Genomic DNA, 138,093 nt, shown 5'->3' with positions numbered 1-138,093 from the left:
ACGCAAAACTGACCTCCTATTGGGACTCAGGGTCTACAGAAAAGCCACCCACCCACCTATGTATAGGTACACAGACCGGTACCTATACAAAAACTCCAACCACCACCCACAGCAAAAAAGAGGCATAATCAAAACAGTGGTAGAGCATGCAAATAGGATGTGAAGCTCAGTTTCTGAGCACTGAACTCAGCCACCTGAATTGGGCCCTACAGGCGAATGGCTATTCCAAAAATGAAATCACAAGAGCCATCAATCCAAGAAAACAACACCAAGAGGAAAAACAGCCACCCACAAACAAAGTATTTCTGCCATACATCAAAGGGGTAACAGACCGCATGGGGAAACTTTTGAAAAAACACAACCTACAAACAGTATTCAAGCCCACCACAAAAATACAGTAAATGTTACAGTCAGCAAAGGACAGAAGGGACCCCCCTCACCACTGCAGGGGTATACCGGATACCTTGCGGTTATGGCCAGGTATATATCGGAACGACAAAATGAAGCATCCACACCAGAATCAAAGAACATGAGAGACACTGCAGACTAAAACAACTGGAAAAATCGGCAGTAGCTGAACATGCCCTAAAACACACTGGACATGAAATTCTATTTCAAAATACTGTACTGGACAACACCAGCAATCACTACGTTCGACTGCACAGGGAATCCATTGAAACCCACAAGCATCAGCAGACCTTCCACTAAAAAGAAGAAAGTTTAAAACTCAACAAACCCTGGCTAACAGCACTGAGAAATACAGCCTGCAAAAGGTCAACGAACTCGACCCAGCCACAAGGACCGATGATCGCTGCATGCAGAAGGCCAGCTAACGACACCCATCAATCACAGCGACAGATAATCTCTCCTCCTCATCAAAACAATATACCCACAACAACAACAAAAACACCGATCACCAAAATCACCCATCTCCTGAAAAGGACAAAAGCTGATCCCACAGCTATATATACTCCACTCCCCAAACAAACTGCACCAGAGCACAGAGTTCGGACTCCTGTCCTCTGAAGATGCTGGCCACAGAGACGGGCGAAACGTTAGGAAGAACAACTTTCAGAACACGGCCAAAGAGCCCGAAAAAACCACAACCATCAAATCCCAGCCATGAAACCAAGTTTTCCAAATTTAATGACTCTGTGATTTACTAGGCCTTTCCTTTTGTAACTTATTTATTTATTTATTTATTTATTTAAGATAATTTACGATCAGTAATAGCTGCTGTTTATAACCTTTTTCCAGTGTTATTTTTAATGTTCTATTAAAGCTTTTGAAAAGCATCTTGGTGGTGGCGTCCTGTTTTTTGATTGCAGACTGCTTTGGAAAACAGCTTTTTAAAAGCGTGCAACAAAGATATGGGTTGAAACATACTTGTTTGACCAGAGGAGGGGGGCAGTGGCTTTAAATCCTCACAAAAACCTTTTTGGCTACTTGGATGTGAGCAGCACATGTAACATCTAACGTTTATGCTGCAACACTATGTTTCCTATAGCATGGTGGAGGGCGAGAGGAGCCATTCCTGTTCAGATCATCAGGGGCAGCCTTTCTCTCGGTCCCCCCACCCTCATTGGGGACTTTGGTGGGGAGACACAGCACAGGGCCTTCTCGGTGGCTGTTCCTGCAGCCTCTGGAACTCCCTGCCACTGGAGGCTAGGCTGGGCCCCTGCTTTTGGCTGGCCTTCTGTTAGCAGGCCAAGAGACCTTTCTCTTCCGGAAAGCTTTCCTTTAAATGATGGCCCAACACACATCCCAGAATGGGCCGGATCCGTTTGTTACATACAGCACTGGTGTTACCTGTCTGTCATGGGTTTGGAGGGAAAGTTCCATCCTATGGGGAGTGGAAGGCGGGACATCAGGAGGAGGGGCTGTACTGTATAAATATGTGATGCCTGTGTGGTGAAAAAAGAGATGCTGAGAGACACTGTGAGACACTGGGTTGTGACGAAGCAGCAGCTGGGAAGAAGAAGCTGTTGTGGGAGTCTGTGTGTCAAACAGGGTACTTCTGTGTGTCAGAGTACCAACCTGATAGGTTCAGGTGTCTGTTGGTTAGCCAGAACTGATAGGTTCAGGGTCTGTGCTTCAAGTTAAGGGTTCTGGGTGAACCAAACTGTGTGTATGTATGAGTGAGAATAAGCCACGTTACTTTATCTTATTCACCTGATTGTTTAATTTTCCCTGTGTGTATTTAAAATAAACCTTATTCTTATTATTGTTTAAAAATCCATCCCTGGTCTGTGTGACTTCTTACAGGGAATGGTTGGTGGCAGCTTAGTGTAACTGTGTGACATATCCCAGTAGGTCTGGGTTTGTCACATTGATTGGTGTCCAGCGTGTGGGATACGACTGGTCCAGTTGTCCAGCGGTCCAGCAAAGCCTTGGCAAGTGTGCCCAGAGCAAGGGGGGTCTAGTCAGGGACAGTCTGAGGCGCGTAGGTAATCTTCTAGGTGTACCTCACGGGGAGGTGCGCTAGTAGAAGAACGTGCCAACTGGGGAGACTTAGATTAAGGTGCTCTGAGGTAGCCTGGTTTTGGCGGGAAAAAGCTGAGGCAAAACTGCGTAGTAACAGCGAGCTAGCTTGCCAGCTGAGAGGCCCAGCAGAGGGGGGTAGGCTCTGACTCGATACTGTTGCAAGTAGTGCTGAAGAACAGCAGCAATCTCTATAGGAAAGCTGGTTCTGAGGCAAGAAGGAAAAAAGTGGTCGTTTTATTTTGAGGCTTGACTTTTTAAAGCAGCTTGTTCTGAGGGGGGATTATGCCCTTGACTCGAAGCCAGATGGCCGAAATGAGTGAAGTGAAAGACCCCCAGATTGACCAAGGTTCTGAGGATGAATTTGGCTCAGTGCAAGGTGACAGCACAGGAGAGCAGGACCCAGAACTCAGAAAAATACTCCTAGCCCAACAGCATGAACTGAGGGTGAGGGAAATGGAGGAAAGATTAGAGAGAGAAAGAAGGGAGGAAAGGGAGAAACAAAGGCAATTTGAACTAGAGAGAGAGAGAGAGAAAATTGCTCTGGAAAAAGAAAGAATGGTGTTTGAATTAAGAAAACTGGAACTGATGAACCAGAACAATAATAACAATAGGGATTCTGAGGGAGGCCAATTGTCTAAAGCTGACCTGAAGAAATTCCCTGTGTACCACAAGGGAGATTGTCCTGAGGTGTTCTTTTCCCTAGTGGAAAGAGCGTTTGTGGACTTCTCAGTGAGGGAAACTGAGAAGATGACCATCATGCGATCTTTAATCAGTGGTAGCCTGGCTGAGGTCTATGCCGAGATGCCTGAGGAACTGATGAAAGATTTTGCAGAGTTTAAAAAACTGGTGTTTGCCAGACATGGGATAAATGCGGAGCAGCTGAGACAAAGATTCAGGTCCCTCACCAAGAAGCCAGAGCAGACTTTTACCCAAGTGGGGGCCCAATTGGTGAGGCTACTTGAGAAATGGCTATCGCAGGAGGGGACAGAGACCTATGAGCAGCTTAAAGACTTGATAGCACTGGAACAGTTCTATTCAGTCCTGCAGGGGGAATTGAAATTCCAGGTGAGGGAAAGGAAACCGAAGTCTGTGGCAGCAGCCGCAGAGATCGCAGATTTTATTTCCCAAATAAGAAAGCCCTTGGGTGAGGGGAAATCTGTAGGTAAACCCAAAGAAACCTACAGCAAGTACTCTCAGGGACCAGGGAAAAGCCAGCAAGGGGGAGGGGCCCATGGTGAAGGGAAGCCCTCAGACATGAAACTAAGACCTCAGATTTTGGAGGGAAAACCAAAACAAGATGAGAGAGAATCAAAATACACCAGAAAATGTTATTTCTGTCAGGGAAAGGGTCATCTAATCTCAGAGTGTGAGAAATTAAAGCAGCTAAAAGGAATGGTGCCTCAGAATGCTAGTGGGACCAAGCCAAAAGCTGTGTTCTGTGTCCAGAAAGAGCAAAGCTCAGTGTCACTGAGGGAGCCTGTTGCCATGGCTACTCAGTCTGGAACAGCTACCTCTGCTGATCAGGCTGAGGAAAATGGTCCTCTTATAGAGGTAAAGCGCTGCTTGCTGGTGAAAACAGATTCTCAATTGTTTGAGACAGCAGGGGTGGACGTAGGAATACTTGACCGTCAGTATAGGGGGCTGCGGGACACTTGTTCCCAGGTAACCCTGTGCCATCCAGATATCATCCCTAGGGAGTTTATAATCCCAAATGAGAGCATGAAGGTGGCAGGGATTGAGGGGCAGGTAATCTCTCTGCCAGTAGCAGAGGTACCTGTCAACTTTCAAGGCTGGAGGGGAGTGTGGCGGCTAGCGATTTCATCGACTCTGCCAGCAGCCGTGCTCGTGGGAAATGACCTGGCTGAACATGTGAAACGGGTGCTAGTGATTACACGTTCACAAGCCACCACAGGGACAGTTCAGGGGGGTAATGATGAGCCAGAGACGGAAGCAGAGGGGAGTTCAGAAGCTGTGGTGGAAACCTTAACCACAGACAGCAGATTTGGACAGGAGCAAAAGGCAGACGCCACTCTCCAAAAGTGTTATGAACAGGTGACTGACGCCCAGCTAACACCTGAAACCCCAGTGAGATTTCTGGAGAAAAAGGGGATTTTATATAGAGAAACCCTGAGGAATATCTCAAAAGGGGGAGATGGGATCAGAAGTCAGCTGGTGGTACCTGAAAAGTATCGCCCCATGATCTTACAAAGGGGGCACTCTGACATGTTTGCTGCACACTTAGGGGTGAACAAAACACAGCAGAGAATCACACAGAATTTCTACTGGCCTGACATAGGGAAGCAGATCAGGGAGTTCTGTAAACAATGTGATGTGTGTCAAAGGCAGGGGAATAACCGCGACAGGACCAAAGCAAAGTTGTGCCCTTTGCCTGTGATTGACACTCCGTTCAAATGCATAGGGGTGGATATTGTGGGACCTTTGCCCAAGGCCACAAAGAGGGGGAACAGGTTCATTCTAACCATTGTGGACCATGCCACAAGGTATCCTGAAGCCATACCCTTGACTAACATTGAAACTAACACAGTGGCCGATGCTTTGGTGGGGTATATGTCCAGGATGGGATTTGCCTCAGAGATAATCACAGATTTGGGAGCATCGTTCACATCAAAGCTCATGAAACGCTTATGGCAAATCTGTGGAATTAAGCACAAGGAAACCACTGCCTATCATCCGGAAAGTAATGGGTTAACTGAGAAGTTCAATGGGACTCTAATGCGCATGATTAGGGCTTACTTGGCAGAGAATCCAAACAATTGGGACCAGAAGCTGCAATCCCTTTTGTTTGCTTATCGATCAGTGCCACAAGCCAGTACCGGGTTCAGTCCGTTTGAACTTTTATTTGGGAGAAGGGTGAAAGGGCCCCTTGATTTGATCAAACAAAATTGGGAGCAGATCACCCAGGATGACCCACAAGACGTTGTGACATACATAGACACCTTGATGAATGACCTAAAGAGAAATCTAGAGCTGGCAGCAGAAAACCTGCAAGCTCAGAAGGTCAGACAGAAAACATGGTATGACCACAAAGCTAGAGAGAGACACTTTGACCCAGGGGAGGAAGTGCTTTGGCTTAGGCCCTGCAGAGAGAATAAACTGCAGCTCAAATGGGCAGGACCATATAGGGTCATTTCCAAGATGTCAGACCTGAACTACCTAATAGAGCAGGAGGAGAACCAAGCAAGGAGGGTGGTTCATGTGAATGCCCTAAAACCCTACTACAGAGGGGAACAGAGGGTTTTATTCGCGATAAAAGCAGCTGAGAGTGAGGAAGCTGAATTACCCTTCTGGGAGGGTAGAGGGGAAGTAAAATACAACCCAGAGGAGGTAAAGATCAGTCCTGCACTCACCCAAGACCAGCAGCAAGAACTAAAAATGCTGCTTAGTAAATATCAACAGGTGTTTTCCAACAAGCCGGGGATAGTGAAGGGAGTGATGCATCGGATCCACACAGGGGATGCACCCCCGCAGGCAGTATCCCCATACCGAGTAACGGGACCCTATAGGGACAAGGTGCGGAAGGAGCTGGACGAGATGCTTAGGGAGAACATAATCGTCCCCTCTTCTAGCCCTTGGTCCTCTCCGATAGTCCTTGTGGACAAGCCTGATGGGAGCATTAGGTTTTGTGTCGATTACAGGAAATTAAACCGTGTAACCACTCCTGATGCCTACCCAATGCCCAGGCTAGACAACCTGATTGAAACCATAGGGGGTTGTCGGTTCATCTCATCATTGGACCTGGTAAAGGGATATTGGCAATTAAGAATTGATCCCAGGGATCAAGAAAAGACTGCCTTTTGCAGCCCTTTTGGTCTCTATGAGTTTCGAGTCCTGAGCTTTGGTCTCAGAAATGCACCAGCCACATTCCAAAGGCTGATGGACCAGACCTTGGCAGGGCTCAGTGACTTTACAGTGGCCTACATTGACGACATAGGGATCTTCAGTAATACCTGGGAAGATCACCTGATACACCTGGAGTTAGTGCTGCAGAGGTTAAGTGCAGCAGGGCTAACAGTAAAGGCCAGCAAGTGTCAGCTGGGTAGCCCAGAAATAAAATACTTGGGTCACATGGTAGGGGGAGGAATGATAAAACCCCTGGAGGCCAAAATAGAAGCTGTTCGTGATTGGCCTAGACCCAACACCAAGAAAAAAGTCAAATCATTTCTTGGGTTGGTGGGCTACTACAGAAAGTTCATCCCGAGGTTTAGCGAGATTGCGGCTCCGCTGACCGATCTGACGAGGAAGACGGCTGATGACCGCATCCCGTGGACCAGCGACTGTGAGGCGGCGTTCCAGAGGTTGAAGGAGGCGTTAATCAACTATCCAGTCCTGCGTGCTCCAGACTTCGACCGGGAGTTCATCATCTACACAGATGCGTCTAACAGCGGGGTAGGAGCAGTTCTGTGCCAGGAGGATGAGAATAGTGACCAGCATCCAGTGTCCTACCTGAGTAGGAAACTTCAAAAAGGTGAGAGACATTTAGCAACCGTGGAGAAGGAGTGTTTGGCCATAGTCTACGCGATCCAGAAGGCCAAGCCTTACATCTGGGGAAGACATTTTATTCTGTGTACTGACCATTCACCATTGCAATGGTTAAAGACAATGAAAACCCACAATAGCAAACTTATGAGGTGGGCTTTAAACCTACAGGACTATGACTTTGAAGTGAAGGTGGTCAGAGGGTCAGTGAACTGTGTTGCTGACGCCTTATCAAGAAGACCTGAAGAATGAAGATGGCGAAAGAAACATGGACTATGTGTATATAATGATGACAAAAAGTAAAATGTACCTGTTTTTGAATTGGTTTGTATGAATAAAGGTAAATTGATGTAAGGTATATGGTAAATGTTTAAATGCCTATTTGCTATGGTTAACTTAGAATGTAAGTATAAGTAAGTATGATATTGTATGTATAACTGTTGTTGTGTATTTTATTCAGGTTGTTTTTTGGTGAAAAGCACGTTAGCTTTCCCCCTACAAAACAACTTATAAAGAGGGGAGGTGTTACATACAGCACTGGTGTTACCTGTCTGTCATGGGTTTGGAGGGAAAGTTCCATCCTATGGGGAGTGGAAGGCGGGACATCAGGAGGAGGGGCTGTACTGTATAAATATGTGATGCCTGTGTGGTGAAAAAAGAGATGCTGAGAGACACTGTGAGACACTGGGTTGTGACGAAGCAGCAGCTGGGAAGAAGAAGCTGTTGTGGGAGTCTGTGTGTCAAACAGGGTACTTCTGTGTGTCAGAGTACCAACCTGATAGGTTCAGGTGTCTGTTGGTTAGCCAGAACTGATAGGTTCAGGGTCTGTGCTTCAAGTTAAGGGTTCTGGGTGAACCAAACTGTGTGTATGTATGAGTGAGAATAAGCCACGTTACTTTATCTTATTCACCTGATTGTTTAATTTTCCCTGTGTGTATTTAAAATAAACCTTATTCTTATTATTGTTTAAAAATCCATCCCTGGTCTGTGTGACTTCTTACAGGGAATGGTTGGTGGCAGCTTAGTGTAACTGTGTGACATATCCCAGTAGGTCTGGGTTTGTCACACCGTTCACTTTCTGCTGCTCCTTTCTGGGTGAGGCAGGGAAGCGCCGTGTAACCCTGGAGCAAAATCCTGCCAAGAAGGTAGAGAAACAATCCCTGGATCACTGAAGGGTGAAAAGTTCCAGGGGGTTGGAGACACCCCACCCAGCGCCCCGCTTGCTCAACCTCAAAATATTTATCTTTAAAGGGGGCGCTTTTCAAAACGGAGGGAGCCCTGTCCTGCCCCATTGGGGGGGCATTCAGTGTTTTTAAGTTAAAAATATACAGGGGGACCTCCCAAAATGGCACAATTTGCATTGGGTTCCCTGGAATGCACGGGGGGGGGGAGAGGAGATCGGATGTCTGCAGTCTAGGCATCCGATGCCAGAACTGTGGCATTTTTTAAAAAATGGCCTTATTTGTTTCTTTTGAAACAGCCGGAATGACCCGCATTGCCTCTGAGCATGTGCAAAAGGCCTGGGCAGCCCAGGATTCAAGGGTGTCTCACTGTGGCATTCAGTTTTGTGTGTGTGTGTGTGTGTGTGTGTGTGTGTGTGTGTTCCCTCCCTCTCGCCCAGGCCTCACCCGCACACCCTCCCCTCCTTTAAGGGCTGGAAACACGGAGACGCACAAGAACCATGTCCTGCCTTGCACACCGGGGAACGCCCGGCCGGGGCCACCCTCGGCCTCTCTCCCCACAAATATTTGCCGAAGGTTTTCCTCGGCCCTTGCCACACTGCGGGCTTTTCTCACTGGAAGGACAGATCCTGAAGCTAAGGCTCCAATACTTTGGCCATCTCATGAGAAGAGAAGACTCCCTGGAAAAGACCCTGATGTTGGGAAAGTGCGAAGGCAAGAGGAGAAAGGGGACGACAGAGGACGAGATGGATGGAAAGGGTCATCAAAGCGACCAACATGAATTTGACCCAAGTCCGGGAGGCCATGGAAGACAGGAGGGCCTGGCATGCTCTGGTCCATGGGGTCATGAAGAGTCGGACACGACTTAACGACTACATGACAACAACAATTGTGCCACCCTGATTTGAGAAGTTCGCACACGTGCCCAGCTCCCTGGCATGCCCCCTCCTGCTCCCCCCCCACGCGCCAGGGAACCCCTACTGTGTCTAGCCCGGCCCCATCGAGGGATGGGCTGAAACCTGAGAAGCGAGACCAAATAAACCTCCAGTCGCCTCCTCCGTGGTGTGTGTGTGGTTTTTCTGTCTGGCTCGGAAATGGGAATTTTGTGCGGGTTCAAGGACAAACTTTAGGGTTTGTTCTTTTCGGGAAGAAGACCCCCCCTCCCCAGAGCTCTTCCTCTGTGTGGAAGAGGTCTTGGATTCAAATCCCTGGAATCTCCGTGCAAGGAGAAAACACACATGAGTTGGTTCAGAACCAGCACGAACTCCCCAGGTTGTGCCTCCTGAGCATAATATAACTTTCACCCGATGCACCTAGAAGGGCACCTAGTGAGGCTTTCCAACCAAACCTTTCATTTGGGGGATTTTCAGGGAGATGAGCCAGTGGGAGTCTCGGAAAATACAGGGTAGCGGCTCCTGCCTTTGAGAAAGGCTGGGTGGCCTTCAATGCAATGCACATTTTCAGAAGCAGCTACCATCTTCATCTAATGCAGGATGCAAAAATACTTGTGGAACAGGGTGGTTTGCAGGTATAGTAGGACTCCTTATCCGTGGGAGCGTATCCACTGATTCAATTATCCACGGTCTGAAAACATTAAAAGCGAAATCTCAGAAACAAAAAATTTGAAAATTAAGTTACTGGAGCTAGCGTTCTCAACACTGTTTTTTTCAATTTTACGAAATACCTTAAGAGAATTTTTAATATGGATAAGATACTTGGTATGCCTCTGCTGCTTATCATATTGTGGTTCCCTTATTTGGGGGTGGTGTATAAGTACGTATATGTGACATCCCATGTGGGGCAGTGGGCAAATTAATGACTGAGACTCTAGAGACCTGGGTTCAAATCACCACTCAGCCATTAAAACTCACGGGGTGTATGGAACTGGTAAAACCACCCCTTAAATAGCCCTGTTAGGATCACCGTAAATCTATGGCCCATAACAACAAGTGTATACATGCCTTCTGCACTGAAAAAAAAATTGAAATTTTTAGAAACTTTAAGGACCATTTTAATGAAAAAAAAAACAGGACGATCAAGATGGTAGTAGAGCTGGCTGGAGACCTCAGTGCTTTAAGTCTCTGAGCGTTGCAATATTAGGGTGCCCGTCTGAAACAGAAATAGAATGCAGGAAAGGAATGAAGTAGCTTGGCCATCATCATCCTCTTAGAACTCTTGAGCTAAAAGGGGCCCTTTGCTGGCCCTCATTCTAGACAGCTGCCATGGATGCTGTCAAGATTCAGGCTGCCCTCGGCTAGGTAAAGCTTGGCGTCCTTCTTCCTGCTGGCAACGCGGGCACCCTATTGTGCCGCCATTTTGGGTCATTTCCTGGCTTTTCGACCCATGAACACAGACGCTCAATATTCCACATTCATAAACCAGTGTGTGTGTTTTTTTGGAAGAACTGAATATTATCTTTTATTTTAAGGATGTTCAGCTGTTTTGGCTCCTTTTTTAAGGAGAAAGGTGGGGTAACCATCTTTTAAAAGATAGATAACTCTATCTCTACAGATGAGCCTATTTTGTGCTTGTGCTTAACCACGGCTTGTCCTCAGGGGTATCAGAAACCCGGAGAAGGGAGATATTTATTTTTCACGTATTTATGAATAAGGAGGTTTACTAACATACAAGGGTTAGCCCTTTTTTTTTTTGTCAACCTCCTTGGCCAGCTCAAGTTGGCACCTTTCTGTGACTTCACAAACCTTGGCCAGGCCATCTTGTGACAACAGGATTTACTCAGGAGGAGGAGGAGGAGGACCAAGGCTCACTCTGTTGAGGGACAGCGAGCGTGAGGGAAGCACAGATTCATCCCTGTGTTTTTCCATCGCAAAATGCTGACTCTCACAGTGATCATCGCTCAAGCCCTTGAGAGATGGATGCGCAGACCCAATCGTGATGTGGACGATCCTCCCGAGGAGGAGGAGGAGAAAGGTGAGTTTTCTCTCTCTCTTTTTAAATTAATTAATTAATTAATTAATTAATTAATTTTTCTCTTTATAGAGGTAGGGTAGAGTAAGGGACAACTGGGGTAAGGATACATTTAGAGGGGGTGGATTTGAACAGTCACATTACAAATCGGTATTTTCCCCCCGATAATAATTCTAAATAATCTCTTCTAAGAATAATTCCAATTATCATACAAAAATATATACATTATATAGGGGAAAAAATCTAAATCCAGACAGGTATTTTGTAATTCCCATTATTACGGTAATTATGTAGCTGGGTTTTTGTTTTGTTTTGTGTTTTTTGCAACCATGTATATAGTGACAGCCAAGTTTCCCGTTGGTCCTTTTTCTTTTTTGGATTCATTCTGTTCGCATATCCATTTCTGGGGTTTCCAGTATTTTCCCTATCAGTTGGTCTATTTGTGGTATTCTAGACTCCTTCCAGTGTTTCGCGAATACTATTTTCGCCGCTGTTATCATATGGATGGCTAAGAATGCTTTTTCATAATCTGATGTATTAGGCAAAATATTTCATAGGAAAAAATTCTGGTATCATTGATACTGGAGTTTCTAATATCTCTTGCAGTATTTTGGGGCTTCTTTACACTGTGGTAAAATGTCCCTTCTTTCTGTTTACATTTCCAACATATATTTGAGAATTGAGTGCTTATTTTGCCCAGAATTGTGGGAGTCATATACCGTCTGTAGAACATTTTATATATATTCTCCTTGAATACGGTAGATTTAGTTATATTTACATTTATTTTCCAGATTTGTTCTCATTGGTTTAATTCAATATTGTGTTCTACATTCAGTGTCCATTTGATCATACATGCTTTTACTACTTCATCTTGTGTTTCAAAATCTTGCAAGAAATTATATAGTGACTTAATCCATTTTCTTTCTGATTCTAAAAGAGTTCTGTCGAAAGGAGTGTTTCCTTGATAAAACCCCTGTTGCTTATCTTTAGTATACCTTGATATTAATTGGGATCGCGCCCACCAATCCATTTCAATGCCTCGGTCTATTAGCTCTTGTTGTCTTTTAATAGAACTGTCAATATTTATAACCTCACTGCATCTTACTATTTTCTTATTTTCTCTCAAATGTGGTAGAACAAATGCTTCAATTGGCGTTAACCACTGTGGTATTTTAATATACATTTGGTTTTTGGCTTTATTCCACATTGACAAGAGTGCCTTCCTTAGTAGATGGTTATTGAATTGTTTGAGGTCTTCTGTTCTATTGTGCCATACGAAGGCATGCCAGCCCCATTTCAGATCGTATCCTTCTAGTTTTAGGAGTCTCGTGTTTTCCAAAGTTATCCACTCCTTAATCCATATCAATGCAGATGCCCTGTAATAGAGAAGCCATTTCGGAAGCGCCATCCCTCCTCTTATTTTTTGGTCTTGTAGATGTTTAATTTTGTGAGTTATTGGTCCCATAAATGAGATCAAAAACCACGAAACAGGAAAATCCAGGCCCCATTCACTCCCATTCGAAATTAAACTGCTTGAGTCAACACAGTTCCCGGGACATGAACTCTTGGCAGCCTGCATTTAAGTCTGTTTCGATTTTATTAAAAAGAAACCACTTAATACCGTATCTTTACTGTTTACTGACTCAATTTTGGTAACGTAAGCCAAATTAATTATCTATAAGGAAACTGTTCTGTTCAAAGGACTAGAAAGGCCAATTATTAAACAACATAAGTTTATTTAAGTGAACAAAGAAAACATTTCTCTACAGTTTCATTTCTAAGCAACAGCATAACGGTTCAGCACCTTCTATAAAAGTTAACTAGTAAAACAAAACAAAAACTAAACTATAAACTAAGATAAGCAAACGATATTCTTACGCAGTCCATATTGTTGAATTAGGTTCCTTTGCTTGGATCAAAGAAATGCGACGCCATGTTTTCAGAAACCCCAAAAACTCTCTTCTCTCTCAAGTTACTTTTTCCAACCTCTTGTAAATTTCTCCAACCTGCCCCCTCCTGACATATTCAACCCATCATGAAGGCAAGAATTAGCATAGGGTACGCCCTACTTTCCCACCAACACCAAAGAATTGTTTATCATTCAGGTTAGAGATATTTTGACTCTGCCGTGTTTTCCTCTCCAGCTGCGGCGATAAGAAAAGCTGAAAATAACTACTAGTAATTTTCCAGAACTTAGCCTGTGTCAGACTCAAAATGGATTCCTCTATGGTTAAGACATGACTACATAACACATCTCTAATTAGAAAAATACATTTCATCACAAATTTTAATTCTGTTTTTTTTTTTCGTCTGCCAGATAAATTTAGATATGCATTTTTCAAGCTCCCTAAATATTATTTGTTTTAAAACAATTGGGATTGTTTGGAAAAGGAATGTTCATTTTGATTGTAGCAATTCTACCCATCATTGATAATTGTAGATTTGTCGAACTAGAAAGGTCTTTCTTAATTTCGTCCATCAATTTTAAGTAATTATCTTTCAAAAGAGTGCTTGTTTTCTTTGTAAAGAATATGCCCAAATATTTTCCTTTCCTGAAAATTTGTAATTTGTAATAATTAATCAATCTCCTGTTTATGCATGTTTTAGTCATAATTTGGGGGGGGGGGGGTTGTGGTTTATTTTTAACCCTGTCATTTCACCATATTCTTTTAATTCCAAAATCATAGCTTCTGTTGATTCCCTAGGATTTTCAACTAATATGAGCAGGTCATCAGCAAAGGCCTGTACCTTGAATATTTCTCCTCTGATTTTAAGTCCTTTTATTTCATCCGATATTCGTATCTGATGCACTAGTGCTTCTATTACCGAAACTTCATGCATTGTAAATGGCTGGTTCAGAATATCTTGTTGTTGTTTTGATAGCTTGGTGTGGTTTTTTTTCTTTGGATATATTCTTTCTGCTTCATGGATGGCATGCATCCTTCTGTATATAATTTTGTATAGAACTTTTCCACTATTTCTCTGAGTTCTCGAGGTCCCGTGACTAGTTCTCCTTTTTGGTTTCTGAGGCTTAAGATATAATATTTGGCTCTTTGCTTCTTTAACTTATATGCCAGCCGTCTCCATACTTTATTGGCGTTTTCAAAATATATTTGTTTTGTATATTTTAATTTGTTTGCTAGGTCTTCAGTTATTAGGGTATTCAATTTATGTTGTATCATCTGTATCTTCTGTTTTAAGTGTGTCGCTGTTGGATGTTGTTTCAATTGTGCCTCCTCTTTCTTCAGTTCTGCCTCTAGTGCTTTGTATTTTTTATTTCTTTTCCTTCTCCTTGCTGCTGTAATTTTTATGGACACACCTTGGAATACTGCTTTGCTTGCTTCCCAAATAGTCTGTGTTGATATTCTCTGTGTTGCAATTCTTTGGAAGTAGTCTTCCATCTCTTCCCTAATCGTCTTCGTTGCTTCCTCGTCTCTCAATAAATTGGTGTTTAGTCTCCATTGTGATGGGTTTTTATAGGTCTGGACCTTCAGTGTAACTGTACAGCGGTCTGATATTGTCCTGGGTAACATTTGTGTTTCTTGTACTTCATCTATCCATGTTCTAGGGATCCAGCACGCATCAATTCTTGACCATGATTGGTGTCTATTTGAGTAGAAGGCATAGTCTCTGGATTTGGGATAGCTTGTTCTCCATACATATATCAGTTCTAATTTATTTGCCAATAGAAGAAATCGAGTTTTCTCATGAAGCCACGTTTCCCCCACCCTCCGTCTTGTAACAAGGTGTTTCTTTTCTTCTTCTTCTTCAAGGTTTCGGATGTGGTGCATCTCCTAGGATTAGGAGCCCACGCCAGTCAAGATCTCTGGCCCTGGATGGATCACTCCCACAATCATCCCCCCCGGAGCCCCCTCCAGAGCAAAACGACCAGCTTGAACAGGGGGTGGAGTGCTGGACGGAAGAAACAACTTTTCCTGAGACGCAGGTGCTGTGGGGTCACCTTCCAGTTTGGGACTCTTGGTCCTCTTTTCTGAACCACCGGAGGATCGTGGCCCATGCAGTCAGGCTGATGGGGAGCAATCCCTATATGATCCACCCAAAACTGCCGCCCCACGAACATTTTCCATGGATGTGCTGTTACTACAGAATAAAGTACCCAGAGAGGTGTGGGATGATTGAGAAAAAGACAGCTGCCGTCATCCTCACCAGCGACCCTTCCTGTGACCAAAAACAGGGTGAAGACGTTCTTGGTGCTCCCGGAGCCACTGGGCCCTGCGATGGAGATGTCGCAGAAGGAAACGGACTTGGACACTCAGAGGGAGACGTGTCCCTCCAGGTGGATCAGAACGAACCAGATGGACGGTCTCAGTTCATAGCGGACACCACCTGGGACGCTTCCGGAGATGGTTCTGGGGATTTCTTGGTTTCCCTGGAAGACCCTCCCAGTTCAGAAGATCGTGGCCTGGAGGCTGAGGCTGATGGGCAGAAATCCCAATGGGATGTGCCCCTAACCGCCACCCCACCCACCCATGTTTTCGTGGATGAGACACCAACGGAGGAATGCAAGAAGGCAGAAGACAACCAGACCAACGGTGGTGAGGACAATCAAGTTCTCCTGGCAGAGATGCCCGAGGCTGCCCTACCCAACCTGGAGGGGTGTGGAGACAGTGAGATGCCAGCTGACATCATCCTCGCTGGTACCCCCTCCTGTGACCAAAAACAGGGTGAAGACATTCTTGGTGCTCCCGGAGCCACCGGGCCCTGCGATGGAGATGTTGCAGAAGGAAACGAACAGGGATGCTCCGAGGGCGACGTGTCCCTGACGGTGGATCAGAACGAACCAGGTGGACGGTCTCAGTTGGTAGCTGACGCCACCTGGGATGATTGCAGAGATAGTTCTGGGGATTTCTTGGTTTCCCTGGAAGACCCTCCCGATGCAGAAGATCGTGACCGGGGGGCCGAGGCCGATGGGGCGCAATCCCAGTGGGATGTGCCCCTAACCGCCACCCCACCCACCCATGTTATCGTGGATGAGACACCAATGGAGGAATCCAGGAATGCAGAAAACAACCAGACCAACGGTGGTGAGGACATTCAAGTTCTCCTGGCAGAGATGCCCGAGGCTGCCCCACCCAACCTGGAGGGATGTGGAGACAGTGAGATGCCAGCTGACATCATCCTCGCTGGTATCCCCTCCTGTGACCAAACACCGAGTGAAGACGTTCTTGGTGCTCCCGGAGCCCCCAAGCCCTGCGATGGAGCCACCGGGCCCTGCGATGGAGATGTCGCAGAAGGAAATGAACTGGGATGCTCAGAGGGCGACGTGTCCCTCCAGGTGGATCAGAATGAACCAGGTGGACAGTTCATAGCTAACGCCACCTGGGACGTTTGCGGAGATGGCTCTGGGGATTTCTCGCTTTCTCTGGAAGACCCTCCCGATTCAGAAGATCGTGGCCTGGAGGCTGAGGCCGATGGGGAGCAATCCCAATCCAATCAGCCCTTAACCCCTGCCCCACCCACCCATGTTTTCATGGATGAGACACCAATGGAGGAATTCAAGAAGGCAGAAAATAACCAGACCAACAGTGGTGAGGGGGACCATCGAAGTCTCCTCCTAGCAGAGATGCTTAACGCTGCCCCACCCAACCTGGAGGCATGTGGGACATCAGAGTATCATGGCCTGGGGGCTCAGGCCAATGCGGATATCCGGTTCCAGGACCAGCTGTCGCTGTGAGTATATGAAGACGAGGGAGTAAACCGGAGCAGAAGGGGAGGGCCTTTCTCCCTCGCTCCCTTTTTTGAATTTGCCCCACAGTGGGTTTCTGCTCAGGGCCCTGTCGGACGATTTCCCCTCTAAGCTTCTTTGTCCTCTTGCTTCCTTTTCCAGGAGGAAGGAGCGTGAACTGGATCGGTTTTACAAATTCCTGAACCAAGACCTGGACAAAGCCATGAGGACAGAAGGTCAGGAGGGGCCGCGTGTCATTTTCTAGCACTCAGTGTTTCTTCCATCTTAGCGCACAGCAGGATAAGAGACCATTTTCTTTAGTCCCTCTTCTCTGCTGCAGAGTTTGGGGTGCTGGTTAACTCTTCCAGCTGTGCTGCAAAAGGGCAGGGGTTTACAGAGCAGAATAGCTTTACGTCCCCCAAAATAGGCCACTCCTTTTTTCTCACTAAGTGGCACCTGTAATCTCCATAACTCTCTCTCTCTCTCAGAGATTAGGTGGAGAAAGAATAAAAGGTTTAATTACTTGCCTTTGAATAGCAAACCGACAGACGCGACTGCTTTCAGCAACAGATTTCAAAAGACGGACTGCGATTAGCAGACCACGGGGGGGGGGGAAGAATTGAGCAAAGAGAGGTGGGGCTGTCTTTGAATTCAGAGGCAGGAAGGAATGATTGGTTAGTGTTGGGTAGATTGATGGTCATCTCAGCCTAGAAAACGTCCTCCCAGCCACGCCTACTAAAGGCAGTGTGCAAGATTGCAATCGCTCCAACATTCTCTACTTCTTTTTCCCCCCTGCTCTTAAGCTACACTTGGCTCTTGTGAGTCAATCTTTATTTCAAACAGTGGTGGTTGTCGCGTCCTGTTTTTTTAAAAAACGCAACACACTTTTTTTGCTCCTTTGTTGTGTTCAGTTTGGCCAAAGGGCACCCCCTCCACAGACAGAGGAGCGGGAGGAGTTTTAGCCAAGCAAAGTGAAATCTGGACGAAGCCCGAAAGCGGTGGGAAGAGTGGGAAATTCGGTCCTTCGTAAGGATCAATATTTAGTTTCTTTTGCCTTTCTTCCGATTTCTCTCTCTCAACGGCGCAGAGGGGCTCAGGCTTCGGCGGCGGCGAGAGCAGGTCCTCCAGGAATCGCCCCATCAGAGGACCCAGTTCGTGACGCAGTGAGTATTCCTGTTCCCGGTTGACGGGCAAAAGAGGGAACCAACGAGGGGTGGGTGGGTTTATTTATGGGCAAGAGGGAAAAACCCCAGTTTCCTGTCCCATCTCCCAGGAACCGGGGTTTGAGATCAGCGGTTTCTCCAGTTTGTGGACACCCTCTCTGCCATCTGAGATGGACCCACGGTGCCTTTGGTGTCAGGCAGTGTCCTCTATTCCCATTTAAACTGCCTTTTATTCGGTATCATGAGGACTAGAACCTCCAGTTTGTTCCCCTTGTGGGGCAGTGTGATGCTGTCTGTTTCCTGGCTGTCACAGGACACACGGGGAAATGCGCTCCAGCCTGACCCGGATTCATGGCCAAACTGTATTTTTTTGGTCCGAGTATTGGGCTATTACTTTTTGGGGGGGGTGTTTTGGGCCGAAGTAGATGCAAGGATCTCTTTAAGGGAGATGGCTTTGGCAAGTGGAAGAACGGGTTAACCCTGCTTTTTTTGTGGGGGGTCTCCAATCTTTAATGCTCATGTCTTGTCTTTTTTTCCTTCCTCTTTTCCTCATCCCCTGTTTTCTTCCGCATCTCACAGGGCTGCAGAGGTGGGCCCCTCTCCCGGAATAGGGCAGCTACGGAGGAGGTGGAAGCACATGAAGAGGAACAGGTGTAGCATCTGCTGAGGGGGTCCGCGCTGGCCCAGAGGGACCCCCAGAGAAGATTGAGATCGTCCCTCTTCAGTACAAGTTCTGCCTCGGCCGCCGTTCAGTTCTTTCTGCCTTCCAAAAAAACTGCCCAAATCTGCAATTAAACTTGGACGTTATGATTGACCTAGAAGACAGTTACCTGTAAATAGTTACCTGTAAATAGTTACCTGTAAATAGTTAGCTTCTACAATGCAGCAAGTTACATTACAAAATCATAACAAACAGGAACTAAATTACTTCATCTTATGTTCCCTGATGTTACAAAATGGGTTTATAAAAGGCCTCCGTCTGAGTTATAGATGGATTTTGAAAGCCACGACGGAAGGGCTGTTCTCTCCCCCTCGCTTCCAGGTCTCCGGACGAGCTGGCAAGGCCTCATCTGGGCCCAATCCACCAGACAGCCCTCTCCCGCATCATGCCTTTTCCGCCTCAAGGTTTTTTCCAACCTCAACACGCCTGCAATGGGACCCGCCTGTCCTGGGCAGCTCCTCGCTGTTGCCTTATCGGCTTTCTCAGCAGCACCTCTGAGGAGGGAGGAAGAGCGCTCCGAGTCCCCCTAACCGACCCGAGCCGAAGACACGGATAGAGGAGTTTCGCCTAGGAAAGAACAACTGGCCGAGTCCCGAAAACGGCTCATCGGCCGGACCTCCTGAGATTCTTCAAAGGAACAAGGACACCGGTGTGGATGCAACAGAAACTGGATCCAGGTTGTGCCTTTTGGGCAGGGAGAGCATCTTCGCTGGTGGGAGTCCGTTTCACCCTTGATCAGAGCCCGAGGGCCGTGTGTTGCTGGCCTCCCGTTTGCCCGAACCTCTTCCCGAATGAGGCGACGTCGATAGAGATCCCTCTGTTCCTGATGATCTCTCTCGGATGGAGAAAGGAGGGAAAACCTGTCAGAGTTGGGCCACGGAAAGGGAGCTTTCCTACCTCCGGGAGGCCAGTTCTGTTGTGCGGAAATGAGAACAATTCACGCCAAGCCACATGGACAGGGTTCGAGGGTCTGTGTGTGCTTCATTCAAGATGCATTTGATCATCTCTGGAACTGGTGCTAGAAGAAAGCTGATTTTGGCCTCAGGAAGACTCTTCCTTCTTGATTATGATTATTTATTATCATGGACCCTCCTTGTTTCTGGCTTGGCCGTACTAGGAAAAAAGCAGTCCTGGAGACAGATCGACGAGGACGTTGTCATTAAATGGCAAAAGTCACACACCATTTTAAAAAAACCTAATGGGAACAATGGCTGTTGTGGGTTTTGCGGGCTCTTTGGCCGTGTTCTGAAAGTTGTTCTTCCTGACGTTACGCCCGTCTCTGTGGCCGGCATCTTCGGAGGACAGGAGTCAGAACTCTGTGCTCTGGTGCAGTTTGCTTGGAGAATTGAGTATTTATAGCTGTGGGACCAGCCTTTGTCCTTTTCAGGAGATGGGTGTTTATGGTGATCAGTGTTTTTTTTAAATGGGTATATTGTTGTGCTAAGGAGGAGAGATCTGTCACTGTGATTGATGGGTGTCGTTAGCTGGTCTTTTGCATGCAGTGATCACTGGTTCTTGTGGCTGGGTAGAGTTTCTTGACCTTTTGCAGGCTGTATTTTTCAGTGCTGGGAGCCAAGCTTTGTTGAGTTTTAAACTTCTTTTTTGTTGAAGCTCTGCTGGTGTTTGTTGGTTTCAATGGATTCCCTGTGCAGTCTAACGTAGTGATTGCTGGTGTTGTCCAGTACTTCAGTATTTTGAAATAGAATTTTATGTCCAGCTTGTTTCTGGGCGTGTTCAGCTACAGCCGATTTTTTCGGATGTTTTCGTCTGCAGCGTCTCTCATGTTCTTTGATTCCGGTGTGGATGCTTCGTTTTGTGATTCCAATATATACCTGGCCACAACCGCAAGGTATCCGGTATACTCCTGCAGTGGCGAGGGGGGGCCCTTCTGTCCTTTGCTGACCGTAACATTTGTTGTATGGGCTTGAATACTGTTTGTAGGTTGTGTTTTTTCAAAAGTTTCCCCATGCGGTCCGTGACCCCTTTGATGTATGGCAGAAATACCGTATTTTTCCGTTTACAAGACAACCCAAAGTATAAGACGACCCCCTTTTCTAACCCCCAAATTAGAAAATCTGCACGCTTGCACCCCTTTGATCCTCCTGCCCTTTCCCGGCTGCATTTCCCACTTCCTAAGCGCTCCAGAGCTTAGAAAATGGGTAATGCAGCCATGAAAGGGCAGCGCGCTCGCACCACTTTGATCCTGACACCCTTTCCCCGATGCATTTCCCACTTCCTAAGCCCTCCGGAGCTTAGGAAATGGGTAATGCAGCCATGAAAGAGCAGCGCGCTCGCACCCCTTTGATCCTGACATCCTTTCCCTGCTGCATTTCCCACTTCCTAAGCCCTCCGGAGCTTAGGAAATGGGTAATGCAGCCATGAAAGAGCAGCGCGCTCGCACCCCTTTGATCCTGACACCCTTTCCCCACTGCATTTCCCACTTCATAAGCCCTCCGGAGCTTAGGAAATGGGTAATGCAGCCATGAAAGGGCAGCGCGCTCGCACCCCTTTGATCCTGACGCCATTTCCCCACTGCATTTCCCACTTCCTAAGCCCTCCGGAGCTTAGGAAATGGGTAATGCAGCCATGAAAGGGCAGTGCGCTTGCACCCCTTTGATCCTGACGCCGTTTCCTGGCTGCTTCAGGATCAAAGGGGTGCGAGTGCACTGCCCTTTCATGGATGCTTTAATCTGTGGTTTTGCAAAAGGCAGGGAAAGTGGCTGCCTGCCATGTATAAAACGACCCTCAATTTTTTGTCTAATTGTTTAAGTAGAAAAGTCTCATTTTATACACGGAAAAATACTGTGCTTTATTTGTGGGTGGCTGTTTTTCTTCTTCGGTTTGGTGTTGTTTCCTTGGTTTGATGGCTCTTGTGATTTCGTTTTTGGAGTAGCCATTTGCCTGTAGGGCCCAATTCAGATGGTTGAGTTCGGTGCTGAGAAATTGAGCTTCACAGCTCCGATTTGCAGAGTTTCCCAGTATTTTGATTATGCCTTTTTTTGCTATGGGTCATGGTTGGAGTTTTTGTGTAGGTACTGGTCTGTGCGGGTGGATTTAATGTAGACCTTGTGTCCCAATAGAGGGTCAGTTTTGCATATGACCATAGCATCTAAGAACGGCCATGGAAAAAGAAATAGAGGGCCAACTCCTGTTCTTAGAGGCCATGGTCATATGCAAAACTGACCTCCTATTGGGACTCAGGGTCTACAGAAAAGCCACCCACCCACCTGTGTATAGGTACACAGACTGGTACCTAATCAAAAACTCCAACCACTACCCACAGCAAAAAAGAGGCATAATCAAAATACTGGTAGAGCGTGCAAATAGGATGTGAAGCTCAATTTCTCAGCACCGAACTCAACCATCTGAATTGGGCCCTACAGGCAAATGGCTGCTCCAAAAATTAAATCACAAGAGCCATCAAACCAAGGAAACAAAACCAAACTGAAGAGGAAAAACAGCCACCCACAAATCAAGTATTTCTGCCATACATCAAAGGGGTCACAGACCGCATGGGGAAACTTTTGAAAACACACCACCTACAAACAGTATTCAAGCCCACCACAAAAATACAGTAAATGTTACAGTCAGCAAAGGACAGAAGGGACCCCCCTCACCACTGCAGGAGTATAGCGGATACCTTGCGGTTGTGGCCAGGTATATATTGGAACCACAAAATGAAGCATCCACACCAGAATCAAAGAACATGAGAGACACTGCAGACTAAAACAACTGGAAAAATCGGCAGTAGCTGAACATGCCCTAAAACACACTGGGCATGAAATTCTATTTCAAAATACTGTACTGGACAACACCAGCAATCACTACGTTCGACTGCACAGGGAATCCATTGAAACCCACAAGCATCAGCAGACCTTCCACTAAAAAGAAGAAAGTTTAAAACTCAACAAACCCTGGCTAACAGCACTGAGAAATACAGCCTGCAAAAGGTCAACGAACTCGACCCAGCCACAAGGACCGATGATCGCTGCACGCAAAAGGCCAGCTAACGACACCCATCAATCACAGTGACAGATAATCTCTCCTCCTTATCACAACAATATACCCATTTAAAAAAAAACACTGATCACCATAAACACCCATCTCCTGAAAAGGACAAAGGCTGATCCCACAGCTATATATAATCAACTCTCCAAACAAACTGCACCAGAGCACAGAGTTCTGATTCCTGTCCTCTGGAGAGGCCGGCCACAGAGACGGGCGAAACGTTAGGAAGAACAACTTTCAGAACACGGCCAAAGAGCCCGAAAAACCCACAACTATCAGATCCCAGCCATGAAACCAAGTTTTCCAAATTTTATGACTCTGTGATTTACTAGGCCTTTCCTTTTGTAACTTATTTATTTATTTATTTATTTAAGATAATTTACGATCAGTAATAGCTGCTGTTTATAACCTTTTTCCAGTATCATTATTAATGTTCTATTAAAGTTTTTGAAAACAATCTCGGCAGTGACGTCCTATTTTTTTATTGTAGACTGCTTTGGAAAGCAGCTTTTTAAAAGCGTGAAACAAAGGTACGGGTTGAAACAAACTTGTTTGACCAGGGGAGGGGGGCAGTGGCTTTCAATCCTCACAAAAACCTGTTTGGCTACTTGGATGTGAGCAGCGCATCTAACATCTAACGTTTAATGCAGCAACACTATGTTTCCTATAGCATGGTGGAGGGCGAGAGGAGCCATTCCTGTTCAGATCATCAGGGGCAGCCTTTCTCTCGGTCCCCCCACCCTCATTGGGGACTTTGGTGGGGAAACACAGCACAGGGCCTTCTCGGTGGCTGTTCCTGCAGCCTCTGGAACTCCCTGCCACTGGAGGCCAGGCTGGGCGCCCTGCTCTTGGCTGTCCTTCTGCCAGCGGGCCAAGAGACCTTTCTCTTCCGGCAAGCTTACCTTTAAATAATGGGCCGACACATGTCCCAGAATGGGCCGGATCCTTACGCTGTCTGCTGCTCCTTTCTGGGTGAGGCAGGGAAGCGCCACGTACCCCGGAGCAAAATCCTGCCAAGAAGGTAGAGAAACAATCCCTGGATCACTGAAGGGTGAAAAGTTCCAGGGGGTTGGAGACGCCCCACCGAGCTTGCTCAACCTCAACGTATTTATCTTTAAAGGGGGCGCTTTTCAAAACGGAGGAAGCCCTCTCCTGCCCCTTGGGGGGGCAATCAGTGTTTTTAAGTTAAAAATATACAGGGGGACCTCCCAAAATGGCACAATTGGCATTCGGTTCCATGGAATGCATGGGGGGGGGGGAGAAGAGATCGGAAGTCTGCAGTCGAGGCATCCGATGCCAGAACTGTGGCAAGTTGCATTTTTTAAAATAGCCTCATTTGTTTCTTTTGAAACAGCAGGAATGACCCGCATTGCCTATGAGCATGTGCAAAAGGCCTGGGATTCAAGGGTGTCTCTCTGTGGCTTTAAGGCGTGTGTTTGTGTGTGTGTGTGTGTGTGTGTGTGTTCCCTCCCTCTCAGCCAGGCCTCACCCGCACACCCTCCCCTCCTTTAAGGGCTGGAAACACGGAGACGCACAAGAACCATGTCCTGCCTTGCACACCGGGGAACGCCCAGCCGGGCCACCCTCGGCCTCTCTCCCCACGAATATTTGCCGAAGGTTTTCCTCGGCCCTTGCCACACTGCGGGCTTTTTTCACTGGAAGGACAGATCCTGAAGCTGAGGCTCCAATCCTTTGGCCGTCTCATGAGAAGAGAAGACCCCCTGGAAAAGACCCTGATGTTGGGAAAGTGTGAAGGCAGGAGGAGGAGAAGGGGATGGCAGAGGATGAGATGGATGGACAGGGTCATCGAAGCCACCAACATGAATTTGACCCACTTCAGGAGGCGGTGGAAGCCAGGAGGGTCTGGCGTGCTTTGGTCCATGGGGGTCACGAAAAGTCGAATGCAACTAAACGACTAAACAAGGCTTTTTTAAAAATTCTGCAAACTCTTCCTCTCCCTGCCAAGGACTGTCCTCTTGAAAGTCGAGGCCTCCGGAAAATGAGAAGTAAAATGGAAGAGTTTGGGGTTTACGGCATCGAAGGACCAACTTCCAGAGACATGTTCTGAACAAGGATGATGGAAACCTTTTAATGCACCCGCTTTTGCTTCGTCCATGGGACAGCCAGTACTGGAACAGGCAAAGTGCAATAACGTAGCCTATTCATGCAACCAGCTCTACTCCTACGTAAGTGCAAATGTTGAAACTGAAGCTGCCCTACTTTGGGGACATCACGAGAAGAGAGGATTCCCTGGGAAATGATCATAATGCTGGGAAAGCTGGGAGGCAGTAGGAAAAGAGGAAGCTCAAATGTGAGATGGACGGGCTCCCTACAGGAATCCACAACTTTGCCTTTGCAATGGCTGAGAGCAGGGCAGTTGAGGACGGGGCGTTTTGCAGAGGTTGTTTTTTGTTTTGCTGTGCTCAAGTGCAGGAAGGGGAAAGAAAAGGGGGCTTCCATTTTCTTTTGGGGGGTCATTTCCCTCTCAACTCCCTGTTAGTTTCTCCCCCCCTTTTTTTAACAAATGTGTCTTAACTCTGGGGGAATGCATTTAATGCAAGTTCAGGCAGAACCAAGGGAATTATATGCTGCAATAATAGGAATACTTCTCTTGGCCCTTGAAGGTATGGTTGCAAAGGAAGAGATTGTTTTACATTTTGTTTTGTGTGCTTCAGGGGTGTAATACGAATTACAGTAGGACCCCCTGTCCGTGGGAGATTGGTTCCCAGTCCCCCCCCCCCCCGTGGATACTGAAAAACGCTGATTGTAACGAACGCTATAATAGCAGGGAAGTTTATAAATAGCAGGCCTCTGGCTCTCTCTGAGGGTGAGTTAGGGTAGCTTCAACTTCATCAACATATATATTTCTAGGATTTTTCTTTTAATATTTTCTATATTTTCAGACCATGGATAAGAGAATCCGTGGATGCTGATCCTGTGGATAAGGGGTTCCCAGTGTACTGTTGTACCCTAAAATTTAGGGAATGCTAAAAGGCTTGGTGTGGTCAGAAAATAAACCTAGGACTGGAGATAGGAAGACGGGGGGGGGGGGGAGACCAGAAAAATTAAGGGAAACAGGGCTAACAGGCTTAAATTGAACCGGGACAAAACAGACATTTTGCTCCTAGAGGGGACCTCCAATAGGTTAGGAGGGATGATCTTTGGTTGGACGGTGTTCCCTTCCAGTGTAGAGGTCAAGCGCATAATCTGGGTGTTTAGCTTCCTCTCCTGCCTCCACTACAATACTGGTGACCAGTGGTGTAGTGGTAATTACAAAGTTGGTGGTAATTCTGGAAGTCCAGCTCCAATAGTCAAAGTCCAAAAATGCAGGCGCCTGCACTGCTCTGTATTAACAAACGAGGAGCAGGTCTTTTGTAAAGTCAATGGCTCTTAATTCCTTGCTCAGAACCAAACAACCCTCCAATCATTTGCTTTCCAACAGGATGAATCACTGCATTAAAGTGTTCTTGCCAAAATACTTCTCTCACCCAACTCCTGTGAGGATTTCAGTTAAGTTTAGGGGAACAGGAACCTTGAAGGGGTAGTATTGGCTGCTGAAGCCACTCAGAAGGCAGCAATCCGGTCAGCCCTGGCGCCCCTCTACCCCGGAAAGTGACATGAAAGATCCATGTCTACTGCTTCATGTGTAATGTCCCTTTTCACATTTCTAAGCCAACAAATTACACTGGAGCCTTGAACTATTCTGACCATCCAGCCTTTCAAATGTGGGAATTTGAAACGATCCAGCACCCTGCATTTTTGGACTGTCCTTACGGGATGGAATAAATATGCATGGTATGGTCCTCAAACTCTTTCAACTTCTAGTTCCCTTGGTTTACTGGCCACTGGCAGTCCGTGGCTCCCCAATGTGATCCTTTGGGTGCCTGGGGGGCAGGAAGCCTGGCCTGCATTGTACTCAGTCCTAAAATCAAGTCCCAAAATGTTCAATGTTTGCAGAACCTCTGATGTTTGTATTTCGGGAAGCGACTTAGCAGCTCCAAGCAAGTGTTTTTAGTTGGCAAACAAAGCTTTTTTGGGATGACTCTGGTTGCTGGCATTTGTAGGAGGGGGAGGGGAAGGATGATCTGACCTTCCTCCCATTATGTTTTAATGAAGTGCTTTTATGTACACATTGTTTTAAGGTCCCAAGAATGGCCCCCAAAACCAGGAGGGCCAGCTGGGAGGGGCTGAGAGGCGGAGCCAGAAGGGACGGGGGAGGGGCAGGTGAGGGAGATTGTCCATTGGTCCCTGAGGCAACAAATCCCTGAGGGAGACAGTCAAGGGGAGAGTCTGAAGTGAGATGTCAGTTAGAGAGAGACAGACAGAGTCTGTGAGGAGTTCGGGGAGGCATTTGAGAGGGTAGAATTTAAGAGTTGTGAAGAAGAGGGGCCGGACCCCTCCTTTCCCCTTCCCTCATGAACCAGATCTAATAAATCTTCTGCTCCTTTTCTCCACACGGCTGCCTGTGGGGGGGGGGGGAATGGCTGCCTGCCTTTTTTAAACCTTCCTGAGAAGCCGGATCCTGATTTTGGAGCATTTCCCCAGATTTCTGGCCCTTCAGATCTTTGCTTGATGTTTTAGGATTTAACTACTAACTCTCTGGGGCTCTCCTTCTTTTCTCTCGCCTGTAAAGGCGAACAAACAGATTCCCCACAGACCTCATTCAGTCACCTTCAGAACAACACCCAACGCTTATGCGTAATCTGACCAGAAGGAAAAAAATATATCTGATTTTTATTTTTTTTATCAATGTGATCCCTTTTGCTTTGATGACATTGTAATAAACATTATCTATTAATTTTGATGCCTGGGATGTTTCAGGCTTCACATGGTCAACTCAGTCATGTTGGAGGAGTTTAATACATTTATGTTTCCAGTTATTACATTTGTATCTTTGTTTTTTGTGTAAACTGCCCAGAATACACATGTCCTAGATGGTATATAAGTCTAATAAAAATAAATAAAAATACATTGGAGTATGCAGATCCATAATGTCTCAGTAGGCAGGGGTTGATTCTGCCAATCACTCCGTTCTGCCCTGCGATTGGGGCGCTGTTGTGCCTTATTTATTTATTTATTTATTTATTTATTTATTTATTTACTATCCCGCCTATCTGGTCGGTTAAGACCACTCTAGGCGGCTTAGTCACTCCTCTCCCTCTTATGTGGCTTCCTTCTGGAAGGAGGGCCTTATTTTCCAAGATGGAGATGGGCTGTAATGCCGCTTTGCTATTTCTTTGCACCCACAGCTGACCCTCGGGTGTCACGACAGGAGCAAGCACTAGAGGAAAAAGTCTTCCGCACAATGAAGAGTTCCAGCTTAGTTCTGTTGTTGTTTCTTCTGTGTCGTCTTTTGCTGCTGGTGCTCTTTCTTCTAAGTCCCCGGAGAAACATCCTAAAGAAGACGGCTCGGCGTGCTTCCCTCATCTTTACGGAAGTTATGAGGCTTTCACAGGACCACCACGTTCTTGAAGAAGCCCATTTGGATAGCTCTGAACCTCCCAATCGGGATTTCTTGATGTGCTCCTTTCTTAAGTTGTCCCCTTTTGGATATCCAAATTGGCTAAAGGAGGCATGCTTCTTCAGAAAAGGCAGATTTAATTTTGCTTCTCTTACAAAGAAGGATACAATTCCTCCTCTGTGGAGAATTTCAACAATTGATTGAGAAGATTCTGTTGAAGTTCAAATGCTCTGGCAGCATCATCCCACCCTCTGGGGCCTGCCTATCACCTGGGGGGGGGGAAGCGCCTGTCATCCACATATCAGTCTGGAAGGGGTGAGGGTTGCACATGTCCATCCTTGCCTGCATGCACATGCATACAGAGAGAGAGGATGACAGGGTTGCTCAGACTAGGAGAGAGGCAAGCCTGTTCCAGGGCTCTTGCTCAAGGCCATTGCAGGGAATAAGAGAGGAGGACCCAAAAGCCTTCTCCGTCCCTCGGGAGAACAGCTTGTGCACCAGCCACTGCTTCAAAGAGAGACCGGTGGGAAGAGACCCACCAAGGAGCTCCTTGTCCTGAAAAGGAAGTTTTGCTTCCACACCTTGCTTTGTTTTGTCCGGATCAGGAGAGAGGACAACTGCTGGAATTTCTGCCTCCATCCTTCAATGTTGTTTCAGTTGCAAAAATATTTACCGATAAAGTTGTGCCTGGCCTGCTAGCTGCCTTATTACGTTTTGTAGATACAAGCTAATGTATTCAACAGGAAACAGAAGTTGTCCTCTATTAGCATTTATTCCTGGGTTTCTCAGTCTTGGGTATGAATGGCAAGAGCCTTGGAAAAAGCATATCTTAGGATTCAGGAGCCATTATAAGTACAGAGGACAGCATCTCGAGAGTGAAGAGCTCTGCTAGGAAATTTTAGATCTAAGATACACTCTAGAAACAATCCGTCTCCTGTTCTTTGTGCCCTTAACCTGCCTGTGGAGGGTTTTGGGGTTCCAGGGAAGGAAGCCCCTTTGGCCCCCAGCAGAGCCGTCTCCATCCTCCAGAGAGAGGTGGGAAGAGAAGGCGATGGGAAAGCCGCCTACCAGGGCTTGGAAGGGAAACGGCTGGGTGTTTGCGGGGCGACAGCCGGATCCGAGGGCGCTGCTTATCCAATTGGGAGGAGGATGTGATCTGAATTTCAGAACTGGTTTTAGGAAAGTCGGTTCTCTTCTGGGAAAGAGAAGAAAAAAGAAAGGAGAAAAAAAAGAGAAAGATAGTGTGATTTCCCCAGTACAAATCCAAATAGAGTTAAGATCAGTTCTTTCACTGTATCAAAAGTGTCAAGTTTTAAGTATTTTTAATGCTTTTGTTGCTTCAAATGTTTATGTGTTTGTTGCTCTATCAAAAAGCACTGTAAGCTCCTCTAGAAAAGCACCAATCTACCTTCTCTCTGGTATAGAATATAAATAAATAGAGGCCTCACTTCTGTGGCAGAAGGAGGGGAGAATGTAATATCTTATCTATATTTTATAAAGAAATCATTCTCAGCTAATGATAATCTTCTTTTCATTTATGTTGTCAGTTACCTTTAGTGAAGACCATTTCAGAGATTGATCCAGTACTGTTTACCAGCCGTCCAGCGGATTCCCTCCTCGCTTCCTTGGGACGCTCGCGAGGAAGAACCGGGTGCGAAAGGAGCAGAGGGATTCCAACAGGGTGTGGGAAGGATTTGGGGAAGAGGGAGTCAGGGTGGAGAGGAGAAGGCTGGTCACGGAGTACTTCAAGGTTCGCCCCCTTTTAAAGTTTGGAAATGCTTCTGACCAGTGGTGGGATTCAAATAAATTAACAACAGGTTCTATGTCCTAATGATTGATAGGTAGGTAGGTAGGTAGGTAGGTAGGTAGGTAGGTAGGTAGGTAGGTAGGTAGGTAGGTAGGTAGGTAGGTAGGTAGGTAGGTAGACAGATAGATAGATAGATAGACAGATAGACAGATAGACAGATAGATAGATAGATAGATAGATAGATAGATAGATAGATAGATAGATAGATAGATAGATAGATAGATAGATAGATAGATAGATGGATGGATGGATGGATGGATGGATGGATGGATGGATGGATGGATGGATGGATGGATGGATGGATGGATGGATGGATGGATGGATGGATGGATGGATGCCCAGGACAGTGGGATCTGATGAGGGTTTCTTCCACAGTGATCTCCCTACTGCCTATCATCGCAACTACTTCTCACATGATTAAGACATCTGGATAAGTGTATCTGTTTGTGTATACCGCTGCTGTTACCCTCACCATGGGCATCTGCCAAACACACACACACACAAACAAACACACACCTCACAGTGGGTGATTATGACCACATTTGACAGAGAACTGACACATCTCTCCTTCCCTTTACCTCCTATTTCACCCTATAGCTCACCAGCAAAAATTGCTTCCCTCCCCTTTCCTGCTTCTGAAATGACTGATAGCCCTGTTTGCTGTTACCTGGAGGCCGCCTTTGCGCACCTGTTGTGGAGTTCTTCTCTTCCCCCCCCCCCGCTTCCTTCTGGCTTGGAAGGCATGGTCTCTTGTCAATCTGTCGCCACTCCACCTCAGCCTCACCACCTCAATCGGTCCTTCAGTGACTGACTCCTGTGAGGTCTCCTCCTCCACCTTTCCCCTCCACCCCTCACCCACCACTTCTCCTTGCCAGTCGCTTTGAGGGGTGTTGGTGTTGGTGGCGGCACTGGTGGTGATTATGGCTTCCCTCAGAGCCCTAGCAGGATCCACCTCCCCCACTCACCCTCGGCAACCGCTTTTTCCTCTCAGTTCCCTCTTTCCCTTCATGGCACCATGGCACAGGTGGCATGGCTGGCGAGTTGTCTTCACAGCACACCAGGCTCACGGTACATCCCATCCAACCTGGTTCCCATACAGTACCCACCGTGGCAGATAGGTGCTTTTGACTGTGGCACCTACAGCGACCTTCGGTGTCACTGAGCTCCGGCTGTCCAGAGTCAGAACTCCCCCACACACACACACACACATACACACACACAATGCCCAGAGTGCAGGCTCTGCATCGGGCACTTGCAGCTGTGCCTGAGCATGGAAGGGGCTGCCAAGCTTGCTCTCTCTCACACACCATGCTCCTCCCCCTGCTGCCCTCCCTGTTTCGGATGCCTGTCCCCCCCCGCACCCCACGATTCCCTGCTTCCATGCCAATCTCTTCCCCCCCCCGGCATGCCATAAAAGGGGTAATTCAAGGATGAAGCTCCCCCCCTCCCGAAACACATCAGGGAGTGGCAAAGAGGGGCGGAGAGCAGCCTTAGGTGCCCAGCCAGAGGAACTGGTCGAATTAGGTGGCACCGTGCCTAGAGGGAGAGAAAGAGGGAGTGGGGAAATGACTTTTCCCATGAGTGAGACAGACGGACACAGAGACACCAGTCCCGTGACAGTGTCTCAGAAACAAAAGGCAGCCGAGGTATGGGAAGCTGCTGGTGGGGCAAGTTCATGGAAACTGGCACACATGATTAAATTATCCTCTGAGAGCAACAAAGAAAAGCAGTGTTGGATGGAGAATGAAAGGCATGGCATAATAATAGGGAAGAGCAGGGCACTCCGACCCTGGAGTGGTCAAGCAGGAGCAGGCAAGGCACAGGGTCAGGATGGGAAAAGGTAATAAAGAACACAAAAGGTCGTCTTCCTTCCCACCACCAAACGCACAGATAGTACGGATCCAAATAACTGTTTCCTATTCATTGGAGAGGGCAGCTCTGGTTTACTTCAGCCTCCAGCATACACTCAGGATGTAGGGGTAAATCTGAACGTGCAGATACTCAACATGACAATCTTCCTAAGCTGGGCCCCAAAGAGAGTCCCATGCCAACAAACAGGTGCTAACAATTTTCGTTTCCACCAGGGACAGGTATTTTGTCAACTTTATGGGTCTTAACTGTCAATTCCAGACCAGCCCATCTCCAAATGCTTCATATTATTATTATTACAAGAGGGATCACTCGCAGCAATATGTTGTTATTAGAAATATGGATTTCCCCACCGCCAGCTACTGTGAGGATTGCAGCTAAATTCAGGAAACAAGCAGGGGTTTTTGCTTTGTGTTGGAGAAGATCCGTTGGAGCTGCTTTCCTGGGGAAGTCAAGAAGATAACTATTTCTCCTGCCAGGCGGTTTACAGAACTTCAATAGAACTCGGGATGTTCCCCCGTAAAGAACTCTGGATTCATCATATGGAAGTTAAACTCGCTTTGACTCACTCCAAAAACTCTCCCCAGCCCGTAATCTTCCGGTCTATAAATGGTATTTAATCTAGGCACAACCCGGATCTCTCCGTATTTACGCAGGAGAAGTCCCCTTGAGATCAAGATGGTTTAAGCGTGGAGAATACACCTGTTTCAATTCACACGTGCATACACACAAACCGCCATGCGTGGATCGTCCCTTTTCCCCTCCTGCAAAGAATGGAATCAATCCTGATGATGTTTGGGGGATGGCCTTCCTTTCTCCTTTTACACCCGGGATTTCTCCCCCCCCCCCCGAAATGGCATGGCCTGTACTCATTTTGGTCAATATAGCACCTTGGAAAGGTTGTGTACCATTCTACATATCTGTAATTCATCATATGCAAAATTACATGTCTCTTATATTTTAAAAAAATATGAACAAAAGAAGCATACTTACTTGAAAGTAATCTCAGAAATGAAAGCTTGAAAGCCAGTCTCAATGCTCCAGTCCTCTGAAGATGCTGGCCACAGAGACGGGTGAAACATCAGGAAGAACAACCTTCAGAATATGGCCAAAGAGCCTGAAAAACCCACAACAACGAATATCAACAAATGCTTGATTAGTATGTTCTCATATATGTCTTCTCTGGAGAATGCTGCCTTCTCATGATGGTCCCTCCCCCTCGGAGTCCCTCTGCACACACACCCCATGTTGACCTGTGGTCAAGATACGCCTGAATGTCTGGAGAGAAGAGTTTCGATTCCCCTGATCTATTGATATGTTTATGTGTTTTCCTTTCTTGGCCCTGGATATATGGCCTTCAAGAATAGTAAATCTTAGTAGTGTTAAAATACTGATAGCTATCTTCCTCCTTCTAACAGAGTGGGCTATTTGTGTGCCATTTCTCTCCTGAAATTGTCAGTTTTGGGGCAGGAGGAAGAGTTCTTTGTTATTTTAAATGAGGCTTGGGTTTTTTTTCTCTTTGTGGTGTGAGTGACTTTTCTATCGCATACCTTGCCTGCGTGGATCAGTGAGACCGTCACCACTTCATGCATTGGATATTCTCTGAAATTTTTTTTTAAAAAAAGGTACCACATAAACAACAGTCTTACGTGGTACCTTTAACTTGAAAAGAAAATCATAGTAAAATGAGGACGGTTGGGTGTTTGACTGAAGCGGTCTCACCCCAAAACTTTTTCCCTCTGTGTCCTGCCCTCATGCCTTGTCAATCACACACCCCCTCTGCCTCGAGGCCATGGGCTTTTCTCCAGTGATGTCAAGGACTCATCCTCCCCCCCCCTTTCCCCCATTGACACCTCTGCTCTTTCCAGGGCTTTATCTCTCTCACCCATATCCCACCTCAGACGGCTCAGTGTGGAGTGGGAAGGGAGGCAGTTAATTGTGCCCCCTCCCCCTCGTTCATCGCTGGTCACCTGGCCCCTCCTCCTTCATTCATCTCAGGCCAGCAAACGGTTCTAAGAACCAATACTACATTTAGGAATCGGTTCTATAGAATAGGTGCGAACCTGCTGAATCCCACCTCTGCTTCTGACCAAACACAGTTTTCTCAGCATGGAACCAAATAATCATGGAGGTGGAAGGGGTCTGGGAGGCCATCCAGTCTGACCCCCTGCTCAAGGCCCGAATCCAAGTCCAGGCAGACCCGACAGAGGGCGCTCCCATTTTCTCTTAAGCGCCTCCAGTGTTGGAGCGCTCACCAACTCCCCGATTATTGGCTCCATCGTTGTACTGCTCTAATAGTTAAGATGTTTTCCTTGAAATTCAGCTGAAATCTGGCTCTCTGTAGCTTGAGCCCATCATGACGTGTCCTGTGCTCTGGGATGATGGAGAACAGATCCTGCCTTCCAAGTATTTCAAAAGGGCTCTCTTATCTCCCCTCTCTCTTCTCCAAGCTAAACCTGCCCAGTTCTTTCCCTCCTTCTTTCTAGGGCTTGGATTTCAGTCCCTTGATCCTCCTTGTCACCCTCCTCTAAACTTGCTCCAATTTCTTGGCATCCTTCTTGAAGCGTGGTGTCCAGAACTGGACACAAGACTCAAGAGGAGGCCTAACCAGTGCCAAATAGAGGGGAATCAGTACCTCATAGGATTCAGAGACTAGATTTATGTTAATGCAGCTTCAAATAGCATTGGGCTTTTTTGCCGCTGCATTACACTGTTGGCTCATGTTCAGCTTGTGATCTACGATGATTCCAAGATCCTTTTCGCTCGTCGTATTGCTGAGCCAAGCATCCCCCACCTTATAACTGTAGGGTTTGCTTTTTCCAAGGTGCAGCACTTTGCATATACGTTTTGCACCAATTCAAACCCGCTCCCTGGCGGCCTTCCTTAATCACATGGCTGCCACTCACCCCATTTCAGGGCCTTGCTGCCCCAGCCCTCCGTGAGTCTCAGGATCTTGGGGGACATCTGGGCCCAGAGAGGAGGAAGGGCCCCCCGGTCACCCTCCGAGGTGACATCTACCAGAAGATCCATGGGGGGTTCCTGTTTGTACAACTCCACGTGTCTCGGCTTTTGGGAAGTTGAATCAAACAGAATCAGAGCAACCTGGCCTCCTGGGAGATCTTAAAAAGCCAATGGAGTTGGATGCCACCAGCACTGGCAGGGGGGTACTAGCTCAATTTCCAGGCAGCCTCTTCCACGTTTTTCACGTCTATGTGAACTATGAATCCCGGAGACACTCTGTAGGTCACGTTGATTAACAAGCCACAAGGCTTCTTCTGATTTTTGGTTATCCTTTTCATGGTTTTCAAGATAGAGGATACCCAGAAGTGGCATTATCCTGTTCCTTTCTTTTAGGGTCTCCCCGAGACTGTGCGGCTTGCCCAAGGCCACTCTCCTCCCGGGAAGCACCGCGGGGGAATTGAACTCCCAACCTCAGGATCCACAGCTGGAGACTTCAGCCCCTGAGCTAGCCAGCCAGCCCCAACGACTCATGACGACATTCCTTATTCTTCCCCTCATCCCAGTTTTGCCTCGCAAAAATGATGATGATGATGATGATGAACGCCAGTCCAAACAGAGTTCCACTGCAGTTTTGGCCCAGCCCCAAATCCATGCTCTGTGGCTGCATTTCTATATTTCCAGAGTAGACCTTTGGTCTAGATGGGTGGGGTAGAAATCCAATCAAATAAATAACTAGAAAAGTTCAGACGCCAAATTTCGTATTTCCCATTCCTCAGGATTTCAACTTCGTCACAAGCAGCACCTGCATATCAGACGAGACACATGGGTTACGTGGTCGCATCTCATGTAACGCGGCTGTAATTCTCGTTTCATACACTCTTGTTTGAAATCTGTTTTAAATTAGAATGTCTGTTTTTGGTTTTGCATATATATGCTGCAATGACGTCATCTGCCTATCATGGTTATGCTGGAACCCATCTGCCTATAGCAGAGCAGGAGGTGGGGCTCCAGGAGGTGGAGCTGTGTATATAAAGGGGGGGAGTGAGAGTTGAGTTAGGGCATGAAGTACTGAGTTAGTTAAGGTCTGAGAGAGAGTGTGTATGAGGGGATACTTTATTATTACTGATTGCCTTTTTATTTTAGTTGATAAAGTGATTTACCATTCCTTCTGTTGTTATCAATAAAATATAAGTTTTTATTTTTAAAATCATACATTTGTCTGAAGAGTCTTATGAGGGAGTGGTTGGTGGCAGCGTAAATAAAGTGTGAATGAGAGAGTGTCCTGACCATTGCGACGTGAAAGAAGGACGTCACAACATAAATTGGTGGCAGCGTGTGGGATACGAGTTGTCCAGTTGGCCAGTAAAGCCTTGGCTAAAGTGGCAAGAGCAAAAGGACTTCAGTTAGGGTCACCTGAAGTGGAAAGTGTGGGCATCTCTAGGATTTGACTCAAGGGGAGCAAATCTAGTGGAGAGGCACTTAAGCTTCAGAGTGGAAAACTGATTTATGAGCTCTGTAGTGGCCATTTTGTGAGGGAGAGTAGCCCCAAAGCAGAGACTGCGGCGAGTTGGTCAGAGTGTCCCGAGTTAGGTGAACTCTGAGAGGACAGACCAAGCCCAGCAAAGCTGGGGGATCTCCATTTTAAACAGCTCCAGTGAGTGGAGAGAGCTGTGGTGATTCTAAAGGCAGCCAAAGGCAGTAATATAAAATAAGTGTCCTTAGTTGGCAAGAGGCCCAGAAAAGGGGAAAAGAAGATGACATAGAAGCTTAGTTACAGTTTCTAGTGTCAGATCAGCTGGAACACACTGCTAATATATATCAGACCTTAACACAGAAAGGGGAAAAAAAGTATTTTAAACAGAGGCTTGGAAATAGTCAGGAGCCTTTTGTGTAAGAAACATGCCTCTGACGCGCAGTAAAATGGCTGAAAGTGAGCCTAAATCTCCAGAGATGTCTGAGGGAACTGGAGAGGTGATTGATGGAGAAGGGGACAGATTTACCTCAGAGCAGGAGGAAGGAATTAATGGGGAACAGTTATCAGAACTGAGGAAAATTCAATTAGCTCAGGAACATGAATATAGGATGAGACAATTACAGTGGGGTCTTGACTTGAGAACTTAATCCGTATTGGAAGGCGGTTCTCAAGTCAAAAAGTTCTTAAGTCAAATCTGCATTTCCCATAGGAATGCATTGAAAACCATTTGATCCGTATCTGCTCTTTTCCGTCCATAGAAACTAATGGGAAGCTGCTATTCCACCTTCGACCACTAGAGGGGGATATTTGGTTTCTTTTTTTCTTAGGTCAAGAAAGGTTCAGGGAAGGCAGCGAAAATACAGTCCAGGCAGTATAGTACCAGGCAGTCCGAAGACTGTCTCCCAATCCACTCTCTAAACGCTGGGAGGAGTGAGGAAGCAGACAGGCACCCTTTTCACTGGCTAACAGTTAACTGAAAATTCACATTTTACACTTTCCCTGCCTCCAACGTGGGTTTTTTTCAGTTCTTAACTCAAATCTAAGTACTTAAGTCAAGTCAGTATTTTCCTATGAGAGTGGTTCTTAAGTCAAAATGTTCTTAACTCAAGCCGTTCTTAAGTCAAGACCCCACTGTAGAAAAGGAGGAAAGAATGAGACAAATTGAGATGGAAAGAGAAGAAAGATTGGAGAGAGAGAGGATGGCGTTTGAGTTAAGAAAATTGGAAACGATGAACCAGAACAATAATAACAATAGAGATTCTGAGGTGGGCCAATTATCGAAAGCAGATTTAAAGAAATTTCCATCCTATAAACAAGGGGATTCGGTTGAAGCGTTCCTTACAAGTTTTGAGAGAGCAGCCTCAGATTTTTCCCTCAGAGAAGCAGAGAAAATGGTAGTTTTAAGGTCTCTGATTAGTGGGAAAATGGCAGAAATATATGCTCATATGCCAATAGAACTCAGTAAAGATTACTCAGAGTTTAAAAAGTTGGTGTTTCTTAGATTTGGCATTAATTCAGAACACCTCAGACAGAAATTCAGAAAGCTCACCAAGAAATCAGATGAAAGTTTCACACAGCTGGGTTATAACTTAGAGAGATGTTTGGACAGGTGGGTGGAACAGGAGAATGTACAGACTTTTCAACAGTTAAAAAATATTGTAGGTTTGGAGCAGTTGTATTCCTTGCTCCGTGGTGAACTTAAATATTTGGTTCAGGAAAGGAAACCTACTGACATTAGACAGGCTGCGCAGATTGCTGATTTTATTTCACAAATAAGGGGGCCTGTAAGTTATGAGGAAAAAGGTATGAGGAAAACATGGGACCCAAAGTACCCAAAGAGCCAGGTCAGGGTCAGGCTAAAATGGGCAGCCATTTTGTGGGAAAAACTTCTGGGCAGAGCCAGTCCAGGAACCAGATTTTGGAGGGAAAAGAAAAATCAGAAAAGTTCACTAACAGAGGCTCATGGGGAGATAAAATTTGCTTTGCTTGTCAAGGCAGGGGACACATTGCTTCCCAGTGTTTTAACACAACTCAAAAGAAAGAAATTTCTCCTCAGAAAGTGAATTGGAAAGAGGCAAAGTCTGTGTACTGTATACAGAACAGCGAAATGAGTCCCTCTAGAGATAGCCCTGTTGCCATGGGAACGCAGCCAGAAGCAGCAGCTAGCTCTTCAGAAATGGATACTTCTAGTGGCCAGAGTACAGAATATGAGGATCTGCCATTACCTGAAATAAGACATTGTTTGTACATTCAGATAAATTCTCAGCTACTGGAATCAGCTGGGGACAGAATAAAAATTTTAGGACAGAATTACACTGCTTTACGAGACACTTGCTCACAAGTTTCGTTCTGCCACTCTGATATTGTACCTCAGGGATGTATAATTCCTGATCAGAACATGATTCTCAAAGGAACTGGGAGGGAGATAGCGAGCTTCCCTGTGGCAGATGTTTTAGTTGATTATCAAGGATGGCGGGGAGTTTGGTGAATGGGGGTTTCTTCTCAAATTCCTGCACCTTGTCTTATTGGCACTGACTTAACAAAGCATGTCAAGAGTGCCTTGGTGATTACGCGATCACAACCTGAACAAAGGGAAGCTAGTAATGGTACTGGCTCTCAAGAACAAGAAGAGAACATACCCCAGGCTGAGGCGTTTTCGTTAGAAATACCTCAGAAAAGTGTATTTGCCAGGGATCAGATAGCAGACCCCACTTTAAAAAGCTGTTTTGAAAAGGTGGATGACAAAGAATTAACGCTTGAATGTCCTGAACGTTTCATTATAAAGTGTGGGTTGCTCTATAAGGAAAAACTGATTAATATGGCAAAGGGAGGGCCTGAGATTAAAAAGCAGTTGGTTGTTCCTGATAAATATCGCCGTATGCTGCTAGAAAAGGGACATGCAGACATTTTCTCAGCTCATTTGGGGATAAATAAAACCAAACAGAGAATAGCCCAAAACTTTTATTGGCCTGATATGGGAAAACATATTAGGAGTTTCTGCCAGAGATGCGTGGTATGTCAAAAACAGGGACATAACCGTGACAAGACAAAAGCAAAGCTGTGTCCTTTACCAGTAATTTCAACACCTTTTAAACGTCTAGGAGTGGATATCATAGGTCCATTGCCCACAGTCACTAAGCGAGGGAACAGATTTATTTTAACCATTGTGGACCATGCCACTAGGTACCCTGAGGCAATTCCTTTACGAAACATAGAGACCCAGACTGTAGCGGAGGCTTTAGTAAATTATATGAGTAGAATGGGTTTCCCTTCTGAGATTATCACAGACTTAGGAACCTCTTTTACATCCAGACTTATGAAAAGGTTATGGCAGATCTGTGGGATCAGACACCTCGAAACTTCTCCTTATCACCCAGAATGTAACGGGTTAATGGAAAGATTTAATGGTACACTCATCAGGATGATCAGAGCTTATTTACAGGAGAATCCAAATAATTGGGACCAAAAGTTACAACTACTCTTATATGCATACAGATCAGTCCCACAGGAAAGTACTGGGTTTAGTCCTTTCGAGCGATTATTTGGGAGACATGTAAGGGGACCACTAGATTTAATCAAGCAGAATTGGGAACAGTGTATTGAAGATGATCCCCACGATGTAGTAACTTATATTGATTCACTAATGAACTGCCTCAAGAGAAATATGGATTTGGCTGTGGAAAATTTAACAACTAAAAAGGCCAAACAGAAGCAGTGGTATGACAAACGAGCACGAGAACGTCAATTCAACCCAGGGGATGAGGTTCTTAGGCTGAGACCCATTAAGCGGAAGAAATTACAACTTAAATGGGATGGACCATATAGAGTGATTCAGAAAATGAGTGACCTTAATTATATTATTGAGGAAGTTTAGGCAGGAGGGTTGTTCATGTCAATGCCCTTAAGCCCTATTATAGAGAAACGAACCAGGTGCTGTTTACCATGAAAGCTGCTGATAAAGAGGAACATGAGTTACCCTTCTGGGAAGGGAGGGGTCAGCAGATGTTTAATCCACAAGATGTGCAGATCAGCCCTAGTCTATCTAGTGAACAGCAGAGTAGTTTTAGGACTCTGGTTACAAAATATCAAGAAGTGTTCTCAAGCAAGCCTGGTGTTGCCAAGGGAGTGCTACATAGGATTGACACAGGGAATGCTTCCCCTCAATCTGTAACACCATATAGAGTAACAGGTCCTTATGTAGAGAAAGTGCGCAAAGAACTGGATGAAATGCTGAAAGACCAAATTATTGTACCCTCTTCTAGTGCTTGGTCAGCCCCGGTAGTCTTGGTGGACAAGCCGGACGGTTCCATCAGGTTCTGCGTGGACTACAGAAAGTTAAATGCAGTAACCAAACCTGATGCGTATCCTATGCCCAGGCTTGATGACCTAATTGAAACCATTGGAGGTTGCAGATTCATATCTTGTCTGGACCTAACGAAAGGGTTCTGGCAAGTAAGAATTGACCCAAAGGACCAAGAGAAAACAGCATTTTGTAGTCCATTTGGGCTGTTTGAATTCCAGGTTCTTAGTTTTGGCCTGCGAAATTCACCAGCTACATTTCAAAGGCTCATGGACAAAACTTTGCAAGGGCTCAGTGCATTTATTGTGGCTTATATCGATGACATTGGGGTATTTAGCAACACATGGACAGATCACCTGTATCATTTAGAGATAGTTTTACAAAGGCTAAAAGACGCTGGGTTAACTGTCAAAGCCAGTAAGTGTCAGCTAGGTAGCACTGAAATGAAATACTTGGGTCATAGAGTTGGAGGAGGTCTTATCAAACCCCTAGAGGCCAAGATAGATGTAATCCTTAAATGGCCCAGACCCAATACCAAAAAGAAAGTGAGATCCTTTTTAGGTCTGGTAGGGTACTATAGAAAGTTTATACCCTGCTTTAGTGAAATTGCTGCACCATTGACGGAGCTAACGAAGAAAAGGAGCAGTGACCGTGTTTCCTGGTCCCAGGACTGCGAGGTGGCGTTTGGTCGGCTGAAAGAAGCTTTAACCAACCATCCTGTGCTGCATGCTCCTGACTTCAGCAGAGAGTTTATCATCTATACCGACGCATCCAATGCCGGTGTTGGAGCGGTGCTGTGTCAACAAGATGACAACGGACACCAACATCCTGTGTCATACCTAAGCAAGAAGCTGAATCCAAGTGAGAAGAACATGTCTACCATTGAGAAGGAGTGTTGGGCCATCGTTTTTGCAATTAAGAAATTGAAGGCCTACATCTGGGGTCGTCATTTTACCTTGTGCACTGATCACTCACCTCTAATGTGGCTAAGGACAATGAAAGCCCAGAACAGTAAGCTGATGAGGTGGGCGCTTCTCTTACAGAACTATGACTTCGAGGTTAAGGTGGTCAGAGGGACTCTGAACTGTGTGGCTGACGCCTTATCCAGAAGACCAGAAGACAACGGATGAACTTATATGGACATTTAAAGTATATGTGAATGTAAATGGTTATATTATGTGTTGAAATGTCGAGTGTGTTTTCAATGCATTATTATATGTGCTTTAATTGTTTTAAAGTAAGTAGTGGTAAGTATAGGTATGCTTAGAAATGTGTTATTTTATGTGTGCTATTGAAATGTTGTACTGTAGATAATAATGTAATTTGCTTGCTGTTGTTTTGTGTTGAAAAGCACTATAGCTTTTCATCACAAAACAACTTATTAAGGGGGAAGGTATGTGATGGCTTCAATGACGTCATCTGCCTATCATGGTTATGCTGGAACCCATCTGCCTATAGCAGAGCAGGAGGTGGGACTCCAGGAGGTGGAGCTGTGTATATAAAGGGGGGAGTGAATGATGTGAGGAGAGAGTTATGGAGAGTTAGAGTGAGAGTTGAGTTAGGGCATGAAGTACTGAGTTAGTTAAGGTCTGAGAGAGAGTGTGTATGAGGGGATACTTTATTATTACTGATTGCCTTTTTATTTTAGTTGATAAAGTGATTTACCATTCCTTCTGTTGTTATCAATAAAATACAAGTTTTTATTTTTAAAATCATACATTTGTCTGAAGAGTCTTATGAGGGAGTGGTTGGTGGCAGCATAAATAAAGTGTGAATGAGAGAGTGTCCTGACCATTGTGATGTGAAAGAAGGACGTCACAACATATATATATATATACAGTGGTGCCTCGCATAGCGATGTTAATTGGTTCCAAAAAAAACATCGCTATGTGAAACCATCGCTATGCGAAACACCATTTCCCATAGGAATGCATTGGAAACTGGTTAATCCGTTCCAATTGGAACGGATTGCCATTGTTAAGTGAAAAAACCCATAGGAAACATCGCTAAGCGAAACAATGTTTCCTCCATTGCAATTTATTGAAGCTGACTCAATACATTTCAATGGCTTTGCGAAGTCAATTTTTGCAAAATTAAGTGTGTCATAAAAGGGTCAAAATGGTTTTAAATGCTTGGATTAGCTTCTGCACCCTCTAAAACGGATGTAAAAGTTAATTTGGCTTTGATCTGACTTTTCGTTAATTTATGGTGAATTTCCCCCCCCCCCACTTTTGACAGCTGTCAAAATCTGACAGCTCCATTATTTCCTATGGGGGAAGAAAAAATTCACAAAACATTAGCGAAGACTCAGCAACTGTTCTAAATGCTTGGGTTCATTAGAGGACCCCCTAAGTCATGTGCAAACCTGATTTGGCTTTGATCTGAACTTTCGTTAATTTTTTGTGAATTTTTTCTTCCCCCATAGGAAAGCATGGAGCTGTCAGATTTTGACAGGTCCATTGGTTCCTATGGGCCGGAAAAAAAAATTAACCATAAATTAACGAAAAGTCAGATCAAAGCCAAATCAGGTTTGCACGTGACTTAGGGGGTCCTCTAACGAATCCAAGCATTTAGAACCGTTTTTGACCCTTCTAAGACACTTTTTTAATTGAAAAAAGAAACATCGTTAAGTGAAGCAGGGGACCTAAAATCGCGTTCGTTATGCGAAGCATGGTCCCAAACTTCGCTAAGCGAAAATCGCCCATAGGAAACATCGTTATACGGGGCATATTATTTTCTAAAAAAAACACATCGTTATGCGAATTCATCGCTAAATGAGGCAATCGTTAAGCGAGGCACCACTGTATATAGAATGCAAATCAACCTCCCTTTTGGGCGGTATGTTTCCTGTGGATATGGTGGCGGCTCCCTTCCTCAGCTGACACATGGGCTGGTGAGTGCAGCCCAGCCTTGTGGATTTTGGGTTCCGGACTCCCTTAGAGCATTGGGAGACTCAGGAACAGAACGAGAGGGCTGGGGGAAACCTGGCCATTTTGAACAATACGAAGTAACATGATGTCAGGATCCGGGTGGCGGTAGGGCATCCCCTGCACCACCGCCCTGGCAGCTGCAGGATTGGGGCCAGCTTGGTCCCCGGAGGAGCCCAGTGTTTGCAGGATCGAGAGCTGCGGGGGCTCTCAGGAGGTCCCCCTGGGAGCCTGGAGGACTTCAAGAACGGAAGTCCTTGGCTGGGCTGTTCCTGTGCTCTTGACCCCTGGTGCTCCAGATCCGTGGTTCCCGACCCAGCATTTCGGCTCTGGCTCCGTGCTCTGGTTTCCGTTCCCCTGCTCCTCTCCTGGCCAGTTGGACTGTTGGTGCGGTTGGCTGGACCCCTTGCTCCCCGCTGTTGAAGACAACCGTTCGCACCCGGGACCCTGACCCGTCAGCGGGAGCAGGGCTGAAGAGGGAGGCAGGCCTGAGCCTGCTCAGAGATCACAGCAGGCAGGCAGACAGACGACAGAGCAGAGGAACGGACAGCCAGGGAGGCAACCCTCTAATGGAGCATCCTGGGAAATGAGGTGTCTCTGAATGAGTGCCTGAAGACTCCTGGTTGCTGGATCTGATTATTATGCAGATGGCCAGCCTGGTTCTCTCCAGGCTGCCTGCTTGTAAACCAGACCGTTCTTCCTCCACCTGGGTCAGCCTGGATCTGTCCACCCACCCACCCACCTGGAGGATGAACAGGCGATTCCCCACGATTGCTGGTCGCCTGGGTTCTCCCTGGCCTATGCCATCTGCCAGATCAGACTGTCCACCTCACCCAGTATCGTCCGTCGGCACCAACGACCGCTCTCCGAGAGCTGCCCTTCCCACCCTCTTCTACCCGATCTTTAGAGCTGGAAGTCTCCAGGTTGATCTCGGAGGCTTCCTGACGAAAATAAAAAACAAGAAAACCACAGAGATTCTGCCCTAAAATTCCCAGTTCCTTCTGATTCCATGAAATGTTGACCCGGCCGATGGGTGGCACATGGATTTAAAATCTGGCTCCATGTTTAATGTCTGGCCGTCCCTCTCCTCAAAGGGGTCTCTGGAAGCCTCCACACAAAGGGGAGTAATGAGTTGCAAGTAACAGAACTACCTGCAACTAATTACTTTTTTTCTTTTCTTCTTTGAGAAGAAAGGCTTAACAAAGTTCAGTTTCTCAAGCAATGCAACAAGAAGGATTGAATTACATTTTATTGGTTTATTTTTTTAGGAAGGAAAAGGCACAGTAACAAACAAAAAAAAGTAACAGGCCTCAAAACACATAATGAGTTTGTTTTTCAAAATAATGAACTTTCACCCACGGTTGAGGTAGCTGGAGTTCTTAAAAGGAAATTCCCAAATTTGGGCTTTTCCCGTTCCGGCTAAAGAGCTACAGGAGCCGAGGGATTTGAGTGCGAATTGAGAAACGCCAAACCTTCTTTCGCCAACACGAGGTAATATGAAAAGATCAGTCTGCGCACAGGTGCAACCAGGGAGTGTCCCATGACATTTTGCTGCCTGAGGCACAGCCCCAAATGTCAGACACCGGTTACACTAGGCAAGGTTAAGGTCATTCGGCGCCAACAGTGATTTGGACCCATAAAGCAAAATATTCCCCAGGCACTTGACAGTAAAAACACCATAGCAATGTAGGATGGTGGTAAAATCGGTTCTGCGCAAATTCTCCTGCAGGAGACACCGGGCGATCTTGGCGTCTTGGTCAGGGTGGACAGGAGAAAAGGCGGGCGAGACACCAGGGAGGTGGAGGAGGAGAAGGGGAACCTCGGAGAAGCCAGCGCCTTGGTTGATTTTTAAGACGTGGACTCCTCTTTCTCTCCCCGGCTGACACAGGTTGCAGATCTGCCTGGAAATCTTGGCTCATGATTCCAGTCCTGATATGAGACAGAGCACAGAGCAACAGGGAAAGAGTCCCCTGGACTTCAAAGAGAACAAACCTATCCGTTCTGAAGGAAATCAACCCCGAGTGCTCACTGGAAGGACAGATCCTGAAGCTGAGGATCTCCAATACTTTGGCCATCTCATGAGAAGAGAAGACTCCCTGGAAAAGACCCTGATGTTGGGAAAGAGTGAAGGCAAGAGGAGAAGGGGACGACAGAGGACGAGATGGTTGGACAGGGTCATCGAAGCGACCAACATGAATTTGACCCAACTCCGGGAGGCCATGAAAGACAGGAGGGCCTGGCGTGCTCTCTGGTCCATGGGGTCACGAAGAGTCGGACACGACTTAACGACTACATGACAACAACAATTGTGCCACCCTGATTTGAGAAGTTTGCACACGTGCCCAGCTCCCTGGCATGCCCCCTCCTGCCCCCCCCCACGTGCCAGGGAACCCCTACTGTGTCTAGCCCGGCCCCATCGAGGGACAGACTGAAACCTGAGAAGCGAGACCAAATAAACCTCCAGTCGCCTCCTCCGTGGTGTGTGTGTGGTTTTTCTGTCTGGCTCGGAAAGGGGACTTTTGTGCGGGTTCGAAGACAAACAAAGTTTAGGGTTTGTGCTTTTCGGGAAGAAGATCCCCCCTCCCCAGAGCTCTTCCTCTGTGTGGAAGAGGTCTTGGATTCGAATCCCTAGAATTTCCATGCAAGGAGAAAACACGCATGAGTCGGTTCAGAGCCAGCACGAACTCCCCAGCTTGTGCCTCCTGAGCATAATAAAAATTTCACCTGACGCACCTAGAAGGGCACCTAGTGAGGCTTTCCAAGCAAAGCTTTCATTTGGGGGATTTTCAGGGAGATGGTGGGCCAGTGGGAGTCTCGGAAAATACAGGGTAGCGGCTCCTGCACTTGAGAAAGGCTGGGTGGCCTTCAATGCAATGCACATTTTCAGAAGCAGCTACCCTCTTCATCTAACGCAGGATGCAAAAAACACTTGTGGATCAGGGTGGTTTGCAAGTATAGTAGGACTCCTTATCCGCGGGACCAGTAACCACTGATTCAATCATCCACGGTCTGAAAACATTAAAAGCGAAATCTCAGAACAAAAATTTTGAAAATTAAGTTACTGGAGCTAGCGTTCTCAACACTGTTTTTTTCAATTTTAAGAAATACCTTAAGAGAATTTTTAATATGAATAAGATACTTGTTTTGCCTCTGCTGCTTATCATATTGTGGTTCCCTTATTTGGGGGTGGTGTATAAGTACGTATATGTGACATCCCATGTGGGGCAGTGGGTAAATTAATGACTGAGACTCCAGAGACCTGGGTTCGAATCACCGCTCAGCCATTAAAACTCACAGGGTGTATGGAACTGGTAAAACCACCCCTTAAATAGCCCTGTTAGGATCACCGTAAATCTATGGCCCACAACAACAAGTGTATACATGCCTTCTGCACTGAAAAAAAAATGAAATTTTTAGAAACTTTAAGGACCATTTTAATGGGAAAAAAAAACAGGACAATCAAGATGGTAGTAGAGCTGGCGGGAGACCTCAGTGCTTTAAGTCTCTGAGCGTTGCAATATTAGGGTGCCCGTCTGAAACAGAAATAGAATGCAGGAAAGGAATGAAGTAGCTTGGCCATCATCATCCTCTTAGAACTCTTGAGCTAAAAGGGGCCCTTTACCGGCCATCATTCTAGACAGCTGCCGTGGGTGCTGTCAGAATCCAGGCTGCCCTCGGCTAGGTAAAGCTTGGCGTCCTTCTTCCTGCTGGCATTGCGGGCACCCTATTGTGCCGCCATTTTTGGTCATTTCCTGGCTTTTCGAATCATGAATACAGAAGCTCAATATTCCACATTCATAAACCAGTGTGTGTGGTTTTTTGGAAGAACTGAATATTATCTTTTATTTTAAGGATGTTCAGCTGCTTTGGCCCCTTTTTAAGGAGAAAGGTGGGGAAACCATCTTTTAAAAGATAGATAAATCTATCTCTACAAATGAGCCTATTTTGTGCTTGTGCTTAACCACGGCTTGTCCTCAGGGGTATCAGAAACCCGGAGAAGGGAGATATTTATTTTTCACGTATTTATGAATAAGGAGGTTTACTAACATACAAGGGTTAGCCTATTTTTTTTTGTCAACCTCCTTGGCCAGCTCAAGTTGGCACCTTTCTGTGACTTCACAAACCTTGGCCAGGCCATCTTGTGACAACAGGATTTACTCAGGAGGAGGAGGAGGACCAAGGCTCACTCTGTTGATGGACAGCGAGCGTGAGGGAAGCACAGATTCATCCCTGTGTTTTTCCATCGCAAAATGCTGACTCTGACAGTGATCATCGCTCAAGCCCTTGAGAGATGGATGCGCAGACCCGATCGCGATGTGGACGATCCTCCCGAGGAGGAGGAGGAGAAAGGTGAGTTTTCTCTCTCTTTTAAAAAATTAATTAATTAATTAATTCTCTTTATAGAGTTAGGGTAGGGTAAGGGACAACTGGGGTAAGGATACATTTAGAGGGGGTGGATTTGAACGGTCACATTACAAATTGGTATTTTTCCCCCCATAATAATTCTAAATAATCTCTTCTAAGAATAATTCCAATTATCATACAAAAATATATACATTATATAGGGGGAAAAATCTAAATCCAGACAGGTATTTTGTAATTCCCATTATTACGGTAATTATGTAGCTGGGTTTTTGTTTTGTTTTGTGTTTTTTGCAACCATGTATATAGTGACAGCCAAGTTTCCTGATGGTCCTTTTTCTTTTTTGGATTCAACCATTCTGTTAACTTCTATTTCTGTGGTTTCCAGTATTTTCCCTATCAGTTCATCTATTTGGGGTATTCCAGACTCCATCCAGTGTTTCGCGAATACTATTTTCGCCGCTGTTATCATATGGATGGCTAAGAATGCTTTTTCATAATCTGCTGTATTAGGCAAAATATTTCATAGGAAAAAATTCTGGTATCATTGATACTGGAGTTTCTAATATCTCTTGCAGTATTTTGGGGCTTCTTTACACTGTGGTAAAATGTCCCTTCTTTCTGTTTACATTTCCAACATATATTTGAGAATTGAGTGCTTATTTTGCCCAGAATTGTGGGAGTCATATACTGTCTGTAGAACATTTTATATATATTCTCCTTGAATACGGTAGATTTAGTTATATTTACATTTATTTTCCAGATTTGTTCTCATTGGTTTAATTCAATATTGTGTTCTACATTCAGTGCCCATTTGATCATACATGCTTTTACTACTTCATCTTGTGTTTCAAAATCTTGCAAGAAATTATATAGTGACTTAATCCATTTTCTTTCTGATTCTAAAAGAGTTCTGTCGAAAGGAGTGTTTTCTTGATAAAACCCCTGTTGCTGCTTATCTTTAGTATACCTTGATATTAATTGGGATCGCGCCCACCAATCCATTTCAATGCCTCGGTCTATTAGCTCTTGTTGTGTTTTAATAGAACCGTCGATATTTATAACCTCACTGCATCTTACTATTTTCTTATTTTCTCTCAAATGTGGTAGAACAAATGCTTCAATTGGCGTTACCCACTGTGGTATTTTAATATACATTTGGTTTTTGGCTTTATTCCACATTGACAAGAGTGCCTTCCTTAGTAGATGGTTATTGGATTGTTTGAAGTCTTCTGTTCTATTGTGCCATATGAATGGATGCCAGCCCCATTTCAGATCGTATCCTTCTAGTTTTAGGAGTCTCGTGTTTTCCAACGTTATCCACTCCTTAATCCATATCAATGCAGATGCCCTGTAATAGAGAAGCCAATTCGGAAGCCCCATCCCTCCTCTTATTTTTTGGTCTTGTAGATGTTTAATTTCAATTCTGGGTTTTTTTTCTTCTGCCAGATAAATTTAGCTATGCATTTTTTAAGCTCCTTAAATATTATTTGTTTTAAAACAATTGGGATTGTTGGGAAAAGGAATATGAATTTTGGTAGAATGTTCATTTTGATTGTAGCAATTCTACCCATCATTGATAATTGTAGATTTGTCCAACTAGAAAGGTCTTTCTTAATTTCGTCCATCAATTTTAAGTAATTATCTTTCAAAAGAGTGCTTGTTTTCTTTGTAAAGAATATGCCCAAATATTTTCCTTTCCTGAAAATTTGTAATTTGTAATAATTCATCTATCTCCTGTTTTTGCATGTTTTAGTCATAATTTTGGGGTTTTTTTGTGGTTTATTTTTAACCCTGTCATTTCACCATATTCTTTTAATTCCAAAATCATAGCTTCTGTTGATTCCCTAGGATTTTCAACTACTATGAGCAGGTCATCTGCAAAGGCCTGTACCTTGAATATTTCTCCTCTGATTTTAAGTCCTTTAATTTCATCCGATATTCGTATCTGATGCACTAGTGCTTCTATTACCGAAACTTCATACATTGTAAATGGCTGGTTCAGAATATCTTGTTGTTGTTTTGATAGCTTGGTGTGGTTTTTTTCTTTGGATATATTCTTTCTGCTTCCTGGATGGCATGCATCCTTCTGTATATAATTTTGTATAGAACTTTTCCACTATTTCTCTGAGTTCTCGAGATCCCGTGACGAGTTCTCCTTTTTGGTTTCTAAGGCTTAAGATATAATATTTGGCTCTTTGCTTCTTTAACTTATATGCCAGCCGTCTCCATACTTTATTGGCGTTTTCAAAATATATTTGTTTTGTATATTTTAATTTGTTTGCTAGGTCTTCAGTTATTAGGGTATTCAATTTATGTTGTATCATCTGTATCTTCTGTTTTAAGTGTGTCGCTGTTGGATGTTGTTTCAATTGTGCCTCCTCTTTCTTCAGTTCTGCCTCTAGTGCTTTGTATTTTTTAATTTCTTTCCCTTCTCCTTGCTGCTGTAATTTTTATGGACACACCTCGGAATATACTGCTTTGCTTGCTTCCCAAATAGTCTGTGTTGATATTCTCTGTGTTGCAATTCTTTGGAAGTAGTCTTCCATCTCTTCCCTAACCGTCTTCGCTGCTTCCTCGTCTCTCAACAAATTGGTGTTTAGTCTCCATTGTGATGGGTTTTTTTATAGGTCTGGACCTTCAGTGTAACTGTACAGCGGTCTGATATTGTCCTGGGTAACATTTGTGTTTCTTGTACTTCATCTATCCATGTTCGAGGGATCCAGCATGCATCAATTCTTGACCATGACTGGTGTCTATTTGAGTAGAAGGCATAGTCTCTGGATTTGGGATAGCTTGTTCTCCATACATATATCAGTTCTAATTTATTTGCCAATAGAAGAAATCGAGTTTTCTCATGAAGCCACGTTTCCCCCACCCTCTGTCTTGTAACAAAGTGTTTCTTTTCTTCTTCTTCAAGGTTTCGGATGTGGTGCATCTCCTAGGATTAGGAGCCCACGCCAGTCAAGATCTCTGGCCCTGGATGGATCGCTCCCACAATCATCCTCCCCGGAGCCCCCTCCAGAGCCAAATGACCAGCTTGAACAGGGGGTGGAGTGCTGGACAGAAGAAACAACTTTTCCTGAGACGCAGGTGCTGTGGGGTCACCTTCCAGTTTGGGACTCTTGGTCCTCTTTCCTGAACCACCGGAGGATCGTGGCCCATGGGGTCAGGCTGATGGGGAGCAATCCCTATATGATCCACCCAAAACTGCCACCCCACGAACATTTTCCATGGATGTGCTGTTACTACAGAATAAAGTACCCAGAGAGGTGTGGGATGATTGAGAAAAAGACAGCTGCCGTCATCCTCACCAGCGACCCTTCTTGTGACCAAAAACAGGGTGAAGACGTTCTTGGTGCTCCCGGAGCCACCGGGCCCTGCGATGGAGATGTCGCAGAAGGAAACGAACAGGGACGCTCCGAGGGCGATGTGTCCCTGACGGTGGATCAGAACGAACCAGGTGGACGGTCTCAGTTCATAGCGGACGCCGCCTGGGACGCTTCCGGAGATGGTTCTGGGGATTTCTTGGTTTCCCTGGAAGACCCTCCCGATGCAGAAGATCGTGGCCGGGGGGCTGAGGCTGATAGGGAGCAATCCCAATCCGATCTGCCCCTAACCGCCACCCCACCCACCCATGTTTTCGTGGATGAGACACCAACGGAGGAATTCAAGAAGGCAGAAAACAACCAGACCAACAGTGGTGAGGACAATCAAGTTCTCCTGGCAGAGATGCCTGAGGCTGCCCTACCCAACCTGGAGGGATGTGGAGACAGCGAGATGACAGCTGACATCATCCTCACCTGCACCCCTTCCTGTGACCAAACACCGAGTGAAGACGTTCTTGGTGCTCCCGGAGCCACTGGGCCCTGCGATGGAGATGTCGCAGAAGGAAACGAACAGGGATGCTCCGAGGGCGACGTGTCCCTGACGGTGGATCAGAACGAACCAGATGGACGGTCTCAGTTCGTATTTGACAGCACCTGGGACGCTTCCGGAGATGGTTCTGGGGATTTCTTGGTTTCCCTGGAAGACCCTCTCAATGGAGAAGATCGTGGCCGGGGGGCTGAGGCCGATGGGGAGCAATCCCAATGGGATGTGCCCCTAACCGCCACCCCACCCACCCATGTTTTCGTGGATGAGACACCAATGGAGGAATCCAGGAATGCAGAAAACAACCAGACCAACGGTGGTGAGGAGGACAGTGAAGGTCTCCTCCTGGCACAGATGCCTGAGGCTGCCCTACCCAACCTGGAGGGATGTGGAGACAGTGAGATGCCAGCTGACATCATCCTCGCTGGTACCCCCTCCTGTGACCAAAAACAGGGTGAAGACATTCTTGGTGCTCCCGGAGCCACCGGGCCCTGCGATGGAGATGTTGCAGAAGGAAACGAACAGGGACGCTCCGAGGAAGACGTGTCCCTGACGGTGGATCAGAACGAACCAGGTGGACGGTCTCAGTTCATAGCTAACACCACCTGGGACGCTTCCGGAGATGGTTCTGGGGATTTATTGTTTTCTCTGGAAGACCCTCCCGATGCAGAAGATCGTGACCGGGGGGCCGAGGCCGATGGGGCGCAATCCCAGTGGGATGTGCCCCTAACCGCCACCCCACCCACCCATGTTATCATGGATGAGACACCAATGGAGGAATCCAGGAATGCAGAAAACAACCAGACCAACGGTGGTGAGGAGGACAGTGAAGGTCTCCTCCTGGCACAGATGCCTGAGGCTGCCCTACCCAACCTGGAGGGATGTGGAGACAGTGAGATGCCAGCTGACATCATCCTCGCTGGTACCCCCTCCTGTGACCAAAAACAGGGTGAAGACATTCTTGGTGCTCCCGGAGCCACCGGGCCCTGCGATGGAGATGTCGCAGAAGGAAACGAACAGGGACGCTCCGAGGGCGACGTGTCCCTGACGGTGGATCAGAACGAACCAGGTGGACGGTCTCAGTTCATAGCTAACACCACCTGGGACGCTTCCGGAGATGGTTCTGGGGATTTATTGCTTTCTCTGGAAGACCCTCCCGATGCAGAAGATCGTGACCGGGGGGCCGAGGCCGATGGGGCGCAATCCCAGTGGGATGTGCCCCTAACCGCCACCCCACCCACCCATGTTATCATGGATGAGACACCAATGGAGGAATCCAGGAATGCAGAAAACAACCAGACCAACGGTGGTGAGGAGGACAGTGAAGGTCTCCTCCTGGCACAGATGCCTGAGGCTGCCCTACCCAACCTGGAGGGATGTGGAGACAGTGAGATGCCAGCTGACATCATCCTCGCTGGTACCCCCTCCTGTGACCAAAACCAGAGTCAAGACATTCTTGGTGCTCCCGGAGCCACCGGGCCCTGCGATGGAGATGTCGCAGAAGGAAATGAACTGGGATGCTCAGAGGGCGACGTGTCCCTCCAGGTGGATCAGAATGAACCAGGTGGACAGTTCATAGCTGCCACCTGGGACGTTTGCGGAGATGGCTCTGGGGATTTCTCGCTTTCTGTGGAAGACCCTCCCGATTCAGAAGATCGTGGCCTGGAGGCTGAGGCCGATGGGGAGCAATCCCAATCCAATCAGCCCTTAACCCCTGCCCCACCCACCCATGTTTTCATGGATGAGACACCAATGGAGGAATTCAAGAAGGCAGAAAATAACCAGACCAACAGTGGTGAGGGGGACCATCGAAGTCTCCTCCTAGCAGAGATGCTTAACGCTGCCCCACCCAACCTGGAGGCATGTGGGACATCAGAGTATCATGGCCTGGGGGCTCAGGCCAATGCGGATTTCCGGTTCCAGGACCAGCTGTCGCTGTGAGTATATGAAGACGAGGGAGTAAACCGGAGCAGAAGGGGAGGGCCTTTCTCCCTCGCTCCCTTTTTGGAATTTGCCCCACAGTGGGTTTCTGCTCAGGGCCCTGTCGGACAATTTCCCCTCTAAGCTTCTTTGTCCTCTTGCTTCCTTTTCCAGGAGGAAGGAGCGGGAACTGGATCGGTTTTTCAAATTCCTGAACCAAGACCTGGACAAAGCCGTGAGGACAGAAGGTCAGGAGGGGCCGCGTGTCATTTTCTAGTGCTCAGTGTTTCTTCCATCTTAGCGCACAGCAGGATAAGAGACCATTTTCTTTAGTCCCTCTTCTCTGCTGCAGAGTTTGGGGTGCTGGTTAACTCTTCCAGCTGTGCCGCAAAAGGGCAGGGATTTACATAGCAGAATAGCTTCACATTCCCCCAAATAGGCCACTCCTTTTTTTCTCACTAAGTAGCACCTGTAATCTCCATAACTCTTTCTCTCAGAGATTAGGTGGAGAAAGAACAAAAGGTTTAATTACTTACCTTTGAATAGCAAACCGACAGACGCGACTGCTTTCAGCAACAGATTTCAAAAGACGGACTGCGATTAGCAGACCACAGACCGGGGGGGGGAGAATTGAGCAAAGAGAGGCGGGCCTGGCTTTGGATTCAGAGGCAGGAAGGAACGATTGGTTACTGCTGGGTAGATTGATGGTCATCGCAGCCTAGAAAACTTCCTCCCAGCCACGCCTACTAAAGGCAGCGTGCAAGATTGCAATTGCTCCAACATTCTCGACTTCTTCCCCCCCCCCCCCCGCTCTTAAGCTACACTTGGCTCTTGTGAGTCAATCTTTATTTCAAACAGTGGTGGTTGTCGCGTCCTGTTTTTTTAAAAAAACGCAACACACTTTTTTTGCTCCTTTGTTGTGTTCAGTTTGGCCAAACGCCCCCCCCTCCACAGACAGAGGAGCGGGAGGAGTTTTAGCCAAGCAAAGTGAAATGTGGACGAAGCCCGAAAGCGGTGGGAAGAGTGGGAAATTCAGTCCTTCGTAAGGATCAATATTTAGTTTCTTTTGCCTTTCTTCCGATTTCTCTCTCCCAACGGCGCAGAGGGGCTCAGGCTTCAGCGGCGGCGAGATCAGGTCCTCCAGGAATCGCCCCATCAGAGGACCCAGTTCGTGACGCAGTGAGTATTCCTGTTCCCGGTTGACGGGCAAAGGAGGGAACCAACGAGGGATGGGTGGGTTTATTTATGGGCAAGAGGGAAAAACCCTGTTTCCTGTCCCATCTCCCAGGAACCGGGGTTTGATATCAGCGGTTTCTCCAGTTTGTGGACACCCTCTCTGCCATCTGAGATGGACCCACGGTGCCTTTGGTGTCAGGCAGTGTCCTCTATTCCCATTTAAACTGCCTTTTATTCGGTATCATGAGGACTAGAACCTCCAGTTTGTTCCCCTCGTGGTGCAGTACGGTGCTGCCTATTTCCTGGCCGTCACAGGACACACGGGGAAATGCGCTCCAGCCTGACCCGGATTCATGGCCAAACTGTATTTTTTTGGTCTGAGTATTGGGCTATTACTTTTTTTTGGGGGGGGGTGTTTTGGGCCGAAGCAGATGCAAGGATCTCTTTAAGGGAGATGGCTTTGGCAAGTGGAAGAACGGGTTAACCCTGCTTTTTTTGTGGGGGGGTCTCCAATCTTTAATGCTCATGTCTTGTCTTTTTTTCCTTCCTCTTTTCCTCATCCCCTGTTTTCTTCCGAATCTCACAGGGCTGCAGAGGTGGGCCCCTCTCCCGGAATAGGGCAGCTATGGAGGAGGTGGAAGCACATGAAGAGGAACAGGTGTAGCATCTGCTGAGGGGGTCCGCGCTGGCCCAGAGGGACCCCTAGAGAAGATCGAGATCGTCCCTCTTCACTAGAAGATCTGCCTCGGCCGCCGTTCAGTTCTTTCTGCCTTCCAAAAAAACTGCCCAAATCTGCAATTAAACTTGGACGTTATGATTGACCTAGAAGACAGTTACCTGTAAATAGTTACCTGTAAATAGTTACCTGTAAATAGTTACCTTCTACAATGCAGCAAGTTACATTACAAAATCATAACAAACAGGAACTAAATTACTTCATCTTATGTTCCCGGATGTTACAAAATGGGTTTATAAAAGGCCTCCGTCTGAGTTATAGATGGATTTTGAAAGTCACGACGGAAGGGCTGTTCTCTCCCCCTTGCTTCCAGGTCTCCGGACGAGCTGGCAAGGCCTCATCCGGGCCCAATCCACCAGACAGCCCTCTCCCGCATCATGCCTTTTCCGCCTCAAGGTTTTTTCCAACCTCAACACGCCTGCAATGGGACCCGCCTGTCCTGGGCAGCTCCTCGCTGTTGCCTTATCGGCTTTCTCAGCAGCACCTCTGAGGAAGGAGGAAGAGCGCTCCGAGTCCCCCTAACCGACCCGAGCCGAAGACGCGGATAGAGGAGTTTCGCCTAGGAAACACCAACTGGCCGAGTCCCGAATACGGCTCATCGGCCGGACCTCCTGAGATTCTTCAAAGGAACAAGGACACTGGTGCTGATGCAACAGAAACTGGATCCACGTTGTGCCTTTTGGGCAGGGAGAGCATCTTCACTGGTGGGATTCCGTTTCACCCTTGATCAGAGCCCGAGGGCCGTGTGTCGCTGGCCTCCCGTTTGCCCGAACCTCTTCCCGAATGAGGCGACGTCGATAGAGATCCCTCTGTTCCTGATGATCTCTCTCGGATGGAGAAAGGAGGGAAAACCTGTCAGAGTTGGGCCACGGAAAGGGAGCTTTCCTACCTCCGGGAGGCCAGTTCTGTTGTGCGGAAATGAGAACGATTCACGCCAAGCCACATGGACAGGGTTCGAGTGTGCGTCTGTGCTTCATTCAAGATGCATTTGATCATTTCTGGAACTGGTGCTAGAAGAAAGCTGATTTTGGCCTCAGGAAGACCCTTCTTGATTATGATTATTTATTATCATGGACCCTCCTTGTTTCTGGCTTGGCCGTACTAGGAAAAAAACGGTCCTGGAGACAGACCAATGAGGACATTGTCATTAAATGGCAAAAGTCACACACAATTAAAAAAAAAAAAAACACTAGTGGGAACAATGGCTGTTGTGGGTTTTTCGGGCTCTTTGGCCGTGTTCTGAAAGTTATTCTTCCTAACGTTTCGCCAGTCTCTGTGGCCGGCCTCTTCAGAGGACAGGAATCAGAACTCTGTAATCTGGTGCAGCTTGTTTGGAGAGTTGAGTATTTATAGCTGTGGGATCAGCCTTTGTCCTTTTCAGGAGATGGGTGATTATGGTGATCAGTGTTTTTTTTTAAATGGGTATATTGTTGTGATAAGGAGGAGAGATCTGTCACTGTAATTGATGGGTGTCGTTAGCTGGTCTTTTGCATGCAGTGATCACTGGTTCTTGTGGCTGGGTAGAGTTTCTTGATCTTTTGCAGGCTGTATTTTTCAGTGCTGGGACCCAGGCTTTCTTCAGTTTTAAACTTCTTTGTTGTTGAAGCTCTGCTGGTGTTTGTGGGTTTCAATGGATTCCCTGTGCAGTCTAACATAGTGATTGCTGGTGTTGTCCAGTACTTCAGTATTTTGAAATAGAATTTTATGTCCAGCTTGTTTCTGGGCATGTTCAGCTACAGCCAATTTTTTCGGTTGTTTTCGTCTGCAGTGTCTCTCATGTTCTTTGATTCCGGTGTGGATGCTTCGTTTTGTGGTTCCAATATATACCTGGCCACGACTGCAAGGTATCCAGTATACTCCTGCAGTGATGAGGGGGACCTTCTGTCCTTTGCTGACCGTAACATTCATTGTATGGGTTTGAATACTGTTTGTAGGTTGTGTTTTTTCAAGTTTCCCCATGTTGTCCGTGACCCCTTTGATGTATGACAGAAATACCGTATTTTTCTGTTTACAAGATGACCCAAAGTATAAGATGAGCCCCATTTTCTAACCCACAAATTAGAAAATCTGCACGCTCGCGCCCCTTTGATCCTCCCGCCCTTTCCCGGCTGCATTTCCCACTTCCTAAGCCCTCTGGAGCTTAGGAAATGGGTAATGCAGCCATGAAAGGGCCGCGCGCTTTCACCCCTTTGAACCTGACACCCTTTCCCCGCTGCATTTCCCACTTCCTAAGCCCTCCGGAGCTTAGAAAATGGGTAATGCAGCCTTGAAAGGGCCGCGCGCTCGCATCCCTTTGATCCTCCCACCCTTTCCCCGCTGCATTTCCCACTTCCTAAACCCTCCGGAGGTTAGAAAATGGGTAATGCAGCCATGAAAGGGCAGTGCGCTTGCACCCCTTTGAACCTGACACCCTTTCCCCGCTGCATTTCCCACTTCCTAAGCCCTCCGGAGCTTAGAAAATGGGTAATGCAGCCTTGAAAGGGCCGCGCGCTTGCACCCCTTTGAATCTGACACCCTTTCCCCGCTGCATTTCCCACTTCCTAAACCCTCCGGAGGTTAGAAAATGGGTAATGCAGCCATGAAAGGGCAGTGCGCTTGCACCCCTTTGAACCTGACACCCTTTCCCCGCTGCATTTCCCACTTCCTAAGCCCTCCGGAGCTTAGAAAATGGGTAATGCAGCCATGAAAGGGCAGTGCGCTTGCACCCCTTTGAACCTGACACCCTTTCCCCGCTGCATTTCCCACTTCCTAAGCCCTCCGGAGCTTAGAAAATGGGTAATGCAGCCATGAAAGGGCAGTGCGCTTGCACCCCTTTGATACTGACGCCATTTCCCGGCTGCTTCAGCATCAAAGGGGTGCGAGTCCGCTGCCCTTTCATGGATGCTTTAATCTGTGGTTTTGCAAAAGGCAGGGAAAGCGGATGCCTGCCATGTATAAAACGACCCTCAATTTTTGGTCTAATTGTTTAAGTAAAAAAGTCTCATTTTATACACGGAAAAATATGGTGCTTTATTTGTGGGTGGCTGCTTTTCTTCTTCAGTTTGGTGTTGTTTCCTTGCTTTGATGGCTGTTGTGATTTCGTTTTTGGAGTAGCCATTTGCCTGTAGGGCCCAATTCAGATGGTTGAGTTCGGTGCTGAGAAATTGAGCTTCACAGCTCCGATTTGTACAGTTTCCCAGTATTTTGATTATGCCTTTTTTTGCTGTGGGTCATGGTTGGAGTTTTTGTGTAGGTACTGGTCTGTGCGGGTGGGTTTAATGTAGACCTTGTGTCCTAATAGAGGGTCAGTTTTGCATATGACCATAGCATCTAAGAACGGCCATGGAAAAAGAAATAGAGGGCCAACTCCTGTTCTTAGAGGCCATGGTCATATGCAAAACTGACCTCCTACTGGGACTCAGGCTCTACAGAAAAGCCACCCACCCACCTGTGTATAGGTACACAGACCGGTACCTAACCAAAAACTCCAACCACTACCCACAGCAAAAAAGAGGCATAATCAAAACACTGGTAGAGCATGCAAATAGGATGTGAAGCTCAATTTCTCAGCACCGAACTCAACCATCTGAATTGGGCCCTACAGGCAAATGGCTGCTCCAAAAATTAAATCACAAGAGCCATCAAACCAAGAAAACAACACCAAACTGAAGAGGAAAAACAGCCACCCACAAATCAAGTATTTCTGCCATACATCAAAGGGGTCACGGACCGTATGGGGAAACTTTCGAAAAAACACAACCTACAAACAGTATTCAAGCCCACCACAAAAATACAATAAATGTTACAGTCAGCAAAGGACAGAAGGGACCCCCCTCGCCACTGCAGGAGTATACCGGATACCTTGCGGTTGTGGCCAGGTATATATTGGAACCACAAAATGAAGCATCCACACCGGAATCAAAGAACATGAGAGACACTGCAGACTAAAACAAATGGAAAAATCGGCAGTAGCTGAACATGCCCTAAAACACACTGGACATGAAATTCTATTTCAAAATACTGAAATACTGGACAACACCAGCGATCACTACGTTCGACTGCACAGGGAATCCATTGAAACCCACAAGCACCAGCAGACCTTCCACTAAAAAGAAGAAAGTTTAAAACTCAACAAACCCTGGCTAACAGCACTGAGAAATACAGCCTGCAAAAGGTCAACGAACTCTACCCAGCCACAAGGACCGATGATCGCTGCACGCAAAAGGCCAGCTAACGACACCCATCAATCACAGTGACAGATAATCTCTCCTCCTTATCACAACAATATACCTACAACAACAACAAAAACACCGATCACCATAATCACCCATCTCCTGAAAAGGACAAAAGCTGATCCCACAGCTATATATAATCAACTCTCCAAACAAACTGCACCAGAGCACAGAGTTCTGATTCCTGTCCTCTGGAGAGGCCGGCCACAGAGACGGGCGAAACGTTAGGAAGAACAACTTTCAGAACACGGCCAAAGAGCCCGAAAAACCCACAGCAACTATCAGATCCCAGCCACGAAACCAAGTTTTCCAAATTTTATGACTCTGTGATTTACTAGGCCTTTCCTTTTGTAACTTATTTAGTTATTTATTTAAGATAACTTACGATCAGTAATAGCTGCTGTTTATAACCTTTTTCCAGTGTTATTTTTAATGTTCTATTAAAGCTTTTGAAAACAATCTTGGTGGTGGCGTCCTGTTTTTTGATTGTAGACTGCTTTGGGAAGCAGCTTTTTAAAAGCGTGCAACAAAGATATGGGTTGAAACAAACTTGTTTGACCAGGGGAGGGGGGCAGTGGCTTTAAATCCTCACAAAAACCTGTTTGGCTACTTGGATGTGAGCAGCGCATCTAACATCTAACGTTTATGCGGCAACACTATGTTTCCTATAGCATGGTGGAGGGGAGAAGAGCCATTTGGTTGGGAGACACAGCACAGGGCCTTCTCGATGGCTGCTCCTGCAGCCTCTGGAACTCTCTGCCACTGGAGGCTAGGCTGGGCCCCCGCTTTTGGCTGGCCTTCTGCATGCAGGCCAAGAGACCTTTCTCTTCCAGCAAGCTTTCCTTTAAATGACGGCCCAACACACGTCCCAGAATGGGCCGGATCCATTCGCTTTCTGCTGCTCCTTTCTGGGTGAGGCAGGGAAGCGCCACGTACCCCAGAGCAAAATCCTGCCAAGAGGGTGGAGAAACAGTCCCTGGATAACTGAAGGGTGAAAAGTTCCAGGGGGTTGGAGACGCCCCACCGAGCTTGCTCAACCTCAACGTATTTATTTTTAAAGGGGGTGCTTTTCAAAACGGAGGGAGCCCTCTCCTGCCCCTTGGGGGGGCAATCAGTTATTTAAAGTTAAAAATATACAGGGGGACCTCCCAAAATGGCACAATCGGCATTCGGTTCCATGGAATGCACGGGGGGGGGGTGAGAGGAGATCGGAAGTCTGCAGTCGAGGCATTAGGTGCCAGAACTGTGGCAAGTTGCATTTTTTTAAATGGCCTTATTTGTTTCTTTTGAAACAGCCGGAATGACCCGCATTGCCTCTGAGCATGTGCAAAAGGCCTGGGCAGCCCAGGATTCAAGGGTGTCTCACTGTGGCATTCAGGGGTGTGTGTGTGTCTGTGTGTCTCTGTGTGTGTGTGTGTGTTCCCTCCCTCTCGCCCAGGCCTCACCCGCACACCCTCCCCTCCTTTAAGGGCGGGAAACACAGAGATGGACGAGAACCGCGTCCTGCCTGGCACACCGAGAAACGCCCGGCTGAGGCCACCCTCGGCCTCTCTCCCCACGAATATTTTCTGAAGGTTTTCCTCGGCCCTTGCCACACTGCAGGCTTTTTTCACTGGAAGGACAGATCCTGAAGCTGAGGCTCCAATCCTTTGGCCATCTCATGAGAAGAGAAGACTCCTTGGAAAAGACGCTGATGTTGGGAAAGTGTGAAGGCAAGAGAAGGGGACGACCGAGGATGAGATGGATGTACAGGGTCACCGAAGCCACCAACATGAATTTGACCCAACTCTGGGAGGCGGTGGAAGACAGGAGGGCCTGGCGTGCTTTGGTCCATGGGGGTCACAAAGAGTCGGATGCAACTAAACGACTAAACAAGGCTTTTTAAAAAATTCTGCAAACTCTTCCTCTCCCTGCCAAGGACTATCCTCTTGAAAGTCGAGGCCTCCGGAAAATGAGAAGTAAAATGGAAGAGTTTTGGGTTTACGGCATCGAAGGACCGACTTCCAGAGACGTGTTCTGAACAAGGATGATGGAAACCTTTTAATGGACCCCCTTTTGCTTCGGCCAAGGGACAGCCAGTACTGGAATAGGCAAAGTGCAAAAACGTAGCCTATTCATGCAACCAGCTCTACTCCTACCTAAGTGCAAATGTTGAAACTGAGGCTGCCCTACTTTGGGGACATCACGAGAAGAGAGGATTCCCTGGGAAATGATCATAATGCTGGGAAAGCTGGGAGGCAGTAGGAAAAGAGGAAGCTCAAATGTGAGATGGACGGACTCCTTACAGGAATCCACAACTTTGCGTTTGCAATTGCTGAGAGCAGGGCAGTTGAGGACGGGGCGTTTTGCAGAGGTTGCTTTTTGTTTTGCTCTGCTCAAGTGCAGGAAGGGGAAAGAAAAGGGGCTTCCATTTTCTTTTGGGGGGTCCTTTCCTTCTCAATTCCCTGTTAGTCTCCCCCCCTTTTTTTAAACAAATGTGTCTTAATTGTTGGGGAATGCATTTAATGCAAGTTCAGGCAGAACCAAGGGAATTATATGCTGCAATAATAGGAAAACTTCTCTTGGCCCTTTAAGATGTGGTTGCAAAGGAAGAGATTGTTTTGTATTTTGTTTTGTGTGCTTCAGGGGTGTAATACGAATTACAGTAGGACCCCCTGTCCGTGGGAGATTGGTTCCCAGTCTCCCCCCCATGGATACTGAAAAACGCTGATTATAACGAACGCTATAATAGCAGGGAAGTTTATAACTAGCAGGCCTCTGGCTCTCTCTGGGGGTGAGTTTAGGTAGCTTAGTCTTTAGCAATATATATATTTCTAGGATTTTTCTTTTAATATTTTCAATATTTTCAGACCATGGATAAGTGAATCCACAGATGCTGATCCTGCAGATAAGAAGGTCCTAGTGTACTGTGGTACCCTAAAATTTAGGGAATGCTAAAAGGCTTGGTGTGGTCAGAAACTAAAACTAGGACTGGAGATAGGAAGACTTGGGGGGGGGAATCCGAAAAATTCGGGGGAACGGGGATAACAGGCTTAAACTGAACCGGGACAAAACAGACATTTTGCTCCTAGAGGGGACCTCCAATAGGTTAGGGGGGATGATCTTTGGTTGGACGGTGTTCCCCTCCAGTGTAGAGGTCAAGTGCATAATCTGGGTGTTTAGCTTCCTCTCCTGCCTCCACTACACCACTGGTGACCAGTGGTGTAGTGGTAATTACAAAGTTGGTGGTAATTCTGGAAGTCCAGCTCCAATAGTCAAAGTCCAAAAATGCAGGCGCCTGCACTGCTCTGTATTAACAAACGAGGAGCAGGTCTTTTGTAAAGTCAGTGGCTCTTAATTCCTTGCTCAAAACCAAACAACCCTCCAATCATTTGCTTTCCAACAGGATGAATCACTGCATTAAAGGTTTCTTGCCAAAATGCTTCTCTCACCCAACTCCTGTGAGGATTTCAGTTAAGTTTTGGGGAACAGGAACCTTGAAGGGGTAGTATTGGCTGCTGAAGCCACTCAGAAGGTAGCAATCCGGTCAGCCCTGGCGCCCCTCTACCCCGGAAAGTGACATGAAAGAGTTACGTGTATTGCTTGATGCGTAATGTCCCTTTTCACATTTCTAAGCCAACAAATTACCCTGGAGTCTTGAACTATTGTGACCATCCAGCCTTTCAAATGTGGGAATTTGAAATGATGCAGCATCCTGCATTTTTGGACTGTCCTTACGGGATGGAATAAATATGCATGGCATGGTTCTCAAACTTTGTCAGCGTCTAGCTCTCTTGGCTTATTTATTGTCCGCTGGCAGTTTGTGGCTCCCCAATGTGATCCTTTGGGTGTCGGGGGGGGGGGATGGAGAGAAGGGAGCAGGAAGCCCGGCCTGCGTTGTACTCAGTCCTAGAATCAAGTCCCAAAATGTTCATGTTTGCAAAACCTTTGATGTTTGTATTTCGGGAAGCGACTTAGCAGCTCCAAGCAAGTGTTTTTAGTTGGCAAACAAAGCTTTTTTGGAATGACTCTGGTTGCTGGCATTTGTAGGAGGGGGTGGGGAAGGATGATCTGATCTTCCTTCCATTATGTTTGAATGAAGTGCTTTCATGTAAACAGTATAATGTATTGTTTTAAAGGGCCAAGTGCGGCCCCCAAAACCAGGAGGGCCAGCTGGGAGGGGCTGAGAGGCGGAGCCAGAAGGGAGGGCGGAGGGGGGTGGGGCAGGTGAGGGAGATTGTCCGTTGGTCCCTGAGGCCATGAATCCCTGAGGAAGACAGTCAAGGAGAGAGTCTGAAGTGAAATGTCAGTTAGAAACAGAGAGAGAGTCAGAGAGTCTGTGAGGAGTTCAGGGAGGCATTTGAGAGGATAGAATTTTTTTTTATATATATATTATTTTATTTTATTTTTTACATAAAGGGTGAATAGGAACATGGGGGTTAGGGTTTGTGAGGGAAGGGGATTTGTGAGGGAGAGGGGAAATCATAGCATACTAATATCCAATCTATACCTATTGCCATATCAAATCCAAAATCATTCTATTTACTCTTTTCTGCCTTGTGTATAAGGTTCTCATTTCACTATATACATTCAGCTACTATCTGTTAATTCAGTCAATTTATAAAATAAGTCCCATCTTTCTGTTGCCCTTTGCAAGGATTGGTCCTTCATAACTTCCGATAAGATGTCCATTTCGGCTATTTCCCGTATCTTTTCCATCAGATCTTCTTGTTCCGGCACCGCCGTACTTTTCCAATTTCTAGCATACATAATTCTGGCTGTTGTAATAATATATATAACTATATGTTCCTTTGACTTATCTATGTTATTGGGTATCATGCTTAATAGAAACAATTCTGGGGTTAGTGGTACTTTACAAAGCAAAATTTGCTGTAACATAACATGCACTCTTTTCCAGTATTTTTTCGCTACCCCACACGACCACCACATATGATAATAACTTCCCATTTGTGTTTCACATTTCCAACACTTACAGTATTTGATACATCAGTATACATCTTTGACAGTTTTTCAGGGGTCATATGCCACCTATAGAACATCTTATATATATTCTCCTTAAAATTAACCCATCTTGTGAGCTTTATGTTATTTTGCCATATTTTCAGCCATTGATCAATATCAATGTCGTGCCCTATATTTTGTGCCCACTTGATCATAGGTTCTTTCACCATTTCCTCTTGCATTTGAATTTCCAACATATAATTATACATTTTCTTAACAATTTGTTCTTTTGAACCCAATAACAGTTTATCAAAGATAGTTTGTTCGAAGTAGAAACCCTCTATTTTATCTTTTGTATATCTGGATTCTAGCTGAATTCTAGGCCACCAGCCTAAATAAACATTCTGCGACTCTAATTCCTCTTTAGATCTTAATTCACCGTCCTTTTTTAATAGCTCTTGATATCTTAGAAGGTTTGCTTTTTTCATAAGATTGGATTGTGTGAAGGCTTCTATGGGTGACGCCCATGCAGGTATTTTATAATAAACTTGTTGTGTAATTTTTCTCCACGTTACCAACAAAGCTTTCCTTATCATATATGAATTAAAATTTTTTTGTTCTTTGTCCTTTTTATACCATAAATAAGCATGTCAGCCTAGTTGCAAATCATGTCCTTCCAAGCTAAGTAATCTATCATTTTTTAAAGTTATCCATTCTTTTATCCAATCTAGAATACAAGCTCTGTAATACAATTCCCAGGGTGGAATTTGAGAGTTTTGAAGAAGAGGGGCCGGACCCCTCCTTTCCCCTTCCCTCATGAACCAGATCTGGCAAATCTTCTGCTCCTTTTCTCCACACGGCTGCCTGTGGAGAAAACAACAACGGCCTGCCTGCCTTTTTTAAACCTTCCTGAGAGCCGGATCCCGATTTTGGAGCGTTTGCCCAAACTTCTGGCCCTTCAGCTCTTCGCTTGATGTTTTAGGATTTAACCACTGACTCTCTGGGGCTTTTCTCTCGCCTTACAAGGCGAACAAACAGATTCCCCACAGACCTCATTCAGTCACCTTCAGAACAACACCCAACACTTATGCGTAATCTTACCAGAAGGAAAAAAATATATATATCTGATTTTTATTTTTTTATCAATGTGATCCCTTTTGCTTAGATCACATTTTAGTAAACATTATATAATAACTTTGATGCCTGTGATGTTTTAGGCTTCACATGGTGAACTCAGTCATGTTGGAGGATTTTAATACATTTAGATGTTCAATTATTGCATTTGTATATTTGTGTTTTTGTGTAAACCGCCCAGAACACACATGTCTTAGATGGTATATAAGTCTAATGAAAATAAATAAAAATAAATTGGAGTATGCAAATCCATAACGTCTCAGTAGGCAGGGGCTAATTCTGCCAATCACTCCGTTCAGCCATGTCAACCCTACACATGGTGTTATGATATGGGAAATGGGGTTTAGTCCTTAATAAACATGTATAGGACCAGAACCTAAGAGTGTTTAATTAAGTAGTTGTGAATAGGTGGGAAATATTAAACAAGACAAAAAGAAAAACAATTCTTAGTGTACAAGATTCAGTGAAAGGCAGACCGTTACCATGTAAAAGAAGGCATGGACATTGGTATAAGGCAGGGTTTTTTCTGCAATTACAATTCCAATTACAGTGGTGCCCCACATAGCGAGGTTAATCCGTTCCGGATTAACCCTCGCTATGCGGAATTGTCGCTAAACGGGTAGGGAAAACGTATTGAAACGCATTAAACTTAGTTTAATTAAACTTAGTTTAATTAAACTTAGTTTAATGCGTTCCAATACCTTGCTTACTTACCCGTTCAGCGAGGATTCCCCTTGCCGGCAGCCATTTTCGCGCCCTCGCTAAGCGAGGGCAGGGCGTGAAAACGGCTGCCGGCAGCCATTTCCGGGCTTCCGGCGGCCATTTTGGAGCCGCCGAACATCTGTTCGGCGGCTCCAAAATGGCCGCCGCAATACCCGATCTTCGCAATGCGGGTTTTCCCCATTGCGAAGATCGGGTATGTTTCCGTATAGCGATCACGAAAAAGGGATCGCTATATGGAAACATCGCTATACGGTGCACTCGCTAAGCGAGGCACCACTGTATAAAACAGATCATAAGCTGAGCCCAAATGGTCAAGATTGACCAGAATCTGTTTAAGAAAAAGCACATGAACCTCAACCACATTTTCCCACCAGAAATGAGCAATGGAGTTGATGCATGGAGGTGCCCCCAAACACATCACCAGGAGAAAAGGGGGGGGGGGGTAATCCAGAAATATCCTGTCTTCTGTGATGCCTGAACTCAACCAGCCCTCAAGCCACCGCGCATTGTACCACCTCTCTTTTAACATAAACTCCCAAACCAGCAGGACCAGTTGTATCTGAAGGCAGCTAAATTGCACCCTCAGGCACATTTTTTCTGGGAGCTGGTGGTATATTTTAGGTTAGAGTTCAATCTGCTTTTACACCCCCTTTCTGCAGATTTTGCATGTTATGATGCTATTTTAATTTTGTGGTCTGCCCCTAGGTGAATTTTATGAGAGTGATGTGAATTCCACTCCTTTTGAAAATCCTTCTGTGTTCATCGACTGGTGCAAAACATGTTGCACCCCGTGGAGATTTTAAAAAACCAGGAGAAGTCTAAAAAAATCCTAGGTGGTGGATTTAGAGACTAGGTAGCGGAATAAGATCCAAAGATGTTGTGGAGAGTTTGGAGCTCTCCACAACAGGATTCTCTGAGGTACAAGTTTAGGGTAAACAGTAGGAGAATCGGTGGAAAGCTGGGGGACGACCAAGTTCTTGAAGCAGTGCTTTCCCTGAGGTAAAATGTTTTTTGGGTAAAGTAAGGAGAAGCCTCCTTATCTCCCTCCTTTTGAATTATGAGGCTCCCTGGGGCTCCCTTTTGCCCTGGGGAACCCTTTGAGACCCTCAGACTTCGGGGGGGGGGGAGAGAAAGCCTTTCAGAGTAAAGCCAATTCTGGTAGATCCCTGCCAGCCATCACAGTCCTGCCAGTGGCAATCGAGAAGCATTAAAAAAAATTAATGGCTTCTCTGCAATCTGAGGCACCCAAAGGCTCCAAGATGGATCAGACGGGCAAAGGGCCTTTGTGAGATAGTTCTGATCGATCACAGTGTCCTGTGAAGACCAGCTAGAGCTTGGGTGTGTGTGTGAATCCATGGGGTATTTGTGTTTTCCAGCACAGAATGCTCCCCCCCCCCTTTGACCAAATGCCAATTTTGTGCTGTGACTTTGCAGGACCCGGAGCGATGAGGCCTCTGTAGGCTCCACTTCTGCTCTGCTCCCTTTCATACGATTTAGGGGGCTCCCTAGACAGCAGTGGGGATTCTTGGGGATGGGTTCAGGAGCTCCCACTGCTACAAGTACTCCGTGTGCCTGAAAATGCAGCTGTTAGCTCCTTTCTTTTTCAGAGGCTGCTGGTCCGGGGTGGAAGCATGCGCTCCTCTGTCTGGACAGCATCCTATTTGTGTCAGCTCAGGGAGCAAAAGCATCAGCATTTGGGTCTTTGCCTTCCTCCACTCTGGCTGTAATAGGTCCAGAGGGAGGTCTGATATACTCCACATTTTCTTATCAGTCAGCTCATAGACCTCACGTATGGTTATTATCTTCTATTTCTGTGAAGGGAATGTATAATCCTGTATGAGATATCCCAGCATAAAACCTAACCTGAAGTTCAGTGGGACCTTGTCCTACCTGTTGTTCCCATGACATTGCCTCTCTCTCTTTTTGCTAATCCCTCTCCTCCTCCTAAAACAAACTTTCTTAGGGCCTATGGAATCCCATAAACCTGCATTTCCCTCGCTATGTCTCTCAGTTCTGGGTACAGCCTAGCAAATCCAGCTGCTTCTTCCCTATTGAAACCAGCTGCCTCCGCCTGTTGCCAGAATCTGACTGCCAAACGTATATATTGTCTACAGTTGGACCTATTGATCCTTATAGGCTTGGATCGATCTTTGATTCATCCCTTTCTGTTGCTGATCTCTCCTTTCTCGTTTACTCAAAGGTATGGGATCCTCCAAATAGCCTTCCTGTAGATCTTTGAGTTCTCCTGGGCCACTCCAGGGACCCCACCCTCTTCCTATCGCCCTGTCCTATCTTCATCACATAATACACAGACACAAGCCACCCTCTTCTTGTCTATTGGGTGCATCATATCTTTCATAACTTTAAGTTCTAATGCCAGCCTACCAGACTCTGCAGTTTTATCCTCCAAATCTAGCATCCCTGCTTCAAGGATTTTATTTTTCCTTTCCGGTTCCATAATTTCTTCATCCTTGTGTCCTTGACACTACTTAACTTTGGCTTATACAGCCAGTTCTTGGCCTCCTCCCTTGAATCTGAATTCAGCTGAACTCTCTTTTTCTTTTCCCATCTTTTCCTTGTTTGTTTGAAAGGGGTTCCTGTACATCAATCCTATTCCCTTAGGCTTCTTCCCTTTAAATAACGCTTAAAGAGTTTATTTCTGCTCCTAAGGATCCCTTAGGATTACATTGTCCCCTCCTTCTGTCACAGAAGTGAGGATTATATTTATTTATATTCTATACCAGAGAGAAGGTAGATTGGTGCTACTTTTCTAGAATAGCTTACGGTGCTTTTAGAAAGATCAAGAAACACATAAACGTTGGAATCAACGAAAGCATTGAAAATACTTTAAAACGTGACACTTTTGAGACAACGAAAGAGCTGATCTGAACTCTACAGTATTTGGATTCGTAGTGGGGAAATCCCACTATCTCTTTTTTTCCCTCCTTTCTCTCCCCCCACCTTACCAGAAGAGAACTGACTTTCCTAAACCCTGTTCCGTAATTCAGATCACATCCTCCTCCCAATTTGATAAGCAGCGCCCTCGGATCCGGCCGTCGCCCCGCAAACACCCAGCCGTTTCCCTTCCAAGCCCTGGTAGGCGGCCTTCCCACCGCCTTCTCTTCCCACCTCTCTCTGGAGGATGGAGACGGCTCTGCTGGGGGCCAGAGGGGCTTCCTTCCCTGGGACCCCGAAACCCTCCACAGGCAGGTTAAGGGCACAAAGGACGGGAGACGGATCATTTCTAAGGTGTATTTTAGATCTAAAATTTCCCAGCAGAGCTCTTCACTCTCGAGATGTTGTCCTCGGTACGTAGAATGGCTCCTGAATTCTGAGACATGCTTTTTGCAAGGCGCTTGCGATTCATACTCAAGATTTAGATCTTCCAGAAAATGATCTCTCACTAGATCCCTGACTTTGGGGAAAGATACACTAAAGTGTTCAAGGTGCCAGAAAGTGAAGGATCAATTTGATCTAAACAATGAACCAAAACCGGGGGGGGGGGGGAACATATCAAGCCACATTCCTAAGAAGCAGAGGACAAGGAGGCATAGGTCCTCTAGCAAAGAATTTCAGGAATAAATGCTAACAAAGGACAACTTCTGTTTCCTGTTGAATACGTTCGCTTGTATCTACAAATGTACACAAAGTAATAAGGCTATTAATAATGGCTAAATTCAATTTGGGTTAAAAATGAAAGATGAATAGAAGCCGCTTATAAAGGAGCCGTTCTGGGAAGGGAGGGGTTCGGCACTCCGCCCTCATCATCCTACCTCTGACCAAGTAGATCGAGAATATCATCAACAGGATTGCGACCCAGGGAGGGAGCTGAAACACCCCCGCCTGTTCCTCAGCCACAACGGCAGCACTCGTGGGAACGGGGGGGGGACCTGGGGAGATAGATTTAATTTTCCCATGGCGCCAACATTTAAGGTGGCAAGCAGTACCAGCATGACCTCCACCAGCTCTCCTTCGCTCAAGGAAAGGCCAGGAGGAAGAGGAGCACAACTCTGCCACTCTCCGGCTGACCGAAGGCCAACGGTGGGTTCGAAGGGCAGGTGGGCCTCCGGCCTGTCCCTACCCACGCCCAGTCCACCCCCTCCCCTCCCTCACCTCTGGGACCGGGGCCAAAGGGGGGGCCCAGGGCTTTGGGGGAATGGAAGTGCAGCCAAGAAGAGCCCTCGGCGGCGAAGCAAACCCTGAGAGGCTCTGCAGGCCCCACTGCCCAGCTGCCTGGCGCTCTCTTCTCCCGCTCCTGTGGCAAGGCTATTTTTGAGGAAAGATGCCAGGGCAAGGTCTCCCATCGTCCCCGGCTGGCAGGAGGCTCACCCAGCAGGGACAAAAGGGGTGCGTCTCTGTGTGTGTGTGTGCTTTGGCAAGCTGAAGGTTCTTGGCTTTTTCCTCCTCTGGTTTTGGGGGTCACGAGGGATGTCAAAACAAAAAGGACGGCGCCCCCAAGGAAAGGACGGATGGCAAGAGTGTGGGGCTGGCTGCTGAAGAGGCCCCCCCGCCCGGCGTTCAACAGGGAGAGCGCCCACGTCACAATTGTGGCAAGTCGATTTGGCACAGGGGCAAACGGGATGGGGACCCAGGGAAGGAGGAAGATGGCTCTCCGATGGGGAACGCTCCCCGCCCCGACCGTCTGCACCTCTGGAGAGCGTGGGGGGCAGGCAACAGAGACAGGAAAGTAATGCTCAGTGGTTAGTGTTCGTTACAAGGAAAGGCAGTGAAAACGGCTCTCCTTTCTTGCACCCGGTGGCCTTTTCCCTTCCCTGTTGTGACCGTGACCGACGTCCAGCGGATTCCCTCCTCTCTTCCTTGGGACGCTCGCGAGGAAGAACCGGGTGCGAAAGGAGCAGAGGGATTCCAGTAAGGTATGGGAAGGATTTGGGAAGAGGGAGTCGGGGCAGAGAGGAGAAGGCCGGTCATGGAGTACTTCAAGGTTCGCCCCCTTTTAAAGTCCAGAAATTTTCACGGCGGTTTGGGCTTCCAGTGTTTGACCACCAATCTTGTCCGGTCAGTGCCGAGTGCGCGGTCGGTGTGCACTTTGCTCACATCCGAAACAAGCCGAAGGCAAGCGGGTCAATCTTCCAGGCTTGCTCATTTTGGGGCCCTAGATGCCTGGCGCAGAGGGAGGAGGGCCCCGCAGAAAGGGTTGGAAGCCGCCGGGCAGGGCAGCTTTTTTGGGGTGGAGAAGTCCCCATGGGCAAAGGGGTCCAGCGTGGGCGCCGCAAGAGTTGGTGGCCTCTGGATGTGCGCCCTCCCAGGTGAGGAGACTGGACGGGCGAGGTGCGGGGTCCGGACAAGACGAAAATCCAGGGGTTGATCCGGCGGTGGACAGGGGAGTGCTGGGGCTGGGAGATGAGGCCGGCGTGAGGGGAGTGAGGGTGAGGGGAATGGGGGCTACGTGGTGAGGAAGGCGAGGGGAGAGCACCATCTAGAAGAAGGGGAAAAGGTGTGTTTGAACATGCAGAACCACATATTTGGGGTCCAAACACTGTTTCCTCGGCATAGAATCAAAATATTCATGGAGGTGGAAGGGGTCTAGAAGGCCATCCAGTCTGACCCCCTGCTCAAGGCAGGAATCCAAGTCCAAGCAGACCCGACAGAGGGCGCTCCCGTTTTTTCTTAAATGCCTCCAGCGATGGAGCGCTCACCACCTCCCCAATTATTGGCTCCATCGTTGTACTGCTCTAATAGTTAAGAAGTTTTCCCTGACATTTCAGCCTAATTCTGGCTTTCTGTAGCTTGAACCCATCACGACGTGTCCTGCACTCTGGGAGGATGGAGAACAGATCCTGGCCCTCCTTTGTAGGACAGCCTTTCAAGTATTTCAAAAGGGCTCTCCTATCTCCCCTCCGCCTTCTTTTCTCCAGAGACACAAGACTCAAGAAGGGGCCTAAACAGTACAGAATAGAGGGGAACTAGCATCTCATGGGATTTGAAGACTAGATTTCTGTTAATTCAGCCTCAAATAGCATTGGCCTTTTTTGCTGCTGCATCACACGATTGGCTCATATTCTGCTTGTGATCTACAATGATTCCGATATCATTGTCGAGGGGAATATTGCCCTTCAGATCAAGGGAAGAAGAAGACCGGGGGGGGGGGAGCAGTCCACAATGAACTACGATGAAGTGCGGTGATCACAAAGAAACAGCTGTGGACACTTCTCTGGAGGAGAGCTCAGAGCGATGCCTCTTGCACCGAGCTAGGGTAAAGCAAGGCCCTAGTCCTCAGGTCCTGGTGAAAGAGTTGGTTCAAACTGGCACACAGAAACGTCCCTCGCTCTAAGCCACCCACCAGTGGGTGGACTCACCATTCGGGCTGGGTTGGGGTTGGGTCTGTGCCAAGGGGACCCTCCAGTCCTCAATGCTAAAAATGATGAGACCGAAGGAGACCCAGAGCGTTGCTTTCTCCGTGGGGGCCCCTTTCCCTCCGGACTCATTTTCCTACCATCAGTCTCGGCCTCTGGGAAGTTGATTCAAACAGAATCAGAGCAATCTGTCCTCCTGGGAGATCTTAAAAAGCCAATGGAGTTGGGGGTGGTCAGCGCTCGCTGAGGGGCACCAGCTCAACAATTTCTGGACAGCCTCTTTCACACCTCTTTCAGACGGCTGTGTTCGGTGTTGTTAACATTCAGGCTGCCCTCTGCTAGGTAAAGCTTGACATCCTTTTCCCTATTTTCAAGGTAGAGGATACCCAGAAGTGGCATTATCCCGTTCCTTTCTTTTGGGGTCTCCCCGAGACTGGGCGGCTTGCCCAAGGCCTCTCTCCTCCCGGGAAGCACCGCGGGGGAATCAAACCCCCAACCTCAGGCTCCACAGCTGGAGACCTCAGCCCCTGAGCTAGCCAGCCAGCCCCAACGACTGATGACGACATTCCTTATTCCCCTCATCCCAGGTTCGCCTCGCAAAGATGATGATGATGATGATGATGAATGCAAATCCAAACATTTCTATATTTCCAGAGTAGACCTTTGGTCTCAATGGGTGGGGTAGAAAGCCAATAAAATAAATAAATAAAAAAGTTCAGATGCTGAATTTCGTATTTCACATTCCTCAGGATTTCAACTTCTTCACAAGCAGCACCTGTATATCTGACACAGCAACAGACACGAATGCAAATCAACCTCCCTTTGCAAAACCAAAAACAGAAATTCTAATTTAAAACAGATTTCAAACAGAGTGTATTAAACTAGAACTACAGTTCCATTTCATGAGATGCGACCACGTAACCCATGTGTCTGCTGCTGCATCAGATATACAGAATATATATATATATAGGCCCACCTTCTTCTACCCGATCTTTAGAGCTGGAAATCTCCAGGGTGATCTTGGAAGCTTCCTGCCGAAAATAAAAAACAAGAAAACCACAGAGATTCTGCCCTGAAATTCCCAGTTCCTTCTGATTCCATGAAATGTTGACCCAGCCGATGGGTGGCACATGGATTTAAAATCTGGCTCCATGTTTAATGTCTGGCTGTCCCTCTCCTCAAAGGGGTCTCTGGAAGCCTCCACACAGACAGAAGTAATGAGTTACAAGTAACAGAACTACCTGCAACTAAATGCTTTTTTATTTTCTTCTTTGAGAAGAAGGGTGCAACAAAGTTCAGTTTCTCAAGCAATGCAACAAGAAGGACTAAACTACATGTTATTGGTTTATTTATTTTTTTAGGAAGGAAAAGGCACAGTAACAACAACAACAATAAAAAGTAACAGTCCTCAAAACACATAATGAGTTTGTTTTTCAAAATAATGAACTTTCACCCACAGTTGAGGTAGCTGGAGTTTTTAAAAGGGACTTTCCAAATTTGGGCTTTTCCCTTTCCGAGCTAAAGAGCTGCAGGAAAACACACATGAGTCGGTTCAGAGCCAGCACGAACTCCCCAGGTTGTGCCTCCTGAGCATAATAAAAATTTCACCCAATGCACCTAGAAGGGCACCTAGTGAGGCTTTCCAAGCAAACCTTTCATTTGGGGGATTTTCAGGGAGATGGGCCAGTGGGAGTCTCGGAAAATACAGGATAGCGGCTCCTGCCTTTGAGAAAGGCTGGGTGGCCTTCAATGCAATGCACATTTTCAGAAGCAGCTACCATCTTCATCTAATGCAGGATGCAAAAAACATGTTTTTTGCTATTAGGACTCCTTATCCGCGGGACCAGTATCCACTGATTCAGTGACCCACGGTCTGAAAACATTAAAAGCGAAATCTTAGAAACAAAAATGTTGAAAATGAAGTTACTGGAGTTAGCGTTCTCTGTTAAAAGAGTGTTAACCATAATCCACTTTTTTTGCAAAGGCAAAGCAGAAGAACCGATGAACATGCCCGTAAGCAGAAGCAACCGCTTGCTTTTGAACCCTGAGCCAGATCAGATGTTTGAAGGCCTGTGAGAAGCGGGGAGAAAACCCTGCCCTGTCAGTTCAAGCACTTGCTGACTGGGGAGAATAGGGGTTGTAGTCCAAAATAAAAGGTTGCTAAGCTATGGCCCAGTCTCCACTAGCAGGGAGTTCATGAGACTTCATTATACTTTATCTCAACACTGGTTTTTTCCAATTTAAGAAATACCTTAAGAGGATTTTTAATATGGATAAGATACTTGGTTTGCCTCTGCTGCTTCTCATATTGTGGTTCCCTTATTTGGGGGTGGTGTATAGGTATATATATGTGATATCCCGTGTGGTGCAGTGGGCAAATTAATGAGGGAGACTCCTGAGACCTGGGTTCGAATCCCCTCTCAGCCATTAAAACCCACGGGTGTGTGGAACTGGTAAAACCACTCTTTAAATAGCCCCGTCAGGATCACCCTAAGTCTATGGCCCACAACAACAAGTGTATAAATGCCTTCTGCACTGGAAAAAACTGAGATTTTTAGAAACTTTAAGGACTATTTTAAAGAGAGAAAAAACTAGGACGATCAAGATGGTAGTAGAGCTGGCTGGAGAGCTCAGTGGTTTAAGTCTCTGAGAGTTGCAATATTAGGGTGCCCATCTGAAAACAGAAATAGAACATGGAGAATGCAGGAAAAGAATGAAGCAGCTTTGCCACCATCATCCTCTTAGAACTGTTGAGCTGGAAGGGACCCTATGCCGGCCCTCATTCTAGACAGCTGCCGTGGGTCCTGTCAGAATCCAGGCTGCCCTCGGCTAGGTAAAGCTTGGCGTCCTTTCTCCTGCTGGCAACGCGGGCACCCTCTTGTTGCCACTCATTTCAGGCCCTTTCCTGGCTTTTCGACCCATGAACACAGACGCCCCATACTCCACATTCATAAACCAGTGTGTGTGGGTTTTTTTGGAAGAACTGAATATTATCTTTTAAGGATGTTCAGCTGCTTTGGCTCCTTTTTAAGGAGAAAGTCAGGGGTAACCATCTTTTAAAAGATAGATAAATCCATCTATACAAATGAGCCTATTTTGTGCTTGTGCTTAACTATGGCTTCTCCTCAGCGGTATCAGAGATCCGGAGAAGGGAGATATTCATACTTCATGCATCTACGAATAGGGAGGTCACCAACATACAAGGGTTCGCCCTTTTCCTTTGGTCAACCCACTAGGCCAGCTCAGGTTGGCAGCGATCTGTGACCTCACAAACGTTGGCCCAGCAATGTTCTGACAACAGAATTTACTCAGGAGGAGGCGGATCAACAGTCACTCTCTTGAGGGACAGGCAGCGTGGAGGTTTCACAGAGTCGGTCTTGTGTTTCGTCTCTGTGTTTCCATCACAAAATGTTGTGCCTCATAGTTTTTGTTGCGCACGTCCTCAAGCGATGGATAGGCGGACTCAATCCTGATGTGGACAATCGTGGCAAGGAGGAGGAGAAAGGTGAGTCTAGGCCTTGGGGGGGGGGGAAAGGCAGGAAGGGACTGAAGTCCCTTGAACTGAGGTTTATTTTTGTTTGTTTTTTTATTAACAATTTAGGATAGGGTAGGGGATACAAAAAGTAAGGGAGGGATATGAGGAAAAAGGAAAAAGAAACAGGGGGAGGAGAACATAAAATATGTTGCCATATCAACTCGACTTTCCATTTTTCTGCTATATAGTTGCCCTCCAGTTTCTAACCAGTTTCCACATTTTAATCTATGTTATTCAAATGCTATCTGGTGACTCAAGCCATTTATATAATAAATCCCATCATCCCTTTTGTATTGGACAGTCTTTCAGCACTTCTGATAAGAGATCCATTTCTGCCGCTTCCTGTAACTTTTCAATAAGTTCCTCTTGTTCCGGTATCACCGATTTCTTCCCGTTCTTAGCATAAAGAATTCTGGCTGCAGTAACTATGTATATAACTAAGTAGTTCTTTGTCTTATTCATATTATTTGGTATAATACTCAGTAAAAAACGAGGGCCATGAGATCCATGATTTGTGTCTGTTAGAAGTAAAAGTATAATCTCTTGTCTTTGGGTTACATTTCCTCCAAGCATCTATCATATTTATTTTTTTCCGCCAATTTTAAAAAGTTTCTTGAGATTGTTCCTCTCTTTTTTTGTTAATTTGTCTGTTTTTGTGTCTAGTTCTTTGTCAAAAACAGCATTAAAATCCCCTGTCACGCAGTAATAGTCATAGTCTTTATTTATTATTTCTAATTGCAGTTGTTTTTTAAAAAGTTTATTGAGTTCCACTTGGCACGTAAATATTAACAATCAGTATTTTCTTTGATTCTCTTTTTCTCGTTTTCTCATGAATCCACGTATTCTCCCCCCATCTTGTAACAGGGTGTCTCTTTTTATTCCTCCAAGGTGGATCGCTCCTGCTGGCCCAAGAGGACCAAGAGAGTTCACCCGAAGAAGATCTGGCATCTGAGGTGTTATTTTCAGTCGGGCAATTACAAGCACAGAGAACGGAATCACCGCCAGATTCTCCTACCCCAGTAGCCAAATTGAGGGGCAAGCATCGGCAGAGACTCGAGGCACGAAGCTCGCATGAAAGCTTGCCAGAGGAACATCGGATTCAAGGCCTCTAGGCGTTTGTTGCTTGCTGCTCCTCTATAATTGATCTGTGGAAACAACAACTCCATTCTCTGGCTCACATCCACCGTCCTGCTATCTTGGACCTTGCTTACTTGCCCCTTCTGATTTTTCACACTACAACTCCCATGATTCTTTCGGGTTCCGGTTCCGGCTGTAGGGTGGAGCAGCGTTTGTGTCTCTTTGCTCCTGTTTTTTTAGTAGTTTTAATGAGTTTTAAACAGTTTTAAATAGTTTAAACAGTTTGTGTTTTTTGAATATTAATTGCTTTTAATTGCCTTCAGCTTTTAATCGTGGTTTTGGCAAGTCTTTTTAATTTTTTTAAATGCTTTTTGAAGTTAGTTAGAGAATAAGCTAGCTTATAAGTAATCAAATCCATTTTTAATGAATGAAAGATAATAGAGCATCCATGATTTTCCTTCTGTGATTAGCTTATTTATCCTTAAATAAATCTTGTTTTATTTGGCAGCAAGAGGGTGAGACTCATCATTGATATAGTGAGGATAATATCCTCCGGTGGCAGCGAAAAAGGGGTAAAGAACAAGTCGTGTCCAAAGGTGAACTTGTGTGAGAGGCAAAACACACAGGGGTCGCTGGAGGTGCGCGTCAAGTACATACAGATCGAAAACAGAGGACTCCACCTGCCGAGTGAGCCCCTCAGACTAAATGCTTTGAAGGGCCCTGATGGAGGGTGGGGGACATGACCATGGACACACACGCCCCTTCAGTGGGGGGCAGTGGCGTGGAAATCAGAGCAGCCGGCAGCTGGGGCCCCAGGAAAGCAACTCTGGCTAACCATAGTTACCAAGACAGCGTGGCCATCGAGTGGGCTCAAAGGACGGCCAACCAAGATACACATAGATAGACTGCCCCTGGTGAGGGAGGCTCTGCCTGTCTCTCCTCGCCGGGAGAGACCTACCCCAACTTTCCCCAAGATGGATCTGCCCTGCGGGTTTTGCCATTCTAAGGCCGTGAAGGACGAAACCCGGTGGACTGAAGAACTCTGACACACAATCATTCACTGGGTCTAAGAAGAAGCAGCGCAAAGGGGGCGGGGGTGTCGGCGTCTTGTTTTGTGCCACAGACCTACGGCACAAGAGACTTCACTGTGGCACCGATCCGCCAGAGAAACCGTGCTGGCGCTCTGGCTCTCCTTGGTCCGGACGGCGCAGGTGTAATCCAGGGACCTGTCCAGAGGCCTCTGGGGGATCCGCAGGGTGGGCTCCAAAGAGAGGACCGCCTCAGCCTGCTCCCCGTTGAACCGAGTGAAGTTCACGTCGCCTCCTCTGCCCGTCATGGCGCAGTGCAAGGGAATGTTGCAGGTCCCGTTCACCGAGGAAATGGCAATGGTCGGTCTGAGCAGCCTTCCTTAAAAGAGAGTTTTTTTTAAGGAAGGAAAGCTGGTCTCATTTGGAGCAGGATGAGAAGAGCCCTGGAAAGAAATGCCCTAAGAATGGAATCTGTCCGATCTCAATTTTCAGCGGGAGGACCCTATCCTACCCCTTTAACGGTTGTGGATGGAGACAGACGAGAGCATCGTTTGGGGCGGGATGGAGGATTCTCCTCCGGAGGGACCCCAATGGGCGCCCTCTCAATGCTCTTCCTTTATGGCCTGGCCTTCATTCCACTTCCTGTACGTCTCCTTTATTCTGTTTTTGGGTCCTTTCTGAGCTTCTTGTGAAGCCGCACTGTACTTTTTTGCTGCCTCCCGCCTTTTTTTCTTGTTAGAATGGTTTGTAGTTGTACCTTTAGAATCTCCCTGTTTTTTAAAAAATTTCTGACCCTTCTTGGACATCTTTTCTTGTTAGGATCTCCTGCCATTGAACCTTACCTATCCATGTCTGAGTTCATCAAAATTGGCTTTTTTAAAATCCACCATATGTGTGTAGCTATAGTTTCCTTTGAAACTACACTGCTCTGGTTTCCTTTGAAATCAAGAATCCTCGTAGAAGGAGGTCCCTCTCGCCCAGAGTCCCCCTTCCTGCCACGTCCTCTACCAAGTCATCTCGATTGGTTAGAATTACAGGTGGGGATATTCATCAATGAATACAAAAATCCCCACCCCATCTGAACCGAAGGAAGGCCAGGTCCCCTCAACAGATATCTATCAGGATAACTGAAGTTCGAATCTCCCATCACTCTGCCTTATTTTTTCCCCTTGAATTCTACCTCCTCTCAACGCTGTGTTCAAAGGGGGTTACGTAGTCAGTCTTGTGCAATCGGATAAGCTATCACAATAATACCTAATTATGATATTTCTGTGTATTTATTTAAATCAGCACATGTGCATTTTGGACAAACATTTCCTCCTCTTTCCTGAAGATAAACCTTTTTTTTTGTAATGCCTGTCTTTCTTGTTGATCTTATAGTTCTATGAACATTGATGGATTCCTCCAAAATGAATTGAAGCTTCTCTTCTATATTGATGTGTATCCTCTCAGAGAGATTAAGATGGAGGGAGGGAGAGAGGAAGGAATGAAGCAAGCAAGCAAGGAATGAAGGATGGGAGGAAGGAAGGAAGGGAAGGAGGGAGGGAGGGAGGGAGAAAGCCAGACATGTAAGAATTAAGCACTCAGTCTGCAGGCAAAATATACAACAGTAGTCTTTATTTTTTTTTTACTCCATTTAAAAAATATCTCAGTGGTAGCCATTTTATAATATGGAAATTCTTCACAGAATTTCTGCTTGATGACACTCATACATTCTTATCAATAGCCAACTGAAACAAAATTAAAGCAAAGTTTTATTGGAAGAATACGCTGGCAGTGTGTCCATTGAAGGCTTAAGGTCATTGAAATCGACTTAATAACCATTTCTGAATAAATGCTGCACAATTTTTAGACTGCTTTAAGATAGAGAAAGAGAGAGAGAAGAACAGTTCCTCAGTCATTAGCCTGGGAACAAGAAAGGTTTAAGAACTACATAACCTCTGGCCTCATAATTTAGGAATCTCCAGTTAATCAAGCTGCTATTGACGTTGTGGCCGTTCCAGACGAGATTCACCTCGTCAGCGGTCAGCACCCTGTCCCACATGTACACATCCTTCATCTCCCCCACAAATGACTCTTTGGTAGCAAAGCCACCTCCAAAGGAGTCCTGATCTTGCCCAAGGACAATCGATGCCTCGGGATTGATGGAGTAACCTTTCTTCAGTCCCGTTCGTGGCAAAGGACGGCCGTCCACCCACAATTCCACTAACCCCGTAGCAGAATCCCAACTCACACAGAGGTGTTCCCAATTAGATTTTGAGCCCTGCTTTTCCGGAAGGTTGAAGGTCACGCTGTAAGCTCCCACATAAAGGCTGTATTGGTTTGGGCTGAGCTTGTAGAGGAGGAGTTCATTGTGGCTTCTCCTGGTGGCGTAAGAGAAGAGGCCGTATCCACGGGTCAAGAGGGTGTAGGATCTCAGGCACACCGTGAAACCGGTCAGCGGCTGCTGGAGCGGGGCCTTCAAAAACACAGCCGCACGATTCGATGCGGTCGGGAAAATGAAGACCTTATTTTGAAGATCTGCAGGGAAGCAAGAAATATTAAAATTCTTTCTCCCCTTAGGATCCCAGGTGGTTGTCACTTGGATCTAGTCTAGGATTGTGTCTGCCCTCAAGTCCTTCCTGTAGCTTTCCCAAAAGGCACCCGGTGGGCTTTTCCGGGAACAGAGAGAGGACTGAGTAGGGCTCTGAGGTAAACCACCAAGGTTTCCCTGCCTCTCGAGAGTAAGAAGACATGAAAGAACATTGCTGGTCCAGGTCAATGGTCCATGTAATGCACTATTGCTCAGGCATCCACGTTCTATTCAACAAGCCGTTCCTATGGTAGATCCATCTACTCTAACTCAGAATGGATTATTGAGCTCTTTTGCTTTTTAAAATGCATTTTAGTATTGGTTTTATTTAACATTTTTAACATAATGCTTGTTTCATTCTTTTTAAATATTTGTATACACACTCTTTTTTTAGCTTTTAACTATTGTAAACTGCCTTGAGTCCTTTTAAGCAGAAAGGCAGGGTAAAAATAATTCAAATGAAGAAACAAACCGAAGAACGTCCAAGGAATCATACTCGATCATGCTAACGAGCTCGATCTTCCAGCATCCCATTTCCCCAAATGACGGCCCGTCAGAGGCCTCTGGAAAGAGCAGAAACAGCGAGGCAGGAACCGAGCCTAACTAGAGAGCTAAACAGCCCCAGAACCCCTGAGCTACCTAGAAAAAGTGATATAGCGCTAAACGCGGTCCTCAGAACAAAACAAACTGTTAGCAATGAGTGGAAAACCTGGAAAGGCCTGGGAAAAGCCACTGCCCAGCTTTCCATCATCTGGAGGGTGCACAATATGCCCAAACGGTCCAGAAGCCCCAGTGGCTGACCATCTGCTTCCAGGCACCATTCAAAGTTTCTAACTTATTTAGTTTCTTGATAGGTTGGAAACTTATGCAGTTTCTAACCTATCAAGCCCTAAACGGCTTTGGGTCCAAAGCTCTCTCAAGGACCGCCTCTCCCTTTAGGGCCCTGCTTGGGTCTTGAGGTCATCAGGAGGGGCCTTTCTCTCCATCCCACCCACATCACAGGCGCCCTTGGTGGGGAGCCCCCTCCAGGAACACGGAGGAGAAAGTCGGGTCCCCCACAAAAGAAAAAACAATGTTTATGCTTTATTTTAAGAGAAGTGGACAGAGTCGGGACGTAGTACTATTTTTTTTTAACATTCATATTTAGATTCCCCTCTGGGTTTTGACACTCTCTAAATTCTGCTCCCCTGGGGGCCAAGGCTCAATGGCTCCACCCTCGTTACTGCCCTGTAAGTAAAAAAGGCAACTTAATATATCTCTCCATCATCACTCGTTGGCCGAGGTCTCTGGCTGCCGAGCTAGAGGTTGGGTGTTCAGTTCCCCATGGAGCCAGCTTTGCAGGTAAAGAAGACGGAAACCTGTGTGAGGTTAATGGAGACGAGCCTGCAAGGAAGGGAGGCATCATCATACTAATGATGGGAACACTTTGGTCCCTTGAAACGAATGGTCTCTTCTTCAATTAGCCTTGAGATTTTGGGACCAAAGGATTTACTGGCGAAGGAAGAGGGACTGCCTCCGTCAGAGCCTCAGTGAGTGAGACTCTTTAAAGACTCACAGGCAGTAATATTAATATTAATCATATTTCGGTCCCCTAAGTGGTGCTTGTGCCTGCCTTGGGCCGGGGAAAGCTCCAGGTAGAGGCCGAGTCCCTTCCTTCTGAGCAGGGCCGGTTCTGGGCTTTTCTGTGCCCTAGGCAAGACTCACGACTTGCGCCCGCCCCACCACCCCCAATTTTCAATAACAGACAAATTGTAGGAAAAACAGAAAGCACAAGAGCTGAATTTGTGAATATTTTGAGTTGCATTTTTGTCAAGAAACTAGCCTGTATAAAACTGCCTCTCTCAGTTCAGTTCTGAGCTCCTCGGCGGTCAGTTTTGCGCCCCTCTCCGGTCTGTGCTCTCGGCGGTTGGATATCTAGGTGGACAGGGTGGGGTTGTTGTTGTTGTTTTGGAGGAGGAAAAAACCCACAAGAGGCAGGTTGTGTGAGGCTGCGAGACAAGCTTTAATGGGTAAGAAGAATCCCGAGAAGACTCAGACCGGAAAGGGATGGTGAAAGGAAAGAAGAAAAACACACAGGCATCCCCTAAACTGAGGGTTCACTTTGTAGTAGCTCCGGCCCTACTTCTGAGGAACCCTATTCGGAGTACCTGGGATTGCCTCTCCGTTTGAGCGCCCAGTTATTGCAGCCTCCTGAGAGAAACGCAGGCCCTGCCAAGGGCAGCTGAAATCCGGAGCTGTTGCATGGCTGTGTTTGCAATGACGCTTCCCAGCGACTGAAGATCTCGACTGAAGATCTCGCACGGGCTTGTCCCCCAGCGTTGGCCGGTCTGTGCCTGATGTGGTCCTGCTTGGGTTTCCCTTCCTGTTTCTTCATCATACAGAAGGTCGACCGGACACCATATTGATAAGCAGAGGTTCGATTCTCCACAGAGACTGCCAGTGGCGTATTACCATCCTTTAAGGGCTCGTTAAGATCCCGCATTACGATCCCTTTCCGTCAACCGAACCTCTGCTTGCCCACATGCCTGCCCTTGTTTCTTCCCCCCCCCCTCATGCTTAGAAGTTCTTTGACAGCCTTGAACCCCTCCTATCCTTTCAGAAAAAGTCATCAGCAGACATGGAAGGTCAGCAGTGGAGTGACCGTCCCGCAGGGGGGGCTGATCGTGGGTCACTCAAATGAAAGGGCGGGTTCCGATTTTCAGCACGAACTGACGTTTGCCTCTTTTAAATAACGATTCTGTTGAACCTTGAGAGGCATCATGGAGTGTCGGTGGGATCCTTCTTGTGACAGACTTGGCACCACTGAGGGCTGTATTTGTCACCATTGAATTTCTCTCCATTTACACCATCAGATGCCACCAGAATCGCTCCCGATAGGATTCCTTCCGTCTTGAAACAGGGCCAGCCTCGGGTGGGATTTCTGCTATACCTTAGATCTGGTCCATCTTGGCTCTACTTCGTGTTCCTCTTTTAAAAATTGTGGGTTTTCCTTCAATCAATCATCCTCAGCCACCACCTCTGAGGTTCAACCTTCCACCTTGTGTGGGTATTTTCTATCCTCATCAAAATGACTCCAGGGCAACTTCTATGGGAGACGAAGGGAGGGACGTAAAACCCATTGAGAGGAACACGTAAAAGCGCCTGGACAAAGCGTTCCCAAAATGCCTCTGGACACCTGACACGGACCTTAATTTGGAGGAGGGAGACCCTTCCCGGAACCACCTACGCTCCCGTCCAGAGGTGTGAACATCACCTCGGATACTTAGTGTGATTTGTAGCATCATATACTTCACAAAATGGCTACTGCCACCCAGAGCCGCCGGCTTTGAGAGCCAGAGCGAATGGTATATATTTCTCCCCATCTGGAGCTTTTCGAACAACGCCTTCTGACTTCCTATGGCTTCTGCTGTCTCGCTTTTTGTCAGCTCTTGCTAAGTCACCCTCCAAAAGATCTGACAGGGATAAATGAAAAAAAAAGTGGTTCCTTTCTTTTTGAAGGAGAGTTTCCCTCACCTTCAGAAAACTGTGAGTCAAATTGATGGAAGGAACTTGAGATATGTTTCTTTAAATTATTAAATTTGGGAGCCAGAAACTGGGAACTGCTTGTTTCATCCATCCAGGACGTGCGTTCTTCCAAGTCCTTAGCCTTGCGTGACTGCCTTTTTGGTCCTGAATTTGGGCTGCTCCCTTTTTCTGGGGAGAGGCTCCTCCACCGGGAGGAGGATGAGGGTTTCTTCTGCTCCCAGAGGAGGAAGAAAGGATGGAGCAGTTACAAATCCCTTCCTAAATGGGACGGGACAGACTCAAATGTTCTTCAATGGAGACAGCTGGGTGAAGGAAAAATCCTGAATCCGAGAGGAAGGAAAAATCGAGGGGCCTTGAGGATTCTGGAGCAGACCTTTCCCTCCTCTCCGTCTTCACGGTAAGAGCTATAAAAGAATGATCTAAGAACTGCAGAGCTGGACCGGAACCCTTTGGATCACCGGATCCAGCCTCTGTCAAGGAGACACCGAGGGGAACTGAACTCCCAACCTTGGGGTCCGAAGCCAGAGACCTAAAGTATGGAGCTAACCAGGAGTTCATTAGAGATCATCATCCTTATCATAGAACTGCAAAGCTGGCTCCATGAGGAGTTGAACAAACACAACCTCTGGCTGTGCATACAAAGGCCTAAGCCGACGAGGGAGGATTGATTCTCAAGTCAACAGTCCTGGAACCAGGGATGGCTGGCGAGAGACCCACACCTGGCATTTTTAAGGTGGGGTCCCCCTCCCTCCCTCCCTCCCTCCCCCCCCCTAGAAACCCCAATACATCTATCGGGTACCAGTGCCAATCATTCTGGCTTTTTAATACCACGGAGGCCTTGGCAGGGCCTTCGTCCACTCAGAAGAACCTGGCCGTGTACTTCAAATGTCTGAATTTGGGGACATGAACATTTTTCACGGGGAAGACGAGGTCTGTGCATGTATTTTCCTCCGGGGAAGGGCTTAGCAAACGTCAGGAAGGAAGGGATACATGCGGGGCTCTGTCCATTCCTTTCTCATCCCTTCCGCTCACAAACTCAGCAGAACGTTGAATTGTGGCTTCCTTCCTGGGAATGTGAATTCTCATTCCTTTCTGAGTCATAATTAGTGTTTGCTCCGTCACTTCCCCTCTCACCAGACCTCCTTCTGAGATGGCTACCAGGCCAACTATGCGGATTGTTTGGCCACCAGCTTTTCCAGTACCAGTTCAAGTACCTTGTTCTTCTATGTTTAGGGTGGCCATCTTCTGTGGAAGAGGATCCATCACCCTTGGTGGGGTCAGAGGTCCATGGGACTATCCTTACGCTGTGATGGCAGTGACACCCATCAACGTGAATACCTTTCCCTGATGGCCATGGACACCTTCAAGGTCTCAGCTTTGCTCCAGCCTGCTCTCCTCCACCCTTGCTTTCTCAACTCTGGAATTCCCTTCGAGATCACCCAAAAGCCCTCCAGTCGGATTAGAGCACCCTCTCGATCTGAAGACAAGAGTCCACTATGAGAGGCTGGTTTCACCCATCAGGAGAATGTCAAAGGCCACCTGATGAAAGTCGGAGAAGACTTCCTTCCTTCCTTCCTTCCTTCCTTCCTTCCTTCCTTCCTTCCTTCCTTCCTTCCTTCCTTCCTTCCTTCCTTCCTTCCTCCCTCCCTCCCTCCCTCCCTCCCTCCCTCCTTCCCTCCCTCCCTCCCTCCCTCCCTCCCTCCCTCCTTCCTTCCTTCCTTCCTTCCTTCCTTCCTTCCCTCCCTCCCTCCCTCCCTCCCTCCCTCCCTCCTTCCTTCCTTCCTTCCATCCTTCCTTCCTTCCTTCCCTCCCTCCCTCCCTCCTTCCTTCCCTCCCTCCCTCCCTCCCTCCCTCCCTCCTTCCTTCCCTCCCTCCCTCCCTCCTTCCCTCCCTCCCTCCCTCCCTCCCTCCCTCCCTCCTTCCTTCCTTCCCTCCCTCCCTCCCTCCCTCCCTCCCTCCCTCCCTCCCTCCCTCCTTCCTTCCTTCCTTCCTTCCTTCCTTCCCTCCCTCCCTCCCTCCCTCCCTCCCTCCTTCCTTCCTTCCTTCCTTCCTTCCTTCCTTCCTTCCTTCCTTCCTTCCTTCCCTCCCTCCCTCCCTCCCTCCCTCCTTCCTTCCTTCCTTCCTTCCTTCCTTCCTTCCCTCCCTCCCTCCCTCCCTCCCTCCTTCCTCCCTTCCCTCCCTCCCTCCCTCCTTCCCTCCCTCCCTCCCTCCCTCCCTCCCTCCTTCCTTCCTTCCTTCCCTCCCTCCCTCCCTCCCTCCCTCCTTCCCTCCCTCCCTCCTTCCCTCCCTCCCTCCCTCCCTCCCTCCTTCCTTCCTTCCTTCCTTCCTTCCTTCCTTCCTTCCTTCCTTCCCTCCCTCCCTCCCTCCCTCCCTCCCTCCCTCCCTCCCTCCCTCCCTCCTTCCTTCCTTCCTTCCTTCCTTCCTTCCTTCCCTCCCTCCCTCCCTCCCTCCCTCCTTCCTTCCTTCCTTCCTTCCTTCCTTCCTTCCCTCCTTCCTTCCCTCCTTCCATCCCTCCCTGCTTCTTTGAACTGCTCAGCTTCCAGACTCTTCCTGCCCTCAGTCTAGGGGATGCTTGCGTTTTTCTTCTTTTCTTTCACCATCTCTTTCCGGTCTGAGTCTTCTCGGGATTCATGCTTCCCGTTACAGCTTTTCTCGCAGCATCACACAACTCGCCTCTCGTGGGTTTTCTCTCCTCCAACCCAACAAGCCCACCTTGTCCACCTTGACCTGCTGAGATCTCAACCCAGACGTAGGGCGGTAACAGGCGATGGCCCCCCCACCCCACAAACCGTCTTCCTCTTGACTGCACTCAGGGCCTCCAAAAGACCCAGATATCATACTGGGCCCCTTTGCGGGACCCACGGCCGGCAGGTTCCGCCCGGGCTTGGTCTTATGAGAGGAACTGATAGAGAGGACTAACTTTCAAGGACAAAAGGGAGTCAGATACTTAGGAATGCAACTCACATAGAAAACAAGTACGCTATTCAAAGACCATTATATGCAATTAATTAAAGGGATACAGAATAGCCGTCAAAATGAATATTCTACCTAAAATTTCATTTTTGTTTCGGACAATTCCTGCGATATTAGAACAGTCATTTCCCCAAGAACTTAACAAGATAATTATGAGACTTGTTTGGCAACGTTAAAAAAAATCCCAAGAATTAAAATCAAAGCAATGCAAGGTGCTAAACAAAGAGCAGATTTTGGTCTCCCGGATTCAGCAGAAGCGAAATTCTTAAGATATCAGGACTTGTTAAAAAAGGACTGTGGTTTAAGGTCCAAAGAAGAGTTAGTAGAACCTAATATATACATATTTCGACTGGTGCTCTAGAGCAGTGTTTCTTAACCTTTGTTACTTGGATGCTTTTGAACTGCAACTCCCAGAAACCCCCGTCAGGACAGTTGGTAGTGAAGGCTTCTGGGAGTTGCAGTCCAAAACTCCTGAGTAACTCAAGGTTAAGAACCAGTGATATAGAGCAGGGGTCCCCAACATTTTTCACTCTGTGGACCGGCTGGGGAAGGCGGTGCACCCTCGGACGTGCGCGCGTGAGTGAACAAGTGTGTGGGCGCTCTCGTGTGAATGAGCGTGTGCACAAACAGCAGCGCAAATCAGCTGTGCAGGAGGGAGTGCGTGCCCTGTTTCCTCCCCGTCCTCCCGCCTTCCATCGCGGGAGTCCTTCACCCGTGTCGTCTAAATGTTCTCATCTTTCCAGAAGTGTCTCCTAGGCCTGCTTCCTTTCTGGGCTTTCCTCACGCCTGGCACCTGGTTGAGGAAAGCCGAGGACACCAAGATACAGAGGGTCCGTTCCCATGCCAAGGGGACAGGGCTCCCCATCGGCCTCAGGGGTTTGAGCAAATCCAAATTCTGACTACAGTAGGACCCCCTTACCTACGGGATCAGTATTCACTGATTCATTTATCCACGGTCTGAAAATATCAGAAACCTTAAACGAAAAATATAAGATAGATATACAGTGGTGCCTCGCATAGTGATCGCTCCATATAGCGATGAAATCGCTTTGTGATGGACTTTTTGCCATTGCAAAAGTAATCGCTTTGTGATGGTCCGTATGGGCTATTTTCGCAGGGAAGCGATCATCACAAAGCCTTCCTTTTGGGCCAGCTGATCAGCAGTTTCAAAATGGCTGCCGGGTAAACAAAATGGCCACCCGCTGTTTTCAATCACGGATTCCTCACTTTAGAGGCAACGAAAATGGCAGCGCTATGGAGTATTTTCATTTAAAGGTGAGTTTTTAGCCCAGGGGAATGCATTAATCGCATTTTAATGCGTTTCTTGGGGTTTTTTTTCGCTTATTGATGTTATCGCTTGGCAGCGATTTTTTCTGCACGGATTAACATCGCTAAGCAAGGCACCACTATATACTGTATATGAATGATGATGTTAGCAGAACTGGCCGCTAGAGGGCGTCAGAGAACATGCAATGTCTTCTTTTTACTTGAGAAATTGTATTTCTATGATGTCATTACCAGAACTGGACAGGAAAGGGAGCCAGAGAACTTTTTACGTATTGCATTTGCTATTATACTGTCTTTCACTACAATGATCTGAATTTTTTTGGTATTGGAGGAGGGCCTTGGTACTAAACCCCTGCAGATATGGGGGTCCTATTGTATTTAAACTCAACCCAAATTTGTGGCAGAGTGGAAAGGGTGGCCTCCTTTTATTTCTCTCTTTTCCTTTTCCTTTTTTTTTCTTGTTCTCTGTCGCTTTCTTCTTTTTTTTCTTGTTCTTTTTTGCTTTTTTTTGCATCCCCTGATCCAAGCTCCTGTCGCAACACCCTGGCCCCAATCCAGCTTTCTCCCATCCCTCTCCCCGTGGTCAGCAAAGAAGCCAGTTCTGACTTCCGGGTCTCTTTGAAGCTCGGGCTCTTGTCGAGAGACGCCAGATTGCTGGCAGGGATGCTCTTTCTTTCCACCCCAACCTTAGGGGCTCCTTTCGGGTCCAGGGAGAGTGGGGTTCCCCCGGGCCAGGGGAGACAAGAGTGGGAGGAGACCCAATGAGAGAGAGAGAGCTGTTGTGTGATGCTGCAGTCAAGCTTTATTGGGAAACAGGAACAGAGAGGATGCTCCCTCTAAAAACAAATGTGAGGGGAAAAGAGTAAAGCACACGAGGTCGCATGGAGGAGAGAAGAGGGTGATCCAGGAGAATCAGAAAGAAGGAAACATGGAAGAGAGAGAGAGGCCGGGGAGAGAGAAGAGGAAAAGAGCGGATGGCCTTCGTGGACTTCCATTGAGCTCCTTTGCCTTGTTCCGGGCGAGTAAAAAGCGGAGGGTTCTTGTACGTGAGTCCTGATTGCGTCAATGAATTCCGGGCGATGAGAAGGGAGATCCAGAGTTCGATGAATGAAGTGAATGGGCGAGGAGGGGGGACTCCTGAAAAAGGCAACAGCAACCATCAGGATGCGGCCTCCATATTTGTGTTGTTTGTATGAAATTTCAAGGGGTGGCTTTTGTTAGACAGTGAGGCCAGGTGAGTCTGGTGGAGGACAGCTTCCCTTCGGGCGACGAGGGAGACAAAAGTGGCCGCCTTCCCATCCAGGGGCCGAGTGGTCCCTGTCGGCCAGGGTCAAGGGGAGCACAGGGACCCGCTCCGGGGTCGAAGAAGGGCAGGCCAGGGTGAACCACGTCCCGAAGCTCTCCAGTGGTCCAAAAAGGAGGAAATTGCTCAGAAGCGTGAAGGTTTCGCGGTACAGCAGAACTCACTCAGATTGGCAAAGGTGGCTTGGCGGTCGTCCACGTTCTAGACATCAACAGTCTAGACATCAACAGTCTAGACATCAACAGTGGACTCTTGTCTTCAGATCGCGAGGGTGCTCTGATCCGACCGGACGGCTTTCGGGTGATCCCGAAGGGAAACCCAGAGTGGAGAAAGCAAGGAAGGAGGAGAGCAGGATGGAGCACAGCTGAGACCTTGAAGGTGTCCATGGCCATCAGAGGAAGGTATTCATGTCGATGGGTGTCACTGACATCACATAGAAAGAACAAGAACAAGGAAACAAAAGACCCACCCCGTCACTAGGCCAAACACTTCCAAATGGGTCTGCCTCATGTTCTCGTGTACGCCATCTGGTCCTTGGCAAAAAGGAGCAATCCAGACCGTGTTGTCGGCGCTCCGGAAAGGGATCAGAACAGCCACCTGATCCCACACCTTCATTTCCGCTTCCCTGCCTGCCCTGCGTCAAGGAAGGATTAAACCCATCCCTTAAGGTCTTCTTCCCACCGGCTATGCTAAAATCAACATTCTCTAAATCCATTGGTGAAGGTGGCTTATCATCCTACTCGGCTGAATGCTTCCTGGAGGGGCTGTTCCACCTTCCCGCCTTTAGCTAACAGGGTCCCTCACAAAACAACAAGCACAAGATGTTGTTGTTGTTTTGTAGATTTTATATCTGGGCATTTTTTTGACAATTCCCTGTCTGTCCTGACAGAGACTCGAGGGAAAGGGCACATAGGAGCTGAGAGAGCGGACATGAGGAGATCCCTCCTTGTTTCAGCTTTGAAACATCACCGCGTCTGTTCGAATTAGCAATTATACCAATGCAGTTTCTTATGTACTGTAGTGTGGTTATCGTGGGAATGTGGGCCATTAATTGATGGGAGGGAGACACGTATCCATCTAGCAAAACAGTATAATAAAACAAGGTTTCTCCCTTATCTTCTGAGGAAACAACCATATGCCCAAAGCAATGTTTACCTTTTGGTTATTTACAGAAAAAGAGACTCAAATCAAATACCACTTTCAATGACTCATTTTATGACCCTTTGTCTGTGTGTTTTATACGGCTAAGGACACATCATTGGTTCTTTGGGCTTTCTTTACATCTGTAGCGCACGCGTATTGACTCTCTCAACTAGCTGCAATCATCAAATGGTCTCCTGAGAAAATCTCGCATCTTGCCTTCCTTCCTCTCGGCATCTTTAAAGGGGAAAAATCTCCACAGCCACGCTTGTTCAACAGGGACGTTTTTGAGATGATGTTGCTGCGTTGTGTCACTGCATGTTGAGAAAATGGGCCCTTTAATTTTGCCAGTCGACATGTGCAAGAAGGCTACTTCTTTGGAAATAGTTATAGATGCATGATTGTTTGCGTATGGTTTCCTTCACGTACCTGCAAACATACCTTCAGACTCCTGGTGATTCACAGCGAACCAAACCAGCAGGTTCTTGCTCCTAGTGTCAAAACAATTATTAATTAATTAATTAATTAATTACTTTGTTTGTTTGTTTGTTTGTTTGTTTGTTTATTTATTTATTTAATATCCCGCCTATCTGGTCGGTTAAGACCACTCTAGGCGGCTCACCGCATAAAACACACACATATATAAACAACCCTGCGAGGCAGAAAATTGAAAACCCACCAAAATCCTCCAAGTGCATCAAACACAGGCTTTAGAGTCTTCGAATCCTCCAGTTGTTCAATGAAATGTTTTGTTACGGTCCTTGACCAGCAAAATTAAGATACATTATTTAAATTTGGGGACATAAAAACAATCTAAAAACATTAGAAACACTAAAACACCAGAGGACTAAAAACATCCATATAAATATATATAAAACTACATTCATACATCTTACTAAATATCTCCTACTCCCTATCATAGGCCTTATCTATGGGCTATTGCAGCTTACACTGAATGCCAAAATTGTTACTTTGAAGCTCGTAGAGCCTGTTTGAACATTACCAATTTATACACCAATTTACAGATTCTATCGCTGCTCTCTAGGTGGAACCTTTCCTTCACGGATTTCGATTGCAGCAGCACAGAATTTAGCTGCTTTCATCAACACATCTGAATTTTGGTTTCGCCCAGTATATCTGCCAGGGCATCGCCCTGTCAGCAAAAGCAGTGTGTAATGTGCCTCTGATTGTCCAGGAAATGCCCTCATGTAAGGGTTAACATGGACTTCTCGAATGTCAGAATAAAAAGCACAATGTAGTAATACATGGGAAATAGTTTCAATCTCACCAGAGTTACAGGGGCATAAACGCTTAGTGTAAGGGATGTTGTTATACTTCTCTTCCTGGACTGCTGACGGAAGTGCATTGAAGCGGGCCAAAGTAAGACCTTTGCGTTGTTTAGGTGTTAGGGGTAAGTAGAGATATTTTGCCGGTTTCAGTGGGAGCAATGCGTTGTCAACTGTAAACCTATTTCTGATAATACCAAGATCCTGCTGCCTTTCTGTCTCAATAATACGCCGCCTAAGATTACTCTTGGCCTTAACGTATCCCATTTGTTGGATACTTTACTGAATAGCCGTATCTGTTGATTTTATGGTATATTGCTCTCTTCCAAGGTGACTTGGAAGTTGTTTAAATGACAACACAGCTGCACAATTGCTTTATTTTATTGAAGAAATTTCCGTATTATTAGTAGGGTTCAGGGAAATCATTTCTTGTTTAGGATAAATTTGTTCTACGATGATAGAAATGGGACTGTGTTGCTTTGCTAGAGTCGTGGTCTCAGAGTGAGAATTTCTAACTCACGTACAAGAATCCTCCGCTTTTTCCTCGCCCGGAACAAGGCAAAGGAGCTCAATGGAAGTCCACGAAGGCCATCCGCTCTTTTCCTCCTCTCTCTCCCCGGCCTCTCTCTCTCTTCCACGTTTCCTTCTTTCTGATTCTCCTGGATCACCCTCTTCTCTCCTCCATGCGACCTCGTGTGCTTTACTCTTTTTCCTTCAGGTTTTTGTTTTAGAGGGAGCATCCTCTCTGTTCCTGTTTCCCAATAAAGCTTGACTGCAGCATCACACAACGGCTCTCTCTCTCTCTCACTGGGTCTCCTCCCACTCTTGTCTCCCCTGGCCCGGGGGAACCCCACTCTCCCTGGACCCGAAAGAAGCCCCTAAGCTTGGGGCGGAAAGAAGGGGCATCTCTGCCAGCAATCTGGCGTCTCTTGACAAGAGCCCGAGCTTCAAAGAGACCCGGAAGTCAGAACTGGCTTCTTTGCTGACCACGGGGAGAGGGATGGGAGAAAGCTGGATTGGGGCCAGGGTGTTGCGACAGGAGCTTGGATCAGGGGGTGCAAAAAAAGCAAAAAAGAAGAAAAAAAAGAAGAAGAAAGCAAAAGAGAACAAGAAAAAAAAGGAAAAGAGAGAAATAAAAGGAGGCCACCCTTTCCACTCTGCCACAAATTTGGGTTGAGTTTAAATACAATAGGACCCCCATATCTGCAGGGGTTTAGTACCAAGGCCCCCCTCCAACACTGAAAAAAAATGCAGATTATTGTAGTGAAAGACAGTATAATAGCAAATGCTATACGTAAAACGGTCCAGTTGAACTATTTAAAATCTTAAAAGATGATGCTGTTAAGGTGCTACATTCAATATGCCAGCAAGTTTGGAAAACTCAACAGTGGCCAGAGGATTGGAAAAGATCAGTCTACATCCCAATCCCAAAGAAAGGCAGTGCCAAAGAATGCTCCAACTACTGCACAATTGCACTCATTTCACACGCTAGCAAGGTTATGCTCAAAATCCTACAAGGTAGGCTTCAGCAATATGTGGACCGAGAACCCCCAGAAGTACAAGCTGGATTTCGAAGGGGCAGAGGAACTCGAGACCAAATTGCTAATATGCGCTGGATTATGGAGAAAGCCAGAGAGTTTCAGAAAAATATCTACTTCTGTTTCATTGACTATGCAAAAGCCTTTGACTGTGTCGACCACAGCAAACTATGGCAAGTTCTTAAAGAAACGGGAGTGCCTGACCACTTTATCTGTCTCCTGAGAAACCTATATGTGGGACAGGAAGCAACAGTTAGAACTGGTCATGGAACAATTGATTGGTTCAAAATTGGGAAAGGAGTACGACAAGGCTGTATACTGTCCCCCAATTTATTCAACTTATATGCAGAATACATCATGCGGAAGGCTGGACTGGAGGAATCCCAAACCAGAATTAAGATTGCCGGAAGAAATATCAACAATCTCAGATATGCAGATGATAACACTCTGATGGCAGAAAGTGAGGAGGGTGTTACGGTAGCTTGGAAGCCACCTGTCCATCAATGCTGTAGAGGCATGTCATCTGCCAATAGCGTGACGGAAGGTGGGACATAAGGGGTGGAGCCAATGTATATAAGGGGAGTGAATGGGTGTAAGTGCTTTAGATAGGGACAGATAGGGACTGGTTAGGGATCGGTTAGGGTGTTAGGGTTTGTTTGTTCCTATTGTGAAGAACTGTGCTATATAGTGAGGGTCTGTGAGAGTGTGTGTGAGTGAGTGATACTTTATTACAGTGATTGCCTTATTATTTGAGTTATTAAAGTGATTTACCATTCCTTTTGTTGTAACCAATAAAGACAAGTTTTTATTTTGAAAATCATATATTTGCCTGAAGAGTCATTTGAGGGAATGGTTGGTGGCAGCGTGAATAAAGTGTGTGTGAGAGTGTGACGTGACACCTCCTTTGTAAAGAACTTTGTAATGAGGGTGAAAGAGGAGAGTGCAAAAACCGGTCTGAAACTCAACATCAAAAAAACTAAGATCATAGCCACTGGTCCCATCACCTCCTGGGAAATAGAAGGGGAAGATATGGAGGCAGTGACAGATTTTACTTTCTTGGGCTCCGTGATCACTGCAGATGGAGACAGCAGCCATGAAATTAAAAGGTGCCTGCTGCTTGGGAGGAAAGCAGTGACAAACCTCGACAGCATCTTAAAAAGCAGAGACATCACCATGCCAACAAAAGTTCCAATAGTCCAAGCTATGTTTTTTCCTGTATGGAAGTGAGAGCTGGACCATAAAGAAGGCCGACTGCTGAAGAATGGATGCTTTTGACTTGTGGTGCTGGAGGAGACGCTTGAGAGTTCCCTGGACTGCAAGGAAAACAAACCTATCCATTCTAAAGGAAATCAACCCTGAGTGCTCACTGGAAGGACAGATCCTGAAGCTGAGGCTCCAATGCTTTGGCCATCTCATGAGAAGAGTCCCTGGAAAAGACCATGATGTTGGGAAAGTGTGACGGCACGAGGAGAAGGGGACGACAGAGGATGAGATGGCTGGACAGAGTCATCGAAGGGACCAACATGAATTTGACACAACTCCGGGAGGCAGTGGAAGACAGGAGGGCTCTGGTCCATGGGGGTCACGAAGAGTCGGACACAACTAACGACTAAACGATGAAGACACTCTGCTTTGGTTTCCTTTGAAATCAAGAATTCTAGAAGAACAGAGTTGCCCTTGGTCAGAGTTGCCCTTCCTCCCCGATCCACCACCCAGTTGTTCTTATTGGTTAGAGTCAAGTCAAGGATAGCTAGTCCTCTAGCTTCTTTCTCCACTTTTTGTAGGAGAAAATGATCAGGCACACAAACCTGGAATTTTTGGAAGGGCTGTACCTGGCAGAATTTGCATCCCAACAGATATCAGGATGATGGAAGTTGATCTCTCCCATGACTCTGCCCTATCTATTTACTTGAATTATACCTCCTCCGTTTCTCAATGTTGTGTTCCAAGGTGGTTACCTAGTCAGTCTTGTGCAATACAGTAAGTTGTAACAATAATATTTGATTATAATATTGGAATGTATTCCTTTAAATTAGCACATGTACGTTCTAAACAAAAATTAACTCCTCTTCTCTGAAAAACAACCTATTTTTGGTAATATGTGTCTTTCTTGTTGATCTTATAGTTCTTGCCACCCCAAACAGAAAATTGTGAACATTGATAGATTCTTCAAAAATGAATCGAAACATCTCTTCCATATTGATGTGGATCATCTCAGAGAGATAGGGAGGGAGGAAGCCAGGCATGTAAAAATCAAGCAGTATTGAGGAAAAAGATACTAATGTTTATTTTTTTGAATCGGTTTTTTAAAAAAAGTCGTAGTTATAGCCATTTTTAATACGGAAATTTGTCATAGAACTTCAGGATGATGACACTCATATAAATTAAACAAAATTAAAGCAATGATTTATTGGAAGAACATGCTAATAGTTTGTCCATGGAAATCTTATAATCATTAAAATCAACATAACAAACATTACTGAATTAGGGTTGTACAATTTTTAGACTGCTTTAAGCTAGAGAGAGAGAGAAGACCAGCTGTTAAGGGAACTGATTTGTTTGGCAACTGTTCCTCAATCAGTAGCTTGGAAAAACAGGAGGGTGAAGGACCACATAGCCTCTGGTCTCATAATCTAGGTCTCTCCAGTCAATCAGGGAGTTATCAACTCTGAGGTCGTTCCAGACAAGATTCACCTCATCAGGAGTCAGCACCCTGTCCCACATGTACACATCTGATATCTCTCCTACAAGTGACTGGTTGATATCAAAGCCACCTCCGAAGGAGTCCTGATCTTGCCCAAGGACAATCGATGCCTCGGGATTGATGGAGTAACCTTTCTTCATCCCCATTCGTGGCAAAAGATGGTCATCCACCCACAATTCCACTAACCCTGTGGCAGAATCCCAACTCACACAGATGTGTTCCCAATCCGATTGTGAGCCCTGCTTTTCTGGAAGGTCGAAGCTCACATTGGAGCCTCCCAGGTAAAGGCTGTATTGGTTTGGGTTGAACTTGTAGAGGAGGAGTTCGTTGGAGTTTCTCCTGGTGGCATAAGAGAAGAGGCCATATGCACGGGTCAAAAGGGTGTAGTATCTCAGGCACACGGTGAAGCTGGTCAGTGGCTGCTGGAGCGGGGCCTTCAAAAACACCGCAGCGCTGTTTGAGGCGGTTGGGAAAACGAAGACCTTCTTTTGAAGATCTGCAGGGAAGCAAGAAATATTAAAATTCTTTTTAAATTCTTCCAACTGAGGATCTCAGGTGGTTGTCTAGGACTGCGTTTGTCCTCAGCTTCGAGTCCTTCTTGTCGTTCTCCCGAAAGGCACCTGTTCGGCTTCTCAGGGAATAGAGAGCGGACTAGGAAGGCTTTCAGCTAAACCATCAAGATTTCCCTGTCTCTTGAGACTAAGAACATATTAGAAAGCTTGTTGGATCAGATCAAGGGTCCATCTAAAATAACACTCAGCTTCTGAGGGGCTCAGGGCGGCCACCTGCTCTCAAGCCAAAAATGCTCAGTCTTTCCCCAAATTACTTTCCGTAGGATGGATCCCCAGTAGCTAAATTGGAATCAAATTGCTATAAGGGTTGAAATGTAGATACACTCTCCAGTCTCATCACATTACAGTGGTGCCTCGCTTGATGACATTAATTCGTTCCAGCGAAATCACTGTAGAGTGAAAACGTCATCAAACAAAATTTAAAAAACCATTGAAACGCATTGAAAACTGTTCAATGTGTTCCAATGGGCTGAATACCTGCTCGTCCAGTGAAGATCCTCCATATTGGCAGCCATTTTCGGTGCCTGTAGTGCGAAAAATCAGTCCTAAAAAGAGCAGGGGGGCATTTTCTTCAGGCGGTGGCCATTTTGAAACCCGATGATCAGCTGTTTGCTAATCGTAGTAAAGTGAAAATCAGTTCCCAAAGCAGGGAACCGATCATTGCACAGCAAAAAAAATAAAAAAATTAAACCATCGTTTTGCAATCACAAAAACATCATTAAGCAGATTCATTGTTAAATGGGGTAATCGTCCAGCGGGGCATGACTGTACTTACCTTCAATAGCAAACAATCCTAAGGAACTAGCAGGAACCAGAAGACAGAGGGGAGAGATTGCCATACCTCTATGGCTATGTCTGTGATGAGCCCTTGTTTTCTCACATCAGCTAGTGGGGTCCATCCGACAGACGCCTAGCATTTTGTTCAATGCCGAGACCCTTAGAACGCCCAGTTAGGCTTTGGGGAAAAGGCCAGAGAGCTCTCAATAAGAAAACGCTCAGTCTCTTCCCAAACTACAGTACATCCCTTCAGGTGGAGCCCCAGCAGCTAAAGTGAATTTAGCGTAGATAATCTGTCCAGTCTCATCAGATTACTTACCTTCGGTAGCCAAGGATCCTAGCAAGCCAGCAAGAACGAGAAGAGAGAGAGGAGAGATCGCCATGCTGACTTCGTGCAGAGTGGGCTGGATTGGAGGTCAAAAGGGTTGCAGAACCAGCTATTTATTTGTACAAACAGCTTCCCTGTTTGGAAAAAAATCAAGCCCCTGAATAGTGACACATTGCAAGGTTCTCTGAATTAATCCCCAAAGTGACCACAGAAGTTTTAGATTCTGGTTCCTGTAGAGCTTAGCAGCAACATTTCCTTCTTCCTGCTCCTTTGCTTTTTATCTAACTCCTTCTCACGGAGTTTCTCTAGTTTCTATTTAAGTCCTGTTTATCATTTTTACATTGCATTTTCACATAAAGTCTTTCTAGCAAAGCTTAATTTCATGTTTTCTGCTGTGCTTTTTGAGCCCCTGGATACTGAAGTCACTACTAGGAAATACAGTGGGGTCTTGACTTGAGAACTTAATCCGTATTGGAAGGCGGTTCTCAAGTCAAAAAGTCTGTAAGTCAAGTCTCCATTGACCTACAGTGCATTGAAAACCGATTAATCCCGTAACAGGCCGTTTTTGTTCCATTTGGGTTTTTTTCTGGTCTGTAAGTCAAATCTCAGTCTGCAAGTCAAACCTAAATTTTGCGGCCAGAGAAGTCTGTAACTCAAAAAGTCTGTATGTCAAGCCGTCTCTGTAAGTCAAGGGTCCACTGTAGCTACAACAGTTCCAGTTTTCTACCAATTAGTGTGACTTGGGAGGAATACCTGAAACTTGTCGGAATGACTCCCACGGCTGAAACAAAGCAGTGTAAGGATCTAAACTGTTCAAAAAGAACAGAAAGAATAGAAAGAGAAATCCTAACAAGAAAAGATGGGTGTGTTTCTTAAAAAAATAAATTGTAAAAGCAGAGCTACAAACAATTCCAACAACAACAAAAACTTGGGAGACGGCAAAAAAGGCCAGTGTGGCTTCACAAAAAGCTCAGGGAGGACCTAAAAACCAAAAAATACATGTACAGGATATGGAAAGAAGGCCAGGCCACCAAGGAAAAGTACAGACAAGTAGCAAGGAAATGCAGGGATGGCATTCGGAGGGCAAAAGCTGAGAATGAGCTGAGGCCAGCTAGAGACACTAAAAGCAATAAAAAAAACCATTCTTCAGGTAAGTGCGTATCAAAAGACAAAGAAAAGAAACGGTGGGACAGCTCCTCAGTGGAAATGGAAAAATTATAACAGATGAGAAAGGAAAGACAGCGGTGCTTAATTCCTATTTTAAATCAATCCTCTCCCGAAAGGAGAGATGATGCCCCTCAAGAGAAATGTGGAGGGGGCAGGGTTGCAGCTGGAGATTGAGAAACAAAAAGTCAAGGAATACTTTGAGTGAGTTCAAATTTCCAGGGCCAGATGAACAGCATCCAAGAGTATTGAAGAAACTGGCTGAAGAACACTCAGAACTGCTATCCATTATTTTCTTAAACTCGTGGGAAATTGGTGAGGCGCCAGGGGATTGGAGGGGGCACTGATGTTGTTCCCATGTTCAAAGGGGGCAGAAAAGAGGAACCTGGGAGCTACAGGCCGGTCAGCCTGACATCATTCCCAGGGATAATTCTGGAACAGGTTATGAAATGGTCAGTAGGCAAAGACCAAGAAAATAGTGCAGTAGTAACTAGGAGCCAAAACAGAACAAATCCTGCCAGACTAATCTGATCTCATTTTTTGATTAGGTAACCTCCATGATAGACAGAGGGAATGCCGTAGACATAGCATATCTTGACTTCAGCAAAGCTTTTGACATCCAATAACTTGGATGAGAAAGTGCAGAGAATGCTTGTCACATTTACAGATGAAACAAAATTGGGTGGAGTATCTAATACACCAGAGCACAAGAGTGCTGTCCTCTGAAGATGCCGGCCACAGAGACTGGCGAAACATTAGGAAGAACAACCTCCAGAACACAGCCAAAGAGCCCGAAAAACCCACAACAACCATTAGAACCCGGCCGTGAAACCCTTCGCGAATATACCGAGAAAATAGTGCAGTAGTAGCTAGAAGCCAACACAGATTTGTCCAGAACAAATCCTGCCAGACTAATCTGATATCATTTTTTGATAGGTCACCTCCAAGATAGACAGAGGGAATGCTGTAGACATAGTATATCTTGACTTTAGCAAAGTTTTTGACCACGTGCCCCGTGATATCCTGATTAGCAAGCTAACTAGCTGTGGGCTGGATAGATCCAAGTGTCAGGTGGATAAACAATTGGCTACAGCATCGTACTCTCAGGGTGATGATTAACAACTCCTTCTGTAGCTGGGAAGAGGTCACAAGTGGGGTACCCCTGGGTGAAGTGATCTTCAACATTTTTATTAATAAGTAGGATGAGAAAGTGCAGGGAATGCTTGTCAGATTTACAGATGAAACAAAATTGGGTGGGGTAGCTAATACAGTGGTGCCTCGCTAGACAGTTACCCCGCATGACAGTTTTTTCGCTAGACACTGACTTTTTGCAATCACTATAGCAATTCGCAAAACAGTGATTCCTATGGGGGAATTTCCCTGGACAATGTTTGGTCCCTGCTTCACAAACCCATTTTCGCTAGACGACGATTTTGACAGCTCCCTCCACGCTCGCAAAACAGGTGTTTTCGGGACCTAAGCTTCGCAAGACAGCTATTTAAACAGCTGATCAGCAGTTTGCAAAGCGGCTTTCCTATGGCCAATCTCCGCTAGACAATAACAATTCTTCCCCATTGGAACACATTAACCAGATTTCAATGCATTCCAATGGGGAAATGCTTTTCGCTAGACAATGATTTCGCTAAACAGTGATTTCGGTGGAACGGATTATCATCGTCTAGCGAGGCACCACTGTACACTGGAAAACAAGAACAAAATTCAAAATGATATTGATAGGCAGGACCACTGGGCTTCTTCCTGGCACTGGGAGAGTTGGTCTTTCTCAACCCTGCCCATCTGGATTCTCTGGCCAGACTTGGGGAGAGCAGGGGGGGCAGGGCAGGGCCAAAATAACGAAATTGTCTTCTGAACCCAGATCTGCATCACCAGAGCAGCAGCATGTCCTGGAGAATCCCGAATTATCTTGTGCAGGACCCAATGATTCCATGGGCCCTTGATCCAAATCAGTGCCAGTCAGAGGATCTCCCACTTGAATCAGATCTGCCCCAAGAGGAAGAATATTTGGGAGCATCTGAATCCAGTGGCGCCTCAACTTAGGAACGTCCCAAGATACGACCATTCCGAGTTACGACCAGCTCCGGCCACAAAATTTTGCTTCGACTTGTGGCTTGAGCTTTGAGTTGAGAATGGAAAAAGGCAGGAGGAAAGGGCAGGGAATTCAAATTTGCTAACCGTTGGTAGGCGAAGAGGCTGCTTCTTTGTAGCTCTTTCGTCCCGATGGTTAGAGTGAGTGGGATTGGAGGGGGCTTGGGACTGCCTGATAAGGTGTTGCTTTCTGCTTTTTAGGTGGGTTTTGCAATGTGGATTTGGGCTGGGGGGTTATGTTTCTGTGCTTTGTTGTTATCTTTTTGTGGGGGTCTTTTTGCACTCCCAGCGCCTTCTAATGGGGCTTGCTCCATTGTTTATTTTTGATTTTTGGTTTTTTGCAGCCCCTGCACCATCTGATGGGGCCTGCTCTTTTGTTTATTTTTGGTGCTGTTGTTTTTTAAAGCCCCAGTGTCTTCGGGGCTGGCTCCGTTTTTGTTTGTTTGTTTGTTTGTTTTTACTTGCAGCCCCAGTAGGTTCCTATGGGGATTGCAGTTGTTTTTTTGGGGGGGTTGTTGTTTTTCTGAAACGGATTAATCGCGTTCCAATGCATTTCAATGGGAAATGGTACTTCAACTTATGACCATTTTGAGTCACATCCATGTTCTGGAACGGACTATGGTCGTAAATGGAGGCACCACTGTAGAGGGACCCTGCAAGCCCCCAGTTGAAATCAAAGCCCTTCCAGGATTCCGCCTGCTTCGGGGTAAGGGGGAAACAAAATACGTTGCTGGCAAACACATCACAAACTCTCTTACACAATATCTGAGTTATAAAACAAATAATTGAAGAACTGATGCAAACCAAGGGAGAATGAGTGGCCCCCGTTAATCTAGTTTCGGCCAATATGTCAACTATATCAAGTCAATGTCAGCACTCAAGTTCATTTTTTAGATGTTCTGCCAGGGGCTACAGAAACAAGCGAAACGTTCCTGTCTTGAACAGGGAGTCGGACTCATGTTTTACAAGCCCTTGGGGACATGGGAGTGTGTTTCCTGTCAACTGATGTTACAAAGAAAGTTCTTCACTTATCACACTTTTCTCCTAAAAGTAACTTTTGCAAGATTGCCATTGGCAAAAGGAAGCAATCCAGACTCTGTGCTGTCGGTGCTCCAGAAAGGGATCTAAATATCCATCTGATCCCACACCTTCAGTTCCGCTTCTCTGCTTGCCTTGCGTCAAGGAAGGATTAAACCCATCCATTAATGTCTTCTTCCCACCAGCTAAAATCAACATTCTCTAAATCCATTGGCTTATCAACCTGCTTGGCCGAATGCTTCCTGGAGGGGCTTGCAGCGGAAGAGCTGTTCTACCTTCCCGCCTTTAGCTAACAGGATCCCTCACAAAATAGCAAGCACAAGATATTGTTGTTCTTCTTGTTTTGGGGGTTTTAAATCTATCTCTCTTTTTTTGCTGGCAAACACATTACAAACTCTCTTACATGTTATCTGAGTTATAAAACACATAATTGAAGAACTGAAGCAAACCAAGGGAGAATGAGTCGCTCCCATTAATCTAGTTTTGGCCAATATGTCAACTATATCAACCTAACCAGTGGTGTACAAGTCAATGTCAGCACTGAAGTTCATTTTTTTAGATGTTCTGCTAGGGGCTACAGAAATGAGCAAGAAGTTCCTGCCTTGAGCAGGGAGTCGGACTCGATGGCCTTTGGGGCCACTTCCAACTCAAGCAGACTATGATTCTGCTACCTAACATTTCATCGGACTGTTGGTACTCCTTAACACTTTCAGTCCAGTCGTGTCCGACTTTAGGGGGCGGTGCTCATCCTGCTTTTCAAGCTGTAGAGCCAGCGCCTGTCCGAAAACTGTTTTCCGCTGTCACATGGCCAGCATGACTAGGGAACGCCGTTTTACCTTCCCACTGAGATGGTACCTATTTATCTACTCGCATTTACATGCTTTCGAACTGCTAGGTTAGCGAGGAGCTGGGACACGTGCAGATGAAATGCCTGTTGAAGGCAAACCAATACATCTACGGTGCTTTCAAGGTTTCCAGCGCTAATAGGCCTCAATTGTTAAAAGCCAAATGGAAAATTAACTCAAACAGGAAAGCAATGTCATGTTTTACAAGCCCTTGGGGGCATGCGAGTGTGTTTCCTGTCAACTGATGTTATAAAGAAAGTTCCTCACTTATCACACTTTTCTCATAAAAGAAATTTTTTGCAAGATGGTCTATTGTGCACTCTATCTTATGACCCAGGATTTCCCAACATCAGGGTCCTTTCCAGGGAGTCTTCTCTTCTCCTGAGATGGCCAAAGTCTTGGAGCCTCAGCTTCAGGATCTGTCCTTCCAGTGAGCTAGCTTTGGGCATTTATCCCAGTTAGCAAAGGTATGTCTAGATTTAAACCTACAAAATTGCCCTAGGTTTCTGGAATGTGCAGTATTGCCAGAAATCAAAAGTAAAAAAGGTTTCCTGTAAGGAAAAAGACTGACCGAATGTCAACTAGGGCCATTTCAGCTCGTGCGTGCAGATTTGGCAGGACCATTCAAATCCATTGAAGGATGGAGGAAATTCATTCTACTAACTGTTGATGATTTTTCAAGGTTTCAAGAGACAATTATCACAGCTGCTTACATAAGCAACAGGTTGTGGTCAACAGCCACAAGTGATAGCCCCATATTATTTACTATTTGGTAAAAGGCCTTCACTTAAACATCTAAGGATATTTGGTTCATTTGCACACATTCTGATACCACATTTTTAAAAGGTGAAAAGGTGAACCTAACTCCCAGTGCCTCAGGTTTGTAGGATATGAGGCAGGTACAAAAGGGTACAGGTTCTGGGCTGGAGGTAACAAAATAGAAACTTCAAGAAGTGCCGATTTTGAAATACACCCAGAGTGGAAGGAAATTCACACTAATTTAGAGGTTTTTATACATTTTAACACTGAAGTGCAGGCTCAAGTTCAGGCAAATAGTCAACATTCGCCTATGCCAAAGGTAGTTGGCAAAGATACACCCAAAGCCACAGAGACATCCCCTACAAAATCTAAAGTTAAACAGGAAGAAGAGGCAGAGAATGTGGCACAAGAGACTGAGGAAATTGAGCAAGGAGTCATTCCTCGCAGGTCAAACAGAGCAAACAAGGGTGAACCACCAGAAAGATTTGCAGTGAATGAAATCAGAGGATGCCAGGTAGGCTGTGAGCCTCAAAGTTATAAAGAAATGCTAGAACTTCCAGAGGATGAGGAAGAGAAATGGAAATCAGCAATGGACTCAGAGTTTGAGTCACTTGTAAAGCAGAAAGTGTTTGAGGTATGTGATTTGCGGCCATCACACAGTACAATAGGTGCAAAGTGGGTGTTTCATTAAAAAAAAGTGTTACCGGATGGTACATTGAAGTACAGTAGTGCCCCGCATGACAACGATAATCCGTTCCATTGAAACCGCTGTTTAGCAAATTGTCGTCATGCGAAATCCGTTTCTCCATTGGAATGCATTGAAACCTGTTTAATATATTCCAATGGGGAAAATACCTCGTCGTCCAGTGAAAATTGGCCATAGGGAAGCCATTTTGCAACCCCCGATCAGCTGTAAAAATGGCTGTCCTGCAAAGCATGGGTCTGGAAAACAGCCATTTTGCGAAGCCGATGATCAGCTGTAAAAATCGACTTGCGAACAAACAGCTCACAAAGCATGGACCAAATCAACATCCAGCAAAAATCCCCCATTGGAATGACTGTGAATCGCTATAGTAATCGGAAAAAGTCATAGTTATGCAGATTTGTCGTTTAGCGGGGTCATCGTCTTGCGAGGTACCACTGTATAAGGCAAGATTAGGGTTTTGCACAAGAAAATTATAATGAAACATATGCACCCATAGCCAGAAGAGAATCTTTTTGGTTGGCATTATCTCTAGCAGCAAAACAAAATTGGACAATTAATCATTCTGATTGTGACACCACATATCTGAATGCACCACTACAAGAAATTGTTTATATGAAACAAGCACCTGGATATGACTCTAATGAACCCCAAAAGGTCTACAGACCAAAAAAAAAAAGTCCCTTTTATGGATTGAAACAAAGTGCAAGATGCTGGCATCAGTGTTTGCATGATGCACTGGATAAAATAGACTTCAAAAGAAGTGTGGCAGACCAGTGTGTCTGCACAAAAGGGTCTGGAGATGAGTTCATGATATTATTGGTTTATGTTGATGATCTGTATATTACACCTAAGTCATAGAAATTAATACAAGAATTTGCACAGCAACTTTTTTTTTTTTTTTTTTTTTTTTGGACTTATATACCGCCCCATAGCGCTACAAGCACTCTCCGGGCGGTTTACAATTTAATTATACAGGCTACACATTGTCCCCCCAGCAAGCTGGGTACTCATTTTACTGACCTCGGCAGGATAGAAGGCTGAGTCAACCTTGAGCCGGCTACCTGGGATTTGAACCCCAGGTCGTGAGCACAGTTTTAGCTGCAGTACAGCGTTTTAACCACTGCGCCACGAGGCTCTTGGTGAACATCTTGAGTTGAAAGATCTGGGAGAAGTACAGTACTATCTAGGCATAGATAGGAACAAAAAGGGTGATGTTTTCTTAAACCAGAAAAGGAAAATAGAACAGTTGATAACAAAATTTGGATTAACAGATGCAAGGATAACTAAGACTTCCATGTCACCAGAATTCCTGAAAAGCATAGGGGGTGAATGCTTTCAAAAGGTGGAATTGTATCACTCTGGAATTAGACGTTTGTTATATCTAGCATTAAGCACCCAGCCAGACATTGCATTTGCAATAAGCTTTTGGAGCAGGAAAGTTGCCAAACCTACACAGAGTGATTGGCAAGGTTTAGAAAGGGTTCTAAGATACCTAAAAGTAACTATGGATAATTGTTTAAATTTGCCAAAAGATGGGCCAGAGACACTTGTTGTGTATGTAGATAGTTCATTTGCAGAAGAAACTGGTAGAAAATCTGTCACAGGTTTTGTAATTCAATATGCAAATGCAGTAATAAGCTGGAGAATAAGACAACAAACAACAGTCGCGGTATCTAGAAGCAAAATTTACTGCATTGTTTGAAGCATGTAATGAGGTAATACGGTTCAAGCAATTACTCAAAGATGTACAGGTGAAATGTGAAAAGCCAATTACAGTGGTGCCTCGCTTAACGAGAATAATCTGTTCCAGCAAAATCGCTGTACAGCGAAATCCTCATTAAGCGAAATAAAAAATCCCATTGAAACGCATTGAAACCCCGTTCAATGTGTTCCAATGGGCTGAAAAACTCACCGCCCAGCGAACATCCTCCATAGGGGTGGCCATTTTTGGTGCCTGTATATCGAGGAATCCATCCAAAGACACAGCGGGGAGCCATTTTACACAGTGGGTGGCCATTTTGAAGCTGCCGATCAGCTGTTTCAAAATTGTCGTAATGCGAAGAATCGGTTCCCGAAGCAGGGAACCGATCATCGCAAAGCAGATTTTGCCTATTAAAACATCGTTTTATGATCGCAAAAGCGATTGCAAAACAGTCATCGTATAGCAGTTTCATCATTTAACAAGGCAATCGTTAAGCGAGGCACCACTGTACTATTTTTGAAGATTCACAGTCCTGTATTGCAATGGCTAGTTCAGAAAGTTTAAAAGCCAGGACTAAGTGTGTGGATGTAAAATACTCAAATGTGAAAATGTAATACAAACAGGAGTAACTGAATTAAGATACAGTATTGTGAAACTGAAAAGAACCTAGCTGATATGTTCACAAAGCCTTTAAGTATTCACAGCCAGGATCCAATGGTTGTTGTAGGTTATACAGGTTGTCTGGCCATGTTTCGAAGGTTTTTCTTCCTAACATTTCACCAATCTCTGTGTATCCCACACACTACACCAGAACACAGACACAGTTCTAACTCCCATCCTCTGAAGATGCCACAGAGACTGGAAAAATGTTAGGCAGAAAAACCTTCAGAACACAGCCAAACAACCCGAAAAACCTACAATGAACAAAACAGATACAGTGGTGCCTCACTCACGAGCGCTCTGTTTAGCTACGAAATCACTTTGCGACTAACTTTTTGTGATCGCTTTACGAGGTTCCCTATGGGGTATTTTTGCTTTGCGATGACTGATCATTGCAAAGCGACCATTTTCGCACAGCTGATCAGCAGTTTCAAAATGGCTACCGGGGAAAAAAACATGGCCTCCTGCTGTTTTCTGGGACGGATGCCTCGCTTAACAGGCAGTGAAAATGGCCGCGCTATGGAGGATCTTCGCTGAACGGTGAGTTTGAAGCCCCTAGGAACGCATTAATCGTGTTTTAATGTGTTTCTATGGGCTTTTTTATTTCGTATTACGATGTTTTCGTTCTACAGTGATTTCGCTGGAACGAATTAACGTCGCAATGCGAGGCACCACTGTACACAACCAGGTAGAAGGAGGTGATGACACTGGTTGCCTAGAAGCAGATACAGTATGGCTGAACTTCGCCTGCCTGTCAGGCTCCAGTTCTAGGGTTCATATGCCAGCTCGGTAAACAGACACCTACCTGTCCCTCCTCCGATTGGATGAAGTTTTGGGGAAGTGACCGAGCAGCAGGGGGCTCTTCTTGCTTTTAACACAACAGCAGGGTCAGTGGCTGTGAGAGTCAGCCAGAAGGAGGGCTACTTAACCATTAACGTGGACGGAGGTTTTCACGTAGGGGAATTCAATTTCAATGAATCAGTTGTACATTTGTGTTAAAATAAACAGGCCTCCGTCAGAGGAGCAAAAAAAATCTCTCTGCCACTCCAAAGACACAATCGTCAGTCAAATTAATCCACTCTTATACATGCATTGTGCGTTAACTCCCTTTTACAGTAGTCAAAACAGGCTAAACCCAAATTAAAGAGGGGCTTTAGCAATTAATCGCCTTTTCAGTAAAGCTTCTCTGAATTTATCCCAAAAGTGACAATATTTCCTGTCAGGCCACCCTCTGGGGACTTTCCCAGGCATATTTGCTCATCCCCTTTCCTCTAAATTTACCTTGGAGTAGGACCAGGTGAGCCAGCTACAGCCGGCTGGGGTGAAGGAGCTAAGTGCCAGGATCAGCCGGGGCTGGAAAACCTCCTCTCCTCGCTGGACGCCGTGCTGGGGGACTCGGCTGGCAAAGATTGTTTGATCAGGAGAGGGCTCAAAAAATGGCGGTCCAAGATCACCCATCAGTCCAGCAGGACAAAACCCAATGGGCTTGTGTCCCGCACAGGGCAATGTTCAGCTTGCTTTTTCCTGGAAATCTGCTTTGAAGCTCCCCTGGAGGTCCAAGTACCGTGGGGCCTCGCTTAGCAGGCGCCTCGTTTAACGACGAAATCGCATATCGACAAACTTTTTGTGATCACTTTTGCAATCACATTGCAATGTTTTAAATGGGGAAAAATCTCTTTGTGATGATCTGTTTCGCTTACCGATCATCGCATAGCGATGATTTTTTAACAGCTGATCAACGGTTCCAAAATGGCCGCCGGGTAAAAAAATAGCCGCCCGCTGTGTTTTCGCGCTGATTCCTCACTTACCGGGCAGTGAAAATGGAGGATTTTCGTATGGAGGATTTTCGCATTAAGGTGAGTTTTAAGCCCATAGGAACGCATTGAAGGGGTTTCAGTGCATTCCTATGGGCTTTTCAAAATCACATAGCGACGAAATCGCTTTGCAGTGATTTTTCCTGCACCGATTAACGGCTATGCGAGGCACCACTGTATTGTGTTAACTTGGCAAAAAGAACAGGACTCACCCAGAGGCATGCGTGTAATAGGGCAGGTTTCTGGTGCTGTAGCTGTGAAACAAAACAGCAATAAGGAGATCTGCTTGTGGAGTGCCCATGGTATTTCAGAATGGCTGTCATGGAACAGTCAGGGGCTTTTTTTGGAGGGGCACTCCTTTTCTGCCAGGTAGGGGGGAAACCCTGGCTGGCTGCCCCTCCGTCCCTTTGTGCTGATGCTGCTCATTGTTGCCACCATTCCTCTCTTTAAACCTTCTTATTAATTTGCATAAAATTCCTTTTGCTCTCTGAACATGCTCTAGAGAAATAGCTTGGATGGGGAGCGGCTGGCTGTTGCATTACTTTTAGCTGGAATGCTCTGCAAGAATAGTCCCCAGGCAAAGTGTGTATTCTAAAAAGTAGCTTTCTTAAAAGTTAAAATAAAAAGGCAAAGATCGTTTAAGTTTTTAGGTTGCATTCAGACTATAAAGGATAAAGGTGTATAACAAGCAAACAGGCAAATGCAACAGGCTAAGATGCTGGATTATTTTATTGTTTTTACTATATTATCTGCCATGATTTCTCATGACGGCACTAAGCTTATGTGAGATCAGGATCAGACTTGGTTCCATGTCAGGAATGGCATTCGTGCTAGACAATAGCTCCCTTCGTCCTGATCTCCTCCTTCCCTCTTCCTTCTTGACTCCTGACTCTTTTGCGCAAAAGGCCTTCCCTTTTTTGATCCTGGGGGGGGGGGCTCTTTGAGAACTCCGAAACACAGCATCTTCAAAGGAAAGCCCTCGAAGTGTGGTGAAGTGTGAACTGACGGCCTCGTGGAAGGAGTAGATAGATAGATAGATAGATAGATAGATAGATAGATAGATAGATAGATAGATAGATAGATAGATAGATAGATAGATAGATAGATAGATAGATAGATAGATAGATAGATAGATAGATAGATACCATTTCCCCCAAAATAAGACCTAACCTGAAAATAAGCCCTAGTAGGATTTTTCAGGATGCTCGTAATATAAGTCCTACCCCCAAAATAAGTCCTAGTTAAGTGAAATCCTGCCCTCCACCCTTGTGCAGCAACCAGAAGAAGAGGACAGGACTGCATTTGATTAAATGTAGATTGTTGTACATAAAAAAAATAAAACATCCCCTGAAAACATGCCCTAATGCATTTTTGGAGCAAATTGATTGATGCCATTGATTTCTGTGGGTTCACTTTGAGTTGGGACCCACAATAGCTTTAACTTGGTTCTTCCTACAGACCCCGGTGCACAGAATCCTTGGTGGGACATCATTACTTACTCACTTTTTTTTTTCGAAGCTTCTCGAGCCGGGCATTTCCCAACCCCTTCCTGGACTTTGTGTGCCTTTCTGTGGATATCTTTCTTTGTTGCATTTTGTTTACTTATTAACTTTGCTTTAGCTCATCTAGCCTCTGAAACTACATTTTAGGAGGCAAAGAGGAGAGGAGAGGAGGTTTTACAGCACACTCTGCTCCGTAGCTGCCTCCTTTCCCCAGATAACGAAATGGAGACGATGTTAGGAAACCTCTTCCTTATACTTGCTTCCCTCGCAGGAGCTTTGGCAGAGACAGGTAGGTACAGACTGGAAAACATACCGATCCCAAATCTTTCTCCCGTACAGTAAAATGTTGTATGAATGATCTGCTCAGTGCCGGGTAATGAGAGGATGTATATAAAAAAATCTTCAAACATTTTGTCAAACTGAAAGCATGGGTGGATAAGACCTTTTAAAGTATTAAAAACTAGAGACGGTTTGAGTTCAGCAGGACCTTTCATTGTTGAGACATGGAGGAACTTGAAAACGTGCATGCTTTTGATGGCCCAATAAAGGCATCCCCCACCTTTGTTTTTCGAATTTTTGCAGGCCTACGCAGGTTTCCCTGCCTTTTTGCTGGTTTGTATTTTGGAGAATACAAAATAGGGAGCAAGATTTTATTTCCTCTTGAGATTACATGAGCTTTGTGCTGGCTGTTTCCACCGTCAACTTTATTTTCCCGTTTCCCAGCTTGCTATCCTATTTTGCAATACTACCAGTTACAGTGGACCCTCTACTTACGGAATTAATCCGTACTGGAACGGTGGCTGCAGGTCGAGGCTCCATTGACCTACAATGCATTGAAAACCAATTAATCCGTAACTGGCCATTTTTGTTCTGTTTTTTCCCCCCGGTCTGTAGGTTGATTCTCCGGCTGCAAGTCAAACCTAAATTTTGCGGCCAGAGAAGTCTGCAACTCGAAAAGTCTGTAAGTGGAGCCGTCTATAAGTCGAGCATCCACTGTACCTTAGGGCTCAATCACGCATGCCAAAAGAATCATTTCATTCTCATCCCTTTTAGAAATTGATATATTTTTACCTGCAGTCACTTGGTATATACAGTGGTGCCTCGCACAGCGAGGTTAATCTGTTCCGGATTAACCCTCGCTGTGTGAAACATCGCTGTACGGAAGTAAAAAAGCCAATCGGCACGTTTACTTACCGTACAGTGATGCCGGCAGCCATTTTCGCGCCCTCCCCTCGCAGAACGAGGGCGCGAAAATGGCTGCGATCAGCTGTTTGGCGGGTCCAAAATGGCCGCTGGAACAGCCGAAAGGGGCTCGGGCGCAGCGTTTTTGCGCCTTTGGTAAGCACGGGGAGGGCGCGAAAACGCTGCCAGAAGCCCTGAAATGGCTACGCGCAGCATTTTCGCGCCTTCCCCTTGCTTACCAAGGGCGCGAAAACGCTGTGCCCCGGCCCCTATCGGCTGTTCCGGCGGCCATTTTGAAGCAGCGGAACAGCTGATTGTCGGGTCGCAAAGCGAAGGTCGGTAAGCGAGTAGCTTACCGACCTTCGCTCTGTGATTTCCCACCTACACAGGCACCGTTTTGCGATCGCATTTGCGATCGCAAAAACGGCCTCGTAGAGCGAATTCATCGCTCTACGAGGCGCCCGTTCTGCGAGGCACCACTGTATGCTGTTCACATGGCTTTCAGTTCAATCAGTACATTTCTTGCTATTTGTACTATCTGGAGGCTGCATGTGCCATCTTATATAAATCGGTTCAGTTGCCATCCTGTTTCTGGGGGTCCCCGCTGTGAGAAGGAACCACTTCCCAACAGAAAAGAGGAGTGGGAGCCGTCCCTTCCAGCGCCCACAACAAAGGGATACGAGACAGCCATCTACGCTCATACCAGCAGTGGCCCAACTGAGAGTAGAAGAGAAAGAGAGCGGGAAAGAAGAGCGAGTGGAGGGTGAGAAACGGGAGGAGCTGATAGTAGAAGGATATCTGGCGACAGGGGCTGAGGAGAATTTAGAAGGTGAAAAGGAGCTAGACTGGGAGATTGAAGGGCAAAGAAAGAGGAGAAAACACAAAGGGGTATAGCTGGGGGAAGCAGAACCAGGAAGCAGAGAGTGGGTGTCAATGGGCAATTTTCACAATGGAGAGAGGTGAAGAGCAGTGTGCCCCAGGGGTCTGTCCTGGGACCGGTGCTTTTCATCCTCTTCATCAATGACCTGGAGACAGGGATAAGCAGTGAGGTGGCCAAGTTTGCAGATGACAAAATTTTTCTGGGTGGAGAAGACCAGAAGGGATTGTGAAGAGCTCCAAACTGGGAGAATGGGTGGCAAAATGGCAAATGCCTTTCAATATAAGAAAATGTAAAGTAATGTGCATGGGGGGAATCAAAACTTTATTTATCACCTGATGAGTTCTGATTGAGCTGTCCATGGCAGATCAGGAAAGAGATCTTAGTGTGCTGGTGGACAGCTCGATAAAAATGTCAACCCAGTGTGCGGCGGAAGTGAAGAAGGCCAATTCCATGCTAGAGATCGTTAAAAGGGGGACTGAAAATAAAACAGCTAACATTATAATGCCATTGTACAAAACACTGGTAAGGCCGCACCTGGAGTATTGCATACATTCTGGTTGCCACACCTCAAAAGGGACATTGTGGAACTGGACAAGGTGCAGAAGAGAACGACTCAAATGATGACTGGGTTTGGGGCACCTCCCTTGTGAGGAAAGGCTACACCATTTGGGGCTCTTTAGTCTAGAGAAAAGGCTCCTGAGGGGGGTCATGACTGAGACGTATAAAATTATGCAGGGGGTGCATAAAGTGGAGAAAGAGAAGCTCTTTTCCCTCTCACACAATACCAGAACCAGGGGACATCCACTCCAATGAAGTGTTGAGAGAGTGAGAACAGACAAAAGAAAATATCTCTTTACCCAGTGTGTTGTTAGTTTGGGGAACTCCTTGCCACAGGAAGTGGTGATTGCATCTGGCCTAGATGCTTTTAAAAGGCAACGGGACAGATTGCGGGAGGAAAAGTCCATCGCAGGTTACAAGCCATGATGGGGATGTATCATCTCCAGGCTTAAAAAGAAGGTCCCTCCAAAGGGCAGATGCAGGGGAGGGGGATCAGGAGACAAGGGATCTCGTGGTCTCATGTGCTCCCAGAGGCATCTGGGAGATACAGGAAACTGGAGTAGACGGGCCCTTGGCCTGATCCAGCAAGGCTCTTCTTATGTTCTTATCTATAGAATATAGACACACATACAGGGAGTGGCATTTTAAATGGCTTTGATGGTTTTATTCCTAGCTTACAGCAACTCTAATAGGGTTTTCAAGGTCCGTGAGGCATTTAAGGAGAGGTTTTACCAGTTCCGTTCCTCCAGGGAGTCTCTACAGGAGAGCAGGGGAATACAACCCGGATCTCCTGAGTCTTAGTCCATTGCTCTATCCCTAGAGCACGCTAGGTACTCTGAATTCCTTTAGCCGCTGATTTTTGTATGTGTGCTCATATTGTAAATCCCTCTTTGCTGCCCCCACCAGCAGCAGCTTGCCCCTTCCTCCTTACCTCTCAACCCCAGCCATGGCCAAGCCTTGTCTCCCAACTATGAGCCCCACAGCAGGAAGAGAAAAGAGCTTTTGGGGGGGGGGAGCAGGGTATGCAAGCAAAGGAGAGGGTGGAGTACTTGAAGAAGGGAACTGGGGGGTTTGAGTTGGTGACCTCCCCCCCAGCACACACTTTGCAACCCCTCAGGGGATGGGGCGGTCATTTTGGGAACTTGCACTGTAGTTGGTGTGGCTGGAAGGGACCTTTCTGGGTGGGAGTGACTGTCAATCCGTCTACAGCTAACCAATCATTCCATCCTGTCTTTGAATTTAAAGAGAGCCCCCTCTCTCTGCTGAGTGTCCCCCCCCTTTTCATCACCTCAAGGCAATTGTTTGCTTGCTGTTTAGTTGGTTCTACGTATGTGTGCAATAAAGAAAGCCATATGCACAAGTCTGCAATTTCAAGAAACTATAAATAAAGAAATATGTTTTTATTCTTTCTCCAGAAATGTCTCAGACCGAGCTATTGAGACTCTAAGTGCCAGTTAAAGGGGTGGACTCTCTGGGGGAACTTGCCACTATTCTCCTCTGTGGAACTCTGTACTTTTGCTATATAGCAAAAGAGAATATTTATCAGAAACTGAAAACTCGGCAACACTTTGCAGATATGATAGATAAACATAACAAAGAGGATAATGTAGGTTAATGGAAAATACAGTGGTGCCTCGCACAACAAGCGCCTCGTAGAGCGATGAATTCGCACTACGAGGACGCTTTTGCGATCGCTACTGCGATCGCACAGCGATGGCCCCAATGGGCGAAAATCGCAGAGAGAAGGTCGGTAAGCGGTTCGCTTACCGACCTTCGCTTTGCGACCCGCCGATCAGCTGTTCCGTGGCTTCAAAATGGCCGCCGGAACAGCCGAAAGGGCCGGGTGCAGCGTTTTCACGCCCTTGGTAAGTAAGTGGAGGGCGCGAAAATGCTGCCGGAACAGCCGAAATGGCTGCGCACGGCGTTTTCGCGCTCTCCCCTTGCTTACCAAGGGCGCGAAAACACTGCGCCCGGCCCTTTCGGCTGTTCCGGCGGCCATTTTGAAGCCGCGGAACAGCTGATCGCAGCCATTTTCGTGCCCTCGTTCAGCGCCCTCGTTCAACGGGCTTTCCCGTCCCGCTCAGCGATGCTTCACACAGCGAGGGTTAATCCGGGACAGATTAACCTCGCTGTGCGAGGCACCACTGTATTGTATGAAAATAAAATATGCTCTCACCCCCCTTTGAAAATTTGTTTGTACTTAAAGTAGCGGAACGATTGGTGTTCGTTCCACCCGAGGGATCTCAAGGCAGCCAATACTTCTGGGTGTTCTTCCAAGTCCCTGTGAGGTCTCACCCCTCTCTTATTTCTTCCCCAGGCTTGGATGAAAAAGTCTTTGTATTCCCGAGGCCCTCCGACACGGACTATGTTCTTCTCAAGCCTTCCCTAGAAGCGCCGCTGCAGCATTTCACCGTGTGCCTCAGTTTCTTCACGGACCTGGAGCGCTCGTTCTCCCTCTTCTCGGCTGCTTCTCCGCAACACGACAACGAGATCCTCGTCTACTTCATCGCTCCGAATAAGTACGAGGTCTGTGTGGGCGGCTCGTGCATCGCTTTCCGTGTACCCAAAATCACAGAGGAGACCAGCAGCCGCTGGGAAACGGCCTGCGCGACTTGGGAGTCCACGACAGGGATCGTTCAGTTCTGGATCAATGGGCAGCTCTTGCCCAGGAAAGGAGTGGCCAGAGGACACTCGATCCCAGCAAATCTGGTGGTCATGATAGGGCAGGAGCAGGACTCCTTCGGGGGGTCTCTGGATGCCGGGCAGTCCTTTGTTGGGGAAATAGCTGAAGTTTATATGTGGGACACAGTGGTGCCTCCCGAACAGCTGAGAAGAATCAGGAGGGACACGATGCCCAAGCCGCTGGTGGACTGGACAGCACTGAAATACGAAATAAAAGGCTACGTGGTAATAGAGCCCACTTTGCAATGAGCCCTAAAAGCAGGGAGGGCATCCTCCGTTGAACTGGTTAGGTTGGCACAATGGGTGTGCTGGATGCAACCTACCCAGTTAGCGAGGACTGCCTGGAAGCTGTTTTTCTACTCTGCTTGGGACATGCATTTGCGTCTGACCCCAAAACTTGCCAACATCCCTGGTTTTCTCTGTAGGATCTTTGGTTAAGTGGCGTCCATTAATTAGAATACACTTTTCTTTTGAATTTCCTTGATCGTTGTTATCTGGAGGTACATCATATTCATTACAGCTGTGGTCCCCAATCTTTTTAACACCGTGGACTGGTCGAGGAAGGCGGGACACCCCCCCGCCACACTTGCACGCATGCGCAAAGGAGTGTATGCACTCACGAAGGCACAGGCGCACTTACGCACCTGTGCAAAGGGCAGGGGGCACTCCTGGGCACTCCTGCGCGTGCACGAAGGGGTGGGGGGCATTTGCACAGAGGTGCGTGCATGCGTGAAGGGGCTGAGCAGGGAGGAGTGCATGCGGAGGGTGTGGGAGATCTGTGTCCATGGCCCGGTCTGACCCAGGCCAAGGACCATCACCGGGCCGTGCACTGGGGGTTGGGGACCCCTGCATTACAGTCATCATCTATGTCATGGATTTTTAATTTTTAAATTTCTTTTTAATTATCTGTTCTGCCATTGTATTTTAGATCTTAATGGTTTGTAAATATTTGGGAATAAATAAATAATGGAAAGCAATGAGGCTTTAAAGGAATCACCAGTAATTCGCTCCAGTACATTTATTTACAGATGTGCTGTTTGGGTTTGAATGGACTCTGGCGTCCCAGGAGAGACCTTTTCTTTTTTACTCTGCAGTCCTAGCAAAATCACACGCCGAGCCTCAGAAACTGCTGTCAGAAGGAGGAGACGGATCAAACCTGATCAGGCTGATGTAGGGATCTTCGTCCAACAGACCCTTTGAAAAAGCTCCAAGGTCCCAAGTTAAAATAGATGATAAATGTAAAAACTCCAAAGTTCTGCTCCAATTAAGATGAAAGTGAGTAAATAAGTCTTCCAGCTCTAATTTACGGCTGTTATCGTTGTTGAGGGAGATAGGGCTGAAGCTAATCTCTGCGTCCTTCTCCTTCGGCTGCTTGGGAGCCAAACTCCCTGGGATCTTATCGCAACGTCAAACATTTTTTTACAAAATTTAAAAAGACTTGCTAAAACCAAGATTAAAAGCTGGAGGTTGGAACAATTAAAACTTAAAAAGCATAAATTATTTAAACTATTTGAAACTGTTTAAAACTCATTAAAACTACTAAAAAAACAGGAGCAAAGAGACACAAACGCTGCTCCACCCTACAGCCAGAACCGGAACCCGAAAGAATCATGGGAGTTGTAGTGTGAAAAATCAGAAGGGGCGAGTAAGCAAGGTTCAAGAGAGCAGGACGGTGGACATGAGCCAGAGAATGGAGTTGTTGTTTCCACAGATCAATTATAGAGGAGCAGCAAGCAACAAACGCTGAGAGGTCTTGAATCCGATGTTCCTCTGGCAAGTTTTCATGCGAGCTTCGGATCTTCGTGTGACGAGTCTTTGGCGATGCTTCTCCCTCAATATGGCTACTGAGGTAGGAGAATCTGGTGGTGATTCCGTTCTCTGTGCTTTTAATTGCCCAACTGAAAATAACACCTCAGATGCCAGATCTTCTTCGGCTGATCTCTCTCGGTCCTCTTGTGCCGGTAGGAGCGATCCACCTTGGAGGAATAAAAAGAGACACCCTGTTACAAGATGGGGGGAGGATACGTGGATTCATGAGAAAACGAGAAAAGGAGTATTAAAGAAAATACTGATTGTTAATATTTACGTTTCAAGTGGAACTCAATAAACTTGTTTTAAAAACAACTGCAATTAGAACTAATAAATAAAGACTATGACTAACTGTGTGACAGGGGATTATAATGCTGTTTTTGAGAAAGAACTAGACACCAAACAGACAAATTAACAAAAAAAGAGAGGAACAATCTCAAGAAACTTTTTACAATTGGTAGAAAAAATAAATATGATAGATGCTTGGAGGACATGTAACCCAAAGACAAGAGATTATACTTTTTCTTCTAACAGACACAAATCGTGGTCAAGAATCGATACACGTTGGATCTCAACGAGCTAAATGAAAGAATTGGAGCAAATAGAGATTTTACCAAATACATTTGCAGACCACAGACCAATTTTATTACAATTGGGTAGCAAACCGAAAGAATTTAATTGGAAGCGTAATACTTCACATCTAAAAACTGAGGAAATTATTAAACAAGTAAAAAAAAGACATGGATTTCTTCTTTAAACAGATTTATGAGGCCGGAAACACCAATGAGAATGGTTTGGGAGGCAAGTAAGGCATTTTTTAGAGGAGTAGCCATAAGATTCACATCAAATCAAGAAAATGTATGATTATTTGTTAGGAATTAAAATGTAAGCTGAGATGGTCAACGAATGTATAACTAGGTGGGCACAAAATATAGGACATAACATTGATATTGATCAATGGTTGCAAAGATGGCAAAATAATATAAAGCTCACAAAATTGGTAAATTTCAAGGAGAACATGTTTTATAGGTGGCATATGACTCTGCAAAAACTATCAAAGATTTATACAGATGTATCAAATGTTTGTTGGAAGTGTGAAGCACATGAGGGAAGTTTTTAATCACATGTGGTGGACTTGTAGAGTAGTGAAGAAATTATGGATAGGTGTACATACTCTGTTACAAAAAAATAATTGCATTGTAGGGTTCCATTAACACCAGAACTGTTTTTACTGAGTATTATACCAAATAATATGAATAAGACAAAGAACTACTTAGTTATATACATAGTCACTGCAGCCAGAATTCTTTATGCTAAGAATGGGAAGAAATCGGTGATACCGGAACAAGAGGAACTTATTGAGAAGATACAGGAAGCGGCAGAAATGGATCTCTTATCAGAAGGGCTGAAAGACTGTCCAATACAAAAGGCAACTGAACGATGGGATTTGTTATATAAATGAGTCACCAGATAGTATTTCAATAACATAAATTAAAATGAGGACATAAATGTAAGTTCTAACTTACATTTGAGGGCGACTATACAGCAGAAAAATGGAAAGTCGATATGGCAACATATTTTATGTTCTCCTCCCCCTGTTTTTTTCCATTTTATTTATTTATTTATTTATTTATTTATTTATTTATTTATTTATTTATTTATTTATTTATTTATTTATTTATTTATTTATTTAATTTATATGCCGCCCACTCTACCCAAAGGTCTCTGGGCGGCTCATATCCCTCATATCCCTCCCTTACTTTTTGTATCCCCTACCCTATCCTAAAATGTTAATAAAAAAACCAACCCCCTCTAAAAAAAACCTAAGTTCAAGGGACTTCAGTCCCTCCCTGCCTTTTTCCTCCAAGGCCTAGACTCACCTTTCTCCTCCTCCTCCTTGGCAGCATCGTCCACATCAGGATTAGGTCCGCCTATCCATCACTTGAGGACATGCACAACGAAAACCGTGACGCACATTTTGTGATGGAGACAGAGACACAAGACCGACTCTGTGAAACCTCCACGCTGTCAGTCTCTCACCAGAGTGACCATTGATTTCCCTCCTCGTGAGTAAATTCTGTTGTCAGAACATTGCTGGGCCGACACTTGTGAGGTCACACAACGCTGCCAACCTGAGCTGGCCTAGTGGGTTGACCAAAGGAAAAAGGCTAACCCTTGTATGTTGGTGACCTCCCTATTCGTAGATGCATGAAAAATGAATATCTCCCTTCTCCGGATCTCTGATACTGTTAAGCCGTGGTTAAGCACAAGCACCAAATAGGCTCATTTGTATAGATAGATTTATCTATCTTTTAAAAGATGGTTACCCCGCCTTTCTCCTTAAAAAAGGAGCCAGAGCAGCTGAACATCCTTAAAATAAAAGATAATATTCAGTTCTTCCAAAAAAAACACACACACTGGTTTATGAATGTGGGGTCTTGAGCGTCTGTATTCATGATTCGAAAAGCCAGGAAAGGGCCCGAAATGGCGGCACAATAGGGTGCCCGCGTTGCCAGCAGGAGAAAGGACGCCAAGCTTTACCTAGCCGAGGGCAGCCTGGATTCTGACAGGACCCATGGCAGCTGTCTAGAATGAGGGCCGGCATAGGGTCCCTTCCAGCTCAAGAGTTCTAAGAGGATGATGACGGCCAAGCTACTTCATTCCTTTCCTGCATTCTCCATGTTCTATTTCTGTTTTCAGACGGGCACCCTAATATCGCAACTCTCACGAGACTTAAACCACTGAGGTCTCCAGCCAGCTCTACTACCATCTTGTACGTCCTGGTTGTTTTTTCATTAAAATGTTCCTAAATGTTTCTAAAAATCTCAGTTTTTTTCCAGTACAGAAGGCATGTATACACTTGTTGTTATGGTCCATAGACTTAGGGTGATCCTAACGGGGCTATTTAAAGCGTGGTTTTACCAATTCCACACACCTGTGGGTTTTAATGGCTGACCAGGGATTCGAACCCAGGTCTCTGGAGTCTCAGTCATTAATTTGCCCACTGCACCACACAGGATATCACATATATATACCTATACACCATCCCCAAATAAGGGAACCACGATATCATAAGCAGCAGAGGCAAACCAAGTATGTTATCCATATTAAAAATCCTTGAATGTATTTCTTAAAATTGAAAAAAAGGGGGTTTTCATCGGTTCTTCTTTTTTACCTTTGCAAAAAAGTGGATTATGGTTAACACTCTTTTAACAGAGAACGCTAACTCCAATAACTTCATTTTCAAAAAAATTGTTTCTAAGATTCCACTTTTAATGTTTTCAGACCGTGGATGATTGAATCAGTGGATACTGGTCCCGCGGATAAGGAGTCTTACTATACTTGCAAACCACCCTGTTCCGCAAGTGTTTTTTGCATCCTGCATTAGATGAAGATGGCAGCAGCTTCTGAAAACATGCATTGCATTGAAGGCCACCCAGCCTTTCTCAAAGCTGAGACTCCCTGAAAATCCCCCAAATGAAAGCCTTGCTTGGAAAGCCTCACTAGGTGCCCTTCTAGGTGCATCGGGTGAAATTTTTATTATGCTCAGGAGGCATGGCCTGGGGAGTTCGTGCTGGCTCTGAACCAACTCATGTGTGTTTTCTCCTTGCACGGAGATTCCAGGGATTCGAATCCAAGACCTCTTCCACACAGAGGAAGAGCTCTGGGGAGGGGGGGTCTTCTTCCCGAAAAGAACAAACCCTAAACTTTGTTTGTCTTCGAACCCGCACAAAAGTCCCCTTTCCGAGCCAGACAGAGAAACCACACACACACCACGGAGGCGACTGGAGGTTTATTTGGTCTCGCTTCTCAGGTTTCAGTCTGTCCCTCGATGGGGCCGGGCTAGACACAGTAGGGCCCCCTGGCACTTGTGGGGCAGGAGGGGGCATGCCAGGGAGCTGGGCACGTTTGCAAACTTCTCAAATAAGGGTGGCATAATTGTTGTTGTTTATTTGTTAAGTCATGTCCGACTCTTCGTGACCCCATGGACCAGAGCACGCCAGGCCCTCCTGTCTTCCACTGCCTCCCAGAGTTTGGTCAAAGTCATGTTGGTCGCTTCGATGACCCTGTCCAACCATCTCATCCTCCGTCGTCCCCTTCTCCTCCTGCCATCACACTTTCCCAACATCAGAGTCTTTCAGGAGGTGTCACTTTCCCTTATCAAGTCAGAAAACAATAGAATTATAGAATAGCGAAGTTGGAACAGAAAGCCGTTATTGTTGCAGCAACTTCCTAGTAACGAATTCAGGATCCAGGGGCTGAAAAAACACCCCGCAGAAAAAATTAGCTTAGCTAAAAAGATTTGACATCAAAATGCAATGTAAAAATGATAAAGAAGAGTTAAATAGAAACTCTATGCAACGGAGAAAGATAAAAAGCAAAGGAGCAGGAAGAAGGAAATGTTGCTGCAACCCAGCCAGAATCAGAACCTACAACCGCCAACGGTCCCTTTGGGGTTTCATTTAGAGAAGTTTTGCAAGGTGTCACAATTCAAGGGCCCGTTTTTATTTTGGAGGGAAGCTGTTTGTACAAATAAAAAGCTGGTTCTGAGTCCCTTTTGAGCTCCAGCCCAGCTCACTCTGCACGAAGTCAGCATGGCGATCTCTCCTCCCTGTCTTCTCATTCTTGCTGGCTTGCTAGGATCCTTGGCTAATAAAGGTAAGTAATGCGATGAGACTGGACAGTGTACCTGCGTCAAACCCTTCCAGCAGTTTGAGTCCACTTTAGCTGCTGGGGCTCCACCCGAAGGGACGTAGTTTGGGGAGAGACTGAGCATTTTCCGCTTGAGAGCTCTCTGGCCTTTTCCCCAAAGCCTAGCTGGGCATTTTAAGGGTCTCGGCAAAGAACAAAATCCTGGGCGTCTGTCGGATGGACCCCCACCAGCTGGTGGTGAGAAAACAAGGGCTCATCACAGACATACCCATAGATGTACTGATGGATAGATATATTAAGTTGCCTTTTTTTACTTACAGGGCAGTAACGAGGATGGAGGAATTGAGCCTTGGCCCCCAGGGCAGCAGAATTTAGAGAGTGTCAAAACCCAGAGGTGAATCTAAATGTGAATGTTAAAAAATAAATAAATAGCACTCCCTCCGGGCTCTGTCCACTTCCCTTTAAAAAGAAAGCATAAACATTGTTTTTTCTTTTGTGGGGGGCCCTACTTTCTCTTCCGTGTTCCTGGAGGGGGGGTCCTGCCCATGCTGCAGGATGATGGAGTGGATGAGGGTCGGTGCAACTCTCCCTGGGTGTCAGAGCGGGTGGTTCTCGCTCTGTCTGCAGCCGAGGTGAGCAGAGGTCACAGGGAAGGCCCCCTTCCGTGTCCCCACCAAGAGCGCGTGTGATGTGGGTGGGATGGAGAGAAAGGCCCCTCCTGATGACCTCAAGACCCGAGCAGGACCCGAAAGGGAGAGGCGGTCCTTGAGAGAGCTTTGGACCCAAAGCCGTTTGATAGGTTAGAAATTGCATATGTTTCCAACCTATCAAGAAACTAAATAAGTTAGAAACTTTGGATTGTGCCTGGAAACAGACGGGCAGCCAGTGGGGCTTCTGCACCATTTGGGCATTTTGTGCACCATCCAGATGATGGAAAGCTAGGCAGTGGCTTTTCTCAGGCCTTTCCATATTTTCCACTCGTTGCTAACAGTTTGTTTTGTTCTGAGGACCGCGTTTAGCGCTATATCACTTTTTCTAGGTAGCTCAGGGGTTCTGGGGCTGTTTAGCTCTCTAGTTAGGCTCGGTTCCTGCCTCGCTCTTCCTGCTCTTTCCAGAGGCCTCTGACGGGCCGTCATTTGGGGAAATGGGATGCTGGAAGATCGAGGTCGTTAGCATGATCGAGTATGATTCCTTGGACGTTCTTCGGTTTGTTTCTTCATTTGAATTATTTTTACCCTGCCTCTCTCCTTAAAAGGACCAAGGCAGTTTGCAATAGTTAAAAGCTTTAAAAAAAAGTCTGTATACAAATATTTTAAAAGAATTAAACAAGCATTATGTTAAAAATATTAAATAAAATCAATACTAAAAATGCATTTTAAAAAAGCAAAAGAACACAACAATCCATTCTGAGTTACAGTAGACGGATCTACCATAGCAACAGCTTGTTGAATAGCATGTGGACGTCCTGAGCAATAGTGCATTACATGGACCATTGACGTGGACCGACAATGTTCTTTCATGTCTCTCAAGAGGCAGGGAAACCTTGATGGTTTACCTCAAAGCCTTACACAGTCCTCTCTCTGTTCCCGGAAAAGCCCACCAGGTGCCTTTTGGGAAAGCTACAGGAAGGGCTTCAGGGCAGACACAGTCCTAGACTAGATCCAAGTGACAATGACCTGGGATCCTAAGGGGAGAAAGAATTTTAATATTTCTTGCTTCCCTGCAGATCTTCAAAATAAGGTATTCGTTTTCCCGACCGCCTCAAATCGTGCTGCTGTGTTTTTGAAGGCCCCGCTCCAGCAGCCGCTGACCGGTTTCACGGTGTGCCTGAGATCCTACACCCTCTTGACCCGTGGATACGGCCTCTTCTCTTACGCCACCAGGAGAAGCCACAATGAACTCCTCCTCTACAAGCTCAGCCCAAACCAATACAGCCTTTATGTGGGAGCTTACAGCGTGACCTTCAACCTTCCGGAAAAGCAGGGCTCAAAATCTAATTGGGAACACATCTGTGTGAGTTGGGATTCTGCTACGGGGTTAGTGGAATTGTGGGTGGACGGCCGTCCTTTGCCACGAACGGGGCTGAAGAAAGGTTACTCCATCAATCCCGAGGCATCGATTGTCCTTGGGCAAGATCAGGACTCCTTTGGAGGTGGCTTTGCTACCAAAGAGTCATTTGTGGGAGAGATGAAGGATGTGTACATGTGGGACAGGGTGCTGACCGCTGACGAAGTGAATCTCGTCTGGAACGGCCACAACGTCAATAGCAGTTTGATTAACTGGAGATCCCTAAACTATGAGACCAGAGGTTATGTGGTTCTTAAACCTTTCTTGTTTCCAGGCTAATGACTGAGGAACTGTTCTTCTCTCTCTACCTTAAAGCAGTCTAAAAATTGTACAGCATTTATTCAGTAATGGCTATGATGTTGATTTCAATGACCTTAAGACTTTGATGGACAAACTGCCAGCGTATTCTTCCAAAAAAACTTTGCTTTAATTTTGTTTCAGTTGGCTATTGATAAGAATTTATGAGTGTCATCAAGCAGAAATTCTATGAAGAAGAATTTCCATATTAAAAATGGCTATAATTGAGATTTTTAAAAAATTGAGTCAAGAAAAATAAAGACTAGTATATTTTGCGTGCAGACTGAGTGCTTAATTCTTACATGTCTGGCTTTCTCCATCCCTCCTTCCCTTTCTTCCTTCCTTCCTCCCTCCTTTCCTTCATTCCTTGCTTGCTTAATTCCTTCCTTCCTCCCACTCTCCCTTCTTCTCTCTCTCCCTCCCTCCCTCCATTTTAATCTCTCTGAGAGGATCCACATCAATATAGACGAGAGGCTTCAATTCATTTTGGAAGAATCCATCAATGTTCATAGAACTATAAGATCAACAAGACAGGCATTACAAAAAAAAAGGTTTATCTTCAGGAAAGAGGAGGAAATGTTTGTCCAAAATGCACATGTGCTGATTTAAATAAATACATAGAAATATCATAATTAGGTATTATTGTGATAGCTTATCCGATTGCACAAGACTGACTACGTAACCCCCTTTGAACACAGCGTTGAGGGGAGGTAGAATTCAAGGGAATAAATAAGGCAGAGTGATGGGAGATTTGAACTTCAGTTATCTTGATATCTGTTGAGGGGACCCGGCCTTCATTAGGTTCAGATGGGGTGGGGATTTTTAAAATTCATTGATGAATATCCCCATCTGTAATTCTAACCAATCGAGATGACTTGGTAGAGGAAGTGGCAGGAAGGGGGACTCTGGGCGAGAGCGACCACGTTCTACGAGGATTCTTGATTTCAAAGGAAACCAGAGCAGAGGGGTTTCAAAGGAAACTATAGCTACAAACATATGGTGGATTTTTTAAAAAGCCAATTTTAATGAACTCAGAACATGGATAAGTAAGGTTCAATGGCAGGAGATCCTAACAAGAAAAGATGTCCAAGAAGGGTCAGAAATTTAAAAAAAGGGGGGAGGTTCTAAAGGTACAACTACAAACCATTCTAACAAGAAAAAAAGGTGGGAGGCATCAAAAAAGTACAGTGCGGCTTCACAAGAAGCTCAGAAAGGACCGAAAAACAGAAAAAAGGGAGACATACAGGAAGTGGAATGAAGGCCAGGCCATAAAGGAAGAGTATTGAGAGGGCGCCCATGGGGTCTCTCCGGAGGAGAATCCTCCATCCCGCCCCAAACGATGCTCTTGTCTGTCTCCATCCACAACCGTTAAAGGGGTAGGAAACGGTCCTCCTGCTGAAAAATGAGATCGGACAGAATCCATTCTTAGGACATTTCTTTCCGGGGGGGGGGGGGGGGTGTCTTCTCGTCCTGCTCCAAATGAGACCAGCTTTTCTTTCTTAAAAAAACTCTCTTTTAAGGAAGGCTGCTCAGACCGACCATCGCCACTTTCTCAGCGAACGGGACCTACAACATTCCCTTGCACTGCGCCGTGACGGGCAGAGGAGGCGACGTGAACTTCACTCAGTTCAACGGGGAGCGGACCGAGGCGGTCCTCTCTTTAGAGCCCACCCTGCGGATCCCCCAGAGGCCTCCGGACGGGTCCCTGGATTACACCTGCGCTGTCCGGACCAAGGAAAGCCAGAGAGCCACCACGGTTTCTCTGGCGGATCACTGCCACGGTGAACTCTCTTGCACTGTAGGTCTTTGGCACGCAACAAGAGGCCGACCCCCCCCTTTTGTGCCGCTTCTTTTTAGACCCAGGGAACGATTGCATGTTAGAGTTCTTCAGTCCACCGGGTTTCGTCCTTCACGGCCTTAGAATGGCAAAACCCGCAGGGCAGATCCATCTTGGGGAAAGCTGGGGTACGTCTCTGCCGGCGAGGAGAGCCAGGCAGAGCCTCCCTCACCAGGAGCAGTCTATCTGTGTGCACCTTGGTTGGCCATCCTTTGAGCCCACTCGATAGCCACGCTGTCTTGGTAACTATAGTCAGCCAGAGTTACTTTCCTGGGACTCCAGCTGCCGGCTTCTCTGATATCCACGCCACTGCCCCCCACTGAAGGGGTGTGTGTGTGTCCATGGTCATGTCCCCCGCCCTCCATCAGGGCCCTTCAAAGCAAGTCATTTAGTCTGAGGGGCTCCCTCGGCAGGTGGAGTCCTCTCTATTTTCGGTTTGTATGTACTTGACGCGCACCCCCAGCAACCCCTGTGTGTTTCGCCTCCCACACAAGTTCACCTTATACACGACTTCTTCTTTACCCCTTTTTCGCTGCCACCAAAGGATATTATCCTCACTTATATCAATGATGAGTCTTACACTCTTGCTGCCAAACAAACAATATTTATTGAAGGATAAATAAGTGAATCACAGAAGGAAAATCATGGATGCTCTATTATCTTTCATTCATTAAAACATGGATTTGATTACTAATAAGCTATCTTATTCACTAACTATCAAATATCTCATCTAAATACCTCTCAGTTTTCTGAAAGAGGCCACCCCAGGGGAGGAAGGAAGGATGAGCAAAGCTTTCCAGAAAAGCGGGCAGGGAAAACTTTCCAGGAAAGCTGTCAGAGACCGGGGCCATAAAGAGAGAGAGAGAGGAGGACAATTTTGAAAATACTGATGTCGTGAACTCTGGGGAAACTATTTTAATTCTTCAGGTCAGTTTTATTAATAAGTGGGGATGGGCTATTGATAGGTGGCAAAGAAAAAAAGTTAATTTTAAACAACATCTACAGGGAAGCAATTTTTTCTTTCATTAACAACTGGAATATTAAACAATGTGAAAGGCTACAGAATCCTTCCTCTGTTTCTTGCCGGCATGCTTGATGACCACAAAGTACATATCTGCCTTGCATGGAGACTGCTCGATTTTTGCACGCTGAGTGATCTTAAACTTTTCACACATTGGAATCTTTATTCTTCTTGGCCCTTTGGTCAAACCATTCGTCCTGTTTAAGGGAGAAAAAAATGATTTGAACATGGTTAAGCACAAGCTGTAGGTGGCAAGAAGAACCATCCATCAGAACTTCACCCAGAATGAAAATTGAAGAATTATCCTCAGTTTTATAAAAGGTGGCTAAAGCCGATGAAGTCTGGCAATGAATACAGTGGTCCCCAACCTTGGGGCCTCCAGATGTTCTTGGACTTTGACTCCCAGAAATCCTGGCCAGCAGAGGTGGTGGTGAAGGCTTCTGGGAGTTGTAGTCCAAGAACATCTGGAGGCCCAAGGTTGGGAACCAGGAAGCAGACAGCAGTGACAACAGCGGTGGGGATATTCTAGGAGGCCAATGACATTTTTGGAGCAGCGTGTTTGAGGTGTCGGGAAGCCACTAGAAATGGAGGACGCGGATGGTCCCTTTCACTCCCTGGTAAACTGACTGAGCTGAGTTTCTGCAAGAAAGAGCCCTCTGTTTAAAGAAAGCAAAGCAGGGAGTTCCACTTCTAAAGAAGCGCTATTCTTTGGTCAGAAAGAAGTTGAAAGTGAACATGATTCTCTCCCACCACCCAGTTGCACTTGCCATTCCATCGATGGATATGAAGGCTATCGAGAGTATGGAACTAGTTAGCTGACGATGTGCTGTCAAGCTGGAAGTGATCTGTAGCTGCCCTAATAGGGCTTTCAAAGTAGGTGAGATGTTTAAGGAGCCCTTTCACCAAGTCCACCCCCCCCAGGGAGGTCCCATAGCTAGGCCACGTTTCAGACCCAGGCCTCCAGAGTCCTAAGGCCTCGTTCTATCCGCTACACCATACCGGGAGCCACCTGGAAATGGCAGGCTATTTATTAATTAGCTGGAAAACGAGGTTCCAGCTTGAGATGGGCACAAACCCCATTTCAGAGGTTCGTACTGGTTCATAGGCATTTCCCCCCCCCCATGATCTCCCGTTCACCGGCCGGCTCCTGTCCTTCTCCTCCTCAGCTGTTGACCCTTCAGACAAGGAGGCAGGACAGGCAAATCTCTGCTCCTGCCAGGGACCGGTTGAACAGCCAGAGGAGCAGAGCATGCGCCAGGTTTCGCGTGGGGGGTCCGGCCAGGAGGTGGGCAAAGGCAACGCGTGGCACCTGGAGTGCCATGCATACAAACCTCCGAAATGAGATTCGTGCCCATCTCTAGCTACCACTGAACTGATGCTTGGTTCTTGCGGCTGTCTCCGCTCCTTGATTGAGCTTGGCAAAGAATTTGTCCTATAAAGTGTCCCTTTGTGGTCTAGCAAGGAGACGGGGAGAGGCTGCCAGCTGCCAAAGTTGAGCAAGGGTCAGGAGGTGTCATCGGAAACCAAGACCAAGGTCATCCACACCCTGTATGGGTGTGAAAACTGGACAGTTTAAACAAACAAAAAAACTGATCCATTTGAAATGTGCTGCCAAAGAGCTTTGCAGACTTTACCAGAAATACAAATAAGTGGGTCCTTGAGCAAAACAAGCTTGAACTTAGCCGCCTAGAGTTGTCATATCGACCAGATAGGGAGGATATAAATAGAATAAATAAATAAACAAACTATCTCTGGAGGCTAAAATGCTGAAACGGAGGCTGTCCTTGGTTGTTGGAAGTTTTGGGGGCTGTTCGGCCACGTTCCAGAGGTTTTTCTTCCGAATGATTCGCCAGTCTCTGTGGCCGGCATCTTCAGAGGACAAGAGCTAGAACTCTGATAGAACCAGAACACGGACAGAGTTCTAGCTCCTGTCCTCCAAAGATGCCGGCCACAGAGACTGGAGAAACATTAGGAAGAAAAACCTCCGGAACGTGGCCAAACAGCCCGAAAAACCTCCAACAACCATCGGATCCTGGCCATGAAAACCTTCAGCAATACATTGAGGCTGTCCTTCTTTGGGCACATCATGAGAAGGCAGAGTTCTCTGGAATAGATCACAGTGCTAGGAAAGGTGGAAGGCAGGAAAAGAGGATGTCCCAAACTGAGATGGTCTAACTCTCTAAAAGAACCCACAGGCTTGAGTGTGCTAGAGCTGAGCGGTTGAGGACAGGGCATTTGGGAGACTGCTCATTTATAGAGTCACCCAAAATCAGAAGCAAATTGATGGCACATGACAGCAACAACGTAGCTTTACATTTCTTTTTGATTTCTTGGATCTTAGCAGTGTTGCAAAGCAGGGATATGAATGAATTGGCAATAGATTGGCCTGGGGGATCAAGCAGAGAGTTATAGATAGTTAGTTAGTTAATTAATTAATTACGAATTTATCTATGTCCTATATTTTCTGCTACCTTTTTCCTAAAAAAGATCCAAGGAGACTTACAGTACGAGAAGAAACAATATTAAAAACCAAACAAAAAAAAAAAAATCAAAATATTGCAATCTTTAAAAAGAATTCAACCAATATTTTAAAAACGTGTACTTCAAGCCAAGCCACCTGAGAAGAGAATCACTTGTGACGAAAGTTAAAGGAGTTGGTCCTGCACGTGCTCAGTTAAGTGGAAATATGGCGCAGGCAACAAGACATACCGGACAGAGGAGAAAATCCTGGGATAGAGTTCAAGAGCTTTGGTGTCATCAGCCGACAAGTGGTACTGAAAACTGAGGAGGAACGCCTAGGGACAGAGGAGCAGACAGACATGAAAGTCCCTGCGAAAGGAGAGATGCACCTCACAGAAGAACGGAGAGAAAAGCTCGGAAGAGAATGACCTCAGGCAGAACCACCCAGTCCAAAGGAATTAAAGAGCAAGGGGCACCTGCTAAAGGGGACAGAAAGTTAAAGGTGAGAAGCAACTGAATAGAAAAATCTTTAAGGTCACTGAGAACTTTTGAGGGTAGTAGATCAATTTGGAGCAGAGGGGTCGAAAGCTGACAAAAGGGAATTAAGACATTGGCAGGTTAGATGAGGGCACAAGAGTAGCCAACTTATCAAGTGAGACCACAAAAAACCGAAAGGTGGGAGATGATGGAGTGGAGAAACGGGGAAGCAGAAACGAAGAGGCCTCAGAGCAGATGGCTTCCATGTATTCACGAAGGCTTTCACGGCCAGGATCTGATGGTTGTTGTGGGTTTTTCGGGCTCTTTGGCCGTGTTCTGAAGGTTGTTCTTCCTAACGTTTTGCCAGTCTCTGTGGCCTTGGGCCTCTTCAGAACATGTCTCTCTCTCTCTCTCTTGCACACACTTCAAGATGTAACATTTCCACAGTTGGCTCTCTGAGCCTAGATACCTTGCTGTTTCTTCTTTCTGTATGAAGCTGAAAACCTTTAAGAATGCTTACCCATGTGAGTACAATATAGAGTTCTTTATTTAATACAAAAAACAGCCTCCTGAGTATTATTTCTATGCGCTAGTGTTTGGTGAGGGGCCGTTACTAAAAAGGGGAACTTCCAGCTAATTCTGCCCAACCGGCTGGCACTTCTTGCTGCGCATTTTTGAGGAATTCAAACAAGTTCCCATAACTCTCAACAGGTAATACAACCGAAACATTTGTTGTATTTTTGTGGTGGGCTTGAATACTCTTTGTAGGCATTGTCCAATATGTGGATGACACCTTTGCAATTTGGAGTCACGGTGAAGAATAATTGGAAGAATTTCTCATCCATCTCAACAGCATCCACCCAAATATACAATTCACTGTGGAAAAAGAAATAGAGGGTCAACTCCCGTTCCTAGATGTCATGGTCCTATGCAAAACGGACCTCCGACTGGGACACAAGGTCTACAGAAAACCCACCCACACAGACCAGTACCTAACAAAAACTCCAATCACCACCCACAGCAAAAAAGAGGCAGAATCAAAACACTGGTAGACCATGCAAATCGGAACTCTGAAGCTCAGTTTCTCAGCACTGAACTCAACTATCTGAATTGGGCCCTACAGGCAAATGGCTACTCCAAAAATGAAATCACAAGAGCCATCAAACCAAGAAAACAACACCGAACTGAAGAAGAAAAACAGCCAACCAAAAATAAAGTATTTCTGCCATACATCAAAGGAGTCACGGACCGTATGGGGAAACTTTTGAAAAAAACACAACCTACAAACAGTATTCAAGCCCACCACAAAAAACACAAGAAATGTTACAGTCAGCAAAGGACAGAAGGGACCCCCTCACCACTGCTGGTTTATACCGAATACCTTGCAGTTGTGGCCAGGTATATATTGGAACCACAAAACGAAGCATCCACACCAGAATCAATGAACATGAGAGAGACTGCAGATTAAAACAACCAGAAAAATCTGCAGTAGCTGAACATGCCCTAAAACAAACTGGCCATGAGATTCTATTTCAAAATACTGAAATACTGGACAACACCAGCAATCATTACATCAGACTGCACAGGGAAGCCATTGAAATCTACAAGCACCAGCAGAACTTCAACAAAAAAGAGGAAAGTTTGAAACTCAACAAAACTTGGCTCCCAGCTCTCAAAAATACATTGTGCAAAAAGTCAATGAACTCTACCCAGCCACAAGGACCGGGGATCATTGCACAAAAAAGACCAGCTAAAGGCACCCATCAACCACAGTGACAGATAATCTCCTCTCCTTATCACAACAATACATCCACAACAAGACACACTAATCACCCATCTACAGGAGGAAAAAAGACAAAAGCCTATCTCACAGCCATAAAAACTGCACTCCCAAGCCAACCACACCAGAGCACAGAGCGCTGTCCTCTGAAGATGCCGGCCACAGACCCTGGTGAAACGTTAGGAAGAACAACCTTCAGAATACGGCCAAAGAGCCCGAAAAACCCACAAAACGATCAGATGGTTCCAGTTTCGGGATTGATGGAGACCAGGTCGCGAGCAGAGGCGGAGGAGCAGGGAGGCCTCTGGCCAGCCCTTAAGGCCTTCAAAGGCTGAAAAGAGAAACAGAGAACATCTAGACCATATGTCGACCGGAACGCTATCGTCCTGTTAATTGCTCCAGGTGCATGGCAGGTGAATGGAATGTGATACACAAAGTCTGCTTGGTTTCTCTTCCTTCTCCTTCAAAGGCACAATGAGCTAAAGAAGACCATGAGGAAAGATAATGGGCGAGGGAGCGACGAGGAGGGAAAGGAGGACCAAATAGTACCCTGCAAGAGCGGACCAAGTGTGTCCAGAGTGGCAGAAAGAGATGAACTGAAAGGGATTAAGGCAGATTCTACAGAACAATACTTTGCACAAAAAAATGTCTGAAAGGCGCAACAGAACCAAGCAACCATTGGTATGTGTGAAGTCCTCACTATTTCTGGCATTGTGTTCTAGTCTATTTCCCTCCATCTCATGGTTAATCAGGCCCAACCACATTGGGTGCTTAGTAGCTACAGTCTTAGGACACAATCCATTTGTTTACTCCATGGGCAAAAAGGTGTGTGTTAACCTCACATAGGTCATGCTTTCCATGTGCTGGCAGAGCGCTTCTAAAAGGCAAGGGAAGGGATCCCATGGGCAGAGTATCACATAGAAAGAAATTCAAGGAGACACTGAAGACGTGGATCCTCTTTTAAAACATACCCTCCTTGTATTCGCTGTTCTTAGGGCAGAATACTGTAAAATTCTTACACAACTCCTAACATTCTGCTGAAGACATAAGACCCGAATTGGGCTGACATACTTACTAGAGTGACTGAATCAGGAGAGGGTGAATGAGAGGAAACAACACTTCCCAAGGTCCCTGGAGATTCAAGAGGAAAATGTTTTAATATTTCATTTGTTTTTTTGCCCCCAAAGTATCCCCCACTTGAAAAGAATATGAAAAAAACTGATTTATTCTATCCAATCTGTTTAACTATCCTTGAGAAATTTGGGAAGGAACTTTTTAAGGAAGATGGAAACTTCTGTAAACAATGGAGAAGAAAACCTCCAAGCCTGACCCCATAACCGCCAGGGTCTGTCCTCTGAGGAGTCCAAGGGCCCTTCCTCCGCCGTCTCCTCCTCCTCCTCCTCCTCAGACTTCCACTCCTTGGATATGGGAAGGTTCCAGAAACACATCTCCCTTTCACGAGAAACAGCAAACGCCAGGCAGAGAAATCCTGCTGCTCTTTCTGATTGGAGATCTACTTCTACTACTCAAATCAGGGGTATTGGCGAGACTTCTTATTTCCACTTCCCTCCCCCTTGGGGACACGCAGGATGGACCCACGACCACGACTGCTCTCAAATACTACGAGGATTCCTCATCCCATCCCACTCCTTTTCCAAGAGAGAAGGTAAGCAAGGCAGGAGAGATCCCACAACCATCCCTGATTCAAGACAGCAATGGGATTGCAACTAGAGATGGTGGCATCCAGGTATCCATATAAAAATAAGAATAGCCCCGCACGGGTGGACATCATGAGGGTCCGGCCCCTGAGGGCCAGACTGTCCACTCACCTGTCCGCTGCTGCTGCGGGCTCCATGCCCCCTTCCAATTGCTCCATAGCAGGTGAGTGGACGGGCAGGCACAAGGGGGGGGCGGACCCTCGTTATGTCTACCTGTGTGTATACGAATACGAATAACCCCATCTCTAATTACAAATGTTATCTCTGGTTGTCTTTCCCATGTGGAACAGAAGTGGCCCAGGAGGATATTTTAATTCTCGTATCTTGAAGATGAAGAATGGCCACAGGATTCCACCAGGACCACTCAGTCACGTTTCCTGTGAGCAACACAAGTATGGGAGGGAGAAATCCCATCGTTCGCCTGCTGTTATCCTAAACTTGGGAGTAACAAGGCATTCCTGGTGGAGAAGAAAGCTTGGAGGCTCAACCACCCCTCCGTAAGGAGAAGGGGAATGGTTTTTCAGGAAGGGGCAGATCTAGATGTTAGACGAAGAGCAGATCTCAATTGATCCCAGGAAAGCAATCAAGCCATCAGAGTTAATTTACTCTCCTCATCCCGGCTACAAAGACTCTCTAAAAATCTTCCTTGTCCAAAGGTAAAAGTATAGAATATGCATATGATTTATAACAAATGTAAAGTTGTTTTCTGTTTGCTGCTAATAAGGCATTGCAAAATATTACACAGAACAACATTTGTGTTTGTGTTAAGTATTTGTCACTTGCCATAACTCCGGGAGGAGGTGCCAGAGGGCATCTCAGTTAGGTAAGAACATAACAACCAAGGAAGAGCCCTCCTGGATCAGGCCAAGGGCCCATCTCATCCAGCTTCCTGTCTCTCACGGTGGCCCCGTCAGATGCCTCTGGGAGCATCTCAGACACGAGATCCTTGTCCCCTGACCCTCCTCTCCTACATCTGGCATTTCGAGGGGCCTTCCTTCTGGAGATTGTACATCCCCATCGTGGCTTGTCACCTGGGATGGGATTTTCTTCCAGAATCCTGCCCCATCCAGTTTTCAAGGCATCTAAGCCAGATGCCACCACCACCACAACCTGTGGCAAGGAGTTCCACAGAAACCAGTTTTGTTTTTTGATCCTTTAATTTTTATCTTTTGGATTAACCCTAGCACTGTTCCTCGTGTTCCAACTTTAAACCTCACACCATCGGTGCCCACCAAATCCCCCAAATCAGGCTTGGGTTCCCCTTCACTCCACAAAGGAGGTTGTTTTTGAAAAGGGGAAGAGAGCTATAAAAAGGTAGAAGGCAATCATCCCGCCTTGCAATGGTGCCGAGTTCACATCCAGACCAAATTCATAGAGTAAATCATTCTCATTAAAGGACTATTGTTCAATTTGTGACGTGAGATCTGCCTTCCACACAGCCCGGCATGTCTATAACTTCTCTAGAATTAGGGTTTCTATGCAATTCCTCACCGCGCCTCTGGCTTGAAGGATCTGGGCACAGATGACTGAATACTCCAGTGTTCCTCCAAGGGCCTTGATCGTTATATGGTTTTACGTGGATTATGTTTCTTTGCACCTTGCCTTCTTCCTGAAATATTACCAGAATAAGAGTTAGTCTATGAAGATCTAGAAAAATGGTGCTTTTTTGGGGGGGGGCACAGCTCCCAACCCGACTCAGCCATTGGCATTTAGGGAGCGATGGGCCAAAAACCGAACTTGCCCAAACTATATTCACGAATAGTATCCAGTATAGCTAGTGATGCACATCCAGAAGCCTACTTTGCTGCCTCTGTGAAGGATCAGACCCAACCTATTCTTGGTGGGGAAAGGCCCTCTTCTTTCCTCCCGCCAGAAGGAGGGCCGAGGGCTGCGCTTGCTTATTTGCTGTTCAGCAGAAGCACTTTCTGGGTGGATTCGGTTATAGACGTTGAGAGGCATATTTTGGAGGGTACCCACAAGAATACAGAGAACTGCCAGAAATCCCCTATCCAAGCCATTTTGTGAGTTTCCGAGAAATTAATTGCATGTTGGTCTGCTAGCCTTAGGAGCAGTACGTAGGCCCTTAGGTCCACACTAGATTTGGGGGTATTCGTATTCCTACACGAATATCCCCCCACAGGTAGAGACAATGGATTATACTCAGGTAAAGTAAGTTAAAAGACAGACGTGTGTCTTTTTCCTCAGGTAGAATACATTTGAAATGAAACATACCAAAAAAACCTAAGTGGCACTGAAATTTTCCTCACTTCTTTTGTGTAGTTCGTAATGTTTAGAGATATGCGGAGACAGTACAGAAACCACAAAGGCTGTCAGCAGCCATTCAGAATTGACAAAGATGGGGGGGGGATTTGCAATCTCTCGAAGGGGCTGCAATCCAGAGAGCAGGGATATTTCCGTCTCCCCCCCCTTAATTCCCCCTCCATACACCATTTCTTTAGATTTCTTTTTTAGTATGTTTGTGTGGGGGATGGAATTCACAGTCAGCTAGTCTGTGTTAGCGTGGGATTCTCTGGCATTGTTTTTTTAGATAGAGTAAGCTTGGGGACAGGCAGGATGGACCTTTACATTTGTTATAAATCGCCGGAAGTGGCGGCGGAAGGGGGGCCCCGGGTGCCTCAAGACCCCACTCAGGATCCGCTGCCAGCACCAGCTGCTCCGGATCTGCCTGCCGAGGTGGCGCCAGCACTGTGGCTGCAACCCCCTTCTCAGGTCTGGGTGGTTTGTGAAGACCATTGCAGAGATCGAACCACTACTTCTTCTTGACCTAAGGCCAGGACAGGGACTTGCCCAGTCCCACGCTGAGGCCGGTGCCGTGAACGGGGTGCCTCTGCCGGTGGCCGAAAAAGAAGATGGAGGACTCCACGTGGCGAGTGGCAAAGAGGGGTCTGGGTAAGCCCACCCCGGACCTGGCAGCACAAGCCCCTTAGAGGTGGTGTCCCCAACCGCTGGTCCGGAGCCCGGTAATGGGATGTGGCCTTGGCAGGAACGGGTGGGGCAGGGTGAGCTCGTGCGCATGCAGGCAACGACACGCCCCCTGGCGCTGCCCAGCCAACCCCCGAAGGCAGCAGCCCCCCAACCTTTTCCAAACCATGGACTGATTGGGGAGGGTGTCCGTGTGTGGGGATTTCTCTCCTTTTTTCCTTTCTTCTAAACTTAGTAATTTAGGTACTGAAATATTTGCTGGAAGTGCAGCCCCCCTAGGAGAACCAGGAGCCGCCGAGATGTCTCCCGAGAAGACCTGCCCTCGGACCTGGACAGACCCCTGGAGGCACCCTTGACTTCAGAGAAAGCTGAACATCTGTTGGCAAACCTTTTTGGGCTTGCGTGCCCAACCTGATGGGGTGGGGGAATACATCGGGTGGTGTGCTGTCGTCGTGGCGGAACCGGAAGTGGTGGCGTGGAAGGTGCCTCGAGACCCCACCCCGGATCCGCTGCCAGCACCAGTATGTATGATACACCACTGGTATGATGCCAGAAAAATTTGATTAACAAAATGTGTATCTAACATTGCATGTTTTGACAGCAGCTAGGATTAAACAACACAGGATTGTAGCGGCTGTGAAGGAGGAGTAGAGGAGAGTGTGCCGTCCCTGGATGTAAAAGGTGTAGAAGGTAAAAGAGAACAGAATGGGAAGGGATCATTCCACTGACCTGGTAACAGTTACTGAAAAGGCGGGAGAGTTACACCTTGATGACAAGGTGGGAAAGACAGAGATTTGCTCGGCAGAAGGGGAGTGGGAGGAGCACGAGGTGTCCATATGGGATAAATGAAGGAGGGGTGAGGTGGCACCCAGAGAAGCCGAATTGAAACGAGAGTGGGAAGCAGCGAAATACCAACATCCTGAAGAACCTG

The 138,093-nt window shown here is 46.3% G+C and overlaps 4 protein-coding genes, 1 long non-coding RNA gene and 1 pseudogene across 8 annotated transcripts; 3 read left to right on the top strand and 3 right to left on the bottom strand.

Moving 5' to 3' along the window:
* The first annotated feature begins 53,375 nt into the window (after positions 1 to 53,375).
* On the top strand, positions 53,376 to 55,287 carry LOC144584870 (uncharacterized). Its single transcript, XM_078382028.1, has 3 exons — positions 53,376 to 53,639; positions 53,797 to 53,870; positions 54,726 to 55,287. The coding sequence occupies exons 1-3, from the start codon at positions 53,440 to 53,442 to the stop codon at positions 54,803 to 54,805; spliced, it is 354 nt and encodes a 117-aa protein (XP_078238154.1). The 5' UTR covers positions 53,376 to 53,439; the 3' UTR covers positions 54,806 to 55,287.
* A 25,110-nt stretch (positions 55,288 to 80,397) lies between these two features.
* LOC144584934 (serum amyloid P-component pseudogene) lies at positions 80,398 to 90,772 on the bottom strand (annotated as a pseudogene).
* Positions 90,773 to 96,501: 5,729 nt separating this feature from the next.
* Positions 96,502 to 109,151, bottom strand: LOC110070612 (C-reactive protein-like). 2 transcript variants are annotated; one of them, XM_020778307.3, is made up of 3 exons: positions 108,764 to 109,151; positions 98,494 to 98,636; positions 96,502 to 97,321 (listed from the first exon to the last, which is right to left on the bottom strand). In XM_020778307.3, exons 2-3 carry the CDS (start codon positions 98,555 to 98,557, stop codon positions 96,699 to 96,701), a joined length of 687 nt encoding a protein of 228 aa, XP_020633966.3. In that variant the 5' UTR covers positions 98,558 to 98,636; positions 108,764 to 109,151; the 3' UTR covers positions 96,502 to 96,698. The 2 variants fall into 2 exon arrangements, with proteins under 2 accessions (XP_020633966.3, XP_072839976.2); XM_072983875.2 differs by lacking the exon at positions 108,764 to 109,151 and adding an exon at positions 108,288 to 108,347.
* A 1,172-nt stretch (positions 109,152 to 110,323) lies between these two features.
* LOC110070613 (serum amyloid P-component) lies at positions 110,324 to 117,093 on the top strand. Its single transcript, XM_020778308.3, has 2 exons — positions 110,324 to 111,087; positions 115,736 to 117,093. The coding sequence occupies exons 1-2, from the start codon at positions 111,021 to 111,023 to the stop codon at positions 116,347 to 116,349; spliced, it is 681 nt and encodes a 226-aa protein (XP_020633967.3). The 5' UTR covers positions 110,324 to 111,020; the 3' UTR covers positions 116,350 to 117,093.
* A 2,789-nt stretch (positions 117,094 to 119,882) lies between these two features.
* Positions 119,883 to 125,207, top strand: LOC140702771 (serum amyloid P-component-like). 3 transcript variants are annotated; one of them, XR_013539350.1, is made up of 2 exons: positions 119,883 to 119,975; positions 124,289 to 124,401. XR_013539350.1 is itself a non-coding variant. In XM_072983901.2 (2 exons), exons 1-2 carry the CDS (start codon positions 122,505 to 122,507, stop codon positions 124,906 to 124,908), a joined length of 684 nt encoding a protein of 227 aa, XP_072840002.2. In that variant the 5' UTR covers positions 122,033 to 122,504; the 3' UTR covers positions 124,909 to 125,207. The 3 variants fall into 3 exon arrangements, 2 of the variants coding, with proteins under 2 accessions (XP_072840002.2, XP_072840003.2); XM_072983901.2 differs by lacking the exon at positions 119,883 to 119,975 and adding an exon at positions 122,033 to 122,568 and having other exon boundaries at positions 124,289 to 125,207; XM_072983902.2 differs by lacking the exon at positions 119,883 to 119,975 and adding an exon at positions 122,972 to 123,768 and having other exon boundaries at positions 124,289 to 125,207.
* Positions 125,208 to 127,351: 2,144 nt separating this feature from the next.
* LOC144584869 (uncharacterized) lies at positions 127,352 to 135,852 on the bottom strand. The gene is made up of 3 exons (XR_013539349.1): positions 135,711 to 135,852; positions 133,577 to 133,632; positions 127,352 to 127,981 (listed from the first exon to the last, which is right to left on the bottom strand). It is a non-coding gene; the product is annotated as an uncharacterized LOC144584869 (long non-coding RNA).
* Between the last annotated feature and the right edge of the window lie 2,241 nt (positions 135,853 to 138,093).

This window comes from Pogona vitticeps, chromosome 15 (genome assembly GCF_051106095.1).
Source record: "Pogona vitticeps strain Pit_001003342236 chromosome 15, PviZW2.1, whole genome shotgun sequence".
Lineage (NCBI taxonomy): Eukaryota > Metazoa > Chordata > Lepidosauria > Squamata > Agamidae > Pogona > Pogona vitticeps.
The sequence above is the reverse complement of the archived record's forward strand: the minus strand, read 5'-3'. Positions and strand labels throughout refer to the sequence as shown.

Coding starts and splice junctions, on each gene's coding strand:
- LOC144584870 (XM_078382028.1), top strand. CDS start 53,440: ATGGATGAGACACCAATGGAGGAATTCAAGAAGGCAGAAAATAACCAG. Junction 53,640..53,796: donor TTCCAGGACCAGCTGTCGCT/GTGAGTATATGA, acceptor TTCCTTTTCCAG/GAGGAAGGAGCGGGAACTGG. Junction 53,871..54,725: donor CAAAGCCGTGAGGACAGAAG/GTCAGGAGGGGC, acceptor CCAACGGCGCAG/AGGGGCTCAGGCTTCAGCGG.
- LOC110070612 (XM_020778307.3), bottom strand. CDS start 98,557: ATGGCGATCTCTCCTCTCTCTCTTCTCGTTCTTGCTGGCTTGCTAGGA. Junction 97,322..98,493: donor AGGATCCTTGGCTACCGAAG/GTAAGTAATCTG, acceptor GCTTCCCTGCAG/ATCTTCAAAAGAAGGTCTTC.
- LOC110070613 (XM_020778308.3), top strand. CDS start 111,021: ATGGAGACGATGTTAGGAAACCTCTTCCTTATACTTGCTTCCCTCGCA. Junction 111,088..115,735: donor AGGAGCTTTGGCAGAGACAG/GTAGGTACAGAC, acceptor TTTCTTCCCCAG/GCTTGGATGAAAAAGTCTTT.
- LOC140702771 (XM_072983901.2), top strand. CDS start 122,505: ATGGCGATCTCTCCTCCCTGTCTTCTCATTCTTGCTGGCTTGCTAGGA. Junction 122,569..124,288: donor AGGATCCTTGGCTAATAAAG/GTAAGTAATGCG, acceptor GCTTCCCTGCAG/ATCTTCAAAATAAGGTATTC.